The sequence below is a fragment of the Peromyscus leucopus genome, chromosome 1 (genome assembly GCF_004664715.2).
Source record: "Peromyscus leucopus breed LL Stock chromosome 1, UCI_PerLeu_2.1, whole genome shotgun sequence".
Taxonomy (NCBI): Eukaryota; Metazoa; Chordata; class Mammalia; order Rodentia; family Cricetidae; genus Peromyscus; species Peromyscus leucopus.
Genome location: NC_051063.1, coordinates 134,186,357 through 134,328,172, shown reverse-complemented (window position 1 = coordinate 134,328,172; position 141,816 = coordinate 134,186,357). Strand labels below are relative to the sequence as shown.

The window sequence follows — 141,816 nt, the reverse complement described above, 5'->3', positions numbered from 1 at the left end:
GCTCAAAATAGGTCTAAGACCTGAAACTACAAAACTCCTACACAGAAACCTTTATGGCACTGATTGGCAAGGATTCCCTAGCTATGACACCAAAGTCTGACACCTATTGTGTGACTTCTCCTGGGGATACTATTCACCCCAGATAAAAACGATCAAAAACACAGACCGCTCAAGGGCAGTCACACCACTGGGAAGTCCCCCCGCACAACTCTTGGACAACTCTACTCAGAGTCTCTGCCCAACAATCATGTGCCCCTTGTATGACCTCAGGGAAGGGAGGGGACTTGTGAGCCTTAGGAGTCTCAGCCCCCCCACACACTAGAGTATGCGAACAGGAAGGATCTGCTGAGAACTTCATGCAGGTATCACAGTTGCCCTGACCCAAGATGACAATGATCATGTCCAATCCGTTGGAACAGCTACATAGCAACATCAAAAATGAACACAGACAGATTAGTCGTCAACATTTAACACTTCTGTGCTCAACTGATGAAGTGAAAATGCAGCCTCCAGAATGGGAGAAAACACTTGCAAGCCACAAAACTGAGGAGGGATTGACATTATAATACTAATAAGATATAACATTAGTATTATACATAATATTAATACACATATATATTCAAGATATATAACGAGTTCCTACAACTTAGCAGTAGCAGTGAAAGAGATGACCTGAATTTTAAGGCAGGCAGAAGATTTGAATAGGCATTTCTTGAAAGAGGGAAAGAAAGAAAGAAAGAAAGAAAGAAAGAAAGAAAGAAAGAAAGAAAGAAAGAAAGAAAGAAAGAAAGAAAAGAGGCCATTGTCTCTAATAAGTAGGGAAATGCAAATTGAAACTACAATGAAATATTGCCTCTACCCAATTAGGATAGTTACTACAGAAAAAATTAGAAACAGCAAGTGTGGGTAGGCTGTGGAGAAACCCTTGGGCACTCACTGCTGGTGGGACTACAGAATGCCATAGCTGCTATGATAAATGGGATGATGGCATCTCAAACAAAATTAAAAATGGAAATTACCATACAATGCATAAGCTCTGCCTCTGTACATACATGCGAAAAAACCTCAGAGAGATGCTTGCACACCCTTGCCCATCGCAATACTGTCCAGAACAGCCCAGGAGTAGAAGCAACCCGAGTGTCTATTGGTGGATAGATGGAGAAATGAAACATGACGTACCATACAGTAGAATATAATTTAGCTTCAAAGAAGAAAGACATTCTGACACATGCTACCACATGGATGAAATCTGAATACATTCTCAATGGGGGAAAGTCACAAAAGACAAAAGCTATATGATTCTACTTGGATGGGGCACCTCGAGAAGTCAAATTCATCTTGAGAGACAGATCAGGAATGATTTCCAGGGGCTGGAGAAAAAGTAATGGAAAGCTGGTGTTTGAGTTTATTTTTAAGACAAGATCTCACATATCCCAGGCTTAGCCTTGCTATGGAGTGGAGGATGACTATGAACTTCTGATCCTCCTGCTTGAACCCATTACTTGCCATCTGGAGGCCTCTGGGCTATGCTGGCGGACAATGGGCAGCGCCGCTCCTCCGTACAGAACTGCGAGGAAGTCAAGCGTGTAACTCGGGACTCCTTCACGCCTCCCTGGGTTCCAGGCCTTGGCTTGTAAGCTGGGTTTACAGATTCTGGGCAATTGGGAGAACAATGTTTCCAGAAGCGCTGGTCAGGTGGAAGAGCGGAGAAGAAAGGCCGACTGGTTCAGGTGTGGTGTGGAGGGAAGAGAGACAGGCAATCCCGCTCGGAGAAGAAACCCAGACAGTAAACAAACAAGGCAGGGTGGACCGAGACCAAATAACGTGGACGGCTCAGTGGTCATGGAACACGCTAGAACTGACAGGTCCTTCTCTCTCTGTGCCCAGAGACCAAAACTTTCCACTAAGGACAGCGCGTTTGGAGACATCGTGACATAGTCCTCCCAAGACAAAGCCAAAAAGTCCAAGATCATAGGGGCCATGACCCACAGGCTTAACCTCAACAAGGAGCCTCATACTTGGAGGGTTGTAACCAGGCTTTGTGGGGAGGCCACTCCAGATCCCCAAACTACAACAACCGCAGAGGCACCCAGGACCACAAAATCTATCCACTCTGACCACAAGGCTCTGTCAAGCCCCGTGTGTACCCCACACGGGACTGTGGTGTCTACCTCTGGTGCTGCTTCCGCTTCCGGTCTTTGCTCACAGTGGAGCCTCAGAGCTGAGTGTAATGAACACAGTGTAATGGAAGGGGAGAGGGGCGCGTCCATTGTTCATAAACTAAGACTCCACTGATTTTAATCCAGGGAAGTCTTTCCCTCAAAGACTGCAAGTCTGGGAACTTTATCCAGACCCCAAAGTGGGGCCTGGTCATTGGAGACATTTGCATTGCTTATTGAGAATCTGCAGCCCCTGGGGCTAGAGAGATGGCTCAACAGTTAAGGGCACTTGTTGCTGCTCTTGCAAAGGATCCAGATTTGATTCCCAGCATCCACATTGCAGCTTTTGACCCATCCACTGTAACAGGTTCAGAGGACCTCATGCCTTCTTCTGATCTCCCAGGCATGCATGTGGTACACATATATACTTGCAGGCAAAACACTCATACACATAAAATAAACATCTTTATAAAAATTTAAAAAAGAGAGAGAATCATTGCCCTGTCAATCAAAGGTTCTCATGTAGTAGAATAAGGGTCAGCAGAGGTCATTGAGTTTTATAAATGTAGATCTGAGCAAATAAAACATTTGGGAAACGAAATATAAAAAGTAATGCCTTGGATTGGGGATGTAGTATGTATTTGCCTGGTATAGCCAAGTCTCTGGGTTCAATTCCCAGTAAAACTCACACACACACACACACACACACACACACACACACACACTCTGAAGGGATCTAAAATATGATCCATTAGCAGATGAGTTAATAAACAAACTGTGGTAAACATATTTAATGAAATAGTAATCCATCTTCAGAATAATGGAGAATGACCCATGCTGCAATATGGGTGAATCTTAGAGATGTTAAGATATGTGAAATAAGCCAGTCACACACACACACACACACACACACACACACACACACACGTACACAGTGTCACTACACAAGCCATGTAGATCTGTCAAATTCATAGAGACAGAAAGTAGACCGACAGTCACCAGGACCTATAGGAATGGAGAGCTGCTGTTTAATTAATATAGAGTTTCCATTTTAGAAATAAAAAAAAAGTTGTAGAGATGGATGAATGGGTTGTTTGCACAGTAATGTTCATGTGCTTATTGCAACCAAGGTGTAAACCTTAAGAGGGTTGAAATGACAAGTTGTATGATATGCTTATCTTACCATGACTTTAAAAATACATCTTTTAGAAATATACTTAATGAAAGATGAATAAGGCCTGTGTGCTGATCACTTCCTGTTTACCCTGTTGGTGAAGGAACCACCTTCACGTTCCCCCAAAGAATATGAGACAGTTACACCGAACACCCTGCACTGGAGAGATGTGATGATAAAGGTTGAGTTGCTACATGGTCTCACAGCTCAATGTGGGAAGAACACCGAACGTCACTCAGGGTCCTCCGGGTGTCATACTTGAGAACAAAGAGAAGCAGCCACGTTATGGGCAACAGCTGCTGCTCTGTAGTAACATGAGAATGGGGTGGCCTGTTGAGTGGATGTGATCAGTTTGCTTGAATTATGCTGTAGTCCGAGGATCTAATAGGTTATAGCTAGCAGGGAACTGGCCACATGGAGGCTCTTTCTTGTTTTAATTTGTGGGGCATCTGTTTGGTGAGGGCAAAGGAGCTCACGGTGAGGACTTTGGGGCCTCATGAAGCTCAAAGACATCAAGATAAAATTTGAAGTTAAAATTGAAGGTTCCATAACACAACTGAAACTTTATAGACACAAAACACTGCTAAGACAAATTAAAGAAATCCTAAAAACGTGGGGAGATGTGCCATATTCATGGATAGGGATACTTGGGTGTTGCTAACATGCCAACTTATCAAATGTTTTCAGCTCAATCATCATAAAACCAAAGACTTTTTTTTGGAAACTGTTAATGTGATTTTCAAATTTATGTGGGCAATTGACCTTAAGTAGCCCAAACACTTTTGAAATGGAGGCACTTTGTCATTGAAAAGTTGGCACAGTGGTGGAGTGTGCCCGGCATGTGCAAGGCCCCTGGGTCAATCCCGAGCCTATGGGAGGGAAAGAAGAGGGGGAGGGGGAACATTTAATTTTGAGTCAAACTATAAAACCTAAGATTGTCTTAGTCAAGGGCATGTGACGTCGCTGCATGAACGGACATTAGCACAGCAGAGGAGAGTACAGAAGTAGACCTTACGTGTTGACTTCTACCAAAAGTGCTGGTTCAGCATGGGGGTAGAAATCCAACAACTGGTACCACATATTGGTGGTCGTGGGGGATATAACTATATTGCATACCGGAATTAACCCCAAAATGGACCATCATACACGTAAAAGTATTCCTTTTAAAACTGTAGAACATCTCGAAGAAAACAGAAGATGGACTGGCAAAATGTCAGTAGGTAAAGGAAAAGGTAAGTGAAATGGGAAGAATAGTAAAATCCAGCTTAGCAGAAGAAGCTGGCTTAAAACAGTAGTAACTGATTAGTTTGCTGTTCTGGAGTCCACACATCCAAAATCAAAGTGTTACCGAGGCCACACTGCCCTGACACTGGAAGAGAGCTTGTCCCACCTTTTGTCCAAAGCCATGTGCCAGTCATGCCAATGAGATTTGGCCTTCAATAAGGCACCCTGGGGAGGATGGCTCAGTGTGGTGAAGGAGCTGGCTGTTCATGCCAGTGAGCTGAGTTAGATTCCCGAGCCCACCTTAAGGCAGAGGTGGAAAGTGACAACCTACTCCACAAAGCTGTCCTCTGACCTCCATACACATACCATGGCATGTGTGTGCACGTACATGCACAACCAATAAATAAACTTCTAAAAAGAAAGGGTTTTTTTTGTTTGTTTGTTTTTTTAAGGCACACAAGGCCAGCTCTCCTGTAGAGAGTCAAATTGGGAGGGAATTCCTTTCCCCTGACCACTGTCTTCAGTCAGACCCTCATGATCCCAGGTCTTAGCATCTTTAACATGACTCTGTGGCCCTATGCTGTTTTTTGCTCTGATCCTGGTTTGTTATGAACTTATACTTACTCCCCAAAGTGGCCCTGCCCTGCCGTGCACAGCCATACGAGGTGGGTGGACTTTCTCCTACAACCTGGACCCTAATTCTCATCTCTGCCACCCCTGCCTCTAGACTCAGTTCTTAAACTTGGAGGGAGGAGGCCAGGTCAAGACCTCAGGAACTCTCTGGAGCAAGAGTGAAGCAATGTAAAGCTTCTCAGACTCTGGTTCCACCATCTGCCCTGAGACAGCAGGTCTTGAGAAATCTTGGACTCTCTAGCCTTGATTTTTCTCTGTCTTCCAGTGAGCTGGCTGGCTTCTCTCCATCACTCCTCATCTGCTGAGTGAGAAAGAACAGACTTACTGGCACCAGGCACACTGCGTGATCAGTGAAGCTGAACCCGGGAACTCCAATGATACCTCCCCGCTTCTGTGCCTGTATCCGTCCCGCTGGCCAACCTCCAAAGGGTCTTAACATGCTGTATTCATTTCCCAGGGTTCTGACTTAGCGTCTTAAGTCAAACAGGATTTGTCTGGGCTCTCAGTCTGAGGGAGCACAGTCCGTCATGGCAAGGAAGGCACCGCAGTAGGCATGTGAGGTCGCTGGTCACATGCCTGTCACCTGAAAGCAGAGGGTGGTGAGTGCCGGTGTGCCACTGACTTTCTTCTCTTTATTTAGTCTAGGGCTCCAGCTCATGGAATGGCATCATCCTCACTCAGGCTGGCTCTTCTCTTCTCAGCCAAACTCTAGATGGTTCCAGATCCCCTCAAACTGACAAGACATGGGAAGGATATGACAACCTCTGGGAATCACACCAACTAACCTCCAGTGATCTCCCTCTGTGAGTTCCAAGATTTGTCTCAGGATTCGAGGAATAAAAGCATGGATCAGAAACAGGACCAATTTCCCATTGCTAAGAGGTGACCGGGAAAGCACCTTGATTCTACCTCGTTATCCCAAGGACCTAGACCCAGAACATAAATGTAGCCACCAGGTCCTGAAGGCCTTTTCTGGGGAGGAGCAACCATGAGGAGGTTGTTCTTTCCTCTCTTCCTGAAGAGTAGATCTCCACCTCAGGACACTAAATAGGAATCCACCAGGTATGTAGGACACCATCAGGATGTGCCAGGCTCTTTGGCGCAAGAACCTAGTGGGCACCGGTATGACATCCCTCATCCACTCCGAGTGACTCCAGTGACAGATTCAGGTGAAGCTTAGGCTGTTATAGTCAGGAAAGCCCTGGCTGGAGACTGACTACTGGAGAGAGCTGTGAGATGTGCCTTCAGGCTTGGGCGCTCCAGCCCTGCCTGCCAGGATTGACTGAAGACTGCTTTCACCTTTCATGGTTTCTCATTGGCCAGGGAGAATTTCTGTCTCTAAGGCCTGAGCAGATGCCTCCCTGGAAAGTCCTGTGAGCCTCACATCCCAGTGAGCTCTAAGGTGCGTCAGTTTCCCATCAACCCTCTTACTCTGCCCTAGTAGAGAACATAAAGCTTCATGGTTTTATCCTTGCTTAACACCAACCCCACTCAGCTACAGCCTCAGGTTGTGGTCATCTTCTTGTCCATGGTTTAAGCAACATCTCTGTCTGCCGTCCCCGGATGGTGACAGTGACTGGCTGATGGCACCAAGGTTTCCCCATCTACCCTGGGTGTCCCTACAAGTTCCTACTCCTGACCACACACTTTCCAGCATTTTTACAAAGCCCAAACTTGATCGTTTCCATCCAGTGGGCAGGAAAGGAAAGGGAACAAGTGTAAGTTTGTGAGCACCTGTGAGAAACTCTCCTCACTCTGCATGGTGGGGAGACACTGAACACACATAGAGCCATATGATCTGCTACCAAATCTCACCTCTGCCACTCATTAACTGTGTGATCTTGGGCAAAGGTTTGACCTCTCCATTTCCTTTAAGAACAAACAAACAGGAATAAGGTGTGATACTTACAAACCATGAAGTTGCTATGGTTACTGAATGAGTGTCTAAACATAAAGTGTTTAGCACGACCCCTAGCACACAGTACTCAATACCTATGAGTAATTATGAGTCACTGTGAGCCTTGCCCTGTGGCAGACACAAGGGACACAACACCGACAAATTTGTCCACTCGCTATTTATTGGGAGATTGCATCTGTCTTATACTTGGACGGGATCCAGGCTATGTGTTCCTGCTGCCGTGAAGCCCACCGTCTAGTAAGATGGGGGGCAAACACTGTAGACATCAGTGGCAAACTGTGCTCTAAACGAGGGAAGGAAAAAAGCAGATGCCGGGACAGAGTGGGGTCATAGAAAAGAGGAGGTCAGGGAAGGTTGCTATTATTTACCGTACAATGAAGCGGTGGCGGTGCTCGGCCGCATTAAAGCATTATGGGAGACACCTGAGGGGATGGGTGAAGATGGGGAAAGATGAGGAGAAGGAGCGTGTGGGTGCTCATAAACAGAGAAGCAGTGAGACCTGCTAGTATACCTTCCAATGGGGGTACTGTGGCTCCCTTTTAGCGGGAGGCTGGAGGGCCAGTCACCAATAACAGACTCTGCTGGCTCCAGAACAGCTCTTGTCAGCCCTCACTCAAATGCTTACAGCTCACCGCTTCTCATTATTGGCCCCTGTCCTGAATGGTGAGATGGAACAACCTAAGCTATACCTGGCAATGTCATTGAAGCCCTTCCTTCACCTACACACAGGTCACAGGGCTTCTCTTGACTTGACATCACCCCAACCCCAAAGCTGTCACCATGGGCAACCTTTTGCCCATCGAAAATTTCTTTTCGCTGGCTCTGCAAACGAGCCGAGCCCTGCACTCCCTCCCTGCCAGTCATCCCATCCCCCACAACCCCTGGGGTGACACCCAAACCAATAGCCACAGGTAAATGCGTCTCTCCCTGGGATGTAGAGTTAAATACACAATCACAGAGGTGTGACCTGGGTCCAGAATGGAAGGGATCTAGGTGCCAGGGATGACCAGTCCCTCAAGAATCCCCCTGGAAGCTCCTCCCTGGAGACACCCTTCCCTAGAATAGGCAAAGAGGGCTAGAAACACCCATATAAACATCGCATCCACAAAACCCCACTGTCCCCAGGGTTTCCTCCCTCAGCTCTTGCTATTTTTATCTGGAGGGCGAGAAGGGGGTTGCCAGGCAGGGCCACGCCGCTGTTTATGTCTGAAATTTGAAAAGATGCACAGTGTACTTGGAAGAAGGCGTTGCAGGGAAAGGAATTTCAGAGGAGAATTTCAAACCTGCCAGGGTGAATAGGTGCCTTGTGTTCAGGCTTATGACTCTGGAAAAGCTACTCAAACTGTGGCATGAAGAGGGGCCACGGACGGGTGCAAATGTCCACGTGTGAGAGTTGGGTGGATGGAGACTCGGCTCACCTGGCTGAGAAGATCAACTGATTTCAGACTGGGGGTGCTTTGGGAGGAAGTCCTTGTCCCCGCCAATGGCACTTCTCTTCATGTCCCCCACATTCACATTTGAGTATTTTTCTTGTTTCTTACCTCACCAGCCCCCACTCAGTTCTTAGCATTCTCTACCTCGGCTACTTCTAATAAGTGCGTCGTTTAGTATTGATTTTCTCGTCTATACAACTTTTTTGTTGGGCTCTCGGTCACTCTATCAATTCTCTGCTTCTTAATCACATTGTAAGGGTCCTTTTCATAATGGTATAATCTTAATAACACACACGAAACTTAGGTTCTGACCAGGGGACTTCCATAAGTGCTACGTCATGACTATCTGTAGCTTGGGCTGGCTTCAAACTCACCATGTAGTCAAGGCTGGCCCTGAACACTTGATCACTGTCTTTATTATCCAAATACTGGGATAATATCCCTGGTTGGTGTTCTTTGTTCAATCATGGGAAATAAGAAGTGGGAAAGGTTGTCACTAATGTGATCAAACACAGCCCAGCTGCATGAATACCATATCTGCCTTCTTCATTCATCCTCAAAAGTTCAAGTGGCCTTGGCATGGCTCTGTAGGTCCTAAGTCAGCCTGCATGTGGCTCTTGCTAGGTAGAGAGGTTCTCAGAAAGGTAGGAGATGAGTGCTGAGGGAGGATTTCTACCTTGGTGTGACATTTAAGGCAGATCAGATCCCTAAGATCACAGTTCTATCATGTTTCCTTGGGCCAGGGAGAGAGGTGAATGTTAAGAATCTTGTTCTGTTGGCACCTGTGGCTGCAAACCTCAGAAAACACCTCAGGAACTAAAGAAGTTCTCGAGTGATATGATAGGACCCCAGCTCTAACACAGGTTTGCCTCTCGTTAATACAACATTTGTATTTCCTTTGCCCTAGAACCTCTTCATTGGCATTGTGCTGGCTAGTTTTATGTCAGCTGGAAACAAGCTAGAGTCATCAGAGAGGAGGGAGCCTCAATTGAGAAAATGCCTCCAGAAGACTGGGCTGTAGGGCATTTTCTTAATTAGCGATTGATGGGGGAGGGCCCAACCCATTGTGGGGGAGGGCCCAACCCATTGTGGATGGGAACATCCCTAGGCTGGTAGTCCTGGGTTCTATAAGGAAGCAGGCTGAGCAAACCAGTAAGCAGCACCCCTCCATGGCCTCTGCATCAGCTCCCGCCTCCAGCTTCCTGCCCTGTGTGAGTTCCTGCCCTGTGTGAGTTCCTGCCCCAACTTCCTTCAGTGGTGAACAGTGATGTGGAAGTGTAAGCCAAATCAACCCTTCCTCCTCACGTTGCTTTTGGCTATGGTGTTTCCCACAGCAATAGGAACCCTAACTAAGACAGCTGTCACTTTCCTTGAGCATGGGAGGGTCTGTAAAATTCGCTCTTGATGTTTAAAAGATTCATAGTCTCCCCTTCCACCCCTCTCTCCCTCTCTCCATCCTTACATTCTGTTCAACATTTCTCTTTTATCTGTATTTTCTGCCTCTTCCATGTTCTCCCTTCATTACTGTATTCAATCAGAATACATCTCCGTATTTGTTGGGGAGAACTCAACGTTCTCTGTTTATGTTTCAGGTTGACTGTCTCCCCAGGTTCCAGACTCACACATCTCTACCGGCTCAATGTCTCCTACATCACCTTCCACTTCTGAAACCCACCTTCTCTACAGTGAACTCACTGCCCTCTATATCACACACGTAGCCAGTCACCCCTTCCAGCCACCCCGATGCTATTCTGATCTCTCAGTCACCCCAGGTCAGAAGTTCAAAGCTCCGGTCCACTCCCGTCTCTTCCTGTCTGTTCACCCCACCGTCACCACAGTGGTACATAGACGCATGCTGCTCATCCTTCTGTGTGCTGATGGCATATCTAAATTTTTTCATTGGTGGTCATCTGATCTCCTCTAAAGTCCCAATCTTTGTAGAGCCCAGATAGCTTCTAGTTCTACAGAAACCATGTGATGTGATGATAGAGAGCCTAAGGTCCTGAATAGGGAGAGCTGGGTAGTGGTGGCCCCTGTGTGGGGGAGGCCTCACTCTTCTGTCTGCCTCCATTAGTGAAAGGACCATGATGCTCTCTACACACAGCGCACACAATATCTATCCCAGTATTAGGAAAGGAAGGGAGGGTGGGATACAGTGCCTAGCTGGGCATATAGTATGTACTCGACAGACAGCTACTACTAGCATGAGCTGGGTTTGGTGGTGAATTCCTGTCACCCTAGCACTCAGGAAGCTAAATCAGAAGGATCATGAGTTCAGGGCTGGCCTGGGCTACATAGTGAGACCCTGTTCAACAGAGAGAGAGGTGAGGAGGCAGGCAGGCAGGCCGATGCTAACAAGTCAATATCCTGAGAATAAAGGATAATCCTGTTTGACACTGCCATTTTCCTTTATACAGTCTACATTTCTTCCCTTTAAAGGACCACATGGGAAAAATCCAAACACAGCAACAGCAGCAACTAAGACGTCGAGAAGCTGTAAGATGAAGTCAGTGCCAAGTTTCTTGAGGACAAGAAATGTTTGCAGATGTGCATGTTGGTGGATCATCTCATTTAGTATTCAATTTTATTTGGGTATTTGTTATTACTGTTGTTAAGACAGGAGCACAGGTAGCCTACAATGACCTTGAACTCCTGATTCTCCTGTTTCAGCCTCTCCAGTGTTGAGATTACAGACATGTACCACCATTCGAAATTAGCAGACAGTTTTTATACCACTGAGTTGCTACCTGTACTTTCTACAGGTGGAGGTGTATATTTATACTACTTATACTCATGTTCTTCAGTGTGTATTTCGCGTCTACATTATAATATGTAAAAACCTGTAACAGTTTTTTAAGTAATTGCTTTTATTTAAAAAATTTTTCTTTCCTTTTACATACCAACCCCTGTTCCCCTCCCTCCCCTTCTCACACTCCCCCCATCCCCTCCCACCTCCCCCCATCCCACTCCCATTCCCTCCTTATAGAGGATAAGGCCTCCCTTGGGTAGTCAACACAGGCGACAGCTAGGCCAGGCCTAGCCCCTCCCTCCCCCTGCATCAAGGCTGAGTAAGGCATCACATCATAGGGAATGGGCTCTAAAAAGCCAGTTCCTATACCCGGATAAGTCCTGGTCCCATTGCCAGGGGACCCACAAACACATCAAGCCATGCAACTGTCACCCACATTCAGAGGACCTAGTGCGGTCCCATGCAGGCTCCCCAGCTGTCAGTCCAGAGTCCATGAGCTCCCATTAGCTTGGGTCAGCTGTCTCTGTGGTCTTTCCCCATCATGATTCTGACACCCCCCTCCACCCCCACTTGCTCTTATAATCCTTCTTCCCTCTCTTCAACTGAACTCCAGGATCTTGGCCAAGTGCTTGCCTGTGAGTCTCTGCATCTGCTTTCACCAGTCACTGATGCAGGTTCTATGATGACAATTAGGGTAGACACCATCTAAGTGCAGGGGAAGGCTAGTTCAGGCACCCTCTCCACCACTGCTATGAGTCTTATCTGGGGACAAGCTTGTGAGTTCCTGGGGTTTTCCCTAACTGAAGATTTCTCCCCATCCCCTCACACTCTGTTGAGATATCTCTTTCATTGCTCTCCCTCCCCATCTCTCCCGCAACTCAGCCGTCTGAAGCCCTCATGTTCCCACCTCCCACCCCCTCCCTCTATTCCCCATTCCCAGTTTACCCAGGAGATCTTAACCCTTTCCCCTTCCTGGGCCGATCCATGTGTGTCCCCCTTAGTGTCCTCCTCTTTACCTAGCTCCTCTGGGGTTGTGGATTGTAGCCTGGGTATCCATTGCTTTGTGTCTAATATTCACTTAGGAGTGAGCACATCCCGTGTTTGTCTTCCTGGGTCTGGGTTTATTTCAGAATAATTCAATGTTCATTGCTGAGAGGAGATAGGACAAGGGCTTGGTGGTCCAGCCCAAGAGAATCTGGTGACTAGAATACAGGAGATAAGAGCACAGAGACAGCTCAGGTCAAGAGCGTGGGGAGCCAGTCCCTTAGGCTCCAGGGCAGCGGACAGAAGGGATCAGGCTCCCAAGAGCCACAGGGGCTGCCTACCAAGTGGGCAGCTCAGGACTACAGAACCTCAGTTCTCCGTCCCCAGACCTGCTTGGGAGATGATGATGACGATGAAGATGATGATGAAGAAGATGACGGGGATGGTGGTGATGACACAAGCCAAGACGGCCTCACCACTCCGCCCCCTCCTACACGTGGATTCTCAGTGGAAAATGGGGGACTACAGACCTCAGTCCTCCTCCCCTAGACCTACCTGGTTGGTGATGATGTTGGGGATGGTGTTGGGGATGCTACAGAAACCCAGTCAGCCTCGGCCCACTCTGCCCTTCCCCACACATGGATTCTGAATAGTAAATACATGGAGGAGGCGTGAATAAAGCTCTTGTGGTGGTTTCCATTTATAAACGGCAGGGTTTTGCTGAAACACCAAGCTACTATGGATTCAGGGAGAAACTGCAAACCAGAGCTTCCAAAAACACCAGTTTCCCTAAGCATGCCCTTCCAGGTCTATGTCTTGAGTGACGCCGAGTTTTCCTGTTCCCGTGTGTCATCGTTGCACACAGACATGTGGGGGACTTGGAAGTGTTTCATTAAGTGAACCCCGTGGTCTTTATTCTTAGAACATTTTCCTCTTCGGTCGTTACTTGTACGGTGTTAAAGTAATAAAGTGACACTTTCCAAACATGCCACTGGGGACCAGGAGGCTCCGCTTCCTGGCCCAGTTCTGGCCCGAGGAAGGTCTTATTATATTTCTATGCCCCTTTGCCTCCAGAAAAGATGGCAACCCCCACCTCTCATTCCAGCCAATGTTTATCGTTACTGTGCTCTTATTTTTAACTTCTTTTACAAATGCAGAAAGCAACACACACACACACACACACACACACACACACACACACACACACACACACACACCAAAGCATTTACTGAGAGCAGCTTATAAGGGTCTAGGAGAAAGGAGGAAATTGGTCACGCTGCACCCAAAGCCAGACCCTTCTCCAGGTCCAGGTACCCAGAGTCCACATCTTATTTTAATTCTCAAAATTCTCTGTGGTGCCATCATTTACAGGTTGAAAACAAAGGCCCAAGGGGTTAAGAAACTTGCCCAAAATTTCTAAACAAAACTGAAATTTGCATCCCAGGCTGTCAGACACGTAAGGAATTGCCCTGGTTCTTCGCTGTTTTGTAGCTTAAGATAGACAGGACACCTGTTTCTTATGGCCTATGTGAAAATAGTTTGATTCCATTTTGTTTTGTTTTATTTTATTTATTTGTATGTAGACATGGTATGTCTGGGTGATTGTGTATGGAGCTCTCTCTCTCTCTATCTCTCTCTCTATCTCTCTCTCTCTATCTCTCTCTCTCTCTGTGTGTGTAGGCCAGTGGTCAATCATCACTCAAACATCTTCCACCTTGTTTTTTGAGAGTGGCTCTTTTACCGGCATGGAACTCCCTGAGTAGGAGAGGTCATCAGGCCAGTGAGCTCCAGGGATCCTAGCCCTGAGATAGCAAGTGTGCCACATGCTTGGGTTTCATAGAGGGCGTCTGGAGATTAAACACAGGTCCTTACGCCTGCACCCCAAACACTTCCCCCACTGAGCTGCCTCTGCAGCCCCAGTTAGTCTGATTTTAATTATCTCCAAGTTTCAGTGCCAACCAGAAGGTGTGACAGTGCTCTGAAATGAGACCATCTTTGGTCACACAAGGAGGAGCTGAACGTTCAAGTGGTAAGAAGAAAGAGCCACCTTTGCCCCACCCCCCCAACTCGGCCAGTCCACGCCTGTCGTCAGCAGCCAGTCCTGGGAACTTTATTTCAGAGAGGCAGCCACAAGTAAGCATTGCCCAAGACCAAGGAATCCAGAAGCAAACCTCCTTGGGAAAACCGTTAAGGACCCCATAGCCTTGAGCTGTGAGAAGAGGCATGGAGAGGTCTAATGATAGCCCAATGCAGCTCTGCTGTGGGACGGTCTATATGTCAAATTGCTCTGATTGGTCAATAAATAAAACACTGGTTGGCCAGTGGCCAGGCAGGAAGTAGGTGGGACAAGGAGAGAGGAGAATTCTGGGAAGCAGAAGGCTGAGGCAGAGAGACACTGCAGCCGCCGCCATGACCAGCAGCATGTGAAGATGCCGGTAAGCCACCAGCCACGTGGCAAGGTATAGATTAATGGAAATGGATTAATTTAAGCTATAAGAACAGTTATCAAGAAGCCTGCCACGGCCATACAGTTTGTATGCAATATAAGTCTCTGTGTTTACTTGGTTGGGTCTGAGTGGCTGTGGGACTGGCAGGTGACAAAGATTTGTCCTGACTGTGGGCAAGGCCGGAAAACTCTAGCTACACAGCTCACTAAGGATACTTGTCCTGTATGCCTGGGAGAGACTGTGTTGCTCCTAAGAGCCAAACTGGACTACTTGCTGATGCTGAGACACTGGACAGATACATCCCTGGAACTCTGTTAGTGGCTCAGTGTCTCCCTGTAAGGAACAGAAGCAAATATTCTGTGGTGACACAGTTCAGTGCCCTGAGATATTGCCTGTATTCTAAGAGTCAATTTAATGGAGAGCACAGGACAGTCACCAACATGCATCCAGCAATATTTATCCCCTGTTACACTATTATGTGTACTAGTTCAGGGGTGGCTTTTGTGACCCATCGAATACAGTGGAGGTGACATGTGTGTGACAAAGCTAAGAAGGATGCAAAAGTATTTCGATCCTGTCTGGCCTCTACATCATTCACCACGGTGGGAGTCAGCCACCATGTCACGGGCACATCCAGCAGCTACAATAGGAGATCCTGATGGAGAAGACCCTGGACTGCTTATCAACAGCCAGCCCCAAGCTGCCGATCATATGAGCCAGCCACCTTAGCTGTGTGTCCCAAGCCTCTGGAAAGCTATCCACTCACTGCAGCTGCACTGGCATCCAAATGTAACCTCATGAGACAATCCAAGCCAGAAATGCCCAGCTGAGTTTCTCCCAAATTCCTGACTGTAAGACCGCAATCAATGGTACATGATGACTGCTGTTTTAAGCCACTAAATATGGGGGAGGTTTGCTACACCACCATAACAACTAAACTATGGAACTGTGCCATCCTGGGAGGGCTGCCTCCGGGGTCCTGCTCTAGGCTCTGGCCCTAGGCATAAGTGAAGTTTTCCTGGTCCTGCCTGGCCCATGGTCAGGTCAAATCTCTCTCACCCACCAGTCCCTCAGCCGCTCGGACCCAAGCAAACACACAGAGACTTATATTACTTATAAACTGTATGGCCATGGCAGGCTTCTTGCTGTGTAGTTTTTATACCTTAAATTAACCCATTTCTATTAATCTATACCTTGCCATGTGGCTTGTGGCTTACCGGTATCTTTACATGTTGCTTCTCATGGCGGCAGCTGGTAGCGTCTCCTGACTCAGCCTTCCACTTCCCAGAATTCTCCTCTCTCTTTGTCCCACCTATACTTCCTGCAAGGCTACTGGCCAATCAGCACTTTATTTATTAACCAATGAGAGCAACACATTCACAGCATACAGATATCCACAGCACTTCCCCTCTTCTTTTTCTTCAAAAAGGAAGGTTTTAACTTTAACATAGTAAAATTACATATAACAAAACAATTATCAAGCAAGAATCATAGTTATAACATCTAGTCTATTTGTATTTGGCAAAATTAAAGAAGATATCCTACCTATCCTGTATTTGTGAGTCTAAGGTTTCATATCTAACTTATCTTTTATCATAACTAAGGAAATTATAACTATCTAGTCTTCAACTACATCAAAGACCTCAGAATGATATAATATTACCTGAGAAGTGAGAGAAGGACGCAAGCAACTTTCGGGAGTCTTGCGATGGTAGACAGAGACAGCTGGCAGCCTGGACAGTCATCCAAAGTTCCTGTCTGACCTTCTAGTCCTACACATTCGAGCCATCTTGCACTCTGTTTCACTTGAGATAATGTTGGAAGTATAGTGTAGGTGGGATAAGGACAGAGGAGATTTCTGGGAAGTGGAAGGCTGAGTCAGGAGACGCTGCTAGCCGCCACCGCCATGAGAAGATATAAAGTACTGGTAAGCCACAAGCCGCATGGCAACTTATATATTAATAGAAATGAGTTAATTTCAGATGTAAGATCTGGATAGCAAAAAGCCTGAGCCATTAGGCCAAACAGTTTAAATAATATAAGCATCTGTGTATTTATTTGAGTCTGAGTGGCTGCAGGAGCCGGGTGGACACAGGAATACTCCAGATACACCTAGGCTCTATTCTCAGTAGAGCTGAACCTTGGGTGTGGTATGTTGGTGAGCTTATAGAAGGTTCTGTGACTGAGAGCAATAGCAATCACACCACACCAAGATTCTGTGGAGAGGTGAGCTGAATGGATGAGGGTAATCATAAACAGCAGCCAAGATGAAATCCCACTCATTCGTCATACCAGGACAAGCCACAGGAGAGATGGGGCCACAGTGGTACAGGTGGAAAAGTTGCAGGCTCCTCCTTGGTGAGACTATCAGAAAGATGCAAAAAAAATAAAATGTGGGTTACACAAACTAAAAGCATAGGATTCAGACAAAGGCGGTACACACACACACACACACACACACACACACACACACACATCAACAGGACTGAATTCCATTTTAAATCACTCTTTCATGGGCAATGCAGACTACCTTAATGAAGATTTCTATGAACCGCTCAAGACCTGTTGGTTGAGACATATGAGAAAAGGTAGAAAGACGCAAGGATGTGCAGTCCCAAAGTAGATGCTGATGGAGACTGCACTGATTAAAATATGGAGGGACCTGCCATGCAGAAGAGGTTCAAGGGGCACAGACAGAGAGTGGAAACGGACCCACTTTATTCACTGCAGATTCCACACAAGACAAGAGCACAAGCTACTCCATGACCCGAGGGCTTCCTAAATAGTAGAAATCATGAGAAAATGGGTCATGGCCTCTGAAGGGCAAACCCATGGGCAAGTCTGAGCCCAGTGTGCTGCCCAGCCTGTGGGGGTGTCATGGAAACAGCTAGCATGCTATGAGAAGGGGTACCTTCTGAGTTCTGTCAGAGCCCTTGACCACTCTGAGCATCTCCTTCTATGGTTCCGTGATTGCATGCACTGATGAGTGATGTCATCGCCACACCCCTGCTTCAGCTAGTGTGTGAAATACCTGAGGACTCTTGGGGAAGTGAAGATTCTGAGTCAGAAGCTCTGGAGGGGGCCTGAGAGTCTGTGTTTCTCACAAGCTCCCAGCTGGCATGAGCGTCTGCCGACCACACACTGCAGAGAGAAGTCAGAACTTAACTAGTGACCGCAGGTGGAATCAGGTGGCTTGTCAGAGACACCGAGTGACTGCAGAGTCGTTTGGAAAACTACAAAGTATTCTAGCAGAGAACAGGTGAACAGACTCAGAAAGACGGCCCGGCAAGTGGAACCTATGTGTTGGGTGGGACAAGTGTCAAGGTGCCACTCAGAGCTTTCTCAAGTTGTGACCTTTGATTCTCGGAATCCATTCTTCCGAGTATCTGACTGAACATTAGCGTGGGCTGTCTGAATCCTCCAGAAGGCAGTGTGGTGTCCTATCCATCTGCCTCCACAGCCCCTTCACGGCCTGGGTGGCCTTACAGTCTCAGTGTCTTAGTGTGTACCCGGGAGCCCATGAAGCCACAAAACATCAGGCAGGCACAAAGTGGCAGCTGTCTTTTCGTTTAAACTATTAGATGATCAGTAAACACGTGTTCCCTTCATTCCAAAGATGAATTATCTAGTGAATGTTTGTCCTTGGCTTTATGAGTTGCTCTTCATCAAGGCATCCCACAATGTATGTCAGATATGATCCCACTTTGCAGACAAGGAAAGTCTGTTGTCGCCCAGAATATAACATGAGAAATGCGTTGGAATTTAAGAGACTGGTATTTCCTCAAAAAGAAAATTTTTAATTATTTAATTATTAATTTAATTTTGTTTGGTGTTGGTTTTCAAGACAGGGCGGCCCTGGCTCTCTGAACTCACAGAGATCCGCCTGCCTCTGCCTCCCAAGTGCTGGGATCAAAGGTGTGTGCCACCACCGCCAGGCTTAACAAGCACTAATTTAAATTTTTAAAAAGAAGATTGATGTTTCTAGAACGCACTTTTCCCCTGACCCAGTAACTTATAAAGTTCCCTTCCATTCCTCTAACAAAGGAAGACACTAACGTCTGAGCGATGTTGACTCCCTATGTGGCTGTGCCTTCCATGCTCTGGCACTTGCTGGCTGTGACCCAGAGCAGCCAATGTCCAGGTAGAAAAGAAGACAGGCCAAGGATGGCCAGCCAATAGAACACCTGAGACGCAGCTCAGCTCTCAGACACTGAAGGTGGGCTGAACAGCACAGCCCACCCTGGGCCTCTCTCTCTCTCTCTCTCTCTCTCTCTCTCTCTCTCTCTCTCTCTCACACACACACACACACACACACACACACACACACACACACACACACTCACACTGTACTGGGGAGAAATAGAGAACACCCTGGGTCAGGGCCAGTCCCAAAGACAGCTGGCCAGTGAGATACCCACACAATTCCAGCCTAGTCACCTTGAGGAAACTGAGGCACACCCCTTCTGACACTGTCATCCAGGAAAAACTCGGACAGTTCTCTCTCTGTACTGTGCAGTCTGCAAAGAACCTGCTTCTTGTCCGGTGAGAGATTTGGGAGCTTTCCACCGCTCTGCCTGAGGCCACTGAGTTTTAATGAGAAGCACACCAGCTACCTCTCAAGGCCATCAGCAGTCCGAATCCCCAACCCCCAAAGATGCTGCAGCTTGACCAGCTGCTCCTGTGGCACAGAGGGGTGACCTTGGTTTGAAATTAGCCCCCAACTTGATGGGCAACTCCACCACTTTCTGAGCTCCATGGTATGAGCATTGGAAGGTGAGGGGTGGTATTGTAGCATTTAACTTATTGGACAATATAAAGAAATTAATATTACTGTATGTTGCAACTAGCTCATAGAGGGTATTCTAAGACTTAGTTTTTTAATTCTTTTCCCAGAAAACAAATTTATTAAAGAGTGCCGTAGAAGCGGTAGCAAATTCCTGCTTGAGATGTCCTTGGCCTATGCTGAGTTTCGAAGACCCCCTAAGCCTTGTGCCTCTGTGGCTGCTTCGTCTCCTCTCTCCTCCCTCCTCTGTCGCCTCGGGGTATCCCACCCCCAAAACTTTCCAGTAATGCTCCATGAGGGTTCTTCCAAATCACAGCCCCAGAGTAGGGGGTCCTCCTGCGCAATCCCGCCCCTCTGGGTCGCATTTGCAAATCTCCACCAGACGCCGCCGGGGGAACCCTCGGCCTGCCACCCTGGCCACGCGAGCCGGGTGCTCCCGGCACTCTGCAGGCGCAGCCCTTCGGGGCCGCCTGGACTGCGGAGCTGCCGACCGCAATGCAGACGCGGGTCCTCCAGCGCTGCCGGCGCAGCTGTCCTCCGCGGGCCCCGGAGCTGCGGGGTCCGCGCTCCTCTCGTGCCCTGCGCTCCGGACGGCTTCCCCAGCTGAGCGCCGTCCCCAGCCCCGGTCCAGCACGCTCTGGACGCCTCTGCCTTCCCCTCCCCCTGCAGACCGGCCCCGGGGGTGGGGTTTCCCTGTGCGCTCGCCCCCTCCCACCCCCACCCCTCATGTGTGCCCACCCCTCCCCCGCCCGCCCCTATGTATGTGTCACCGCGCGCCATTCCCGCCCACCTACCTCCCCGCGGTGCCAGAGGGGGCTCACTGAGCTGAGGACGCGCGCAGCACCGCTCAAGGTCCCTCACTCTCTCTCCGCACCCTTGCCGGCTGGCATCTGACGCAGGTGCCAAGGGGGCTCCGGGCACCTTTCTGTGTCCCTTCCCTCTCTCAACCCTGCTCCGCAACCCAGCCAGGTAGCTGCCACTGCGGCCACCGCCCGAGGGGACCTGCGGACAAGACGCCGGCGGGAGGAGGGGTGCGCAGGGCACCCCCTGCGCAGAGCATCCCCGCTGCAGCGCAGCAAGACTCGGGGCTCGCAGCCCCCAGGAATCCCTAGCTGCCTCGCCAGCGTTACGGGACTGAAGTTCTTGGAGGAGCAAGTCCAACTCTTCAAGGTAAAGAAAGGTCTCCTCTCCAGAGGAGCTCTGTCCCAGGGCATCTGGGAATGCTGCTCGGGCCACGCGCCTATGTGCTGCGGGTGGTGTGCCTCGGTGTCCCTACTGGGTATGTGTGTTGGGGCTCAGGACCTCGGCTGCATGTGTACCGAAGTTGAGCAAACTCAGCTGCCTCTCTGAGTCAGATTGAATGGGAACACGTGGAGGGGCTCTCGCTCCTAGTACACAGGATTAAGAAAGACCAGAGCGGTTTTTTTCAAGTTTAAAGTCTGGGGGCGCTAAACTGAAGTGTAGATGGAGAAGGAGTTTTAAAGCCAAGGAGATGTGGGTTCAAATCTCCCCAGTCCCGTTCCTCTTGGTGCTCGCTCCATGAAGCTTTTTATCTTCCCTTGGGAAGGCCAAGTGGCCAGGGAATCAATAAAAGTATGTGGACAGCAGGTCAGAGAGGCAGCAGATACCTGAGGAGGGATCAGAGAACTAGTCAAGTCCACTCTGCTTGCTTCGGGGGTCCTGGGGCACCCAAGGCGGCAGGGAAAAGCTGGGAAGAGCTTGCCAGAACGTGAGACAGGGCTACTGAGCTGCTCTCAGGGCAGACCAGAGCCGAGCTCAGAAATGACTGCCTCTACCAAGATGGCATTTGTCAAGATGGGAAGGGGAGAGGAGACAGACGACTGTCCCAGAGCAGCTTTTCCATTTCTGGGCTTCTCCGCAAACCTTTCCAACTCTGGGGCTGGTGACAGCGTGTCAGTTAGCTGTGGGCGTGGAGGGCTGACTCCTTCAGGAGGAAGGATCTGGCCCAAACTTTTCAGATTTGCCGCTCTCCGCAGTCGGGAGCTGAGCCCGGGAGGGGGCACCCACTTGAGTTTCACTCCCAAGCATTTTAGGTCCCAGGTGGCCTGGTGTGGTGACTCCAGTTCTGTGGGGTGGCAGCCAGAAGCAACTGGAGGAAGAACCTATGTGAGGTGTCTTAACACGGTGCCTTTGCCTGGGGATGTTGCGGTGGGTTGGTACCTGCAACGTTAGACCCCGGAAAACACCCATTTAATCTCTGGGAAAGGGAAGCTAGACCAGCTCAGTGACTTTCTACAGGACATTGATTTAGGGACAAAGACAAGGATTAGGTCTAGATTTGTGAGGCCAAAATCAGTTCCTCAGCCTGACTTAAGGAACCAGAGGTCTCAGCTCTTCCTTACCTCTGGGTTACCATGACAAGGATTATCGAGTTGCTTATATATACTGGGCAAGGCTAGTTAGGGGACTCTGAAGATAGGAATGTTGGCCAGCCAGTCACTACCCCAAAGGAGATTCTATTCGCCTAAAGAAAACATAACAGAATGAGCAACCCTTCCATCCCCATTTGAAACATTTTAGATACAGGAATTATCAAAAGGGGGAAAAAATCTCTCTTAGAAATACTGGAATTCCTGAAGTTGTGTTGAATTTAAATATAATCATGCGGTGTTTCTAGTGCCAGGCCTGGTTTGTTCATTCATTGTGTGCTTTCTCCAGAGTATCACTCAGAGGCCAGGCTCTGTGGTGGCTCAGCAGGCACCCAGTAAACAGCTAAGATGATCCAAGCAAAGGGGCAGCACCCACCCACCACCCAGAAAGTATTTGGGGAGTGTTTGCTATTATTACTCATTTTAATATTAAGGAATTGTACTTTTCCTAAATTTTTCCATGAAGACCATATTTGATCATCTTCCTACTGGGACTCTTTCTTTAGTTTTTAAAAGCCACCATTATCCCTAGGCACTCGGGGTATCCTGAACACCTCGCCTCATCCCCTGGCATTATTCTAACCTGGCATGCAAAGGCATACCACGTCCCAAACAGCAAGGGGGCTCCAAGAGAGAACTCTCCTCCTGAGACGGTAGGGAAGCAGATTAGGGTTCAAATCCCACCACTTAATGTTACATGAGTTTGTTAAGGTTCTGAGCCTCCTTGAGGTTCAGTTTCCTGCCTCTAAAAAGGGCAAGAAGTGGGGAGGGGGGTGCTGCAGGAGTGGATTTTTTCAAAGATTAAAGGGCATAATGTGGGTGCCTTTTCAAACCCTCTACAGACATTACAAACCTTAGTTCTCCTTTACTGGGTCGCAAATCATAAGCTCTGGGTAGTGCCAGTTTTGAATACTCTTTGAGACGGCATGTCTCAAGTTTTGGTGTGGATATTTTTAATGATACCTTTTAGAACTGGATCATTCCCAGGCCCTGCTGGTTGGACATTTGGGGCGCCTTGGCTGAGCCTGGGGAAGCCCAGAGACTTTGACTTGGAGTGTCCTTGTGAGTCCATAATGTCTACAAGATTTATCCAACCTCAAGCTGTAACTGTGACACCAGGTTGGCGGGGGCTTTAATGAAACAGTAGATGATATTATGCCTCCCATAGAGTAAGGGCAAAAATTATTTCTGGAAACTTTCATTTCTACTATGTGTTTTGCAGCCCTCTATGAGGGTATGTGTATTCATAATATATATGCAAATAGACATGCATTTTATATTTGTACAATGTGTTTCTTGTTGCAAGTTATAGTCCATAAAATATAGAAGATATCAGCTGCAGCCCAGTGTGATGACATACTATAATCTCAGCATTTGGAAGTCGAAAGCCAGCCTTGGCTACACGTGTTGGAGGCAAGCCTGAGCTACACTGTGAGATCCTTTGTCAAAAACCAAGGGCTACAAATATAACTCAAAAACAGAAAGAAAGAAAGAAAGAAAGAAAGAAAGAAAGAAAGAAAGAAAGAGAGAGAGAGAGAGAGAGAGAGAGAGAGAGAGAGAAAGGAAGGAAGGAAGGAAGGAAGGAAGGAAGGAAGGGAGAGAGAGAGAGAGAGAGAGAGAGAGAGAAAGAGAGGGGGAGGGAGGGAGGGAGGGAGGGAGAGAGAGAGAGAGAGAGAGAGAGAGAGAGAGAGAGAGAGAGAGAGAGAGAGAGAGAGAAGACAGGACACCAAGAGCAAGAGTGTTTCTGTCTGAGAAATTCCTGCCTCGTGACTCCAGGTGGCAGGCACTGGAGTGTCCTTGCTGCAATTGTACCAACACCTAGCCAGACTGGAGGCAGCTAGAGGTAGAACCTGGGGGCAGGGAAAAAGACAAGTTTAATAAAGAGAACTCTCAGTGTTAGAGAGGAACGGAGATACTGGAAGACAGCCCTGAGTACAGATATTTAGGTAAGTGCTGTCTTGAGATGTGGAGTACGATATAGAAACACATCATAGAGATAGGAGTGTTTCCTGCTGTCAGGGAATCGTGCTCTGGGCTCCCGTGTCCCAGGAATAGAGGAGGACAATCAATGCAGTGGTTCCTTTAAGGATGGCACCCCCCCCCCCATTCCTGGACACTAACTGACTGGATGCCTGTTAGAAGAATCTGGAGAGAGAAATGCAGGCAAGAAGAGGACCGAACCAGAGGGGAAATTTGTAGGGAAACTGGTAAAACGGTTCCTTTTTTCAAAAGTTGAATCCAGGGCAAGAACGGAAATGGTTGAGTTTACTTTGAAAAACTCAGAGCCTCCTTGTACGCAGCTCTGTGTGTGTGTGTGTGTGTGTGTGTGTGTGTGTGTGTGTGTGTGTGTGTGTCTCAGAGGGCGGGCTGGCTCTGTGGGCTGGCTGGGGTGTGTGAGAGGCAACGTTGCTCCTTCAATGGCCTTACAGTGTATCCTAAAGAAGCTTTTTGTTAAACTCGTGAATAGGTGGATTGGGGGCTGTGAAGCTGGACATCACGAATTGGCTATTTGCTTACCTTTGAGGCTCCCTGTTTTTCCTTTTAAGACATCCAACCAGAAAAGGAGCCATGTCTCCTCAGGAGAAACTTCGGGAAGAGGGGGCTGCCTGTCTCCATAACTGATTTGACTTGAGGAGCAAGAAGAAGGAAAAGACAGGGCTAGGCAGGTCTGTAGTGCCTAGCCTGGGGAAGACCCATCTTTGGCTTTCTGGTTTCTGCCTATCCCCAGACCATGGATGCTCAGGGTCTTCAAAGCCTGTAATGATCCTCATTTAAGAGATTTCCAAAGAGACTTAGGGAGGGGAAGGACTGATGCCGGGTTATCCCAGAACAGACTTGTAAGGATCTGTATAGGAACCCAGAGCATCAGGATTTATCTAGAACATTACACATCCGCAGCTACCATTCATTCATTACCAGTACTTGCTCCATTTGGGGCTCTGTGTTAGCTGATCCTGCCCCCTCTTCTTCATGGTCTAATGGGAGCAGGAGCTGTTATCCAATTGACCCTGGCCCCTCGTTTTCAACTGGGAACTCTTTTTTTTTTTTTTTGTTCCCCTCCCTAAACATGCCTGAAGCCATTTTCTGTTGTCACTATTTGAAAGGGGGATGCTACCCACATGCTGTGGAGAAAGGCCAGTGAAATTGACAAGCACTTTCTAATATACAGGATGGCGCGCGCACACACACACACACACACACACACACACACACACACACGACAAAATCCAAAATGCCACTAGTGCCAAAGGTGAGGAAAAAAATGGCTCCAGACCTTCATTCCGTCCCTGGGTCACGCCACACCCAATAGAGTGAGACAATCAGAAGCTAGAGGGGGAGTCTGGTTAGCAACCAACAGCAAGCAACGAACAGGAAGTGAGGAGATAGTAGAGCCTCAGCGGCCAATAGAAAGACATGACCCGAATAAAAGTTGAAATCTTAGCTGGGTGCCTATGCGATGTGCTTAGCCCTCTGAGCCTGTTTCTGCATCCATGACATGGACACGGACATTTCTGCATCTATGAAATGGACATCCAAGATAAAGCAAATACAGATGTTGGCACAAAGTAGACCTACAATAAAATCTCCACCGTTACTATCTTTGAGGCTGTTCAAGGTCCTGCTATGAAAAGTTACAGCACCAGCAGGTGAGGACATGCGATCTCCAAGCCAAAGGAGGTTTCTGTTTGCGGCTGGTTGCCATAGTGATGTTTTCTGCTGGGGAAGGGGAGGGACTGTGTGGCATCAGCACCTCCCTCACATACAGAGAGTGAGAAGGCCACTAGTGCTTGCTCTGGTGAGAAGCCAGAGGTGTCCAGGGTGGGCAGTGGAACCAATCCCAGACTTGGAGTCCCAAGACACCAGCCCTGTGTGACGGAAACATCACCCCTCTGAACCTTGTGTTACTTATCTGTAAAATGGAGGTATACCAAGACCCTGAAAGAATCCACTGTCCGTGAAATCCCTTATAGGGATGTCTGGAAACCAAGGCAGGAATTTTATGTCTTATATCTAATTCAGTGCCAGGCACACATGATAGACTAGCTGAATGGATGAATTGAGTGAGTCAATGAACGAATGAGCACATGAGCAAACAGACTACTATACTTTACATTTCTTTCTTGACAAGGAGAAGACCTCTAACACCCAGATGGGCAATCCCCAACCCTTCAAAAAAAAAAAAAAAAAAAAAAATGGCAGCCCCTGGTATCCAGTTAAATTCTCTCTACTTCTCTGGGAGGCAGCGCCCTCTAGAGCTCACCAAAGACACAGCAGTCGGATTCTGGTAGTGAGTGAGTGGGTCAGGGAAGGACCAGCGCTAAGGCCAGCCCAGCTCCAAAGAAAAAAACCTGAGTGGGGACCAGAAACTCCTTGAAAGCCTAGCCAAGACTCCACTTGGAGAGATGGAGTTACAATAAATGAAGGCCCCACTGGAAGCCACTTGACAAAGGGATGGACTTTGGTAGCTCACCCAGTGTCCCTGAACCCGCATTTTATAGGGTCCAAAGAAAATAAAGCAGGAAGGGTTTTGGCTGTCACCCCATCTCCTTCTTAATTAAGCTGGCAGGAGGTGGAAGGGGGCACTTGAATGGAGGGGAGCTGCTCCTGGCCCAGCCTCAGCTGCAGACAGACTTCTGCATCCTCTCCACTCCCCAGCCACCTGAAAAGCAGTGGGGGCAGGAGTCATCACAGAAGCACTGTGTCATCCGACCAGAGCTCGCTCGGTCACCACCGGATGTGGTGACACAGGCCTCCAGTCCCAGCTCTCAAGACTCTGAGCTCCAGAGGACATTGAGCTTGAAGTCAGCCTAGACTAGGTAGCAAGATCTTGTCTTTTAAAAATGATGTAGCCGAATTACCCGAGTGCTTGGATGGCATGCATGATGCCCTGGGTTCCGTTGAGTATGGTGGTGCACCCCTGCAATCCAAGCCCTCGAGAGGTAGAAGCAGGAGGGTCAGGAGTTAGAGATCTTCCTCACCTCAGCTACAGAGCAAATCTGAGAATAGCTTGGCTGCATGCGTTCCTGTCTCAAAAAAACAAAAAATAAATAAATAAAAAATAAAACAAAAACAAACAAACAAAAACCAAGGTGTGGGGAGAAGAGCCTAACCACAGACAGCCCTGGGGCCACCCAGCACCATCCACTCTTGATTCCCCTTCTGGCTCTACCCTCCATATCCTAACTGGCTGGCTCCAGGGCCACACTAAGGAATAACGTCTTGTGTAAGAGAAGTGTCGGAGCAGGGCATTCCAGGCTCTTACCTACCTTAGAGCGCATCTCTTCAGCCATCACCCTAGTCATGTGGAAGAGGGTTTCCCCTCAGAGCCTGCACCCTTGGCTTGACACTCTTCATCAAGTCACCCCATCCCCACCCTTCATCTCCCAAGCCCGGGCTGCCTCGCTGCCCAGTCTTCCTGCCGCTCCCTCTATCTGTGGATGGCTGACGGAAACCGCTAGACTTTAGGACAACTCTAAGAGCTGGAGGATGTTGTCCAACTTGACCAGACACTGAAAGAGAACTGTTGTCGAGAGGAGCGTAGCTTGTAGTTTGGGAATTAGACCCATCCAAGGAGCTGTGGACCGTTGTAGATGGAGTCAGCCTCCTCTGTGGGATGAACAGTGGTGACAGGAATCTGATTTTAAACATCATGTCTGGTGTTTTTCCTAGCCTGAGCCTCTCATTGAGAGCCTGGTGGCTGATGGTGCAGTTCTGCCCTGCAGGGCAAGGGCAGAGACAAGAACTGCTTCGTCTGCTCCCTCTCTGAAGCCCGAGACAGGGCCTCACTTCCCGAACACAGCTGGTTTTGACCTTGGATTAAATAAGTACTTTTGTCCCTAGGGGCAAGGCAGAGGTTTCCCCAAAATGGCTTCTACAAAATATGCCTCATGGACAATGGGCAAAGTGTTTTAAAAGGGGGGGGGGTCACCTCTTAGGGAAATTCGGAAATTAAGCAGGTCCCTTTCCCACCAGGCTTCTATCGGTGCCAGTGGGCTGGAATCTCCTTCAAGTCCTCAGGCAGAATGTGAACAACCAGCTCTCTCTTCCCACAGCAGATTGAGGGACTCAGTCTCGAGAGATGCTGATCTGGCAGATCTGTGGGAGGAAAGGCAGCGGCGCTGGGTCCCGGGGCAAGCCAGGGAAGAGGCGGGCCCAGTAGGTTGCCTAAAAATCCTCCGTCTCCAGCAGCTGGGTGTATAGCTCAGCAGGCATAGTGCTTGCCTAGCACGCACAAAGCCCTGGGTTTGATAATGCGTGCTTGTAATCCCAGCCAATCAGAGTTGGAGGACCAGAACTTCAAGGTCATCCTTGGTCACATAATGAGGTCAGCCTGGGCTACATATGACCCTTTCTCAAAAAACAGAAACAGACAAAACCCCTCAGTCTCCTACCATCACTGGCCAGAAGCTCTCGCCATCCTCCTGTGGGCTGAGTCCAGCATCTTTTGCACACCAACCACCTTCTATTTAAGAGCCTGTGGAGGCCACACACTCCTTCTGGCTCCTTCTGCTGCCACTGTTTTCTGGACCTAAAGGGAAGAGGAGCACTCTGTGTGGTTTGTGAATGGGGATGGGGTGAGGGAGCCTCAAGCCAGCCCCTGCTGCAGAACTGAGGCCCCTCCAAGCCTCATAACTGAGGCTGAACCCTGTTGACTCCATTTCCCTCTTGAGTGACACCAGAGGCCACCTGTCTGTGGGCAGCATCCCTAGGAGGTGAACAGTGCTTCTGCAGCCCAGTAAAGAGGGGTCCTGCCTAACACTTGCCTCCATCACCCCATCCATAGCATCACCATCATCCAGACCCACAGGGTCCAGCCAGGAGCTCCTTCACCACATCTCAAGGCATCTGCCCCCCATAGCTTCACTCTGGGATACCCACTTGGTTCCCCAAACCAACCCACATTGGCTTCTGTAGCTTCTTTGACTTTTTAGTAAAGTCGTCCATGCCTCTAGAACCTGGTTACTCATTGTGGCCTTCTCCTCCATTCCTGGGGGACAGGACTGGCTGGGGTAAGGATGGGGAGGTCTATAACCAAGGAAAATCTTGGCCCTGGGTTATGGCCTGAGCTCGGTAGACTTTCTCTGAGCCTTCCCACTGCCCTCCTCTTGGGAGCTCCACCTACCATCTCAGGTACTTAGGGGGTCCTAGTCTACCAGAAGCTAAACTAAGAAGATGCTCCTCTGCCAGATAAGGCTTCAGTAATGTATGATGGCTGGAAAGAGGTAACTGATGCCCCTGGCTCCTTAGGCACCAAAAGCCCTGTGTGGAATGATCCATCCTTGGGTGTACGCAGCAATCAATCGATCAAGGCCATCTATATAACACTTCTCAGCACGGCATTGCAGAAACTCCCAAAAGACCTGAGAGTGAGTCTGTCATACATGCTGTTAGGCCCAAGCCTCTTCTGCAGCCCATGGGCCCTCAGGAGCTGGTATAGACATGCCCACAGGAGCCTGGCATGGCGGTGCATGGCTTTAATCCCAGCACTCGGGAGGCAGAGGCAGGTGGATCTCTGTGAGTTCCAGGCCAGAGCTGTTATACATAGAAACCTTGTCTCAAATCATCATCATCATCAAAAACAAACAAAAAAAACCCAGACATGCCCACTCGGTCTCATTTCCCATACCCCACTAAGTACTGGGCTCCTATTCTGGCCTCAGTGCCCTGCCCTCTGTTCTGCAGCCTACATGCTCCTCCCACTCGGTTATTCGGGTTCACATGTCACTTTCACTTTGGCCACCCCAATCGAAGAAGACAAATACTCCTGCTCTCATGCCCTGGCTTCTCTTTTACTGTGGCTTTTGTAGTTGATCGCTGTTTGCAAGTTTCTTTGATGACTCTGTGCCCTTCTACACCCCTGTCATATGATGGACAAACACCCTCGACCCAGTGCTTTGAAAACTCCAGGGAATCTGCAATGCGGGAGGCCTATGATACTCCCACATGAGTCACAGAGGTTCATGGAGAGGGGTACAGTTGATAATTTGGGGGATCCCTCTGTCAGACTCTATCAGGACCACCCTAGCTTTCTGTCTTTTGAAAGCCACCAATAAGGTGTATTCTATTCTTGTAATAGTTAAGAAAACTAGGGCCAGGAAAGAATGTTTCCCCAGCCTAGCCAGAGCTCAGGGACTTTGCACAGCCACCTGGGACATGTTCTGCCATCAGTGGGGGGCACCAATGACCCAAAGAAGAGAGGGGCAGCCACCTCCATACTCCAGCAGTCTTCTTTCCAGATGCCCTTAGCAGCTCCTACTGACTCAGCAACGTAGGAAGCAGCTGTTCTAAGGGGTCATTTGTACTTTTACATCATTACCACCTCTGGGGCTCGGGTTCTATCCCCAGGCAACTCCACATGTGCCGTGGGTCATTTTCCTTTGATAGTTTTTCCATCTTGTGAGCTCAGGGTCCCTGTGCCATCTGTGGATGTGGCAGATAAGAAGTAAGCCAGGTGCTGAGACCAAGAAGGAGATAGGGCGCAGTTCACAAAAGAATCCTCAAGGCCACTGTCATCCAAACATGGGTGAGGTAAAGAGGTTCCAAGCCTAGCATGGCCTCCACCAGCCGCGACAATTCATCACACTGTACCCCCAGCTCCTTATCTATGAATTGGGTATAATCACTTGCCCCATGCATAGTAGGGTTAAATGAGGTGATGCAACTAAGCCATGGTACTCACAGAACAGATGTTCGCCAAGCTCCAGCTGCTGTTAACCCCAAAGAGCCTCATTCTTGGTATCTTGGCTGTCTCTGATGGCCCAAGCTGAACTGATTTCTTGCCCACTCAGGCTCTTAAGACAGCTTAACCATCTTAGAATATAGCACAAGTGCTCTGTGCATTCTACCAGCCCAAAGCTAGCTGGGAACAGGTTGATGGAAAAGCATGGTCTGGCTCCTGATAGGCCAGTGACTACAGCAGGCCTTGAACCCAGGCTCCCTACATTGCATAGTTCCAGAGGGTTCCATAGCAGTTAGCAGCTGGAACGGTCCAGTGAACAACTTTTGCCCTTCCCCATCATCCTTGATGGTCCTTCGCTCCTGCAGCCATTCTCTGAGGAATGCGCTATGGATGCTGCATTGCAAAAGATAGGCTAGCGAGAATTCTGCTGCAGGCACTGTCCCTACGGTCAGCATGGCTGTGGCATCGGGAACTAAGTCAGTAGCAAAGGGTTGGTGGTGTTCTGGAAGTTGCCGCTGGCCCCCAGATTGCCCCCTTTCCCCCTCTATCCTCTTCTCCAGGAACTGGGAATTAGAGGATTCTAAATGCCCCAGGAGAACATTAAGTTCAGGCAGCTGAGCATAGTTCTGCCTCTAACCAAAACCATGCCCTTTGTGAACCCCAGGGAGCGGGAGACTCTGGACCCAGATAAAACAGTGCTTCACTTCTAGAGTTTTCCTTAATAAAAGGCAGAATCCAGATTAAGATCTAGTGTGTTTCTCTCTGCATCTACAAAGAACCCATGTGGTTCATCAGGGAGCCACAAGGAAACGGGGAGGTCCCATAAACACCCAAGAGGTAGGGGGCCTGTCTTAGAAAGTCCCAAAGATTGGGCTCTAGTAGAAAGGCTGATAGAAAGGTCCAGAAACAGCATAAAAAACAATCCAAAGACCAGAAAGTTTTGTCTCTACTGACAAAAGGAAGATGGTAGAAAGATTAGGTATGATATAAAAAAAAATAATGTAAGCCCTCCCCCATTCTCAGCGATCTAAAGGTCAGCTGCCAGGTGAGAAGGAAACAAGAAGTTCCTCTATTAAAAAAAAAAGTTGAACTCAGTCATAGCCCTGTGATCAAAAGTTGCCCCTCCTGTTCATTCATGTTGCATGACATGCATGACAGTGTGCCACAAAGCTGGACAATTTAAACAATAGAAATGTGTTATCTTGTAGTTCTAAGAGCTAGATGCTCTAAATCAAAGAATGGACATAGTCCTTCTAGAACCTGAAGGGAACCCCCCCAAGTGCCCTTCTGAGCTCAGAGGCCCATGGCATCCCCTGTATGGCTGCTGCACCACTGCTCTAGGCTCTGGCTCCAGGGTCTCACCCCAGTGTCTAGATGTCCCCCTCTTATAAGGACATCAGTCATATTGCATTAAGGTCCCATCCCAGTGAACTCATCTGAACTTAATCACATCTGCAAAGACCCTGTTTCTTAATTAGCTCACATTCATAGTCACTGAGGGAGAGAATTTCAATATACCTGTTTGGGGAAGTATACCAGTCAGCAGGTGATCCTCTCGATGGGCTTGCTACTATGGTTTAGACCTTTAAATCTAGATAATTAGAGGAAGCGCTATCTAGAGGGACAAGCATATTGTAATGCTCCCTGAAGACCGAGCAAGGACAGAAATACCTTTGTATGGTCTGAACTGATATCCCCATGTGCATATTGCCACCCCCATGAAGGGCGCGAGAGAGGGGAGAGAGACAGACAGACAGACAGAGACACACACACACAAAGAGAGAGAGAGAGAGACAGAGAGACAGAGAGACAGAGAGACAGAGAGTTTTCATATGTGTGCACACCTGCCTGGATTCCAGAGGTCAACTCTAGACGTCATTCTTCAGTTGCCAGCCAACTCCTTATTTGAGACAGGGTCTCTCATTGGTCTGGGGCTCATACAGATTCAGCTGTGCTGAGCCCCAGGGCTATACCTGTCTCTATCTCCTCAGCACTGGGATTGCAACAGGTGCCAGCATACCTGGGTCGTTTGTTTGTTTGTTTGTTTGTTTGTTTGTTTGTTTGAGGTGGGTTCTGGGGCTTGAATTCAGGTTACCACACATGAGCAACAAGCGCTTTACCGCCTGAGCTCTCTCCCGGCCCAGAGTCCCAAGAGTCTTAACCACATAGAGCGCGTACTTTCTCACCCATCAGGACACTCTGTCCCCCACCGTCCCCAGCTGGCTACCACCTTGGTCACTGAAGAGTCCATTGGTTTTCACACAAACTCTTGTTCTCCTGATTGCCTTCCCGGTCTAGAATTGATTTCCTCCTGTGATTATATGGAATGCGAATTTTTCAAAGGTTTTAAATTTTTTATTTTATTTTTAGAAACTCTTTTCCCTGTCCAAACTAGTAAAGGACAGTGTAGAAAGTTTGAGCAAGATAAACACTGGAGTGAAAGAATGAAATCTACTCTAAACTTTCTACCTCCAAGGTAACCAATGTCATGTTTCTATTTTTTTCTTTCCTGTGACTATGCATAAGAATAAAACAGGGTTGTATCCTACGTATTACCGTGTGGCTTGCTTACAAGCGTGAACATGTTTGCATGCATGCCAGTTCCTAGACTTGGGTGTTTTCTACACCAGACTCCTTCCTGGTCACAGTAGGAGACATGATGAGAGGAATAGGAAGTTTGCCTTGTCCTCAGAGAAGCTGGTGGTGTGGGTGAGGGACCATCTGCCGGGAATTCTCCTCGGCAGCATGGTGCACCGAGTCCTAGCTATTGGTCCAAGACCCGCTGCTGATACTGCAGCCGCCAGGGAATTTTTCCACCAAGGAAAAAATAAAAACCCTCACAGCTGCTACCATCCATTTCAAATGGATCCCAGGCTCAACTGAAGTACAGTCGTTGAGTTCTGCAGGGCTCCTCCTGATGGATATGTGTTCCCGTAAGCCAGAGAGACCTAAACCTGCTGCTCTGAATTGGTCCTGGTTCCCTTGTTCTCCTGTGAGCACACAATGCTGGATGATAAGTATCTCTTATACCACGTGGCCCTTAAAATAAACCAACTCATTCATACACTGCTGGGATAAGGAATCAATAGCCTGACATCACAATGGAAGAAAGATGGGTTCTGCTGGACTCCTTGGCAAACAGCATGGGCATCCCCAATATGGCACATGCCTACGAGGTATCTGAGGGAAATTTTTGATCAACCTCCCTCTGCCTTGTGTGGTGGTTTAGAGCCAATATCCACAAAGAAACAGCCTCTCTGTGGAGTGAATGTGTGAGATGTCCCCTGCTGTGAATGCTGCTGCCTGTATGGCACCTGAGAAGACCCTGTTCGTGGGAACAGGGAGTCTTCATTAGATACATAAGGGATTCCCGAGGACATGAAAGCTGTCCAACTGAGATAGGATAGGAGGAGATCTAGAAACTGGGGGGGGGGGGGTGGCTATCAATTTTCCTCTGCAGGAAGAGAGGTAAGAGTCAAATTCACAGAGACAGAAAGCAAAGGATGCTTGCCAGGAACTGGAAGGAGGGGAACATATGGGGCGGTTGTTTAATCAATACAGACTTTCAATTCTGTAAGAAGAAAATGGTCCAGGAGATGAATGGAGCTAGTGGGAGCCCAACAGGATGGCTACTTGGGGCTATTAACTTGTATCCTTAAAGTGGTTGAAATGATAAATTTTATAATACATGTATTTTAACACAATTCTGGGGGATCATTAAAAAAAAAAAAGCAGGGCTAGAGATACAGTTCAGTTGGGAAAGTGCTTGCAACCAAAAAGCCCTGGGTTCAGTCCCCAGCACCACATAGGCCAGGTGTGGAGGTTCACTTCTGTAGCCCCAGCACTCAGGAGGTCGAGACAGGGAATCGCAAGTTCAAGGTCATTCTCAGCTACATTTTGAGGCCGAGGCCAGCCTGAGTTGCCTGAGTCCCTGTCTCAAAATAAGATAAAATAAAATAAAGGGACAGGAAAGGTAGATTTGTCTATGAGCCCAGCCTCAGGAATCAGACACCCTTTAAGAGACAGAGGCAACAGTGAGGAGCGGCAAACGTGATGTCCTGCTGAGAGGTTCTTGCGGCACTATAATCCTGACAGCCTCACTGAGGACAGTCACACAGCCAGGGCAGATCAGCCAGAGGACGGGGACATGCTGGAGACAGCTGGAAAGGGGAAATAGTTTGTGGCTCTTCTCTGACTATTCTGCTTTAAGCCCTGGTTCCAAGGTGTTCTGTGAGGGACTCAGAGATAAGCCCCACCCCTTTAAAGGCACAGGCCTTCCCTACCCTGCATCTAGAGTTGCCTTGGTCCTCCAGCTTTGAAACAGCCAATCTGAGAACCCCACAGCAGACATTCAATGTGTGTCTCTTAATTTGTGGTCCTACCCCCTTTGGTGGTATTAAGAATGAAACACACACTGTTGAGAGTATTCTGCCCCAACATAATTCACTGTTTATTTTTAATTTTTATTTTATTTATGTGTATGGGTATTTTGCCTGCAATGTATGTCTGTGTACCATGTGTGTGCCTGGTGCTGGTGGAGGCCAGGAGAGGGTATCGGATCCCCTAAAACTGAAGTTCCAGATGGTTGTGAGCCACAGTGTTGTTGCTGGGAATCAAACCCAGGTCCTCTGGAAGAACAGCCAGTGCTCTTATGTGCTGAGCCTCCTTCCCCCCCCCCCGCCCCCTTCACCTCTATCCATGATGTAAACAACGTGGGGGTCTATGATATGGCTCAGCTGGTAAAACTGAGTTGTCCTCTGACCTCCACCTTCCTACTGTGGCAACTACACACACACACACACACACACACACACACACACACACACACGTAAATAAGCAAACAAACAAATCCAGATGACACCTTGTCAAAGACACTTTGATGACCCTATTCAGCAGCCTCTTCAGCCATACCCCCTTGCATATGTGCTCAGAAGCAGGGAACTGGTTAGCATGTTTAATCCCTCTACAGCATCAGAACCACCTGATTTATACCCTGGCTCCGCTGCTCCTCCGCTATGGGGGGGTGAGGTCAGTCACCCCCTCGGAACCTCTGTTGATTCTAAATTAGAGCTGATGATGGTGAGCCGCTCCCAAGACTGCTTTCTATTCAAGCTCCATTGGTTACCATACCTAACATGGGGTCCAGCCTCCATCTAGGGACACCCTGAGGGCAGAGGAGTTGGGGTCATGCCCGTGGAGGAAGAATAGCCAAGGATGAGTGAGATCCAGAGCCTGTCCCCTGTGCAGTCTCCCTGCAGAGTCAAACAAACACTCTAGGCAGCATATGCTCCTGAGGTGGTTAAGAACAATGGTGAACTTGATCGTGATAGCAGTTCTTTGGAGACTTCGTGTTGGAGAGGCTACCGGGCAAAGATGGTATCCTACCTGGCTGTGTTACCCTCTCTGCCCACACCTGGGACTGGGTCATCCCCTAAAACACTGAGCCTTCCCAATGCCATTAAGGTCCTTTCAGGGAGGCTCTTCAGGACCCAGCCCAGTGTGGTTTCTAACCTTACCCGATCCTACAGACTGATCCATCGGTGGAGCCTTTGGACTTGTACCGGAAGCTTGCCGATGGTGGATGCTTGATAAGGCAAAGAGGAAGAGCGAGAGCAAAGAAAACCCAGAGGGGGTTGGTACTTGGTGAACAAAAGGCAGCTATCCCTGACACATGAGGGCCAGAAAGCAGGCTCTTCCAAGAAGAAAGAGCAGTGCCACCGCAGGGCCAACACGGGGTACGGAGGTCCTGCCCATGGTCCACTGTTGATCCAACCTGGATGGGACATGATGTGACTGACGGATCAGGGAAGAGTCCAAGAGTTTTGGTGGGATTGGTCATGTAAAAGTGGCTTGCCTCAGCTGCCAGTCCCTCCAGAAGTCAAGGTGATAACTCATGGTACAAGCTTTCCAGCACAAATCTCCACCATTAATGTAGACTGCCCACCTGGCCCAAGACCCCCAGGGAAACAGTGTCTCTTATCAGGCAGGGCATTCTTTTGTTGTTTTCGTTTGTTTTTCAAGTCAGGGGTTCCCTCTGCAGCTCTGGCTGTCCTAAAGCTTGCTCTGAAGACTAGGCTGGCTCAGAACTCCCAGAAATCTTCCCGCCTCTGCCTCCGGAGTGCTGGGATTAAGGACATGCACCACCGCACCCAGCGCAGGCAGGGCATTCTAAGAGCTCAGAGCTCACCTCCTCGGAGCTGGGAGCAAGGGTTAAACTTTGTCTTAGAGTCAATTCTCTACTACTCAGAGGAGTCACTCTGGGATACCCTGATCAGCTACACAAAATCCCACAAGCATGGCCACTATAGCCTAAGAAGTTTGTCCATGACTCCCATCAGTGCTCAAAGGAAAATACGACTCAAAAGGAAGTTTGATGTATTCTCTGTGAAGTCCTTTCCAGCATCCAAAATCAGAGGTGCATTGGAGCCTAAGGAATGCAGTTTGATCCCACATAACCCACGCCCCTCTCTTACCCTCATATGGATCCCTAAACTAAACTCAATTCAGCACATCTGTCCCCAAAGCTTAAGGAACGGGGCTAACTGCCCCTCATTTTCTTTTAGCTACATCCCAAGTACATGGCCTTAGTTTTTCCAGGAGCTTGGCTGTCAACCCATGCATTTGATGGCAGCCTCCTTCAAGCAGGTATTTCTACCAAGACCCTCAGCTTTCATTAATCTTTATTAAAGATCATTTTAGAAGTGTGGGCTCAACTGCTACCCAGAAAGTCCATCGAGGGTGTCGTCACTCTGCGTCCCAGCCCCTCCCCCAACATCTCCCAGTCTTACCATCGGCAGTGAGATCTTGACCCAAGATCCCTGCCCCAGGAAAGGAGCTTGCTCCTGATGGAAGGTTGGGCTGAAGGATGCTCTTTCCCAAAGACCCAAGTCTGATATTTACACAAAGTCTCAAATTAATGCAGAAAAAAAAAATGCCTGAGTTCCCCAGGCTGGAGTGGAAGGCTGAGACAGGAAGAGGCAGGTCCCAGGTACTGGGGTCCTTTCCGTAGACGAACAGGGCAGAGCTGAGTGGCCCTGGGTGGGTAAGCCAGGAGCCAGAAACTGAGCCTAGAGCTCCTCCAATTCAACAGGAAATTCCAAGGACTCCAAAAGTGAGCACAGGGCGGGTGGGAATGGTGGAGAGAAGCTAACTAGTGCCCACTTTTCTCCAGGTATTCACTTAGGAGTCTTAAATGCCCACAGCCATTGCTCCACCACCCAGTCCTTGTGAAGTCCTGCACAGTGCCTGGACATGACCTCCCACTCTTCAGAAGGGCAGCCTTAGTCAGGACAGAGCCCAGTTCTCAATGCTGCTTTGTCCCTGGCATCTCTAAGGACACTCACAGCTCCCTATTTAGTGTTCCCTGGCCCATCCTGCCTGATTCCTAGTCCTCTCTGAGCAGGGGAGGGGTGAGAGGAATAGTCCCCAGGCCACAGGTATGCTCCAGGCTTCTTGATGGCCCCATATACGCTCCTAGAGGCTTCTGAAACTCCCAGGGCAGGGGATGAAGGTGACAGTCTATAGTCACCATCATCCTTAAGCTTAGCACTGTTCCATTCCCAGAATGAATTCAAAAGAGTCATTCGTTCATGCAATCAACAAATACTGAGTTTCCCCAGTATGCCAAACACTGTTCTGGACACTAGAAATAAAGTAGTCAATAGAACAGACAAAAGTCCCTCCTCCTTCATAGAGCATAATTCCAGCAAGAGAAATAGACAATTGAAAAACAAAGAAAAGACAATGATTTACAGGTGGAATACCCCTTGAGATCCAAAGAGTTTCTGGTCTCAGAATTTGTTTTTATTTTGTTATTGTTTGGAGTATTTACAGATGCATAATGAGGTACCTAGGAAATTGGTCTTAAATCTAAACAATGAATTCATTTGTTTCTTCTCCACCCTATACATAGTCTGAAGGTGATTTTGGGCACGGAGCAAAGTTTCATGTGATGAATTTGACACTTGGGGAATTTGTGTTGGTGCTCAGTTTTGGATTCAGGAGCTTTCTGGATTTTTCAGATTAGAGGTACCATACATGTGATGCTGTAGTTAGAGGTTCTCCATAGGTGATGTGATGTTGAATGAATGAGAACAGGTGGATGTGGTAAGGAAGAAATATGTGTACAGAAGGGAATGTTTGAACTGAAGCCTCATACTGAAAAGTGGACAGCCAGGGAAAATTCAGGAAGGGTGGTGTACCAGGAAGAAGAAAGAGCAAACGCAAAGCCCCCTAGGAGCAATATTCAGTATGCTAAAGGCACAGCTGGAAAGCAGCTGGAGTCAGGGGCATGTGGCATAGAGGCATCACACACAGTCCAAGCAGGAGCAAGGGACATTGTGTGGGGCATGAGAAGATGCTGCACTGTATTCTGGGAACACTCACCCTTATCCAGGAAGTCCCTAAGCCAGGTTCTCTGGGGGGAAACTATCTGCCCCATGCTCGGCACCCCTCACTCATTTGAGAGACCCCTTTGGTACCAACTCCCTTTCTCCCAAAGCCCCTGTCCCCTCACAGCAGCATCTGATTATCCAGGGACCCTAGAGACTCATGGTGATTTGACAGGATGAAGGGGTGTTTTAGAGCAGGTTATCACAACGCAAGTCATTCCCTGCCTCCCACCTATGGAAATGTCCAGCTAGTGATAATAAGAAACCTGCCCACAGCCAGACAGTGGTGGCACACATCTTTGATCCTAGCACTCTGGAGGCAGAGGCACACAGATCTCTGTGAGTTCAAGGCCAGCCTGGTCTACAGAGTAAGTTCCAGGATAGTCAAGGCTCAAAAATCAAAAGAAGGAGAAGGAGAGGGTGAAGGCAAGGGAAAGGGAGAAGAAAGGAGGAGGAGGAGGAGGAGGAGAAGAGAGAGAGAGAGAGAGAGAGAGAGAGAGAGAGAGAGAGAGAGAGAGAGAGAGAGAGAGAAAGAGAGAGAGAGAGAGAGCTGCTCACTACCACAAAGGTAGCATGTTTGGAGACAAGATATGAACCCACATTGTGTTCTTAAGGCAACCACTTCCCACCATACTGCACTGTCTCCTAGGAAACTGGAGAAGAGACTATTTTGGGAAATTATATGGAGCCTGTGTTCAGAGTGGACCCCAGAAAGGTGAAGAACATCTTGTTCCTTATCACAATGTAGCCAAGTCAAGAGACATATGGCATATGAATCTGTGGGGTAGAGGGAATCAAGAGAAATCAGTGTTGTCTTCTAACGTGTTTAGGGTGTGCTTCTGCCGCCGTTCCATTGTGCTCCCTCTTACCTCCGCAAACAAAGCATCCTCCCCAAACACTCCTGGTACCAACCATCCTGAAGGCCCTAGAATGAGGAAGGTAGTAAAGCCTGCCTGCAGCCCAGGAGCTGTTACAGGTTTGGATGCTGGCCATCTACCTTATGGCTCTTGTGCAATCAGCCTGGTGAACGCTGGCAAGAGCTACCATGTTGGGATGGCGGATATGGTCCTACAGTGGCCTTCTGACTCAAAGTTGAGTACTGGGAAAGAGAGTCCAGCAAGAGCCCTCTATATGAGCACAAGGTCTTAGAGTGATGGGAATCCAGCTTGCCAGCTCCCTTCCATAGACTGGGAGCAGCAGCGGCCCCAGCAGCAGGTCCCCCTAACCCTGCCTCCTCCAGCCTCAGGACACACTGGAATTCCTATCGATTTCTCTGTTTTATAAGCTGACTAAGCATCAGCTTACATATTCACTGACTTCTCCGCATTGCACATCCTTTCTGTCCCTGTTCTTTTCTGGCTTCCTTTCATTTCCTCTGTGAATTTCCGAGCTCTCCTGTTTCTCTCTTCAGGATATAGTCTGTGTTTCCTTTTTCTGACATTCTGACTCTCTCCTTCACTGGCTCACACAGAGGCAGTCTCTAGTCTGCCATTGTCCCTGGAAGCTGCTTCCTTCTAAATCTGACATTCCTCTATCTCCTCATTGGCTGAAATCTGTTTTCTAAATGGGTAATGAATGAGTGAGATCGAGAAATGTGGAGGGCCTGGGAATGTCGAAGGAAACATTTGTAGCCATGACGTCTGTACTTCAGACCAAGCCTGTGAGCTCTAAGCCAGTCTATGAACCTTTCTGAGCTTCTACCCGCTATTCGTTGTAGCCGACCTTTCTTGGACTACCAGACCCCAAATCATGGCACGGAGACTTATTATTATTTATGAATGCTTGGCCTTAGCTTAGGCTTATTTCTGTCTAGCTTTTTAAAACTTAACCCATTTCTATTAATTTATGTGTTGCCCCAAGGCTTGTTTACTCCATCTATGTACTGTCCATCGCTTTCCTGCTTCCTCCATGTCTGGCTAGCTGGCCCCTGCCTGGCTGGCCCCTGCCTGCCTGCCTGCCTGCCTGCCTGCCTGCCTGCCTGCCTGCCTGGCTAGCTTGCTCCCCTTTCTCTCTGCCCACCAGCCCCATCTCTCCCTCCTCTGCCTACCTATTGGCCATTCAGCTTTTTATTAGACCAATGAGGTGCCTTAGGCAGGCAAAGTGAAACAGCAACACATCTTTACCTAGTTAAACAACTATTCTGCAACATAAACAAATGTAACACATCTTAACATAGTTAAACAAATAGTCTATTCCACAACAACTTGTAGAGGATAGCAATATTTATCTTCTGCAAGGTGCTTGGTCTGTTTGAGTTTTGTTTTGTGAGAGTTTCGTGGGGCCCAGGCCTGCCTAGGTCTCACTGTGTAACCAAAGATAACCTTGACCTCAGTGATCTCCTTACTTCTGTCTCCCAAATGCTGGGGTTCCAAGCATGCACCACCATGCCTGGCTTAGAAAATGGCCTTGAGGATGAGAAACAGTCTTGGTACAGCTAAGAACATAATTCCTGATGCACAGCAGGCCCCTGACAGCTCTTTAGATGGTTCATGAAGCCATCATGTAAGCTGATTCTTGCTGGAAAATGTTCCTGTTCCCTGAGCATAGTTAACAGATGGCTGTCCTCAGTGACCAAGGAAATCCTGAGAGCTACTGAGATCCCCACATCACTGGAGACAGAGGTGGCAGCATTTACCTCCTGATTTATGGTCTGCAGTTTTGCTTGAAGCTACCTCCTCTACCCAGTCTGAATGTCAGAGCTAACTAGGAGAGTTCTCAATGCCTGCTGTCACTCAGAGTCAACTGGCCGTGCACTTGGGGCACCCTTTAAATTAAATTTTAATTAAAACTAGGCATGTATTACACTTGAGTTACCACACATTGGTTGAGAGCGTCCTAGATTCAGAGGCCCAAGGCTCAAGACCCGTGGTAGGTAGTCAGCGCAGGACACTAGGTTAGATGTAGCAATGGAGCGGGGAGGGTGATGCAGGAGTTCTCTGTCCTCCGTGAGGGAGAATCAATCCCACAAGATTCTAAGATTCAAAGAGACACATCTCTCGCTAGATTCCTGCAGCGGTCCTCCACTGCGCAATCGATCCTGCCCATATCAGCACTGTCGAGGCAGGAGCTCAGCCCAGGGACACTTAATAATTGTGTCACGGCTGTGACGTAACATGATCTATCTGACTCCAGTGCCACACTCTTGAAACTGCACAGTACAGCGTCCCCAAACCACTTGTGAATCATCCCTTGGAGTCACCCCCTCAGGCCCTGTAAACAGTTGACTTGACCTCATAGATTAAAGCATCTATGAGAGAGAAGCCACCTGCCAGGATGTGGTCATTCATAAATTAGTTTTAACACACGAAGCGGCCAAGAGCAACCAAGCCTAGTTGTACAGGCCTGTAATCTCAGGTACTCGGGAGGCTGAGGCAGGAGGATCACAAGTTCAAGACCTGTGTGGACCACCCATTGAGTTCAAGGCTAGCCTGGGCAACTTGAACATAGCAAGGATATCTCAAAATAAAAAGTGACAAAGAGCTGAGGATGAAGCTTGGTGTAGAGCACTTGACCATCATAGGAGGCCGTGGCTTCCATCATTAGCACCACAAAGGGGAAAGGGAAAAGGCATGGGCAGGCGAGAGGAGACTGTTTCCAACCAAAGTCCTCAAGACATCCTCCAGGGGTGACCTTTGTGCTGGGCCTCAAAAGAGAGTCAGACAAGGACAGGCATAGAGCTGAGGAGAGCATGTTGTGCACAGACAGAGCTGTGTAGTGGAAAGGAGGTTGGGAAGGAGGCAGAGCAAAGGCAAGCAGAGCGGGAAGAGGAGACAAGCCCAAGCCCACGTCAGCATAAAGCTGAAGCCCCAGCCACCCAGCCAGGAGTCTCTCCTCCATGCTTTGTTTTCTCTTCTCCCGGGACCGGCTCTTTCCGTCACTCTCACCCCCTACATGTCCTCTCATTCCTCAGATGTGACAGGACCCTCATGCCCTCACCACCCCCTCCCCCTCCTCCCTCAGTACATGCAAGGGCAACCGGCGTCTTTCCACACGTGTGGAATTCTCCCAGAGGATGTCTACAGCCCTGGCTGCTGAAGGAAGCCCCTAACCAAGAAGAAGTCCATGAAAGGGGGGCGTGAAACTTACTCTGTCCCTGGATGTCCAAAGCCACCGAGACTGGATGCAGTTAGTGTTCAGAATCTCAGAGAAGGCCGGGGCTGAGTCTCCCTTTTCCAAATTGGAAAATTAGAGGTTTAAGTGGGGGTGTAGCTCAGTGGAGAGAGCTTGCCTAGAATGTACAAGGCCCTGGATTCAATCCTCGGCACCGTATAAACTGAGCATGGTGGTGCAGGCCTATAAAAGCCAGCACTCAGGAGTTAGACAGGAGCATCTGAAGTTCAAGGTTATACTCAACTACACTGTGAGCCCAGGGCCAACCTGTGCTACATGAGATCCTGTATCAAAAGAGAGAGGGGGGAAGGGAGGGAGGGAGGAAGGAAGGAAGGAAGGAAGGAAGGAAGGAAGGAAGGAAGGAAGGAAGGAAGGAATAAGACAGACAAATTTGATGCTCAGAGTCCATCTTGGTCAGGGTCCAGGTTAGGACCCAGCAGCCCTCATCCATGTTTATCATCTCTAGGTTCAGGTTTGCCTGACCATAGGCTATAAGCTCCTCTGAGAGAAGAGTACTCCCTCCCCTTTCCTGTCCCTCCCAACCCAGAGCTTCTGGGGAGCTGGTTTGTCTGCAGCGGCCCCACCCCACCGCCGGTGCTTTGCCAGAGGACTCACTTAATTAGCTAGAAAGTAGGGTATAGATGAGGAGTTGGACTTAGGATGTTTCAGTGATAATAGAGCACGTGATAAACTGGGTGTAAAGAAATCAAAGATGAGAAGAGGGGACGGAAAGGGAAGAGAGGGAAGTGTGGGAGAAGAAAGGAGGACACACAAGAAAAGTAACACTAGCTTTGTGTGTGTGTGTGTGTGTGTGTGTGTGTGAGAGAGAGAGAGAGAGAGAGAGAGAGAGAGAGAGAGAGAGAGAGGTCTCCAACCTGAATATACAAAGACTGCAAACAGTCCTTCTGTGTGTGCTTGTCCATCAGTGAGTTAAGACGGAGCTGAGATTTGAAATCTGCTTCCTGGACCCCTTTTAACTGCCATCCCATCATGTCTGTTCGAGGTACGGGGAAATGAGCAGCTGCAGCTGGGGCCCCTCTGTCAGATGGCCCTTCTTCCCCAGGGAAGACTGGAAACTCCAGTGTCAACAACACATGCCCCTACTGCCACACACAGACCTCAGGGTAGGTGCTGGGTGTGGGTGGCAACTGTCACCAAATCCACTGTCCACTCATCCGTTCAGTGAGATGTTACACACTGTCCTGTGCCGTTCCGGGCCCATACAAGCCAACAGTGCCCAGTAGCACTGCTTTTCAGCCTTAAGAAGGTCGTGTTCTGCAGGGTGAGGCAAAGCCAGCACGTGTGAAATCAGGGGAGAAGATGAAGTGCTGAGGACAGGGTGGGCGCAGTGTAGCTGAGAGACAGACCCACAGGGCAGGCCCTACTGGCTGCAAAGACTCTGTGTTGGAAATGGGAGCTTCTAGGGTCAGCGAAGATGAGCGGCGTGCATCCAATAATGTAACCAGTCCACCATAAGGTGGACTTCAGCAGGCATGGAGATGAAGGTAGCCCGGCCCTATAGGGCTAGGAAATGCCCAGGCCAGAGAAGTGAATAGAGAACAAGGTTTCACTGGATGATGAAAGGGAAGCACCTATTGTCTTTCTCCCATATTCCCTTTTCTATTTAGCATAAGTTATTTCCAGCGTGCTGGTGAATCTACTCTCAGAAAACACGAGAGCTTTCACCTCATGGGTGTTTGCTGATTACCATAGTGTAAACACTCCCCTAGCACCCAAGTGCAAGCTGGAAATGTGACAGTTTCTGGGTGTGGAACTGAAAATGATGTGCTTTGTATTAACTGTGGAGAGCTGGTGTGAGTTCAGTGTAGCACCGCCAAGGTTCTCCTTGGAGTCCTGGTAGGGGAAGACCCTGGATTTTCCTCCTCTGAGCTGGACCCAGACTGCGACCTTCCTGAACTCACATGCCATATTGATGTGTCAACACAGTCCTGCACACTGCGAGCAGGCTGTATTGCTCCAGATGAGACTTACAAATGGGAAGGGGGCGGGCATCTCCTAGGGCTGTGCACACAGGAAGGCTGGATCATTGTGGGCCTCCTGTTCCACTTCCCACCCTCCAGACCTCGGGCTGAAGGAGATGACTCCTAAGATGCTCCTCTGTCTCTCTCTCTCTCTCTCTCTCTCTCTCTCTCTCTCTCTCTCTCTCTCTCTGTGTGTGTGTGTGTGTGTGTGTGTGTGTGTGTGTGTGTGTGTGTGTGAGACTACACTAAGTATTAAGACAGCAGGGAGGGGTTGGGGATTTAGCTCAGTGGTAGAGCACTTGCCTAGCAAGCGCAAGGCCCTGGGTTCGGTCCTCAGCTATGAAAGAAAAAGAAGAAGAAGAAGAAGAAGAAGAAGAAGAAGAAGAAGAAGAAGAAGAAGAAGAAGAAGAAGAAGAAGAAGAAGAAGAAGAAGAAGAAGAAGAAGAAGAAGAAGAAGAAGAAGACAGCAGGGAATAAGATGGGCATGATCACTACTTTGTGAACCTCACGAAATCTGGGAATTAGGAAAAACAAGTTCTTAGAATTGGACTCCAGCTATGGCGCCACTTTCAACCTGCTGTGTGGTCCCCAATAAAATGCTGGACCTCTTTGAGCCTTGGTCTCTTCAGCTGTAAAATTAATGCATTGGGTTTGAAGTTCACAATGGTCAGTCCCAGCCCTGGCCTTCTGCGGCTCTAAGGAGGAAAGAGTTCTGGAAGCTGCCGAAGGAAGGACTGAGAATGTCTGCACAGGTGCCCTGTAGGTAGAGAGCACACCAGATCCCTGAGGTTGTGTCCTGTGTCTTATGTGAAGTGGGTTGTGGGAGCCATGGAAAGAGCACAAGAGTGAGCTGTTGGCAATGGAATGGACCACTGGTTAAACAGGGTGGGAGGTGGGAGTGGATCCTCACATTGATGCTCCATTCAGGAAGAGGTGAAAGTCCTCCTGCCTGAGCTACCTGTACAGGCCTCCTGGAAAGAAGGTCACACTGTAAACTCCATCGTCGTCTTTTCTGATGGAACAAAACTGCCATTTGATCAGCTGAGTTCTGGGGAAACAGAAAATACGTTGCAAAAAGATGACTATTATAAAAAACAAACAAAACATAAACATTGGTGGAATTGGGATGCAGGAGGACAGCGATCCCCACCCCCACCTCCCACCCCATTTCCTGTTTCCCTGGTGTTTGGAAGGGTGGTGATGTTGCTGTTAAAATGAGAACACTTGTGTTCTTTATGGAAAGTCACCTAGTCCAATCCTCGTCTCAGGTAGGAAGCCTCCCCTCCCACAACCATCCCATCATTTCTAAGTGGCTCACACAGGCCAACAAGTGGGTGGTGGGAGAAAGTGGAGCCAGTGGGAGCCTGCTGATGCTAAAGCCTGCATGTGTACAGTGCCAAAGGCACAGTGCCCAGCCCAGACGAGAGGAGCTGGCTGGCAAGGCATCTCACTCGGCTGTGAAACAGCATGGGCGGGTCCTATGTTAATAGGCAGAAAGTGGCCCGACAGGGCCAGAGTCTGAGTCTGAGTCTTTACTGAACTGCTGGAGAAGGAATTCAGAGTGAGAGAAAGAGCTTCCCCTTCGATTCCATGATCTGATGGAGTCCCTGCCTCCAACTATGGAGCACAGGCACATGTACACATGTACACACACACACACACACACACACACACACACACACACACAGAGAGAGACAGACACACAGACACACAGACATACAGACACAGACACAGACAGGCAGATACACATACAGAGAGATACAGACAGACAGATACATACACACAGAGACCAAGACCAAGAGATAGAGACAGAGACAGGCAGCAGGTACACACACAAGAGAAATACAGACAGACAGATATGCACACAGAGAGAGACAGACACACAGAGAGAGGGAGATTGAGACAGAGAAACAGAGACAGACAGACACACACACACACAGATACAGAGACAGAGACAGACAGACAGATATACACACATAAAGAGAGAAAGAGACCAAGAGAGAGAGAGACAGACAGACAGACAGACAGACACACACACACACACACACACACACACACACACACACACACACACACACACACACAGCTGAAAAGCTTTTCCTGGCCAAGACCCCTAACAATCATCTCCTGAGAAAACCGAGCCCTGGCACACAGGGATCCTGGGGCTCTCTGCCGGGTCGTCCCCTGTGCCTCTGGGCCCCATTGCTGTCCACCTCAGGTCTTCTCCACCTCCCCAGCCTCAAGGCCCTACATGTTCCCTCCCTTCCCAGGGCTTCACTTTCTTCCCACTGAGAAAGCTCTCTCTGTCCACGAGCGAGCGTGGGCTGGCCAAGTCAGTCTTCTCACATAAAAGACTCAGTGAGTCCCAGAGAGGCTTGGAAGCCAGACAGAATGGAATTTCTCCCTATTTTCTTTACAACTGAGAACACACACACAAACATAGGAGCATATTTATTGCGATATTTCTATCCCAAAGTTTTTAAGAAGAAATAAAATTAGTTTTGCTGCCCACTCTCCACCGACCCCCCCTTCCTCCCCCTCTCCTTCTCATTCCTTCACATTTCCTGGTCTCAGCCAGGGAGAAAAACAGAGCAAGCCCAAGCCCCACAGAGCGCCACTGCATCCCAGACAATGTCCAACTTGTTCGGGAAGCGAGAGAAGAAACACAACTCCGAAACATACACAAAACTTCCAAGTGAAGGGCGCTCTGAGGGAAGAACAGGCTAGCTTTGTGTCTGGGTCTGGGCTAAAGGTCCCTCTACAAACACACCTCAGGCTGGTCTTCCCTGACCCCCCAGGAAACCATTTCTCAGCCCTGACTGGTCAACTGACCTTGAACAAGAGCCCCCTCTCCAACTCAGTGTTCCCTCAAATTACCGCGGACCTGGGGTATGAGATGTTTTTTGAAGTTAGTCTACAAGTCAGAAAATCCCTCAAGAGAAGCAAGGGGCCATTTCTCAGAACGATGGAACTTTCCAGGCTTCCTGCAGAACAGGGGTGATGTGCCTCTCTCTAAGCCCTCAGCCACACAGAAGGAAGGGCCTTTCATTTCTCGGGTAACAGATACATATGGCATGGATAGAAGGATGGTTGGTCAAAAAATCCAGGGCCCAGGCTATCCCTCCCCAGGCAGGGGAATGCCAGTGTCTCCCTTCGCCGCTCCCCCCCACACACACACACAACCTTGGAGCTCCCAAGGATGCTCTCTCCCCTGATCCCTGTGCTGGCCTAGCCCAGTCTCCGGTGACTAAGCAGAGAGCGCCACCTGCTGGACTGGTCAGGCTCTGACAGAGCGGAGGTTGAGGTGTGGAGGCCAGGGGTCCCGCCTCCACGAAGGATGCTCTGTGTGGCTGCGGGGCCCCATGTATCCTTTAGTTCCCTTGGCCCCATCCCCAGGTCTTCCTTTCTTCTTCTTAGACCGAAAGTAAATGCTGATGTCGCTGAACATGGGGCACGGGGTCACACAGTGCATGTCTCAGAAGGTGAGTGTGACATGGTGGTGGACCCTCCGAGGCAGTGGCACCATGACGCCCGAACGACCTCTACAAGCTGGCTGAAGACCACTGCTCCAGTTGGTAGCTTGAGAAGGTCCCTTATGCTTGCTGGCTGGAGTTGGGGGTCCCTACGGTGCAGGGGAGACCCTTAAGTGGTGGTGGCAAGCAATCAGTGTATGTAAATGACAGCTGACCAGCTGGTGGTGATCAGGAAAGATTCCCTTTCCCATTCACACGAAGCTGCATTTGGTCCAGAAGAGGACCACAGGAGTCCTGGGTTCTCGCTTCCTGGTGTTAGGTGCTCATCTCACAGCCTGCTCAAGGGCTGTCATTTGTCAGAACACACACACACACACACACACACACACACACACACACACACACTATCACACAACACTTACTAGAATCAGGAAGACAGCCCTAGTTAACGAGAGATGCCAGGCAGTGGTGGCACACACCTTTAAACCCAGCACTTGGGAGGAGGAACATTAGGAGTTCAAAGCCACCCTGGGCTACATGAGATTGAATCAGTCTAAAAGAGAAACAGAGCTGGGTGGTGGTGGCACTTGCCTTTAATCCCAGCACTAGGGAGGTGGAGACAGGAATATAAGGCGGGTGGAGACAGGATCACAGCCCCCCTTTCAGTCTGAGATTTCGTAGAGGTAGGAACTCTCTGGTGGCTGCCGCTCGGCTTCTCTGATCTTTCTGACCCCAGGTTTTCATTGGTAAGACTAATTAGGATCATGCTTCAAGCCAGGGCTTTGAATCTTGCCTAAAACTACATGATCCTTGCTAAAATATACACGGTTCCTGGATTTGAAGTGGGTGGCACACCCAGATTCCATCAGGGAAGCTGGATACTTTGTCATTTCTCTGCATCCAAGGGCTGTACTAGGGTTCTCGAAAGGAGTAACTCTCTCTCTCCCTGCTACTTCCCTCCCTCCCTCTCCCTCCCCTTCTCTTTCCCCTCCCTCCTCTCCTTCTCTCTCCATCTCTTACTCCACCATCTCCATTCCTCCTCCTCCCTCCATCTCCTCTCCTCCCCCTCCTGTGTCTTTAGTATACTTGAACATACCTAGGGGAGAGAGTTCAATCACTCATCATGGCTGTTGCTGTGTGCACGCATGTGTATGTGCATGTTTGCATATGTGCATGTGTGTGTGGATAGGTATCAAGCATGCCAGGAAAACGCTTGAGCACTGACCCACATCCTAGCCCTGCACATGGCTTCTTGATGAGATCGAGAGACACAGTAAATGCTAAGTGCCTGAGGCGCTGAGTGAGTCCAAGGTGGACTGTTTTAATGATGTGTTTCTTGTCAGTAGTAATAGATGCCAAAACGATAACACAAAGTGTAGTGTAGGAAATAGATTGTAACAGCCATTTGCTGTCATTTCCAAGTATTAAGTACCATATGCATAATTATATTCCCCATGCTTTTGTACTGGTATGATTGGCAGGCAGTGAATTTGTACCAGCGTCATTACAAGCAGGAGAGAAATGTGTTGCACTGGGACATTACAGGGTCACTAGGCAATAGGGAGTTTTCACCTCCACTATAAACTTATTGTTATATATGTGCTCCGCCACTGACCAAATTGTCATTCTACACCATTTCATTTTCAGCAGAAGACATGCCCTTGCATGACTGTGTGTCAGAGGGAGGTGGGGGGGAGAGAGAGAGAGAAAGAAAGAGAGAGAGAGAGAGAGAGAGAGAGAGAGAGAGAGAGAGAGAAAGAGAGAGAGAGAAAGAAAGAAAGAAAGAAAGAAAGAAGGAAGGAAAGAAAGAAAGAAAGAAAGAAAGAAAGAAAGAAAGAAAGAAAGAAAGAAGAAAGAGAATAAGGACAATATAAGTGGAAGCTGTGGTCCCCAGAGCAGCAGAGAGACTTGCAAGGAGGCCCAGGGGAGCTGGCTGTCATCTTCAGTTTAAAGCTCCACGTGTTCAAGTCCCAGAAAAAGCTTAGGCTCCAGGTCAAGTCCAAAGGGAGGAAAAATCATCTGGAAGGCCATCAGGGAAGAAATCTCTCTCCCTCAGGAGAGGGTCCTTTTGGGTTCAAGCCTTCAGGCGGTTGCCTGTGACCTACCCACACTGCAGAGGGGAGGGCCATCTCAGCCTACAGATTCCAGTTTCTATTTGATGCAAAGCCCCTAGCAGACACATGAGAACAGTGGCCCCTGAGCATCTGTGGTCCACCTAGCACCTATCATTAGCTCTCACAGGAATTCATTAGGATGAGTCTCCACTGGCTAGAAGATGAGAGGACCAATGTACCGCTCACCTTTGAATTAAGCTAAGAAACGATTGAAGGTTCCTGAAGCAAGGATTCTTGGAGGAAAAACCCCAGCAAATCACTGCACCCTCTGGTTGTGCGATGTGATTTCAGAGCCTTGGGGCATGGATTCTATCATGTTACCTCTTCCACCTACCTAGGTGTGCCTTAACTGTCCAAGTAACACCTCTGCTCCCTCCTCCAGGTGAACTATGACCACTTTACTATTGGTCTTTGTGACTCTGAGGGTCATCGCGGCAGTGATCTCAGAAGAAATTCCAGGTAAGAGCAACTTCAGGCTCCCTTATTCAGTAGTGGGCAAGTACTGGGATCTGAGTACAAGAAACAACTTTGTTCTGGGACACAGTCCCCCCCCCCCATTCTTTTGGCCTCTTCCTGGCCCCGCCCCTTTCTAGCTGCAGTGGGAAGGGACCCACACACCAGAGCCTGGTGCACAAGCATCCACTCCTGGATGCCCTCTAGCAAGGACGGTTGCTGGGCCTCCTTCACAGAACCCTCTCCTTGGGGGATCTCATTCAGAACAGCTGCACAGAGAAAATAGGGCAGAGAGAAGACAAGGAGAACAAAGAGAAAGGCTGTCAGGGAGCGTCAAAGAGGAGGAAAGAACCTGAGGAACACGGGTGAAAAGTCTGGTCTTTTCTCTAGAATCGAGGGCACAGCCCTGGTGTAAGCCCCCCACCCCTGGCTCAAGGGAAGGAACTTTACACCTGGTGTGGAGATCTGGAACCCCAGGGCTAAACATGTTTGTGAGACCTCCTTCACAGTGCAGGGGGACAAGAGGAGACTTGGTCCCTCTTCCTCCCACCCACCCACTGTATCCCAATGCAAAACTCAAGGACTTCAGGGTCACGGTAAAAAGATTCTCATGGTCAAATGGAAAGACACACAGTCTTTTATTCAGTCACTTATTTGGCCTGATTCACAGCTTTTGAATATGTAGATGTGGGCAGTAGCTGGACCTCCATTGGTGATCAGGGACCCACGAATCTCCAGACGCTGGCCGTCACCCAGGGAGATGTGTCCACATCAGCAAGATGGTCCACTGAGAGGGTTAGCTGGGAGCTTTAACAACCACCAAGTTGGACTCAACGCTGGCCTCCAGTTATTCCCAGAGACCACCACTGCAGAGCCAAGCTGTGGCCAGTGGCACCAGGGCTGGGCAGCAAATGGAGGTGTTTGCGGAAGGATGGTGGAGTCTGTCCAGACATCAAAAGGTCCAGGCTGGACTCCAGACATTCCTGCCTCTCCCCTGCACCACCCCGTCCTTACCCTGCCATGTATTCACCGGCCACATCCATCTTAAACATTTTTATTTCAACCTGCAGGGTCCCCTGAAAGGAAGGGCCCTGCACATTTAAGACCTTCCATGAAAAGCGCTGTGCAGAAGACTGTTTCTCTCTCATTCCAACAGGATTTGGGAAACACCACATCTTCTCTATTGACACACTTCATAATTTTTATGTTGTCTAGTCCTGCCCAGTCAGAATCCCAGATGTGACTCTACAGACAAAAAAAAAAAAAAAAAAAAAAAAAAAAAAAAGTCTGACCTGTTCTTTCCCCGTCTCCTCACCCTTTACCTCAAAAGCCTTGTCCTCCTACAAGGTCCTCCCAGGATGGGATGGATACATCTTTGAAGTTCTGTGTCTCAAATTTAAAGGTTGTGTAGAATTTGGTATGCCCCTTATAATTATTACACTCCATGTGTTGGATGGTTCTTTCCTCTGTGAGAAAATGTCTCAGGGAAACAGCTTGCTTGTGGCAAGACAGAAACATCATGCCTGAAGGTACAATGGAAGAGAGTTGTCCACCTCCTGGCAGCCTGGAAGCACAGAGATAGACAGGCAAACAGGCAGACAGACAGACAGAGACAGACAGAGACAGACACACAGAGAGATGGGGAACAGTGAAAAAGATGTGCCTTTCAAATTCATACCTCAGTGATCCATTGCCCTCCATCCCAATTCAGCTCTGATTGGCCGATGGATGAATTCATTGATGAGGCTGGCATTCTTATAATCCGATCACCTCTCAATAACACTGCCAAACTTCCCACACATAGACCTTTTGTGGGGAACTCATCATATCCAAAATAAATACCCCAATATATTTTTTTCTAAAATCTCTGAATCAAACATGTCACTGCCCTAAGAACAGGAGTCCTGTTTATCTATGGTTTGGCACCCCTAGGTGTCTGTAGTTTGAGGTCTTGGCTGTGATGTCTCCCCCATGCTCCTCTGGAACCCTTTTCTGGCTCTATGGTTTGTCTTGGGGCAGACACCAGAGATCTTGAAGGATGCTGATTTGGAGAGGGTGTTGTGACGCTTCCTGGAAGCCCCCAGGCTCCCCCACGGTGAAGGATTGGGATTGAAGCCTCTCAGATGGCTGCATTTCCAGGACCTCTGGGTGGCTTGTGGTCTCTGTTATCCTAACACTTCTGTTGTCTTCCCACCCTTCCCTGACAGACCATGACAACTCACTGAGCGTGAGCATCCCTCAACCATCCCCACTGAAGGTCCTCCTAGGGACTTCCCTCACCATCCCCTGCTACTTCATCGACCCCATGCATCCTGTGACCACTGCCCCCTCCACTGCCCCCCTGGCCCCAAGAATCAAGTGGAGCCGTGTTTCCAAGGAGAAAGAGGTCGTACTGTTGGTGGCCACTGAAGGACAGGTTCGAGTCAACAGCATCTACCAAGACAAGGTGTCATTACCCAACTATCCAGCCATCCCCAGTGACGCCACCTTGGAAATCCAGAACCTTCGTTCCAATGACTCGGGGATCTATCGCTGTGAGGTGATGCATGGCATTGAGGACAGTGAAGCCACCCTGGAGGTCATAGTAAAAGGTAAAGGCCTCCCATGCGCATGCCATGTTGTCTGTAGAAAGAATTGGAATGATGTCCTCACGAGTGTGGACCTTGGTGGCTAGCGTTCCCGCTTAGCCCCTCTACATACTCATTTTATTCTTGGCTTCCTCTGATGTGGAGCTGGCAATGCTATGCTCTGTGGGCTTGGAACACTGGGGCAGAGCACATAAATGCATCCTGGCATTGGCAGTTTGTGTTTGCCAACAATCCTTGACTTGCTGTGTTTATCAGCTTTTCTTGTTGCTGTGGTCAAATACCCGACAGGAATCAGCTTGGGGGAGTAAGGAGTTATTTTGCCTCACAGTTTGAGGAGGTACAATCCACCGTGCTGGGGAGTACACAGCAGTGGGAGTGTGCAGCAGCTCATGATACTGCGTCAAAAGTCAGGAAGCAGAAAGATGAATCCAAATGCTCAGCTTGCTCCCTTTCTCCTTCTTCTTTTTGTTATTCACTCTGAGACCCCAGACCATGGAATGGTACCACCTACAGTCAGGGCGGGTCTTTCCTCTTCGGTTAATCCTCGCAGACATACCGGGAGGTGGGGGGGGGTGTCCTACAACACGTGGGCCTTGTAAGTATGCCCACTTTGCACCTAAGTGGATGAATCAAATGCCACGTCTGACGTGACCCTAGAAATGAATGAAAGTGACTTCTGAGCATATCATCCAGGCATCTCCTCCTCCTCCACCACCCCTGTATTCTCAGCTTCAGGGGCTAAAGAAATGGCTGAAGACTCGCTCCCTGGTCTCCCTTCTCTCTAAGAGAACTCATTAGGATGCCCCTGATCTACCGGGGACATGGAACTCTCAGTGTCTCCTTCTCTGGGAAAAGAAAAAGAGGGTCCTGGAGTGGCAAAAAAAAAAAAAAAAATTACAAAGAGACAGCTTTTGCCTTAGTTCAAAGAACTTATTGTCAGAATTATGATAGGTGTTCTAGAAGGAATGCCTTGTGAGGAGGTGGTACGCACCCTGTTAAGGTGGTTGGGTGGGATGGGGTAGGGTGGAGAGGAGAGGGGATTCCAGCAAGAGCAAAAGAACCACGTGCAACTTCAGCAGCTGAGGAGTTATTGACAGCTGATGGCTTTGAAAGTACAGCCCCCCCCCCCGCCCCCAGTAGGTTGACCACACTCCAGGGGATGGCCCCACACCCATGAGTATACAGGCCACAAAAGTTAGACTCCGTGGGAGGGGTGGATGGAATATTGCGGGTAAAGCTGGAAGGAGTTAGGGAGAGGATTTGGGGGTAAATATCAAAATACATTGTTTGCTTGTATGAAATTCCCCAAGAATTAATAAAATATTATAATAAAGACGTCAGAGAAGGAAACGATGTCAGCCTGGACCAGAGCTGTCCAGGGTCCCTTTGATTCTTGCTGCTGTTTCTGTAGTGCTTCAGGAACCAGAGCTCACACCTCACCCCCTCCGGTCTGTGTGCCCCCAGGTATCGTGTTCCACTACAGAGCCATCTCCACACGCTACACGCTGGACTTTGACCGAGCACAGCGGGCCTGCCTGCAGAACAGCGCCATCATCGCCACACCTGAGCAACTGCAGGCTGCCTACGAGGATGGCTTCCACCAGTGCGATGCCGGCTGGCTGGCTGACCAGACCGTCAGGTGAGACCCCGGTGCCCAAAAGAAGAACTGTCAGAGCTGAGGTCCAGGTATCAGAGGCCTAGCAGAATGGGGCAGGCGATGGTGTGGGACACGGACCAGTACTTAGCTAACATGAACATGACCCTATGGCCAGTCTAGGTTAGGGATCGGGGTCCAGCCTTGTCAACATCACAGGTCACCATTGTTCTCTCTCCCAGGAGAAATAATACCAGCAGCCTTGTTCTGAACTTCACTACTCTCTTGGCCTGTTTTTTTTCTGTTGTCGGTGTTTCTTTACTTCCAATTTGTTTGTCCGTCTTTAACTTGAGAGTGTTATTTATTTTTGTATACTACCTTATTTATGTCCCTTTTTTGCAAGACAAGACATACGTAAATCAAGCAACTAGATGTATCTTTTCTGAGTGAGTCCTGGGAGTCACATGGCAAGGCAGTGCAGATAGAGGCCACTTCAAGGACCCCAGAAGAGTGTTCTGAGCCTGCAAAGACAAACTGCTCACCCTATGTGCATCACAGTGCTAGCCCCAAAGCCAACATACAAGGCCTTGGGAAGACAGCTTTGCAAGATTTGGCAGGCCGGGGAATCTTAGGTCACAAGGCCATACAGCACTGTTATGGTTTCATCTCTGTTGTTGAGATGCGACACTCTGATCAAAAGCAACTTGGGGAGGAAAAGGTTCATTTCAGCTTCTTCTAGGTCAGGTTCCATCATTGAGGTAAGTGAGGGCCAAAACACTGGGAGGCAGGAGCCATAGAGGAGTGTTGCTTTTGACTCACTGTCTGGCTCACCCGCACACCCATGCTCAGTTAGTTTTCTTACACATCCCAGGCTCACCTGTCCAGGGATGGTGTCACTCATGGTAGGCTGGGCTCTCCTGCACTAATCATAGATCAAGACATCCTCTCACAGGTATGGCCACAGGCTAATCTGGGCATCCCCTCAACTGAGACTTCTCCAGACGATTCTAGGCTGTGTCAAGTTGACAGCTGAAGCTAACTGAAACAAACCACCAAAATCAGTAAATAAAAAATATTGATAAGTGAGACAACCATCTAATATGTCAAGAGTTCACATAGTGGACCCAGAAAGAGCTAGACTCAAATCCCAGCACTGGAATTTGGAAGCTGTGTGACTTTGAACAAGTCAATTAATATTTCTAGACCTTAGTTTAAGTGTACAATAGAGTCCAGCCCCTGCCTCACTTAAGACTCGATGGTACAAAGTGGGCACCTTGGCCAAATCCAACCCAACTCATCCTTAGTTTCTGTAAATAAAGTTATGTTGAAATATAGCCCTTGGATACATGCTGTGTGTAGCTGCTCCATGCTGCTCCAGTGAAAGTGCTCACCACAGAAGCCTATGGTTTACAAACCCCACAAGACTCTGGCCTTTTACATGAAAGGTGTCTGGCCCCAGAGAGAGTGTTTGGTGCCAAGAATACACAGTAACAGGGGCTGTCTCGGTGATAAGTAGCATTGAGATTGGAGGGGCAGCCGGCGTTCCGAGCAGACTTGGACCGAGGTAGCATCACGCCTTTGTTTCCACCTATGAAGGTGAAGGCTACAAGAACAGCGACCTTGGGCGTCCTCTGTTCCCAGTGTCACACTTCCTTGCTGGCTTCCCAACAGGTACCCCATCCACACTCCTCGGGAAGGCTGCTATGGAGACAAGGATGAGTTTCCTGGAGTGAGAACCTACGGCATCCGAGACACCAATGAGACCTACGATGTGTACTGCTTCGCTGAGGAGATGGAGGGTGAGGCCACACCTCCCATTAGGAGAAAGCCAGCTCCCTTCAAGATGTGTTTTCCTTCCCCATCACCATGCTCACATTTGGGATGGCTACACAAGGCCTCCTCTGGGCCAGGGCCCTCGCTCGGTCCCCTCCTGCCACAGAGAGGGATGGTCTCTTGCTGGGATCCTCACTATCCACTTTGGAGGGGTCTTAGTGGCCACAGGCATCTGCAAACCAGCTGGTGCTCCCACCCAACTCCACGCTCCAACGTCCTCTGGGACTGTGCCTCTTACCCAGAACCTCGGTATCTCTGGCCAACCCAGCCCTGCCTTAAGGTCAAAGCCAGGTTAGGGCTGGAGTGTAGCTCAGTGGCAGACCCCGGGCTGCATTCCCCACTCAAGGGGGACACCCTAGGCCACTCTGGGTTGGACACCACGGACACATAGTTCCCAGGAAACACTTTTCCCAGCCACTCTCTCTGCACTTTCCTGCCCCCAGCTTGAAGTCCTATGTCAGGCCTTTGGATGGGATGTTTGGGGGAGAAACCTAGGCCATTTCTCTCTTTCATAAGGGTACTAATTTTGACCATAGTGTTGCCTTGCCATGTAGATGACACCCCTCTCCCATCTGCACCCATTTATCACTCTGGACATCCCCCACACTCTCTGAACATGCCTCTCATAGCTCCCAAGCTCCTCCAGCTGGGAGAAAAGTTGGTGGGGACATAGCCCAACCTTCTTACCACCTTCCAGTTCTCATCTCAGGAGCCAAACCCTCTACTAAGTAACAAGCTTTTGTGCTCCCATGTCTGACTAACCCAAGACAAATATAATAGTTGGTCTGAACTGCCACCGAACAAGGATGCCCGGAATGAGTGGTCAGATTCCCCCCCAACCCTCCACACACCGGGACACACCATTCTCAAACAACTTTAGCAGGTTTTAGGAAATATTGTTTAAAAGCTAGCAGACCTAAAATTATCTATAATGGCCTCTTTGGGTACTATTGGCCCCGATTTGGAAGCCAGTACTCTAAGGGGTCAAAGGTGAGGCCTGCTTTTCTAATCAGAATTTGAATTGGGGATGGTTTCCTAGAAATAGGCGACACCTGTGTTAACGGGAAGCTCCCCTAGTGGTGGGAGGATGAACAGCAACCCACCCACCCACCCACCCCACCCCACCCCACCCACCCCCGGGCCACAGGTGCTTCTGATTTCACGGTTGCTCCACCTCTTGCTCTTTTGGCTGCTTTTCTGTTGGTGGAGGGGGGAGACCTTGTTAGGAGATTGATGTCATCCTACCCAAAAGTCCAGCAAGGAATGGAGAGCGGGGTGTGACAGACAAGCTGTGAGATCCTAACGTGGGACCACAGGAAAGAAAGCATAAACCTCCGAGAAAACATGTGGACCTTTTGGGGACACAGGCTGGGTGGGATGGGAGTGAAACCCTAACCCAGTGTGGTGTGTCCTTCACAGGCGAGGTCTTTTATGCCACATCCCCGGAGAAGTTCACCTTCCAGGAGGCAGCCAATGAGTGCCGCAGGCTGGGGGCGCGGCTGGCCACCACGGGCCAGCTCTACCTGGCCTGGCAGAGCGGGATGGACATGTGCAGCGCCGGCTGGCTGGCCGACCGCAGCGTGCGCTACCCCATCTCCAAGGCTCGGCCCAACTGCGGGGGCAACCTCCTGGGTGTAAGGACGGTCTATCTGCACGCCAACCAGACAGGCTATCCTGACCCCTCATCCCGCTATGACGCCATCTGTTACACAGGTGGGCTGGGGCTGAAGGTGGGGAGGGGGTTCCGCCGCCGCCGCCACAGCAGGTCCCATAAGATCTTGGGACGGTACCACTGAGCTCCTGAACCCCGCATTTGTATCATCTCCCTCCCCGTTTTCACTGGTTCTTAAAGCAGAGACAGTGGACGCCACCCTGTATCCAGCCCTGTCTCGTCGGATCCCCACAGAACAGCGTTTAAAGCCTATGTTCAAAGAGCCGCTGTTTTCTGGGTTTGATTCCCAGCTCTTCCCCCTTGCTGCACAAAGCTGGAGAAGTCAACACCCTGAACCCCTCTGACAGAGAGGAGGTGGGGCCTGTTAGCGCGCAGGAGTCCGCTGGTACCTTCCCTTTTAATCTGGGTGCACCTAAACCAAGTGTTTCTGTAAGAGTAAGGGAAAGTTCATTTGAAAAAATTAGAACAAAATTTTAAAGTAAGTTTTTATCTTCTATTTAACACACCATAAGTTATAACTGACCCCTAATTCTTGGAGGAGAAAATGAACAGCATAAGTTAGGTAAACGTATTGCACACACGTTACAATATGATTGTTGACGATACAGGGGCAGTTCGTTTCTTATTTCACTTCTACAGCCTGATCGTATGTGAAGAGGGACATCCTCTCTCCCAAAAGCCTCTATCCACTCTCTAATAGGCTCCCCACTCTGGAAGTACCACCCTCATGAACACTCTCTTTTTTAAAAACCCCCTTGTGTCTGCCAGCGCCTCATTTGTCCAGGACTCTGAGGCACGCAGTTCCCCAACAACATGGCCTGCACGGCTCCCTTCTGCAAGACTCAGGAGTCCCCTTCAGCACTGGTTCACATCATCCTATTAGTCGTGTATGGGGGGGTGACGTGGTGGCTGGTGGGGAGGTGGAAATGGGAACTGATTTGATTAGATACGCAGTGAGCTGGCTGGTCAATATACCATGAGTGTCCCAGCGTGTCTACCAAGTCATCCAATCTCGGGCTTTTATTAATAATTTCACTGCATCCATACTGAATACGTGCAGGATTTTTCCCACCATTGTTCCCCCCAAACAATACACTTTATCAGTTATTGAAATAGCACTTCTACTGTATGAGGAATTAGAGGCAACCAAAAGATGGCGTAAGAGTCCAGCAGTGGTGCATAGGTTATATAAGGGACTCTAGCATTCTGTGGGAACCACCCTGAGGCTATGGAGGAGCCACAGCACTCAGATACCTAGGGCCTTTGTGGTGGGCAGGGCCAGGTGCCTGGCTCCAGCCAAGTAGGAGGAAGTTGGGCACATTCGGCTCTCGTCTCCTCGGAACAGTCCCAAGCTGAGCACTAACGCCTGTCTTTGCATCCTGTCCCAGGGGAAGACTTTGTAGACATCCCAGAAAACTTCTTCGGGATGGGCGGTGAAGACGACATCACCATCCAGACAGTGACCTGGCCAGACCTGGAGCTGCCCCTGCCCCGAAATATCACTGAGGGAGAAGTCCGGGGCAATGTGATCCTCACGGCAAAGCCCATCTTCGACCTGTCCCCCACTATCTCAGAGCCGGAGGAGGCCCTCACAGTTATCCCTGATGTGAGGGCCACAGCCTTCCCTGAGGCTGAGGAGAGAACTGAAGGGGTCACCAGGCCCTGGGGCTTTCCTGAGGAAAGCACACGTGGGCTGGACTCTGCCACGGCCTTCACCAGTGAGGACCTGGTGGTACAAGTGACCCTCGGGCCAGGTGCAGCTGAAGTCCCTGGCCAGCCCCGCTTGCCGGGGGGTAAGTACACTCCCGGGGGACAGGCAGGGCAGTTAGGTCCACACTCCGACCACAAAGCATTGACTCCAAATGAAGTCACCTGGGGAAACCAAGGTGTATATCAAACAGATGACAGCGCCACACAGCTCAAAACAAACCAGACCCACTTAAACACCACTGCTCTGGACAACCCCATGGCCTTGCCTGGCCTTGTCCTCCCCACCAGGATTAAAAATCAACAAAGTTTAGTGAGCAGGCTGAACACAGCTGTTCTGAGGTAGCCTGTGAACTAACTATGCCTCCACATTCCTAAATAATTGAGGAGGGGAGGGGTCAAAAGGAGAAAGCTATTTTGTGATACGTGAAAATTATGTAAGTTTCAAATTTCAGTGCCCACAAATAAAGATTAGATCAAAGCCACAGCCACCCGTTTAAGACTTTGTCTATGGCTAATTCAGGGCAGTTGTGGCTGAGCTGAGCAATTTGTCACAGAAATCTTACAGGGCCCACAAAACCTGTTCTAGAAACAAGGTGTGACAGTACCTATCCGTAATCCCAGCACAGAAGACTGAGGCAGGAGAGCTGTGAGTTCAAGGCCAGTCTGGTTTATATAGCAAGACTCTTTCTCAAGAAGAAGGAGAAGAAGAAGAAGAACTTGATGTAGTTATCTGGTTCTTTCTGGAAAACACTTGCAACCCTTGGGCTAGGTAGATGGTGTTCTCTGTACTCAGGAAATATCTCGAGGGACAGGGATGCCAATCAGTACAGAGCCCAGCTGATCACGAATGCAAATCTACAAATAGAAAGAACATCCTGGTGTAGTCTCCATAAAGGGCCTTGATGGTGTCCCCACCTGGGGTAGACAGATGGACACTGCCATCTCCCATGACACTCACGGCATCACCAAGTAGAACTTCAGGTGGAATTGTCCAGATCTATCCATTATGTCTAAATGGAGGGGCCAAGCTTTGAACAGACCCCACGAGCATCAGTCTTAACCTCTGTTTCTTTCTCCCCTCTCCTTGCCACCCAGGAGTTGTATTCCACTATCGCCCGGGCTCCACCAGATACTCTCTGACATTCGAGGAGGCACAGCAGGCCTGCATGCAGACCGGGGCAGTGATGGCCTCACCCGAGCAGCTCCAGGCTGCCTATGAGGCAGGCTATGAGCAGTGTGATGCTGGCTGGCTGCAGGACCAGACCGTCAGGTAAAGGACAAGCTTACCATTCCCAGCCCCCACCAAGAAGCCCCCAGCCTGACACAACATCCAGCAGGGTGGACATCCCCACCCCCACCCCGAGTTTTGTGGGTTAATGAACTCACTGGTGATTGCATCGTTCCCTAAATTCCACACACGCCCCTAAGCCAAGGCATGTTCTGAAAGATGGTGGCAGGAACTGGGCTCTACCAAGTTCTTAGTCATTTCCCTCCAAGAGACAAACAGAAAAAGGCCCTGGAGACCCTCTCCAAGCACCTCCATACCCTGCAGCTTGACAGAGTGCCTGCCCTCTTGTGTAGAAGACTCTCTTCTGAAGTCCGTCAGATGCTCAAGAGACTTGATACAAATACATGACCCAAGATGTGCCTTTCCTATCCTCAGGACGGGCCCTCACCCCCCTTCCCATCCTCTCTCACAGGTACCCCATTGTGAGCCCTCGGACCCCATGTGTGGGCGACAAGGACAGCAGCCCCGGAGTCAGGACCTATGGCGTGCGCCCGTCATCAGAGACCTACGATGTCTACTGCTACGTGGACAAGCTTGAGGGTACGAGCTGCATTACCACATTCCCATCTCCAAACCCACGGAGACTAGGGGAGAGTGATGAAAGGGATAGAATTGCCACCACCCACCCAGGCCTGCTCCCACACAGCTCTCCAGGTGGAAGAGGCCCACCCCTCACCTCTTTCAATTCAAGCACCTTCTCCCCACCAAAAGCTCATATGATTTCCCGCTCATGTTATAGTGGGACATTGGTCCTTCAGAAGGCCTTGCGTTCGGTGGCTGAATTGATTGATTTCTAATAAATAAATGTTAGACACGCCTCCTGCCTTATAGAGTCTGCCCATGAACAGACCTGAGGCTGTGAGAAGTCCTGTAACCCCAATCCGCTTCAACTCTCTGTAACTCAACACTGCTCAAGCTCATTCAACAACACACCTCCATGAATGTCACCAAATTGCTTTTCCACTGAACTCAATTTGAAAATTGCCAGTGTTCTAGAAAAGTTTAAAGACGGCCACTCACCCTCTGTAAGCCTCAGTCCCCCATCTGTAAAACACTGCTGCTTTATACCCACATTCGAGGTTTTTCTGAATATTGAGACACGTAAAAAGTGTAACAAATGCTGGGTAGGGCCCTGGGTGATATGTGGGTGCTGAGACCCCAGAGGAATGTGAGTCAGGTCCATGGTAGTCCCTGAGCTCCATGGGGGACCAGGGAGCTAAGAGTGCTTGGGTTTTGGGTGGCCAGCTGAGGCACCTCTATTTGTCAAAGGAAGGGTACCTAGGTATGATTGGAGAGCCTAAATAAGGAAGGGTAGAAGCCAGGTCCCCAAAGACTGACTAGCTCGCCCCAGCTCCACTGTGACATTGTGTTTTTTAGCAAAGGATGTCCCAAATCCCAGGAAATTCCCACTCAGCACAAAGTGGAGCCCCTGGTCTCTATTGCCCAGGATCCCAAGAGATCTAAGGGGTGTGGCCTTGGGGGTGTGCCTGAGTGGGGCTGGGGCCTATAGGAGTGTGTGCCACATAGGTGGGTGGTCAGCCCTGGTGAGCAGGGTAGGGGTGCCAGGAGTTCTGTCCCAGGGCAGTGGGAACAGGACTCTTCTGACGACGCATATGAACCATCACACTGCCATTGTCTCTGTCCCCAGGGGAAGTGTTCTTCGCCACACGCCTCGAGCAGTTCACCTTCCAGGAAGCACAGGCCTTCTGTGAAGCCCAAAATGCCACCTTGGCCTCCACTGGCCAGCTCTACGCTGCCTGGAGCCGTGGCCTGGACAAGTGCTATGCTGGCTGGCTGGCAGATGGCAGCCTCCGATACCCCATCGTCACCCCTCGGCCTGCCTGCGGTGGGGACAAACCGGGCGTGAGAACTGTCTACCTCTACCCCAACCAGACCGGCCTCCCAGACCCACTGTCCAGGCACCATGCCTTCTGCTTCCGAGGTACGGTAGTCACCCCATCTGCCTGGCAGGACTTCCTTACCGCGTCCTCCATATAGAGGGGCAGAATGGTCCCTACTTCAAAGAAAGTTGCATACAAATATTAATTGGGGTAGTGAATGAGAAACACTCCTTATGTGTTTATATAGAATGTTACATATTGTTTTAATTTGTAGATTCTTGTCAAGTTCTCGTCTTGTAAATACTTTTGTAATGAGTTAATCAAATAATCCTGGCGTCCTTCTTCAAGCACTGGCCACCTACATGCTTAATTGACACATTGTATAGGCACTACCACTGTAGTATCAGCCATCGTTACCAGTTAGACAGTCAAGAGTGAAGTGCTGGGCTCTGATTGGTTGAATTCTCACAGCATCCATATAGGGTAATGATGCACCCACCAGAATGGAGATTGGAGGCTACCTGTTTTCAGCACAACACGTCAAAGCTGCGTGTCCTTACAACTTCTTATGAATCCAGAATTACTTTTAACTTTTCAAGATTTATTTTTACCATTTTTAATTGTGTGCATGGAGAGTGGGTATGTGCACGTGAGGGCTAGTGCCCCTGGAAGCCAGAGGCATCAGATACCCCTGGGGGTGGAGTGCAGATAGTTGTGAGCTGCTGTCATGGGTCCTGGGATCCAAACTCAGGTCCTCTGCAAGAGGAATACACATTCTTAACCACTGAACCATCTTGTCAGCCCTCCAGAATTGTTTTTAGCTAATGGGGGAAAAACTGATGGCCTCCAACTTTCCTGGACTTCTAGGGACACTTTTAAACTAACTTTATTTATTTATTTATTTATTTATTTATTTATTTATTCATTCATTCATTCATTCATTCATTCATTCATTTGTATTTTGAGAAAGGGTCTCATGTTGCCAAGGTTGGCCTTGAACTCCTGATCCTCCTGCCTCAACTTCCTGTTGCCCTTGTCCTAGACTAGGTCTTTACAGTGGGCAACAGAGGTCAAGCCAGTAAACCCTCCCAGTAAAATTCCAACTGTAACTTCCACCACCCACCCCAGACCTTCAGGGGACTCAAAGATCTTTTTTTGTTTGCTTGTTTGTCTGTTTGTTTTAACAGACTAGCCTTGAACTCATGGAGATCTGCCTGCCTCTGCCTCCCAAGTGCTGAGATTAAAGGTGTGTGCCACCATGCCAGGCTTTAAACCTCTCATCACCCTGCAGAGAGGTTCTGGTTCCTTACTGACCTCCTCCAGGTCAGGGGCTCCTCCACAATCAGAAGTTACCCTGCCCACTGCCAATGCCCTGACAGCTGTGTGGAATTTAAAGATGAACCTCTCATTTAGGGACCTGGCACACTCAGAACCTAGCTCTGCCTTCGAGGTGGGCAGTATCATGTTAGATCTTGAACAGAAAGACTAGCCCTGGTACTTCTAAGCCAATGACCTTGGGCAAGTCACATAACAAAATCCCCACGTGTTAGATGAATCTCTTCTTTATTGAGGTAAAACGTGTTTATAAACATAAAGGTTTTATTTGGGTCCAGCATATACAATGGACTGTGGAGAGCGCGACATCCCAGACCACTCAGTCCTAAGCTGCTGGGGACAGAGGACACACCGTGGCATTGTACAATAGATACAAACGGCAAACAGCTATCCTGCTGACTTAGAGGCTGGAGTGGGTCAGCAGGCTCTTTGTACTGGCCAGGTGTACCTCAGGACTCCCCTTGCTTCTCTGGTCCTGAAGGGCAGGGTGGAAATGGACTCCTGTCAAAGCCAGGACCTCACCTCCCCCATCTCCTTCAGGTGTGTCAGTGGCGACCTCTCCAGGACAAGAAGAAGGCGGCATTCCCACATCACCCTCCGACATAGAGGACTGGATCGTCACTCAGGTGGGGCCTGGTGTGGAGGCTGTCCCATTGGAGACGGAGACTGCAGCAGGGCCAGATTTCACCACTGAATCAGAAAAACAGACTGAATGGGGACCAGCCTACACCCCAGTGGGTACATCCCCACTGCCAGGTGGGTAAAGCTGGGCGCTGGAGCGTGCCCTGAAGCCATGCACACTAAACCCACACACCTGCCTGATACGGAATGCCCAGGTGAGGGTGGGAGTCTGGTGGGCGGCCTTGAATTCGATAGAGAGCCCAGGCAGGTCTTGAACTTGGAATTCTCCTGACTCAGCATCCTAAATAGCCTGGATTACAGGTCTGCACTACCAAGCCCAGATATGAGCTGTTTTGAAAATACCAACAAAAACAAGGCGGGGTTGGGGGTAATGTAACCATATTTTAAATGGTGAGGTGTTTTGATTTTCTTCTTTACTTTTCAGATCCCCTTTAATAATAGGCACCTCAGCTTGAGAATTAAGGCATCTTTATAGACAGCACCCCCTGGCCCTCCTAACCTGGAGATGGGTTCTCCCACTCCAACAGCACCAGCGTCTTTGGGAGGGCTTAGGAAAACAGTCCCTAATCTTAGACACCCCGCTTCTCTATCAGCAGAGGGCTGGGGTAGGGGCTTGGAATCTGCTTGTTGACCAAGGCACCAGGAGACACTGAGAATGGTCGCCCAGGGAACACACTCTGAAAACTATGAGTTAGATATGAGAGATAATATGGAAACACTTGAAGGGGGAACTTGGTTCTCTTCAGTGGTAGCCCCCACGTCTAGTGGGTAGTAGAGAAGGTGGCCCTTCGAGTCCCAAAAAGTAGGGTTCATATAGCCTGTGGCCTTGGGGTGTAGCAGGAGCTTCCCAGTCCGCTCTCCTCCTTATCCACCCATCTGCCCTTCCTTTCTCTTCCCTTCCTTCCTCCCTCTTTCTCCTTCCTTCCTCTCTCCCCTTTCCGCCTCCTTTACCAGGACACTTCAACAAACCCCTTAGCCGTCACCCGACATGTGCGCTCCTGAAAGACGTTTTCTGTGGGCGGGAGGGAGTTCAGATCACGTATGACTTTGACCCGGAGCAGAGTTCGCCATTCCACGATTCACCCTGGCTGCCTTCTTTCCTCCAGGGGTCCCTCCCACGTGGCTTCCCACCATCTCAGCAGCAGAGGATCACACTGAAATCCCCTCTGCCTCAGAAGTGCCTTCCACCTCAGAGGAGCCATATGCAACATCATTTGCACCGCCAAGTGGGACAGAGCTGCCCGGCTCCGGGGAGGCATCAGGGCCACATGGCATCAGTGGTGACTTCACAGGCAGTGGAGAAGCTTCAGGACACCTTGGCTCCAGTGGGCAGCCATCAGGGGGCGGTGAAAGTGGACTTCCCTCTGGTGACCTCGACTCCAGTGGTCTCAGCCCCACAGTGAGCTCAGGCCTGCCTGTAGAGAGTGGACTGGCCTCAGGGGATGGAGAAGGAGTGGTGTGGTCCCACACTCCCACAGTTGGCAAGCTGCCCTCTGGAGGTGAGGGCCTAGAAGGCTCTGCCTCTGGAGACCTTAGCGGGTTGCCTCCTGGAAGGGAAACAATCGAAACTTCTGCTTCTGGAGCAGAAGGTATCAGTGGGCTTCCTTCTGGAGGAGATGGTTCAGAAACTTCTACCTCTGGAGTAGAGGATGTCAGCGGACTTCCTTCTGGAGAAGGTCTAGAAACTTCTACCTCTGGAGTAGAGGATGTCAGCAGGCTTCCTTCTGGAGAAGGTCTAGAAACTTCTACCTCTGGAGTAGAGGATGTCAGCGGACTTCCTTCTGGAGGAGATGGTCTAGAAACTTCTACCTCTGGAGTAGAGGATGTCAGTGGGATTCCTACTGGAAGAGAAGGTCTAGAAACTTCTACCTCTGGAATTGAGGATGTCAGTGGAATTCCTACTGAAAGAGAAGGTCTAGAGACATCTGCCTCTGGAGCAGAGGACCTCAGTGGACTTCCTTCTGGAGAAGAAGGTCCAGAAACATCTACCTCTGGAATAGAGGGCATCAGTGTACTTCCTACTGGAGGAGAAAATCTAGAAACTTCTGCTTCTGGAGTGGGAGATCTGAGTGGACTTTCCTCAGGAGGAGAAAGTCTAGAAACATCTGCTTCAGGTACAGAGGACGTCACCCAGCTTCCTACCGAAAGAGGAGGTCTAGAGACCTCTGCCTCTGGAGCAGAGGACATCAATGTGCTTCCTACTGGAAGAGAAAGTCTAGAAACGTCTGCCTCTGGCGTAGAGGATGTTAGTGGACTTCCTTCTGGAACAGGAGGTCTAGAAACTTCTGCCTCTGGCATAGAGGACATTAGTCTGCTCCCTACTGAAGCAGAAGGTCTAGAAACTTCCACCTCTGGAGGCTATTTCAGTGGGACTCCTTCTGGAGGAGATGGTATAGAAACCTCTGCTTCTGGAGTGGAGGGTGTGAGTGGACTTCCTTCTGGAGGTGACGGTTTAGAAACTTCTGCCTCTGGAGTGGAGGATCTTGGTCTTTCTACCAGGGAAGGTCTGGAAATTTCTGCTTCCGGGGAAGGTGTTACTGGTTCTCCTTCTGGAAGAGAGGATCTAGAGTCCTCTGTTTCTGGGGTGGGTGAGGACCTCAGCGGACTTCCTTCTGGAAAAGAAGGCCTAGAGACCTCAGCTTCTGGAGCTGAGGACCTTGGTAGGTTGCCTTCTGGAAAAGAAGATTTGGTAGGTTCTGCTTCTGGAGCCCTGGACTTTGATAAGGTACCTTCCGGAACTCTAGGACGTGGCCAAACTCCAGAAGCAAGTGGCCTTCCCTCTGGATTTAGTGGTGAGTATTCTGGAGTGGACGTTGGAAGTGGCCCATCCTCTGGCCTGCCTGACTTCAGTGGACTTCCATCTGGGTTCCCAACTGTCTCCCTAGTGGACAGTACCTTAGTAGAAGTGGTCACAGCCACCACTGCCAGTGAACTGGAAGGAAGGGGAACCATTGGCATCAGTGGTGCGGGAGAAGTATCAGGGCTGCCCCTCAGTGAGCTGGACAGTAGTGGGGACATTAGTGGTCTCCCTTCAGGAACTGAACTTAGTGGCCAAGCATCTGGAGCTCCTGGAGTCAGTGGAGAAACATCTGGATTTTTTGATGCTAGTGGACAGCCATTTGGGTCTTTTGGCATCAGCGAGGGAACATCTGGGATTCCTGAAGTCAGTGGGCAGCCATCAGGGGTTCCTGACACCAGTGGGACCTCTGAAGTGACTGAGCTTAGAGGACTGTCCTCTGGACAACCAGACGTCAGTGGAGAAGGCTCTGGAGCTCTCTTTGGCAGCGGCCAGACCTCCGGCATAACTTCCGTGAGTGGAGAAACTTCTGGGCTTCCAGATCTCAGCGGGCAGCCCTCAGGGTTGCCGGTGTTCAGCGGAACAACACCTAGAACCCCAGACCTAGTTTCTGGCACCGTGAGTGGTAGTGGGGACTTTTCTGGCATCACATTCGTGGACACTAGTCTTGTTGAAGTGACCCCTACCACCTTTAAAGAAGAAGAAGAAGGCTTAGGATCTGTGGAACTCAGCGGCCTCCCTTCAGGGGAGATGGATCTGTCCGGCACATCTGGGACAGTGGATATCAGTGGACAATCTTCTGGAACAATTGATTCCAGTGGATTCACATCCCCAGCTCCAGAATTCAGCGGCCTCCCAAGCGGAGTAGCTGAGGTCAGTGGAGAATTCTCTGGAGTTGAGCCTGGCAGCAGTTCTTTCCCTACTGTGTCCCTTGTCGACAGAACTTTGGTGGAATCTATAACCCAGGCTCCCACGGCTCAAGAAGCTGGAGAAGGGCCTTCGGGCATTTTGGAACTCAGTGGTACCCATTCTGGAGCACCAGACATGTCTGGGGACCTTTCTGGGTCTTCGGACCTAAGCACACTGCAGTCTGGGCTGGTGGAACCCAGCACAGAGCCACCGAGCTCTCCATATTTCAGTGGGGACTTTTCTAGCAGCCCAGACGTAAGTGGAGAATCCGTGGCTGCCACAGCTGGGAGCGGGGAAGCCTCGGGGCTTCCGGAAGTCACTTTAATCACTTCAGAGTTAGTGGAGGGCGTGACTGAACCAACCGTTTCCCAGGAACTTGGCCAAGGGCCTTCTGTGACATACACTCCCGGGCTCTTCAGTGCCAGTGGGGAAACCTCGGCGTCTGAGGACCTTGGTGGAGCTGTGACAAACTTCCCTGGGTCTGGGGTAGAAGCATCAGTCCCAGAAGCCAGCACTGAGTCCTCCTTGGCTTACCCTGAGGCTGGAGTGGGACCCTCTGTTGCTCCCGAGGCCAGCAGTGAACTGTCTGGGTTCCCGGATCTGCCTGAAATCACCTCTGCTTCGCACGAAGCAGATCTGGAGGTGACAACCTCAGGCATGGAGGTGAGCAGCACCTCATGGACCTTTCAGGAAGGCACCAGGGAGGGGTCTGCTGCTCTGGAAGTGAGTGGAAAATCTACCACTACCTCCAGTGTGGACACAGACACTTCGGGCATGCCTTCTGCTATTCCCATGGCTTCCGGAGACAGGACCGAAGTCAGTGGAGAATGGTCTGATCACACCTCAGAGCTGAATGCTGCCATCAGCACCACTCTCCCAGAGTCTGAGTGGGCCCAGCCTACCCAGAGCCCTGCAGAAACACATCAAGAGATCGAATCCCCGATCCCCTCATACTCAGGAGAGGAGACCCAAACAGCAGAAACAACCATATCCCTGACAGACGGCCCCAGCCCCTCTTCTCCAGAAGGGTCAGGGGAAGCAGAGTCAACAGCAGCAGGTATGTTTGGGGTTGTTTTCCCTTTCACTGTGTGGGGTGCAAGCAAGTGTAATCCAGAAGGAGGTGTGGTGGCTTTAAAGTTCAAAGGTCAGCTGGGCAGTGTCAGAGAATACTCTAAACCTCTCTGAGCCTTATCCATCAAGCCAGAATGGTACCAGAGAATACTAAACAGCATAGAGCTATGAACAAAGCAAGCCCTGAGCTTCGTGCCATGCTCACAGTGTGAACTTGGGGAGATGAGAGGCTTACTTCTGTTGGGGTTAGCTCACATGAGCATTCATGTGTGGGCTCCCCTATCCATGCTTGGCACAGGGAGACAGTACCTATTTAGGTAGTGATAGAAAGTATGTTCACATACCTGTCCCCAAGTGAGTGTGACATGACAGACTATATCTGCTAGTGGCGTTTATGTCCAAATATGTACTTTGTGTGGGGCTAAAACCTGCCCTATCTCAGGGCTCTGTCCTGACTTTAAACTCTATGTCCCCACCCCACCCCAGTCCACTAGGACCACCCTGTGCTGTTCCTATACTTCCCCTCACCCTCTCCCAGGCACCAAGCTCCAGAAGCTCTAGAACTTGGGGACACTTTGATCTTCCCACCGTATTGGGACAGTTTTCACAGTCAGAGAAAAAACACCCCGAGTGTTGGGGGCTGGATGTACAGGAAGGCAGAATCGCCAGGAGTGAGCTGACTCAAAGCCATCCTCATCCCCGAGCCATGAGGGCTCAGAGGCTGTTCTGGTCTCCAGGCAGCTGGGTTCTGTATAGAGGAGCCCTGTGGCCCAGGGACCTACCTGGAAACATGCTTGTGGCCCATGGCAAACACTGTGACATACAGAAGTCTCCATTAGCTATGAGGGTACAGACAGGTACTAGACAGACTGACTCCTGCAGTCTCCAGAGGGGACTCATGCAGAAGCTGACCAAGGTCAGCTGGGAAGGAGAGGTAGGCAGGGACAGGGACAGAAGGCAGAAGTTAAACACGACTCATCCTTCCAGAGCATCTAATTGAAAAGAAGATTAGGAGAAAAGAGTCAAGGTCAGCCATGCACTTGTTAGTAGTCTTCTGTTCAGCCATTGGTTGTCTCATGAGTAGAATTCAAAATACTTTTGGATTCTAAAGGTAAGATGAGACTTGGAGGGCTGAGGAGACGGCGGAGTCAGTAAAGAACTTGCCGTACAATCATGAGGACTTGAGTTCAGATCCCCAGCATCCCTGTAAAAACCTGGGTATGTGGTGCCCATCTAACCCCAGCCCCAGCCAAGGGGGATATCACAAGAGGAGCCCTAGATCTCTCTGGCCAGCTAGTCAGCTAGTCTAACCAAACTGGTAAGTTCCAGGGTCGATGAGAGACCCTGTCTTAAAACGTAACATGGAGAGCAAGAGAGGGATACACGAATGGTCAGCCTCTGGTTTCCACCGCTCACACTTACACATGCAAGAGCACTTGGACGCACACACATGCACATACCCACATGAACACACACACACACACACACACACACACACATCAAACAAGCAAACCTTGAGACTTCAAGGAAATGTTAAACTTGGGGTGAGTATCAGTAGAGCAGACACTCCTCTTCCTTGGCGAAATTCCTGATGAGAGATGTCTCTCGTCATAGAAGCAAATCCATCAGAAGAGCCTCTGTAGCCCTCCGGGTTTGGGCTGGCTCTAGGTCCTCTTCTTGCCTCCCAACTTAGAAATTTGCAGCTGTGGCCAGTGGCATATTTCCCATGGATTCCCATCACCTTAGAGCAGTGGTTCTCAACCTTCCTAGTGCTGTGACCCTTTAATACTGCTCCTCATATCGTGGTGACCCCCGCAACCATGAAATTATTTTCATTGCTACTTCGTAACTGTATTTTTGCTACTGTTAAGACTGGTAATGTAAATATCTATGTTTTCCAATGGACTCAGGTGACCTCTGTGAAAGGGTTGTTCGATCCCCCCTCCCCCAAGGAGTTGTGACCCATAGGTTGAGAACCACTGCCCTAGAGGTTCTGCCTGTCTTTTGCCATGGGCCAGGAGCTAGTGAGTGGGTGAGGGACATGAGGATCCTCTGATTGAAGGTAGCTCCCCAAAATGAGATGCTCAGCCTCCACCTGCCGCTGTGTGGACACTTCTCATTTATCTCTTCAGCATCCAGTGTTACCCAGTGCCTTCAAGCCCATGCTCTTGAGTTAAGTCTCCCCACTTCCCTGATGTCCTTGTCCCCAGTCTCTCCCTACTAAAGCAGGGGCTCTCATAAAGGGTCTTCATTCCTGAGACACATTCAAAAATGGAGAAATGAATCCTAGGGGAAACTCAACTAACTAGGTTTACCTGATGGCCAGGACCCAAGCCTCAGCAGCCTTTACAGCCAACACAAAAGATTCTGCATTCTTAGATATTAATACACACGCATATTAATGCCTCGCTGTATAGTACACCCTCATATATAGTGAACATGCTTCATACTTGGCACATACATGCTAAATAAAACAGTAGGCAGCTATCTACCCACTCTTCCCTTCATTGGGGTCACTCTCTACAAGCCAGAACCAGAGGGCACGGTGGGCCCCCAAGGACAGAGAAAGTGGACTTTTCTTACTGCCTAGGGGACAATATTTCCTTAAGGCCCTAATGACTATGTGGCCAAACCCCTCTATTCCTGGTCACTCCATTCTCAGTAACACCTTCCAACCTACAAAAGTCACATGCAAGACTTGAGACCTCAGTTGGGCATAGTACACACCTGTAATCTCAGCTCTTGGGAGGTTGGAGCAAGAGGAGGCCAGCCTGAGCTACATAGTGAGATTCTGAGGTAGGGGACCTCATGTCCTCAGCAGCCCTAAAGTCAGTAAAAAAGTAAATAGCAATAGAATTTATTCTTCTTTTCAGTATAGTGGCTCTTACCTATAATCCAAGACCCAGCACTCAGGAGGTTGAGACAGGAGGATTGCCAAGAGTTCCAGGCCAGCCTGGGCTACAGAGTGAAACACTGTCCCAACATAAAGGAAAAGAAGGAAGGGAGGAAAGAAGAGATGTTAACGATCCACTGTAAGGACAGCCTTTCTGATTCCCTATATCTCCCTCACTCTCTGACCTCACTGCTCGCACCCCAGAGCCTTCCAAGGGCCACAGGTACCAAGATGCAACATTATCCCTCTGATATTTGAATATCCAGGGGTTCCTCTCCCAAAGGGAAGAACTGGATTTGGTCCTAAAAGAAAACATTTGGTATTGACTGCCACCTTGCTTAGTCAGTGTTCTGTCCATAAACAAGTTCTTTTTCACATCCATAATTTATTTTTATTTTATGTGCATGCAGGTGTTTTGCCTGCATGTATATCTGTGTAAAGATGCCGGATCCCCTGGAATTGGAGTTATAGACAGGTGTGAACTGCCATGTGGGTGCTGGGAATTGAGCCATGGGTCCTCTGGAAGAGCAGCCAGTGCTCCTAACTGCTGAGCCATCTCTCCAGCCCCCTCATAAACAAGTTCTGGATAAATTAGTAATTAGTACTTTTGACTTCATAATAAATATCTAAGACTGGGTGTGGTGATGCACACCTATAATCTCAGTACTTAGGAGACTGGGGCAGGAGGACCAGAAGTTCAAGGTCATCCTGGGCTCCAGAGTGATTTGAAGCCAGCCTAGGGTAAATTAAACCCAATCTCAAAATAGATACAATGAGATATAATAATAACAACAACAATAACATAACGATAATGAAACATCGGTTTCATGAGAGCTCAGATTCTCAATCTGGTCCAGTTAAAAATCAGCAGCCTCAGGGCTGGCGAGATGGCTCAGCAGGTCAAGGCGCTTGCTGCCAAACCTGACCACTTGAGTTCAATCCCCAGGACCCACAGGGGCGGAAGGAAGTAACACAGCTCCCACAAGCTGGCCTCTGACCTCCACACTCATGCCATGGCAAGCACCTCCCCTCCACACACACACGTTAATTAATTAAATGTAATAAGAACCAGCAACCTCTTCCCGCCTCGTTACTGACACACAAAATAGGCTCTGACTGGAGCCTCCAGCTCCATGCTGCTTGGAATTGCCTGGGGAGCTCCTGAGAGGATCCTGCCTGGGCTCCACCCTGCGCTGTTCTGAGGCTGTTGGTTGGTCTGGAGAGGAACTTGACCACCAGCATCTTTTTAAAAGTCTTTTGAAAAAAAAAATAATATTCCAATGGCTATGAAGTGTAGCCATGGTCGAAAAATACTGCTCTAACCGGATTTCCCATCTGTTTCACTGTGCATCCAAGGCTGGCCTCAAACTCACAGCCACCCCCCTGACCTCAGCCTCTTCAGTGTTGAAATCCCAGGTGTGAAACACCACACCCAACAGATAGATATAATAATAGATAATATAATATAATAATAACAGATAATAAATAATATAATGTAATAACAGATACAATACTATATACTTCATTTTATCAAAGAGTCCATAAGCAGCAACTGACTTGAAAAGGCAGCATAGTGAAGACACATTTAAGATCAACTTTTATAATAGAGAAGACTTGAAATGCACAAATAATAATAGCCTGCTTTTAAATGTAAAGACCATTCTTTTAAAATGCAAATTGAGATTGATAAATACACTTTTATAATCCTTCTCTCTTCTGAGTGAGATGCCCAACCAGAGAGTCAGAGTCTAAAAGTATTTATTAGGGTCAGGATTTTTTTTTTCCTGTGCTTGAGAAATCTCCCATCCTCATCTCTGGAAAGCTGTGTCCAGGGTCATCCACTACAACTGCACAAGCTATGCCCTGAGCAGCTTAAAGAGTGCCGTGGTTGTTATGGGGTTTTGTTTGTTTGTTTTTGTTTGTTGAGTGATGAAGCATTTGGTTGAGCTATCATTTGAGGAGAGCCATTGGCGATCACTCTCCATTCAGCATTTTCCGTGAGTCATCAAAACCTCTTCTTCACTTGGAGGTCATGAACTCTGATTTAGGCCAAAGCTGGGTAAGACCTACTCAAAGTGGAGGCCTGGCATGTCTGGGTTAGATGCCAAAGCATTTGCAGGTCTGTCTCCTTCAGACTTCCCTGGGAGGCCCACAGTTGCTGTCTTTAGTTAGAGACATTGCTTGGGGGCCTTGCTCAAGATGCACACAGTGCCCCGCCCCGGTTCAGTGACCACACCTAAGTTCTTGGGGAAGAAAGCATACATGGTAACAAGATGCTGACAGTCCAGGAGCCAGGTCTCCCTTCACCCGGGACAGAGACACAGCTTCCTGTCTCATTTCCTGCCTCTCCTCCGTCCCTCTCAATCTGTGTCCTGGACTTGCCAATGTGGGCAAGCCATTTCAATTGTCTCCCTACCGCCAGAGGCGTAAGAGGGTCCATACATACCACTGCACCGTGAGAACCATACAAGAAAAGGGGGTCCACAGCATCCAATCTTAGACCACGCTGGTCCCCTCACTTCCTCCCTTCTTCCATTAAGGCTGCCATTACCCGGAGCCATCCCTCTCCACACCCGCTACCACCTTGTCCAGAACCCCCGAGAAGGTCCCCACTACCTCATCTCTTAGTCCCAATGACCAGTAGATGTCCCAAATACCTGACAGAGAAAGAGCTGTGCAATCAGGGCCAGAATGGCTTTTGCAAGCAGAGGAAGTGAGGTGCTCAAGCCCTTCTGAGCAAGCCCTTCCGGGACAGTAGGCCTCTTCCATTCTGCAGAGGCTCACTTGGCCTCTCTAAGGACCCGGTGCTATCCAGTTCTCAGGACTGTGTGTGTCTCTTCCTCATTTTGGTATTCAGGTCCCTGAAACAATGCTCAAACTTCATACCCTGGCTAAACACAGAAGGAAAACAACCCAACTTCTCATATCCCAGGCCAGATGAGAGCCCTCTCTAAGCTTTTGGGACATTTGGAAGCCACCCGGCCTGGCCTCCACCAGGCCTCTGCCTTTCCTGCCCTTTGTCTCATGGTTTGGCCAAGGGCCCCAGAGTTGATGTCTGGCTCTTTTACCCAGAGGCCACCCCATCCCTGCTCTGTACAACTGCTTTAGCATTTCCATGTGCTTAACCCTCTTGCCCTGGTGCTTCCCATCTCCCATAAGGAAGTTAATGGACACGAGAGAACACAACCAGCTTTCCTGAAAGCAAGAGAGCTGCCCCCAGCTTCCACTGACCTGACCTATTGCTGCTACTGCTGCTGCTGGGAATCCTGGTGCATGCTGGGAAACCAAGTGCATGCCGGGATTTCAGTCAGTTCCTCCGTGCATTTTGGGGTTGCTTGGAACTGTGAGTTTCTAATCCATGGCGTGTGCTTCTTGAAATGGAGCTAAGAACTTCCCAGGAAGAGAAGAGATGCCAGCGATGTGGAGAAGAGGAGCGGCACAGGTAGAGAGAGCAAGGTACCTGAGAACCAGGGATTCCCGGGCCACCAACTGCATAGACTTGGCCAAGATGACCCAGAGCTTGAAGATCCACAGGCAAGTGCATTGGCCATCCTAGCATAGGACTGACATAAAGGTCTAGATTGCTGTTATAGGCGGCAAGATCTAAGTTCTAGGATGAGCTAAAGTCCTGCTCTGAAGTCAAGGCTCTGCTGATCCCAAGGAGATCATCCATCAACATACCGTTGGATTGAGGATCTCAAGGAAACATACTTACATATACCAAGAATTAGCTTCTTCCGGGTTGGAGATGTACCTCAGTTGACAGAGAGCTTGCCTGGAATGTTCAAAGCCCTGGGTTGGATTGCCAGCATCACGTAAACCTGACATGATGATGCACACCTACAATTTCAGAACTCAGTAAATAGAGGCTGGAGAATCAGAAGTCCAAGATCACCCTCAAGTACACAAGTTCAAGGCCAGCTCTGGAGTTATAAATATGAAGACAGCAGAAGTCTTCCCCAGCCCCCAGGCCTCCTGGCTTCCCAGAAAGGTGTAGAGAGACAAGTCTAAGAGGTTCAGTTCTCACTTTGGCTAACTTGATAAATTGAGGCAAAGGTCAACGATTTACAAATTCAAGTCTTGCAAAGAAGTCCAGCTAGAAAAAGTGCCTTGGAACTAAAAACAGAAGAGAAGAAGAGTCTGCCTGAGACGGAGAGGTCTGGGCACCTGACTGAATCTCAGGCTGGAGATGGGTCTACACCCACTAACTGAGCCAGGATGGGTGCCCGTCTACAAATTACGACTCACTGAAGATGCCTACCTTTTGAGACTTTAAGCTGGAAGGAAGTCACAAGGGGAAATGTTGGGCAAGGTTTGTTCCCTATCCCAAAAGAAAGACTTGGGTTTCATTTTTAAATATCTTTAAATCTTATTTACTGAAGACAAAGACACTGTCTACAAGCCGGAAAATCTAATGAGTTTCCTGCAAAAATCCCGTATGGCCCTTTCTCATGGCTCTCTACCCTTCAGACCACTTTTAGATGGCTCATTCTAGAACACGGGTTTGCTCTCTTTTCCTTGTCTCACAACTATAGAGGAAGCCAGGAGAAGCAAAACCCCTAACCAAACTTTAAGAATTTTCTTGCCTATCACCATCTCCATGGCCAGTTCAGACCTCTAGCTTCTTAAATTATTCATGAGAGAAGGTATATGGAAGGAATATTCCATTCTCAGGCTCATAAAAGGCATTTGGCTACGGAAGTACCAGATCTCTCCAATCTGGAAAACTAGTTCCAAGGCTCCAAGCTTGCCCATCAAGAATCACAGACATCCAAAAAAAACTGTCAGCATCTTTGGTTCAGCAGTCCAAGACAGCGGCAGCAGCAGCAGCAGCAACAGCAACAGTTCTCGGGAAATCTATCCAGGCCCCTTCCAGCCTCTGGACAGCAGCAGGGCTGGCCACCCATAATGAAGCCATGGTGCTTGTGAATTGCCGGCAGAGGTCCTAATGGTGGCCCTTGGTTTCTTGCAGACATTGATGAGTGCCTCTCAAGCCCTTGTCTGAATGGAGCCACCTGCGTGGACGCCATCGACACTTTCACATGCTTATGCCTTCCCAGCTACGGAGGGGACCTGTGTGAGATCGGTACGGCCGTCTCGGCTTCAGCTAATGTTACTAACTGCTGCATTCCTCCATCCTCACCCTACCCTTCTAACCACAGGTTCCAGGCCTGGACTGGAGCCCACAAGTCTACCTGGAGAGCCATGCCGGGGAACACAGCTGAGAAGCCTACCCACCCTCCCCACACACACACACCCCGATTTCAACACTGACTCTTGCTCTTTCCCTTGGGGAACCTGCCTCTGAAATATTGGCTGATCTGACCGCAGGAGAGATGCATACTTTGCAAAGCGGGGCTCAGGAAGCCTTGCACACACACTAACCTTTTCCAGGGCTTGGCACACTTGCTGGTGTGACCACAGAGCTCAGTGCATGGGTCCCGCTAGGACAACACAGCTGATTCTGTGCATCGCTCTTGGAGAAGATTATGGGTTGGAGCAATGGGTCCCCACTCTACGGGTGGCCGCGGATCTTCTCAGCACGATCGTGGGCACTGTCTACCTTGCTGTGTTCTCTGTGGGACTTCCATGTCCTTTCATGTCCCCGGGGAGCAACGACCCTGTGCTAACTGAGCTGCCTTTCCTCCTCTTCTCCCGGCATGAGGGCTGTGGGTGATCTACCTGAGAGGACTTGTGTCACCAGCGTGCTCCAATCATGCATGAACAGGGACCGTGCATGCCACCCTCTCCATCACACCATGGCGGCTGCCCTCTGAATGCTACCTTGGCCCAGGCTCCCTTTCTTGCTCCCTTGTACAAAGTAAACAGTGAGTCTGTCGGAGCAGTCTCGTTGCACGGCATAGGAGCTAAGTTTCCTCTAGTGGGCCTTGCCAGCACCTCCGCTCCACACCTGTGGGCCAGAGGCCCGCGGCAGGACCAGGCTGACCCCCAGTGTTCTCACTGACAGTGCTCCCTAGGCTCCTGCCAGCCCCTCGGGTCTCAAGCCTTCCTAACTCAAAAAAGGAGGCTTGAGGCTTTAGGATGCTGGTAGCAATGGTTCATACAGAACTGGAAGTGTACACAGGCTCAAAACCCCTTTCGATGAATTAGAGAAACTTCCAGAAAGTACCTAAAACTCCTGGAAATCTTCCTTTGTGAGGAAGTAACGAGAATGACTTAGGCATTCGTTGGAGGCATTGCCAAGGGTACAGGCTGATGGTGGGACTTAAGGTTTCTATAGTAACAGGCTGGGACATTCATGTTCCCTGTGGCCTCCCGCCTTCTACACCCCCCAGGAAGTCAGGTGCATGGGGTCTCAGCCGGGTGGGACTAGAGAGTACAAGGATTTTCCCTGCAGGATACCGCAGGGGAGAAAGGTCTGGAACATCTACACAGACAACAGCTTGGGCACTCGTCTGGGAAGGGAGACTCTGCTGGAACAGAGGAAGGGCTCTGCATCCTGATAGACCAGGAAAGCGATTCCAGAGCCACCCCGCTGGGCCCTGGCCCTGAGCGCCCAGCAAGGCTCTGTTGCAGCCTGGCATGCAACACCCCTAGGATCTTGTGCCTTGTCCCTGGTGTCATTGTTCTGTCCTGCCTCTCTGGAAGTCTGTCTTGTCCTCATAGCCTCTACTGGCATGGTTCTCTCCGGCCACACCCAGTTCCCACCCTCTCTGAACCTACCTGCCCAGCTTAGCCCTCAGGTTCTGAGGTGGCCCAAGCCTTGGCCCACAGGCCCACGGACGGTGCCTCAGTCTCGGTGCTGGGCATCCTCCAAGGCCTCCTTGGCCTCTTCCCGGACCTTTATCTAGGTAGCTGCTTTTTTCTCTAGATCCTGGCCTTCCGTTCCCCTTGTCTTCATTTCACAGCATTGCCAAGCACCCCTCAGCCCAAGGAAGACTCCTTCCCCTCAGGGAAATTCCCCTGTCCTTCCCACAACAGCCAAACCATTGAAATCACCTCTTGGGAAGCTGCCACACATCCTGAACCCCAGGGTCCTCCCCTCCATAGGGCGGCTCCAGGCAGAGGAATGAAAAGGGGGAAATCTAGGCCTCCCTCTTCCCAGCGCTCTGATGACAGTTGTTTAGCTACAGGCTCTCACAGAGGAGAGGGAGCCTAGGCTGGAGGCTTCTTTCCAGTCCTGAGGTAAAAACCCTTTCAGCGGGGCCAAGCTACAATCACCCACATGCTGCCACCGCAGGCAGTTAGCTCCCAATCCCCTCTTCCAGTCCCAAGGAGCTGGCTCGAACCTGTCCCAGGGCTCCTGAGTCCCAGACCAACCGCTAGTTGGCATGTAGCTCTTTAAGATGAAGACATGGTGGACTCTTCTAGAGCCAGCTCAGGGGCCCGGAGCAGAAACACTCGTCTAGCATGCAGAAGGCCCCGGGCTTCATCCCAGCAATGCCCAAGATAATTAGAATTAAACTAATAGTAATAACAAGGGCAGCCAGCTCAGATCCACGGTCCAGAGCTCGCTCTTCTTTGGACCCCCCAAGAGACTTGTTCCTGAGGGGGGGGTCTCTGGCCTCACTCAAGATTCCGTGGGAAAGAGGCTACCAGCTCCACCATACCCAGCCTCTTCTACCTCCATCTGCTGCCCACAGCTCCTTTTCCCAGAATCCCTCAGAGACTCTGAACTATGTCTTGCCTGAAATTGAAAAGCCTCCCACCTGACTGTCCCTTTGTCCCTCAGCCTGCGGGACCCTGCCGGCTCTCCACCCACCCACATGGGGCAGGACTACCGCAGGAGGAAATCCTGGAGGCCAGGGTGCTGAATCAGGGAAAGGAAAGATCTTTATCTAGGTGGCATGCACATGGGCACATGGAGGCTCCCAAGAGTCAGATGTCACTGGCTCCCTGCTGGAGCCTCTGTCTAGCCGAGCCTGATGCCTCCCTCCTGGGCACAGCCTTTCAGGTGGACTGAACATAGAAGTCCATGCCACACGGCTGGCAGGGAGCACACGCTCAGCTGGCCGTGCCCCCTCTTCACGCCCCTGACCTGTGTTACAGACCAGGAACAATGCGAGGAGGGCTGGACCAAATTCCAGGGCCACTGTTACCGCCACTTCCCGGACCGCGAGACCTGGGTGGATGCCGAGAGAAGGTGTCGAGAGCAGCAGTCACATCTGAGCAGCATTGTCACCCCCGAGGAACAGGAGTTTGTCAACAGTGAGTGTGGCAGGGCCTACAGAAGCAGCAGTGAGGGCGAAGGGCTTTACGGGTCAGAAGTGAGCAGACTGGGGACTGAGGCTGTAGCTCAGTGGGCAGCGCTTTGCCGTGTGTGTGTGTGTGTGTGTGTGTGTGTGTGTGTGTGTGTGTGTGCGCGCACAAGGTCCAGCACTGTGGGAGGGGAGGGGGAAGGAGGGAGGGAGGAAGGGAGGGAGGGAGGGAGGGAGGGAGGGAGGGAGGAAGGCAAGGAAGGGGGCACAGATTGGGTGCACTGCAGGGCAGGGAGCAGGAAGAATGCTCCCACATTTCCCTCAGAGAAGATACAGATCACTGGGGCCAGCAGCCCCAGCTGACCCAAGACAGACCCTGCCAAAGACAGCCCAGGCTAACCCTGTAGCTGTCACTGCCTGTGCTAGCCCGAGGAGGTGTTCCAACATACGCCACAAACGTGCATGTCCTGAGACCCTTGCAAGGTCCTCAGAAGACCGTGGCAGGTGCCTAGGAGTCACGTGCCTCCTCCCACCACACCCTTCTTTCCACGAGTTCCAGTCCCCAGACAGCCCAGGGCATCCAACGTCGGGTGCAAACCTCTCTTCCCTTTCCAGAAAATGCTCAAGACTACCAGTGGATAGGTCTGAATGACAGGACCATCGAAGGGGACTTCCGCTGGTCTGATGGACACTCCCTGGTGAGTTGCCAGAGCTAAGAAGTGGGATAAAGACCCCCTCCAAACAGCATGCATTCAAGTCTCAGGCAAACTTACTGAGCAGATGCCTGGCAGGCAGGAACTCTGTAGGAAGGGATTGTGTCTCTTTCCTCTCGGCCTCTGGAGACCAGCCTGGGGCTGGATGGTCTTCATGAGGGAAGGCATAAGATGGGATAAGGAGCTGGCAGAAAATGGGGAAAAAAAAATGATAGCAAGCTACCATGAAGGGTCTATGACATTTGAGAGTTTCCTCGTGTGCAAAGGACTAGTGTCTACCCAAGACATAAAACACAGAGATCAAATGGACAGAATGGGCAGTCAGCTACAGGTCACTGAAAAGGGCCTTATGGGTAAGAAATGAGCAGACTGGGGATTCCCCACCAGGGAATGAATCCTTGGGGATTACGAGCTCCTGAAAAGGACCAGAGTCAGGCTGTGTAGCCGGCTCCCTAACCTGGGATCCATAGCATCTAGGATGATGACCCTGATCAGATCAGAGTCCCAGCAGCCTTTGCTGCTGCTGTCCAACCCAGATGCTGGGTTAAAGGGAAAAGGAGCTGGGGAGGGAACTGATGGGAAGGAGGTGGGGGCCAGGCCAAGCCACACTGCTTCAGCCTGCCCCTTTACCATTTTGCTCCTCCTGCCCACAGCAATTTGAGAAGTGGCGTCCCAACCAGCCTGACAACTTCTTTGCCACTGGAGAGGACTGCGTAGTGATGATCTGGCATGAGCAGGGCGAGTGGAACGATGTGCCCTGCAACTACCAGCTGCCCTTCACGTGCAAAAAGGGCACCGGTAAGAAGGGGCTGGGAGGAGGTCCAGGGAGGGGAACAAGCCCTTCAGCTGCAAGGGAGCCGCTTGCTGTGTGATCTAGAGGGGAGTTCTCTTGTCTCCTAACCACCGGGGGCTATGGGAGCATCCTCGGGAAGCTCACAGGTGCTGATGTGAGGGCCTCTCCCCTGGCACCAGCATCACAGAGCCAATAGCAAGAACAAGCTGACTCCTGGGAACCATTCACAGGAAGAAAGGGAGGCTGAAAGTCATGGGCTAGAAGATAGGATCCTCCACTCCATGCATACCATGGTCTCTCAGATGTCAGCAACAGAAAGTCACCCCTAATGGCCCTGGGTGAACTTACGCTTTCTTTGGGGCTCCAAAAACTGCTAGCCACAGAATCAGAGCTGCCAGGCCTGGATTCTTCAGCTCTAAGGCCATGGGTATCACAATGCTTAAAGGACCCAGCAGCCTCCTGCTCCTACACATGGCCTGTGTCCTCCTTTGGGTGCCATTTTCCCTGGCTTTGTATGTTTTCATAAAGAAGCCACAGGTGTCTCAGCAGACTGTCCTCTTTCCCCACCTCAATCCCTCCTTTTTATCATCTCGCCATTGTTCAAGGCCATCTTTATATTCTCTTCCTGCCTCCCAGTGCCACCAAGGAATCCAGATGTTAGAATGGAATGCCTTAGGATTCTTTGCCCGTCATCTTCCTCCCTACCCCCACCCCCATCCTACAGTCCAGTCTCAGCCCTGGGAAGCACAGCTTGATCCCTTTCTCATCATGCCTTGGGCTGTGGGCTAACCTTGTCTCTGCCTATATGGGCCATCACAGAAAACCTCATGAGACCCCTTCCTAAAAGGCATTTGTCCCTCAGTGGCCTGTGGAGACCCCCCAGTGGTGGAGCATGCCAGGACCCTCGGGCAGAAGAAGGACCGATATGAGATCAGCTCCCTGGTGCGGTACCAGTGTACCGAGGGCTTTGTCCAGCGCCACGTGCCCACCATCCGGTGCCAGCCCAGTGGGCACTGGGAAGAACCTCGAATCACCTGCACAGACCGTGAGCATTGACCCCCCTGGTCCCTCACTTGGCACAGAGTCAGATTCCACCAACAGGGCCTTCTCCTCTTCCCCAGAGCATAGTGGTAGCTGATACTGTCCTGGAGACTCCGTGCCATGCTAGGGGTTAAGCCAGGCAGGGAAAGGTACTGGGGAGCCGCACCATAAAATATATATGGAAGGTGCCTGTTCCCTGAAAGGAGCTAAGGAAGCTGTGACTGTCTCCTGAGCCTAAGGAAGTTGGATGGAAAATCCGTCCCAGAGGAAAAGGACAGGAAGAGCTTCAGGCTGCACCGCTAGGCTCACAGTCCAGAGGGAGGGCACCCGTGACAGGGGAAGGCCTGCTTCTTCCTCACTCACTGTTCATCTTCCACCCCCCACCCCCACCCTCACCCCCCTGACTGCAGCCACCACCTACAAGCGCAGGCTACAGAAGCGGAGCTTGAGAGCCACACAGAGGAGCCGTCCCAGCATGGCCCACTGAGAGGAGCTTCCACGACCACGACGTGCCCCCAGGATGCTGAGCCCAGCGGCAAGCCAGGCTGACCGCGCATCCCAGCCAGATGGTGTCTTCCTGTCCGCTTGTTGTCATATAAGGAATCCATTAAAGAAGGAAAAATACCCCACATTCTGTGTGCGCAACTCCTCACATCACCCAACCTCCATCTAATTTGTCCCCCACCCCACCCCACCCCACCCCCCGGAAAAAAATGCCAAAGCGAATTTCCTGTGACCCGTGGACTGAGACACTTCTCCGATCTCCCACCGTGCCTTTCCAGGGACCAGTGCAGGGACAGGGTGAGAAGGAAGGGGTTAAATTAAATAAAGAAGATTATTATTTTTTGTTCGTTTCCTGACTTGACCTAAGATCAGTGCAGTGGTCGGTTATTTCACCCCCAGGGAAAGCTAGGGAGGCAGGAGGAGGGGCTGGAAGGAGACAGGATGGGGGAGGGGGGAGGGGGTCCTCAGAGCACGAAGGACTCAGAAGAGATTAACTGCAGCTTCACGTATTGGACAAAAGGAACCGAGGTCTGTGCCATCTATGAGGGAAGGAGCCTAGGGCTGGGGACAGGCTAGCCAAGGGGCAATGAGGTTGCCTTCCCCCCCGGGGCCCCTCTTCTAGTGACCTCTCACCGGGGTCACCCACCCTAAGCAGGTGCCATTCCTCGGCTGGACTGGGTAGGGGCACTTCCTCTCCAGGGGTGCTCCGCCGTCCCCTCCCCTCCCCCCTCCCGGGACGGTGCAGGCACCAGTGTTCCGTGCACCTATTTATATTTTTGAAAACTAAAGATTATGATAATTATAATAATAAAGACATTGGAAGAGATCTATTTCCTTTCCTTTTTTTTTTTTTAAGTTTATTTTATTTCTTATTTAAGCAAAAGGTGACCATGATCTGGGACCTCCACAGAGTCGTGCTTCGATCCCAAATGACCTCAAAATTGTGCGGGTCCTGTGTGTTCAGTCACATCTGTTCGCCTCATTCCTGACCGGAGTGACACTGTGTCTGAGGGGCCCTCTGCCCCTGTGTGTGTGTGTGAATACAGCGTAAAGGTATGAACACGTGTGACCTATTTGTGTTATGTTTGCCTGGGTGTGCCTGTCCACCTGCGTCATTCAGTGGTTTGGAGCGCGGGTTTGCAAGTGGGCACACTGGAAACTTGAGAGAAGGTATGCTGGTGCACTCAGGGGGCTGAGACAGGAGCATTGAAAGTTCAAGGCCAGCCTGGGCCGCATGGTAAGACCCTGTCTCGAAATAACAGCCAAAGGATTATTCAAGAGACACTCGGTGTACCAGGCTTGGGGCATAGCCTGTGAGCACAGTTACTTGAGTGGCTGAGACAGCCCGAGAAACTTGGTGAAACCTTATCTCACAATAAAAGGTAACAGAGGGCTGGAGATGTGGCTCAGCGGGAGAGTGCTTGACCAGCATACACAAGGTTTCAATCTCCACTGCCAAAATGGGGTGATCTGTCCCCTGAAGGGCTGTGATCACACACCCCGAGTTTCTGATGTAATACAACTGGAGTGAGGCTGAGGAACTTGGATTTCTAACAAATTCCCAGACAGGTGTGATGATGCACATCTGTAGTCCCAGCCCTGGGAAGGCAAGATGCCTGGAGTTCAAGGCCATCCTCAACTATATAGAAAGTTCAAGACCAGCTTGGGTTATGTGAGACATCTCAATTCTTCTCCTTTCACCCCCCCCCCAAAAAAAACTGAACTGAGGGGCTGGAGAGATGGCTCAGGGGCTAAGAGGGCTTGCTGCTCTTGAAGAGGACCCATGTCAGGTGGTTCATAATAACCCACAAGTCTAATCCCAGGGGATCCAATGCCCTTTCTGGACTCTGCAGGCACCTGCACCACATGCCCATACACACACACACACACACACACGCACGCACGCACGCACGCACGCACGCACGCACACACGCACACACACGCACACACGCACACACACTCATACACATGCACTTAGAAAAGAAAAGAAAAAGAAAAACTGACTGAACATCTGATTGTCAAGCACCAGGGGACATCTGGGTGAAATACAGGTCTGGTTCCCCAAAGCCTTGTTGGGATGAGGAACAAAGACACTCCATAGATCCTCAGCCTCTGAGACCCTTTGGAAGGGACCTCCTACTCTTCTCCTGAGCCCCTCAAAAATGGGCCATCATGGGGTGCAGATGGGAAGATGGGAGCCAGGTCCCCAGAAGCTGGGCCACTACCTGAGGCAGGGTATGCTGTAGGATAGACAAGATCAAAACCAAACCAGTATACAGGGGCAGCCCAGGCAGACAGAGGACGGAAGTGACCCCACACATACCCTGGGCTGAGATCTAGTCCCTGAGTCTGAAGGGGACAAAGGGTCAGACACGGAGGCCACCTGGAAGGGAAAGAAGGGAATCATAGCACCATTTATTGGCCAAAGAAGGTACACACACCCAGAGGGTCACTCCCAAGCAGGGAACATGGGAAAGATACTCGACTCAGGAACCAGGAGATGATGCGGGAAGGTGGATTCGGGAAGGTTCTGCCTTCCTTAAGCCCTCATCCACAAGTCTGAGGACCCTGTGCAGAAATTTAAAAAGAGTCAACACTCATCCTTCTGCCTCCTCTAAGCCAAGGAGAGGAGAGAGCTGCAGCCACTGCTCAGGCCCGGCACCAGTTTCCTCAGGTTAGGGATGCCAGCGGTACCAGCACACGGCAGAGCCTTTTAAAACCCAATGGACCTCAAACGCCCCAGAGAGGGATGCCAAGAGAACTGAGAGTTGGGTCTGTAAGAAATAATAATAATACCTTTTTTAAATGTTTAAGTTGGGACGTAAAAAAACAACACACGCAACGCCCCAATCCACAAGGGACAAGGTGGACCCTTGGGTCGGGAAGTTGACCCAGGAAGTCGGGGGACAGGAGGATGCGCACAGCCAGCCACCCTGCTAGCGCGGGCGGTAACAGTAGACGCCATAGCGCATGCGTGGGTCTGGGAACCCGAATGTCCGTACTCCAGGCTCGGAGGGTCCGCAGTTGGGACGGGGGTGCACGATGGGGTAGCGGGCACTTCCGTCTGCCAGCCAGCCAGCATCACAGCGGTCCAGGCCGCGGAACTTCCAAGCAGCAAAGAGCTGGCCCACCGTAGAGATCTGTGCGCCATCTTCCAGGCAGGCCTCCTTGGCCTCCAGCAGCGTCAGCTTCTCCGGGTGCTCCAGGTAGTACACCCACCCTGTGGGAAAGTGGGGCATTTGAGTGCTGTACTGAGAGGGACTGGGGGTAGGGCCTGCCCCAGGCAGGGAGGAATTGCCCTATGGGAGTCTGTGTTGGACACTTTGAGGGGGGCACCTTTCCACCACACCTGCCCCAAGACTAGGGTTACTCTCGTCATTTCTACACTCCCCAGCTGCATTCTGAGTGAGCCCCCACCTAGACTGGACTCATCTCTCACCCACCATTTACTGAGCACCTACTATGTGAGCAACTTCTACACGCCAGCAGGAGCTTCTTTAGGCAGCTGAGAACGACCTTAAACTTGAACTTCTGATCCTCCTGCCTCCACCTCCCAAGTGCTGAAAGTACACTACAATGCCCAGTTCAGGAGGTGCTAGGGATGAGACCCATGCCTTGTACACACCAGGCAAGAACTCGACCAATCAAGCCACATCCCGGCCCTGCCAGACACGTCTAAGTATTTTTGGCTACGGTACCGAACAAATTTCTGCTTTCCTTTATCTTTCAATGAATAATAAGGCCGGTGTTTGGGGAAAAGACATGGTTTTGTCTGCGCTGACTCACAGCCCAATACATGATAGACACTCAGACGTCTCATGAATGAATAACCAGTGGCAGCCGTGAACATTAAGAGTGAAGTGCTGAGAACTGGTAGGGACGTTGCCTCCAGAACTGCCAGCGCTTCAGACCTTGGGCCCAGAGGCAGGCAGAGAAGAGCAGAGGGTTCTGGAAGCTTCACAGATAAGGAGGCCCTCCCTCAGGTTCCAGATGACCCTCAAGCAGGCAGGTCTGTGCCGGGCCATTCCACTCACCCTTGAGGGCAGCCGCGAAGCAGAACACGTCATAGCGGTGCAGGCGGTGGTGGCGCTGGCCGTAGCTGCGAACCCCAGGCGCCAGGCCGGGGCCTCCGCAGGGCTGCCGGGGCAGCGTTATAGGGTACTGCACAGAGGCGTCCTGCAGCCAGCCTGCGTTGCACCAGTCCAGGCCTTCCTCCCAGGCACGGAAGAGCTGCTCAAAGGAAGCCACCACCGCGTCCTGCTCCCGGCAGGCCTGTTGGGCCTCGTGGAAGCTGAGCTGGTAGCGCCCTTCACGGGGCTGGTATGGAAAAACCACGCCTACAAAGGAAGGACGGGCTCAGAGGGGTCAGAAGGGGGAAGCCAGAGCTTCCCACCTCCACTGGGATGCACGCCGCCTCCAAAACACATTAAGACTGCCGGCGCCTTTAATCCCAGCACGCTGCAGGCAGAGGCAGGCCGATCTCTGTGAGTTCGAGGCCAATCTGGTTTACAGAGCGAGATCCAGGATAGGCTCCAAAGCTACACAGAGAAACCCTGTCCCTAAAAAACAAAAACAAACAAACAAACAAAAAAAAAAAAAAACCACAGACACCTCTGCACACATCCTCAGGTAGCTCAGCCAAACCTCCTACCTGCTGTCCAAAGTCTAAATCCAAAGGAAGTGTTCCCCTGCCTCTCGCCTTCCTTCTAGAACTGAGTAGATTTCCCAGAAAATACATATTGGCTTGTGAGATGATTAATCCATCAAGAGATGTCTCAGACTATAGAGTAGGACAGAAGATGAGGCCAAGCTGTTATGCTCTAGGCTCCAGGGGTGGGGTTTATACACACACACACACACACACACACACACACACACGCACGCACGCACGCACGCACGCACGCACGCACGCGCACACACACACCGTCCTAAGGGCATCTGTAAAGTATATAAAATGGCAGTATCTGCACATCCTCTAATACATTTTAATTTACCTGTAGACTGCGTAAGATTCCGACACATGCCCACACGTCACTTTATCCTCACGGTTCAGCATGGTACTTGGCCTACAGTGAGCTCAAGGTTTGAGTTTGGAAACTTTCTGCATTTGGGGCACAGGTGCATACTTTTGATTTATGAGCTGGTTTATTTCTCTAATTGCATTATTTATTTGTTTTGGTTTGTTTATCAGGGCAGGGTATGTGCATGAAAGTCAAGAGACAGCTTATGGCAATCAGTTCTCTCCTTCCACTATGTGGGTCCTGGGAACTGAACTCAAACTACCAGGCTTGGCCACAAGTGCCATTACCCACTGAGCCGTCTCATCAGCCCCTATGAATTGGCTTCATTTGCAGAGGAGGGACCACAGACAGGAAAGGCCAGCTGTGTGTGTCTTTAGTGCATTAGCGTGCAAATTCCTTTTGAGGGGAAGGGGGTGGAGAACTGTGCTCAGTGGTTTTATGTCAACTTGACACAAGCTAAAGTCTAAGAGGAGAGAACGTCAATTAAGAAAACGCCTCCCCCTCTGAATAGGTGAGACAGTTGATTGGCTTGATCAGTTTGGGAGGCAACTAGGCAGTGGGACCAAGTCCTGTGCTCATTGCATGAGTTGGCTGTTTGAAACCTGGAGCTTATGCAGGGACACTTGGCTCAGTCTGGGAGGAAGGGACTGGACCTGCCTGGACTGAGTCTACCAGGTTGATTGCAGTCCTCGGGGGAGGATTTGCCCTGGAGGAGGTGGGAATGGGGAGTGAGCTGGGGGTAAGGGGAGGAGGTGGGAGGGGGAAGAATAGGGGAACCCGTGGCTGATATGTAGAACTGAATGGTATTGTAAAATAAAATAAATAAAATTTTAAAATAAATAAATAAATAAAAATAAAAATAAAAAAAAATGCCTCCATAAGATCAGGTCATATGAAGGCCCATAAGGCATTTTCTTAATTAGCAATTGATGGGGTAGAGCCCAGCCCATGGTGGGTGGGGCCATCCCTGGGCTGGTGGTCCTGGGTTCTATAAGAGAGCTGGCTGATCAAGCCATGAGGAGCAAGCCAGTAGGCAGCCTTCCTCCGTGACCTCTGCATCAGCTCCTGCCTCCAGGATCCTGCCCTGTGTGAGGTCCTGTCCTGACTTCCTTCAGTGATGAACAGTGATGAGTAAATCGAAGCTGAATTAACCCTTCCTCCCCAACTTGCTTTTTGTCATGGTGTTTCATCGCAGCAACAGAAACCCTAAGGAAAGGACAGAGTCTTGCTGTGTAACCCAAGCTGGCCACGGACTTCCAATCCTCCTGCTTCACCCTCCCAAGCACCGGGATGACAGGCAGGAGCCGCCAAGCCTGGCTTCTAAATGCAGAAATGTCTTGACGAAACAAGAGAAGCTGGATATGACGGCTCATGCCGGTAATCCCAGGACTCAGGAGGCTGAGACTGAGAATTACCACGAGTTTAAGGTCATCCTGGGATACAGAGTAAGACACCCCTAAAAACTGCAGAAGAAAGGGTGGTGAAGGGCCCCTCGATAAAAGAGTCCTGAGGCTGGGGGCACCCCGATGCAGGAGGCCTCCTTCCTAGTGGCCATCCTGACAAGGCCACATGTTCCCCTCAAAAGTTACTGTTCTAGCAGGGTGTGGTGGTTCACACCTGCAATCTCAGCACTCAGGAGATTGAGACAGGAGGATTACCATGAGCTCAAGACCATCGTGGCCTACAGAGTGAGATCCTGTCTCGGACAATAGAAGCACAAACAGAATCCATGTTATCGTGCGTGTTTGAAATTTTACCTTATAAAAAATTGAGGGTTCATTTTCATTGTTGTGAGCTGGGTTTGAACCTAGGACTTCATTCACACAGGATACCATTCTCCCACTGATGTAGATCCCTAGCCCAGTCTAAAAACTGTAAGCATCTTTCAGTGCACAGCAAGTCAGATGAAGCCTTAAGGAACAGGGGTAACTCTAAGGGCTGAGGAGGAGGAGGCCCTCCTTGGCTTGTGCTGTTTAGAAGCAGAATCATGAATAAGCATCACCCTGTGGCCAGGCTGAGGGAGCAGTAAAGCTCATGGGCCCCAACGGGGCAGAAGTGGAGGGTGATAGTATGCCTGGTCCCACCCTAAGTTCCCATTCCTTGCAACCCCAGGGATGAGGAAAGTGTTGAGGACTCCCTGTCTCTCTAGGCTGACCCTGAAAACCTTTCCCTCTGATAACCCAGACTTCAGAATGAGCAGTTTGGCTCCTCTGAGCCACCAGGTAGGCCCTGTAGGCCGCAGGGTTGGAGCTGCTACAGACTCCAGGGGATCTTTTTCAGGAGGCAAGTTCACTCTCACTGCGAGAGGAAGGTCACAAAGGCACTGCCTTTACCTGCACCACGATTCCCTTGTCTGTTCTTGAGAGAGCCTGGGCTCCAGGGATGAGCCCTGCTCAGGGGCCAGAGTTGGAGTGGAATAAGAGGGAGTTAGAGGAGAGAGATGAAGGCATGCTGCCCTCCCACCCAAGACACAAAGGAGTCAGAACAACAGAGATCGCAACCTGGAGCCACCTGAGACCGGGCTGGTAGCATCTGGCTGATCCAGACAGCACTACTTTTTCTAAAAAAAAAAAAAAAAAAAAAAAAAGATATTTTTACATAAAAATCCAGAGATTTCAATGCCTGGTTATATATAGAGCTCAGTGGTAGACCATTTAACTAGTATGCCCAAGATCCTGGTTCTTATCTCCCCCAACACACACACACACACACACATACACACACACACACACACACACACACACACACACAATTTCATACTCAGAATAAATATGAAAAACAAACAGCAATAGCCTGCATTCTGAATTGGCATCATAACTAGCCTGAATTAAAATGTTTTCTTTACACAGGATGGGGTTCAGCAGTGTGCCCCAGGCTCTATCAATGAAGGGGTTAAATTCTCCCATTCTCACACCTGAATTTAGGTTTCAGTTCTCTGAGAAGGGCAAAACCGGTGTCTCTCCCAACAAAGGACCACTTACCCACAACACCCTTGCATTCAGGGACTAGGAAGAGAATTAACACAGACTCTAAATCAGCCTCAAATCTCAGGGACAGATCCTGCAGCCCCCTTCGGAGTCACGTCCAGACTTGCCCAAGCCTGTGCAAGTGTGTCCAAAAAGGATAAGACTGAACCCCAGCCAATTAAAAGAACACTAGTGTGTCTGCTGCTTGTTTAACCAGTCATGTATAAGATGACCTAACTGTCCCTGAAACTCCCTTTGCTTAAAAGGAGCTGCACGCTCCTCTCGGGGCCGTCGCCATTTTGTACAGGTGAACGACCCCTCATGTTTGCTGGAATGTTAATCAACGCTCTTTGCTTTTACATGCTATTTGAGTCTGGGGTCTCCTTCAGCGTCTCCTCGGACCCTTACACCAGTCCCTGCCGTCACCCACTGCCCCTGCCTTGCTCATCTGTCTTGCTGACTAACCCTGCTAGAACCTCAGTTCTGGGTCCAGAGAGCTGTGCAGCCAGCTCCCACTTCCCTCTTTCTGAACAGGACTGAATGGGAAGGAAAAGGAGGCAGTGGCTTCGGAAGTCGCTCCCTGGGTTCAAACGCCACCTCTGCCACCTGTCAGCTAGCTACACGCCCTTACGTAAGTTGGTAGATCTCTCTTTGTCTCCTCACCTGGAAAACAAGAGCCATGACACTACAATAACTTCCTTTTAGAGACTTAGACGTGCTTACCTGTGTAAAGCATAAAGGGCTAGGCCTTCTCTGGGTCCTCTCCCCCTCCCTTGGGTCCCAGTGGCATCTGTCAGGGCCTCACCCCGAAGCTCCAGCTCTACCAGGCCACTCTCGTCCTCCAGCCCGTCAATGACCTCGCAGCGGTAGCGCCCAGAGTCCTCCAGCCGCAGGTCCCTGAGCTCCAGCGACACCTCTTGCGGTCTGTGCTGCCGCAGGTGTGCTCGCCCTTGGTAGTCCCCGAAGGAGCGGTGCCTCCGGCCGATGGCCACTAGCACATCCCGCTCCGGGGATCCATTCTCGGACAGCTTCCACCACTTGACGCGCACGACGTGTCTTGGGGGCGCCAGGGCTGGCTCATAGTGGTAGCGGCAGGGCAGGGTCACACTGGCGCCTCGGTGACTGAACAGAGACTCCTCAGTCGTCTCCACCACCAACTTCACTCCGTTGAACAGGCCTGGGGGTAGCAAGGTGGGGCACAGATGCGGCAATGGTCTTCCAAGGACCATTCATACCCTCCTCCCAAGCTCCTCCGGACTTGCGTGTTGCAGGATGCAAAAAAGAGCCACTGTCCCCCCACCCCTCCAAGTGCCTGCCGCTCCCCTCCTCCACGCACCCACTGCCTCCACAAATGTGACTTTGTGCTTACTTCCACTGGGCTGTGTGTGGTGGCAAACACCAGCAGGAAGGCTGAGGCAGAAGGATTAACATTAGTTTGAGACCAGCATGGGCTACATGCAGTGAAACTCTTCTCAATAAATAAATAAATAAATAAATAAATAAATAAATAAATAAATAAATAAATAAAATAAAGAGGTACTATCAGTTCCTCGAATTTGTGCTAGCCTTGCCATCTGCTTTCTGCTTGAATGAAAGGTGGACGTGACTGTCCCACTGTACCTGTTCTGAGGCTTGGTCCCAGGAGCTCTTGCTGATCCTACCTTCTCTAGGGACATTCATTGCCAGTCACTATGTGCACAAGCCCAGACTTGCCTGTCTAGAGCACGAGAGACCATGAAAAGCCGAGTGCATCCTCCTCAGCTGGGGTCATCCTACACCAACCACCTGCAAGGTGATCCACTACCCAGTAGTAGCAGGTCATCTGCAAGTGATGGGATAGTTAGAAGACAGAGGGGACCCGAGGAAGGACAGGGCCCCTCGATCTCCTGCTTTGGATCTCCGACTGTCCCTGACTCGTACAGGCATCTCAGCATCACTGCGGGAGAACCACACCTCCCCTTCCTGAGAAACATCACCAACCAGAGTGTCAGAATAGCTAATGAGATCAAACTGCTGAGAATAAGAGACTTGGTGTTCAGCCCCACAAGGACCACCCATGGCTCCAAGAACATCTCGGGAGGGGAGTGGAAAGAATGTAAGAGGCAGCTGATGGGGAGGAATTTTGTCTTCTGGACATGCCAAGGCTATTGCGCTCATGAACTCACAGTGGCTGTGGTTGCCTGTGATCACATGTGCAAGATCAAGCCAGCCAGAATTCTGGCATAGAGGCTGGAGATGATCTCTGGGTCCCACCCCTTACTGAGGAGCTATTGGCAGTCATTGGTTGCTAGAGGAAGGAGAATTATTCTCTGTTGAGGATATGGCCCTGGTAGGATTCCAGTGGATGGCCCCACATGGGTGTACATATGGGTAGCATTAACTAGACTTAATGGGTTATAAAAAAAAAATTGTCAGGCATAGTAGTATACACCTTTAATCCCAGTACTCGGGAGGCAGAGGCAGGCCAATCTCTGTGGTTCGAAGCCAGCCTGGTTTGCATAGCCATGTTTCAAGCCAGCCAGGGAAATAATACATTAAGACCAGTATCCAAAAAAAAAAAAAAAAAAAAAAGATTAAAAAAAACCCATGAAGTTGGGAGAGCAACATTGTGAGATATAGAAAAGTTAGAGAAGTAAAATGTGAAATAGATTTGATCATATTTCATTGTATACCTATATGAAATTCTCAAAAATAAAGAAAAAGGGGGAACCAATTTCTAAAATCAGCTAATAAACCATGCCTCAATTCCAGCTTCCTTGTCTCCTTGTGACCCTAGTATGAGTCAAGGTCCCTCTGACCAATGTTTTCTCTACAGCACTCCCTTCCCGAGCTGCAGCTGCTCAGTGAGAGAATCCTCCTTGTAGATTAAACAAGGAGGTAGACAGCTAGACCAGCACATCCCTTCCCTAACTAATATCTAGGCTCAGCTTAGACTAGGTGGCATCATGGTCCCCAGTGACTGCTGGGACTCTCGGGGATGCTCTCCCAACACCCACACCAACACACTTCAGTTCATCTTATCCGTTTGCTTAATCAATAAACTCTGATCTGTCCTAAAATTCTTTTTGCTGCACAGTCTGGCAATAACTGAAAATAGACCCACCCACCACCCCATCCCTCCCCTGTCCCCACCCCCAAGACTCAGAGGGAGACTCAGGAAACACACAGAGTTGTATTCCCCCAAGAGAGGCAGGCTGTAGGACCAGAAGAAACAGAGCTCACACCAAAGTGTTGAGCCACACAGGGCTCCATTAATGGGTATGCTGTTAAGCAGCTGTGTTTGGGGCAATTTGTTCTCCACCAAAAGCCATCTGACAAGCTAAGCATGGTGGCTCCTGCCTGTGATCACAGATCTTGGGAGGTGGAGGCAGGAGAGTCAGGACCTCAAAGCTATCGTCAGCTACACAGAAACTTCCAGAGCAGTACAGGGAGCTAGGGGTATCGTTCAGTTAGGACAGTGCTTGCGTAACACGCACAAGCCCTGGGTTCAGTCCCCAACAGTGCATCAAACCAGATGTAAAGGTGTGCCTGTAATCCCAGTGCTTGGGAGACAGAGTCAGGAGGATGAGAAGTTCATGGCCGTCCCCAGATATATGTCAAGTTTGTTGACCGTACGCAGGCTGCATGGGACCGTCTCACAAAAAAAAAAAAAAAAAAAAAAAAAAGATAAGTACTAGCTGCTATGACAGACAGACAACAAGAACGTCACCAAGGGACAAGATGGCGACAGTGAGTGTCCTGCCTCAAGTGTTCCTGAGTCCCCTTCATTCCTCTTTTTCAGTCTTGGCCAACTGTCCTCCAGGGCTCCTCCAGAAGTCCCAGCTACCCTAGCCAAGACAGGAGACTGTCGGAGCTCAGGGCTCAAATGACAGAACTCTCCAAGCAGCAGAACTCGGTGGGTGAGGTGGAACTCACAGCAGGGACACAGTGACTGTCTTCTCAAAAGTCCCCTGCCCAAGGCCGCCCAGCTGGAAAGAGGTACCACTGATATTCAGACTCACATCTCTGTGACTCCCAAGTCCCTTCTGCGGGGAAGACCAGGGGTGGTGGCACCTGGGCTGGATCTTAAAGACGTAGCTGTTCTAGGAACGAGGGCCACCCCAAGAGAACTTGGTACCAGCAAACTCAGAGTATCTAAACCATCTCTTCTCATCGTGGAAGCAAGGCTGATCCACCCTTGGAGGCCCCGCCAGGGAAGATCCTGCTGGCTCCACCCCAGCCTGGAACCTGCCTATCACAGCGGGAGCCAGGGGCCAGGCCTAGGAGCCACCCACCTTCCCCATAGCCATTGCCCAGGGTCCTGGTATGTAGGCCACTGGAATAGTAGAAGCCTTTGTGGAATGGCAGTCCCAAGACGCAGGAAAGTGGCGACAGCAAGACAAGGAACAGCAGGCCCATCCTGGCCAGGGTGGTGGCAGTGCCAAGGTGTCTTGGACGAGGCTGGGCCCAAGGGCAACTGCAGAGAGAAAGAAAACAAGCCAATTACAGAAGCGTCACTACGGGGGTCTGGCACCCCTCTATACGCATCCTCTCACACACTCCCTCAACGGTGCATCACAGATCATCTCTGTGCACCAGGTGCTGTCCTCAGGGCGCAGCAGGCAGCTAGAACAAGCTAGAAGAGGTGTCCACTGCATCCCTGGACACCAAACACACAAGAACAGTTTGAATTTCAAAGGTTGTGAACAGCACCTTTTAAGGAAAACAGAGGAGACTAGAACAGAACATTCCAGGGCGGGGTTCATGTTTAGTAACAATAAGTCTGCACCAGAAAATTTGTTTCAACACAGAGATATCTGTGTGGGGAGGGCTCTGACGATGCGACATTTGTTTTTAAGACTAGATCAAGGTCACAAAGCATTTGAGGGGTAAGATGGTTTCGTGGGTAAAGACGTCACCTGCTCAGATCTGACAACCCGATCGACTTCTGGGAGGTGGAAGAGAGCCATCTGAGTAATTTTGTCTAACCTGAACACGTTACTGCACTGCAGTGTGTGTGTGTGTGTGTGTGTGTGTGTGTGTGTCTGTCTGTCTGTCTGTCTGTCTGTCTGTCTGTGTCTGTCTGTGTGTGTCTGTGTGTGTGTGTGTGTGTGTGTGTGTGTGTGTGTGTGTGTGTGTGTAAGAAATGAGTTGGGAGGGGTGTTGTTTTAAAGAGGGTTTCATGTAGTGAGCTTGCCACAGATGATGGTCTTGAACTCTTGATCTTCCTGCCTCTATCTCAAAAAGTCTTAGCAATCAAAGTATGATCTTTTAATACATTTTAAAAACAAAATGAACAGACTACAGCCTGTGGTCCAGCTGCATCCTGAGTGCCTACCACCATGGGAAGGGCTCCACAACATGCTATTTGTACACAACTATAATCCCAGCACTAGGGAGGTGGAAGCGGGAGGATCAAGAGTTCAAGGCCATCCTAGATCACCTACGGAGTTTGAGGCCAGCCTGGGCTACACAAGGCCCTGTCTAAAGGTGGGAACACCCAAAGGAACATTGAAGCCGAGCAATTTTCAGGGCTGAAAGGACAGGCTGGTGCTGGCAGGGCACAGGCATCACACGGTGCAGAGGCCAGGGACAGGCATGAGGGATGCTCTCCATTTGTTCCCATGCACTCCCCAGGTCCACTGTCACCACGTATCCATCCCTGTGGGTCACTTGTCCTGCCCCCCTCCCCAGCCTTCTGACTTCAGCTGGATTTAGCCAGTGGGAAGCCCGACAAGATGGGGAAGAGGACAGTACATCTTCCCCGCCTCCTCCCCGCTGCAGTGATCACATCCTCCCAACAGCCTCCCAGTCCTCTGTTCTATCCCTATCATAACTCTCTAGAAGAGATCCCTTGATTAAAATCTCCTTGTTGCAACCATCTGGAGCGAACTCTGCTTCCTGCCCAGCCTCTGACCGACCACGTGGGAGAAGGAGGGAGGGTGGCCAGCAGGGACTCTGTCTGAATGCCTTGGGAGGAGGTGAGCCTGGATGCCTACTCTCTGTCCTGACAACTACAGATGAAAGCTTCAAGTAGATGAGTTCAGGGGCCAGACTCACATCTTAGAAACCCCCTTCTGGAGGCAGGTGGGAGGCAGGCTTCGGTGCAGCAAGACCAGAGTGCCCACAGGCCTTCCCTTGCAAACAGAACTGTGTGATTATTGTGGAGGACTGTGGGAGGATGCTCAGGGCGTCATTTGTGACAAAGCAAAACACACAAATGCCACAATGATTGCAAACATGTGGCCTTATGAGAACGTCTGTGTACAAGACCAGAGGAATCAGGGGGAAAGAAAGAGAGGGGGGGAGGGGAGGGGAGGGGAGGGGAGGGAGGGGAGAGGAGAGGAGAGGAGAGGGGAGGGGAGGAGAGGGAGGAGAGGAGAAGAGAGGGGGAGGGGAGGAGAGGGGAGAAGGGAGAGAAAGGAAGGGGGAGGGAGGGAAGAAGGGAGAGAGGGAGGGAGAGAGGGAGGGAGGGAGGGAGGAAGGAAAAGGAAAAGAGAGGGGAAAATGCAAAGCAAACATTGGCCTGTGAGGATGAGCAGACTCAGGAAGGAACATTCTTGTTTCCAAAACAGTTAGTCCTTGCTGGACAGGAGGAATGGATGAAGAGGGAGCTGAAGTTTGAATTCACTGTCTTCTTTGAGGTATTTGCAGAAAATCTGAGGTCTAAGCTTAGTTACTGTGCTACACCAGGATGGAGCCTTGCTGACTCCACAAAGTCTCCTGATCAGAACTAGAAGATCCCTGTTCAGAAGCATCTCCACTCCAGGCATCCGTCTGTATTAGTGGGCAGTTCTTCACAGGCCCCTCACAGGCACCACTGTGCAGAAACACTCCGACGTAAAGTGGCATCACACTGGCATATCGCCTCTTCATATTCTCCCGTACACTGCAAGTCATCTCTAGGTCACTTTTATCGACTTCTGTATAGTAACCATTTTTCTGCTTGACTATCCATCTGCGGTTGGTTTAGCGTACTGATGCAGACACACAGAAGCCCACTGCTCTTCACTGTGTGACTCTGAGCCATGTCTGCAGCTGTAATGGTGGAGATCATAACCTTTGCCTGGTGTACTTCTCCCTAGCAGGTCCCAGTCTCCTCCAACAGTGATAGGATTCTAGGTACAGGTAAAACAGCCCGTGCAGTGTCTATGCCTGCAGAGAGTACTGGGGGCGGGGGTGCCCTGATATTCTTTCTCCAATCTGCTGGCTCCACAGCAGCCAAACCCACAGCCACCCTCCAGCCTGGACATCCTCTACCAACAATGGCCCAAGCACAAGTACCCTTGAACTTCAACCACCACACATGAACACAGCTCAGCCTCGCTGTGTTGATGACCCTCATTCACGTCACGCTGTTACAGTTTGAGTGTGACACGACCTCATAGGCCGTGAATATAAATACTTGGTCCCCATCTGGTGGCGCTGTTTTAGGAGGAGGTGGAATGCGGTCTAAACACAAAATCATAAAACTTACTGAAAACACCGTGAGATTTGGGGGTTTGTTGTGCCACATGCGTGCGGTTGCCCGTGGAGACCAGAGGTGATGTTAGATCTCCTACAGCTGGAGTTACAGGCAGTTGTGAGCCACCCAGGATGAGTGCTGGGAACTGAACTCGGGAACTCTGGAAGGACAGAAAGTGCTCTCGAGTGCCGAGCCCTCTCTCTGGCCCTGTGCATGTCGTATCTCAATGTCAAAAGGTGAGACACTCTTGCACTGGTCTTAGAATGGAAGGAGTGGGGTTGTGGAGAGTGAGGCCTTATGGGCTGCAGACCCACCCCAGTTCCTCCCACATCTGTCTACTTCCTGCCTGCCGGGGTGATGACCAGCTACATCACGCTTCCACCGGCCCAGTCGCCTTACCAGCACGTGGTCTTCACCACGGTGGACTGTATCCCCACACACTGTGAGCCAGTCCCTGCCTTCTTCATGTTGTTTCTTGTCAGGTATTTGGTCTCTGTCTCAAGAGAGTAACTAGTGCACACCAGCTGCTAGAATGACGTCAAGAGCAACAGACTTTCACGAGCACTTAACTGTCGCACCAAGTCCTCACTACAACTCTCCAGGTGAGGTTGCTAGTGTCCTTATTTGTTTATTTAATGTGTTTTTGAGACAGGGTCGCCTCTACCCCAGGCTGGTCTTAATCACAGGAGTGCTGGGGGATAAATCTAGGGCCCCATGCACGCTAAGCAAGCGGTCTACCAACTGAGCTATGTCCCCAGCCCGGGATTCCTGCTATACAAAGGAGAAAGCCAACGCAAAGACTGCCCAAGGTCATCCAGCTAGGCCGTGTCAGTCAGAAATTGAATCCACTCCAGCTCCAAAGCCTGGAGTCACCATGCTAAACGCAGTGAGAAGATTGTGGGAGACTCACGAGTGCCTGCTCTAGAGCTCTCCCTAAATGTTGTTTCCGTTACCTCCAGTTAGACTCCAGTTGGAAACCAAGAGGAAACCAGGGTGAAGAATCAGACGCTTGTAGATATAGACAGAACTGGGTGACCCAGGGCCACCCCACTGCTGACCCAGAGGCCTTTCTGGGTGGAAGGGCTTCTAGCCTCTTAGATCAGTTCAGCTGGGACGGGTGCTCCCTGGGACCAGTGCTCCCTGGGACCAGTGTTCCCTGGGTATCCTTTGTATCCTTAAAAAAAATGTACATTGTTGCAAAATTATACACTAAAAAAATTACAAGGTTAGAGGAAAATAGAGCCGACTTCTCAAAACATGAGACTTCGGCACCCCAGTGCTAAAGGGAGCAAAAGCAGCCCTGTTCACAACTACCCACAAGCACTACCTGATGCCACACACCTGTAATCCCAGCCCTGGGGAGGCAGACGGAGGAGGGGGAGGTTCCGGGCCAGCCTGGACTACACAGAGAAAGCCTGTCTTTAAAAACAAGTAAGGCCGGGCATGGAGATTCATGCCTATAATGGGAGGTGGAGGACATCTGATCCTCCAATCAGGCGTTCAGGCTGCATGACACAAAGCTAGTCTCAGGCAATCCTGGACTACACTAGACCTGATCTTGAGAGACAAAGCAAAGCAAAAACCGCACAGTATCACAAGTTCTCTGCTGACTCGGGGACAGAGGGCCGGTCCTCCTGCCGTGGGGCAAGTGCTTCCTTGTTGTTGAAGGAATTTCTTGGAGTGCACTAACATTGCTGGAAGCCAGTTTGGTTTCCAGCACCCACGTGGTGGCTTACAGCTACCTGTAACTCCAGTTCCAGGAAATTCAACACCTTCTTCTGGCACATGTGGCAAAACACTCATATACTTAAAATAAATAGATCTCTAAAAAGCAGGGAGTGTGATTGGCTTGATCAGTTTGGGAGACAACTAGGCAGTGGGACCAAGTCCTGTGCTCATTGCATGAGTTGGCTGTTTGAAACCTGGAGCTTATGCAGGGACACTTGGCTCAGTCTGGGAGGAAGGGACTGGACCTGCCTGGACTGAGTCTACCAGGTTGATTGCAGTCCTCGGGGGAGGACTTGCCCTGGAGGAGGTGGGAATGGGGGGTAGGCTGGGGGTAAGGGGAGGGGATGGGAGGGGGAGAATAGGGGAACCCATGGCTGATATGTAGAACTGAATGGTATTGTAAAATTATATATATATATATATATATATATATATATATATATATATATATATATATATATATATATATATAAAAGCAGGGAGTGTGTGGGGGGAAGGAGAAAAGCCAAGTTTGCCAAAGTGAGACATATGACCAGGGCTGGCATGTCATTCCATGGTAGACCACTTGCCTGACATGCCGATGCCCTAGATTGGATTCCCCCTCTTCTATAGTTTGTTTGTGTATTTCAGAACTTCTTCATCTTCTTCCTAGTTTTATTAGAAGGCTTCAGGTGCTGAATTCCCTTAAGCCAGTCACATGGGTCCACTACCCTCACCCGGTATCCTTGATCTGTGACGGAGAAAGTTGATTTGGGACTTTGGCTTAGCAAGGATTCTGAAACACCTCCATCTGTTAGCTTCCAGAGCTCTGGACAGTGACCCACAAGAGTCTGGATGGTGAGGTACACCTGTGGATATGCTGAATGGCGTTAGGCGCTTGCTGTCAGCCTTCATCAGAATTCACACAACAAACTGCTCCTCGGCAATTAGAAATCAGTACTTGAGTGTCTGCTCAGGTATTGGGGAAATTGCTGCCAAATCAACGTGATGCCCCGTTACACTGGCCTCGCCCCTCTTCATTCCTTCAGTCATGGAGAAGGGAGCCGCAGCTCACAAACACCTGCAGCCCCCTCCAACACCACAGACTGAGTCCCCAAGGCTGGCTTTCCCAGCCTCAGAGACCCTGGCAACACTCACAACCTCCAGCCTGGGCCCCAGATGAGCTCCCGAGTTTTTAAATGAACTCCTACATCTAGCACTTCCCCCAGCCCTCCCAAGAGGCCCCCACGTCATAATTGGCAAGGAGAATTTCCTTCTTTCCATCGAATCCACAAGTGAACAGGAACACGGAGACACAACTACCCAACAGCCACCCAGCCAGGAAATGACAGGGGTAGCATTCTCTTTAGCTGATGTGAAGTAGGACCTGTCCCTCCAACTGGCTGTGCCCTTCCTGGCTACAGTCACACACACCAGTGTCAAAAGCATTGTATGCATTGTACAGACAAGAAAAGGGGGGGGGTGTCAGTAGTGCAAAGACGCATGCCTACACTTGCCCTCAGGGAGATGAAGAGCTGAGATCTGACCTCATTTTCTCAACAAATATTCCCCATGCTTCCACCACAAGCTAGGCAGAGTTCTAGGCAGTAGGGATTCAAAGCAGAGTACTCCTGGGCTTCACCGTCTAACAAAGGTGATGGAGACACAGATGTGATTGTAAGTGATAGGAGGAGATGGAACAGGGAGATGGGTGCTTACTTATCTATTTACATTCAAAAGAGGGTCTTGTGTAGCCTAGGGTGGCTTTGAACTCGTCATGTTACTGAGGGTGGCCTTGAACTTCTGATCCTCCTACTTCCACCTCCCAAGAGCTGGGACTACAGGTCTGTGCCACTATGCCCAGGGCTTTCTTGAATGCTGGGCAAGCTCTCTACCAGCTGAGCCACAACCTGAGCCCTGGGTGTTCCTTGATCCTAGGTCAGGAAGACCTTTGAGAAGATGGGAGCCTTGAGACTCCTGGGAGAAGAGCCCTGCAGAGAGAGCTAACAGCAGAAAGAGTTCGGAGGCCAAAGGGGCTGGAGCCCCAGGGGCATCATGAAGCAATGTCCATGTGGTGACCAGGGGCCCTGTCACATAGTCCCTTGGACTTTTTAAGAAGGAAGGCATGAAGAATCACCCGAAAAGGCATGGCATGAATCTGATTTACAGTCTTCAAAGGGCGGCTCTGGGAGACTTCTGACCTCCAATCAAGCGTGCATCATCAAAACCCTTGCACATCAAACACAAAACCAGCCTCTCCCCTGCCCCTCTGACCTCAACTGCCCTGAGCACCCAACTCCCTTTAAGTCCGACTTTATTAGCACTATGCCAGTGGAGGGTGTGATGTCAGCCCTGCAGGTGTGTAGCCTTCCACCAGGGGGACGACAGGACAAACGAAAGTTAGCAAGAGAAGATACGCCCCGTGTCCAACAACCACAAGACGGGAGAATTCATAAAACCCAAAGATTCAAGTTAGACTTGCTGGCTTTGAACCCAGGCTCCGCTACCTTCTGGGTGACCCCCGGACAAGTCATCTGGCCTCTTGGAACACAAGCCCTCCACCTTCTGAGCAGACTGAAACTTAGAGGCTGAAGAAATGCTAAGGTTAACCACAGAGCAGAAGCCTGGGCTAAGCCCCCCTGTCACTAACGCACCTGGGTTCCAGCCATCCTACCACAGCCACCAGCCCCTTAAGACCGAGGCACCACCGAGACTGGCTGCTTGGATTCTCTTCTGACTCTCCATTTCCAACCAGTCTGTCCCTGGACAAATGCCCGGCCCTCCATCTCTTCGTTGATAAAAAGGGTCTACACTGCCAGAGCACTGTCTGATGGAGACAGACCGTCAAACGAACGTCAGCAGCTGTGACTGCAATCTTTCTCCTCTCTCAACAACCAGGAGAAAAACAGCCACCTCCTCACAGTTGAGGAAGAGTAAACCACCCAAGGCTTTATTTATCTCTGGCTAACATCTGAGATTGAGAGGAAGCCCTGGATCACCAATCCTCTGCCTTTCCCGAGCACCGATGGCCGAGAAGGGTCCAAGGAGAATAGAATTATTAGAGTTATTATTAGAATTAATAGAGTCCACCACCTCTACCACAGTCACACGGCAACTGAGCCATTGATAAGTATTAGCCTCCTAGACACCAGCAGAGGGCAGGGTTGCCCCCCAGATGCACCAGGCTAGTTCAGGAAGGAATTTGGCATCAATGTCCCGGTTACAATCAGGCTTTATCAAGCCTTTGGAATTCTGCCGCCATCACCCGCCAGGTTCTGGCCCAGGCAATAGAGGGGCGTTTTCCACCGGCATTTCCATGCCTCTCGGCAAGTCACTGGAGGGAAGGCGGGGTGCCTCGGGCAGTCACCCCTCTCTCACAGGACAGAGGCGTTCCCTGGGGTCAGCGCAGGGGACCCTTTACCAAACAGGATCGCAGGCAGCCGGTGACCACCCAAAGAGCTGGGTCCAAGCGCCTGCGCCTCTCCTTCCAGGTCTCCTCCCTGGGAGAGGCCAGCTTGCACCCAGGGTTTGTCCCTAGGGCAGGCGCTCCAGGTGCTCGCCAGGACAAACCTGCGTTTGTCCCCAAGTGTCCAGAGTGGACTGAAGGCACGCATCCTCAGTCCATCCCCATGCAGGTTGCTCCCAATTCCCATTCCCTCCTCCCGCCAGGATCTCGGGTGGCTCCCGCTGCAGCCCACTTAGGGCTGGAACAGTATCCCCGGGGCTCGCTGCGGTTTTACCTCTTGGTAGCTCCCCAAAGGGTCGCACCCAAGTCAGCCTGTATGGCTGATCACGTGACAAAGGAGCCCCTCAGTCTCCGGTTCCCTCTGCCCCATGTTCCCGGTCTCCTAGCCCCAGCCTTCCCGGCAACCGCAGGGTCCCCTAGGTGAGATGGGAGAAACTTGCATGCACAGAGCCCCGGAACGCAGCCAACCCGAGCCACGTGGACCGTCCCCAGGAGGCTCTTGGACGACTCAAATGCTTGGGACCCCACTGCGACACGCTGAAGCCACGGGCTGTCCAGGTCTGAAGTAGCAGAAGAATCTGGGATCTTGAGTGGCCCGAAAAAAAGCTGCTTCCAACAAACCTCGCGCTCCCGGCAGACCAACCCCTTAAAGGTACACAGTCCCTTTCCCTCCCCCAAGGCCTGGCCCCCAGAGAGTAGCAATTGTTAGAGCTGGAGTGCAGACCCCAAACCTGGAGACTCAGATGTGGGGGGAGGAGTTCAAAGGGAGGTGGCAGAGAAGTGTTTGTAGAAGTGGGAGGTCCCATTAAAATGCCCAGGCTTCAAAAAAAAAACCTCCTTCAGCGCTCTGCGGGTGGGCTGTGACTGCCCCACATGGTTCAAGAGGAGTACTTAATGTGTGCCTGCTTCCTGTAGAGGACTGAGGGGGTGACAACCTTCTGCTGGAGGTCCAGCACACAGAAAGGGCTAGCCACATACATAGACCTGCCCCTAGGAGGTCCTCGGGTGCGGGTGAGCAAGGATAGGATGGGGTACTCCTCTTGCAGGGCTCCTGACATCTGTCCCACAGGCAGCCGATTCCTCAGGATGCTTCTGTTTGGACAGGGTGTTTGCTTTCCTGTCCATAAGGCCTAGTTGTTTCCTCAACAGAGAAACCTAAGAAGGCCCTTCAGCCGGGGCTAGGAGAAAGGCCACAGGGTCAGGAGCCCAGGCTTTCCTAAACACACCTCTAGATAGCCCTGACCCCCTCCTCCCTGCGTGCGTGTGTGCGTGTGTGCGCATCCGTCCCACCCAGAGACAAACCAACACACAGCTTCCGTGGACTAAGTTCCCTCTAAAATAAATACCAGGCATAGAGGCAGAGCTGTGAAGGTTCCCCTGCAGGTGAGGGATGGAGCTGACCCCTGGACGGACTGATAGGAAACAAACGCGATACAAGTAGCAATGAGGAACCTCCCTCCAGCCTCTGAGACTGTGGATGGGCCAGGCTTGGCATCCGTGCTCTGCGTAGTCTTTGTCCCAGCAATGTCACAGACTCAGTCTTATTTCCGTTTTGTAGAGGCCCAGAGATCCAGTGTCACTCAGAGCTAGGATAGGAACCATGTTCGTCTGCCTCGAGGCTTTAAGCGCCTGGTCACTCTACCACATTGTAACTAGGGAGAATGGAGCCTAGACCCCTGGCAGAAGCAGGGTAGGTGCTGACAGCCTCTGGTGGGAGCAGACTCGTGGTCATCTGGAAGGGTCTATTGTCAGAGCATGTGATAGGGTGGTTCAGTGGGCAGAGAGAATTATCAGGTCTGGTTGTCTAGAGTGCAGACAGGAAAGGCAAAGAAAGCCAAACTCCAAGTGAGGGACTCTAGGCTAGGGTCCCAGAAAGCAGACTTCCTCAAGGCTGCGGTCAACACATGCAAGGCTACAGAGCTAGGAAAGGGACCAAGAAACAAGCCTGGGCCATACTAGTCTCCACACCAGGTGGGGGGCTTGTGGTACCATGCACCCACCCACCCAGCCGGCAGCCCACAGAAATGGCTGTGTGATCTGACATTGCGTCTCCTGTGTAGTGAGTTCCCAGGACGCAAAGCCATCCCAGGCAGTGTCAGAAAGGATGTTTCTCCCATCATCCGCTGGTCCCCAGGAAGGCTAGAGCAGGGCCCTGGGGTAGTGCCCTGAGGACGGAGGACTGAGGCCAATAAACCCCAGAAAGACTGGATTCTGAATTCAATGCCAACTCCAGTGAACCGCTCAAGCAGCAGGCGCAGGCTCAGATGCCCTCACGGTTGAGCAATCTCCTGTCCCTCTTTCATGGGGAGATCACCACTGAGCCTCTTACTCTGATCTACCCACAAGAGGCCCTGGCAACAGTGGGCAGCTCTCCGGAAGAAGCACTTCCGGGTGAGTAGCTGCCCTCTTGCTCCCCGGGGAGCCATAGTGTGGCTCCTGAAGCTTGGCTGGGCCGCAGATCTTGAGAACCAGGGTGATTTTATTCCGCCTTTTCCCAGCCAGCTAGCCACCCCTCCCCAGATGAGCAGGGCACGGGCCAGCATAGCTCCTGCTGGCCACTTCCCATAGCCCCACGCAGAGCAGAACCCCCTTGCCTCCCACCAGTGGCTTCTGGGAAATGGCATGCTCTTGACCACAATCCCTAGTTGGCGACGGCCTTACCCCTTTCACACTGCTCCCTGCCCAGCCCACCAGGGCCCTCGCTCTCTGAAAGCCAAGTTCACTGGGTTTTTAAAAACTTTTCCAGGCCAGCACTAGCATTACAAAGAAAATGGAAACTGCCGAAGGAGAAACCAGCAGCCAGGCCTGGCCTGCCTTCTTAGTGCGGGAAGGGAGCAGGGGCATTCACAGGAGGCACCTCTCTGCCAGGCCCTCCCTGGCCCTTCACCAAGTGGCAGCTGTAGGCCAGACCCAGAGCAGCATGGAGGTAGAGACAGGGGAAGATGTGAGTCAGGCGTGGAGGCCAGGGAAGCCTGTTCCTAACCCCACCCGTCTCCCACTCCTCCTCTTGATCTATTTGCAGTCTGGCAAGTGGCACAGGAGTCCTGTGGGCACTGGAGGGCAGGGTTAGGGGCGGGGGCGGAGAACAGTACCAGGCAGTCTGGCTTGGACAGGGCAATGAGGAAGCTCAGAAGTTCCAGTGGCGAACACAAATGTATTTTGGAGTCTGCCTATTAGCTTGAGGAGCAAGCCAGCAGAGGCCCCGCATCCAGCTAGCCAACCAGCCAGAGCCCACCTGTCCCCCCCAGTCCCCTTGTCATCTGAGGCTCCAGAGCAAGGGTCAGGAGGGGTCTCAGCAGCTGACGACCCGAGGGGCAGCAAGCAGGCATGGGCCTCCTATTCCCGGAGGCCTGGAATGGAACACGGTGGGGGGGGGGGGAATGTGTGGTGTGCAGAGAGGGGCGGGGAACCAGAGGTCCCTGTAGTCTTGAGTCAAGCCCTGGCAGGGAGTTTAGGACTTGGGGCAGTTGGTAGAGATACAGTTCACAGACCCGGACTTTACTCTTCTTCCCTATTCATCTCAGACCTATCCAACTCCCCCAGAACGCCTGAGAAAAGGGGCTAGCGGGAGGCCTGTGGAGGCTGCAGGGTGAGGGAGGACAAGTGTGAAGGGCAAGTCTGACCCCCTGTCCCCCTTCCTGCTTCCGGCCCCAGTACAATCAGGAGGAAGGGCTGAGAAGGCAGTCAGCCACACACAGAAGGCAGCAGGGCCCAGGAGGCAGGGCTGGGAGGACTCAGCCTCTGGCCCTTCCAGTCGGTCGTTCGGGCTGGAAGGACCGAGCACTAACAGCCTAGCAGCTCCAGGCGCAGAGTGATGCGGTTATGCCAGGACACCGGAAGGACACGCACGTAGCGGGCCCTGAAGGGGGTCTCAAAAATGTTCTTCTTGTGCGTGTTGTTGTCCGAGTTGCCTTGGAAGACCTGAAAACCATCGGCACGTCAGGAGTACCCCACAGCCGGGCCCCTCCCCACCCCCTCAGTACCCCCCAGTTCCCCAGGAACTGCATCCAGACAGGACACCCACCTTGCTGATCCCTTGTTCCTCATACACGGTCCACTGCACACCGTCATTACTGTAGGCCACCTTGTAGGATGCCACGTACTGGAAGTTGCCAAAGTCACGGGCCCCCTGGGTGATGATTCCGGTCACTTCCTTCTCAGTGCCCAGGTCAACCTACAGAAAAACACTGTTCTAGCTTGGAGCGTCTTCAGGAAGGTGTAAAGGCAGATGCTCCTCATTGTGCTGGCTAGTCTTAAAGTCAACTAGACACAGCTCGAGTTATCTGAAAAGAGGGAACCTCAATTGAGAAAATGCCACCACAAAACCCAGCTATAAGGCATTTTCTTAATTAGTGATTGATGGGGGAGGCCCCAGTCCATTGTGGGTGGTGCCATCCCTGGGCCAGTGGTCCTGAATTCTATAAGAAAGCAGGCTGAGCAAGCCATAAGGAGCAAGCCAATAAGGAGCACCCCTCCGTGGTCACTGCATCAGCTCCTGTCTCCAGGTTCCTGCCCTGTTTGAGTTCCTGTCCCGACTTCCTTCAGTGATGAACAGTGATGTGGAAGGATAAGCCAAATAAACCTTCCCAATTTGCTTTTTTTGGTCATGGTGTTTCACCACAGCAACAGTAACCCTAACTAAGACACTCACCCATAAATTGAACATAAAGCCATGTATGGTGGTACCCACCCGCCTGTCACCCCAGCACTCGGGAGACTGAGGATGGAGTTGAAGGCCAGCCTGGGCTACATAGCAACACCCTGTCTCAAAATATCAAAATGGAGGCTATAGTTCAGTGGCAGAACACTGGTCTATCACACCCAAGCCCTGGGTTCTATCTACCACAAAAAATGTAATGTAAAAAATATATAAAAGTGCATAAATAATATACGTTGACACACTGAACTCCAGTTTAACTCCAATAAAACTCAGTGAAGTGTATTTCAAAGGTCCAGTCCAACTCTGCCAGCTCATGCCTTATGGGTATACTGGGGTATGATGAGCAGGCTAAGAGGCCACAGCCTACAGGGGTGGGAACTGCCTCTGAAACCCGCCAGGCAGCCTGGAACCTTCTGTGGTACTGAGAGAGAGCCCAAGAGCAGGTGGCTCCTAATGAAACCAAGCCTGACAGAGCACCCGGACCCACAGGCAAGTGTTTGTCCCTAGGAACTGACCCCTGGACAGGCTGTCCCCAGACCCAGGCTACAAGCCCAGTTCACCCCCGACCAGCAGGTGAGCCCCACACAATCTTCCAGGACTCAAGTTTCTCCATCTGCAACCCTTACCCCTGGTTTTCCCAACCCCTCTGAGATTTCCCAGTTACACCAAGAAGGAGGACACCTGGGCTTTGCTCAAGTGGTGAGTGAGGTGCTAGTGTGCCCTCTGCCATCCTGCCCTGCTGTCCACAGGTAAGCTTTGCCAACCGTGTGGCAGCTGATAAGGGTGGTGCTACTCCTGCGAGAGTGTGCATGCATGTGAGTGAGCGCGTGCGTGCGTGCGTGCGTGCGTGTACATTCACACCCCTTCTCCACTTGGGGGCCTTGGTGGAAGCAGGATCAAGGAAAAAGCGAAGCACAGAAGGAAAGAAGAGAAAAAGCAAAGACAGTCTAGGCTTGGCGGGGGGGGGGGGGGGGACGGACGGACACCCCTTGCAGAGCGGAAGGAAGGTGGGGTGGGCAGAGGTCACAAGCCCCACCCGCTCCCACCTGCAGCCACTCTTTGTCATTGTTGCTCTGGGCAGTCCAGGCATTGATCTTGCCCTGCTTGTCCAGCCGCCCCAAGTGGGGGTACCAGCCAAAGGCAGGCACGTTCCAAGTCTTGTAGCTGCTGGAGGCTGTTATACGGCTGTCAGGAATTGAGTTATTCTTCAAGCCCAGGGGCTCAGAACATCCTGTGGGCAAAAGGGACTGTCACCAGTATGTGTAGGTAGGGGCAATAAAGGAGGAAGGGCGGTGGCCGAGGCCTTTAGTTTGGTTTAGTTTGGGTTGGGCTGGGTTTCTGAGGTGGGATTCCATTCCCTTCTCCTGCTGCTGGCAGCAGGGCGGGCTTACTCTCGCTATGCAGTCAAGGAGGACCCGGAACATCTGATCCTCACCTACACCTCCTGAGTGAAGAAAGGACGGGCATGCACCACCACATCCGGGCTATCCGGTGCTGGAGACAGAACACACGGTTCTCCTAAATACCTACGGAGTGACAAGCCAGCTTCTGCCTTGGGTGTTTGAGCTGGGTCTGGCTGCGCTGCCCAGACTGGCCTTTGAACCCCTGGGCTCAAGAGGTTCTCCAGTTTCCAGGATGGCCAGGGCTACACAGAGAAGAAACCCTACCTGGAAAAACCAAAAGCTCCTCTAGCCTCGGCTTCCCAAACAGCAGGGACTGGACCACCATGCCCAGCTTGGCATCTTCCTGGACAAAGGATGTCCTGTTTGTCTTCCAAGACCAACTGCCGTCTAACCCTTGCTTACCCCACACTGTCTCTTCACTACAGTCAGCTGGACTCAGCTCCAAGCGCCACCCCACCCCAACTGGCACCTAGAGGACCACCCGAGACCACCCGAGACCTCCCGACCTGGCCGGACTCACAGTGCCCCCTCCCTTTCTCTCTGAACACAGGTGAGTAAGTCAAGACGCCTCACATGTCTAGGGGCTTCCTGCCATCGTGGATTTGCTCTTGCCACAGAACGCACTGAACAAGCAGCCATCAGCCACCTCATTCTGTCCGTGAGAAACTTGAGGCAGAGAGGCATTGCGCACTGTGCCCACGCCTCACACACGTGATGGCGACCACCACACCAAATGTGAGATCATCCCCCGTGCTAGGACCTGTGTGGGGCCACCAAACCCTCCTAACCCTCCAACAGCTAGTGAGGCCCAGGAAGTCTTGGAGTTCGGGGCTGCTTCTGTGTCCTTCCTGAAAGCGTTCCCGAAGAGCCAGTGAAGGACCTTGGCACACCCCAATGTTTCTGGCTTGCTGGTGTGTCTACCCAGAGAGCGGCCATTGTTCCTTCACTCAGCCCCCAGGGTCACTCTCAGGAAGGAACAGACAGGGGCTGATCAGGAAGTAAAACTCCTGGGAGGATGATGTGTGTCTCCTATCCGGGTGCATCCCCACCCACCCCACAACTGTGTGTTACCTGAAGAGCTGAAGAGTGGGGGGCGCGGAGGGGGAAGGCTAAGAGTCACGCTTCCATCTTAGAAGTCTGTTCCCTCACTGTCCCTCAGATGCCTGCCTGCCTGTCATTTTCCTCCCAATCATACAGCCATCCCCTACAGAAGGCAGGGGCCAGGCAGCCATCACCCTGCTTCCACAGAGGTTACTGGGCCGTGAGCTCATTCATCCTTTGCATCCAGGACAGGGACATTCTGAGGTGATCACTGCCCGGAGTTGCTTTGCAGAGGCCATTCTCCTCATCTCCTTGGGGTGTACCCTGTACAACCACCCCTGCCCAGGGCCTCCGGGAAGGCAAACTGCAGACTATGGCCTTGGGAAATGCAGACGTCCTTGGCCTCTCTGTGAGTTAGCCTCTTCCTCCTCCGCGACGTGAGGCCCTCTGGAGATCTCCCCAGAGATCACAGGAGATCTCAAAAACAAGCAGGCCAGACCTGGTGTGCGTTTCTGTGATCCTAGCACTCGGCAAGCTGAGGCAGAAGAGTTGTGAGATCAGGCCAACCTGGGCTGAATAGCAAGACCCTGTCTCAGAAAAATTAAAGAGAGACATTCCGGGGATGTAACTCAGTAGCAGAGTGTCTGCCCTGGCTTTAATCACTCGTACTGGAAATTAAATGAAACTAAAATTGTGTCCCAGCAGGTCCAGGGTAGAGTTGGATGATGCTGCTGAAACGCTGGCCCAATGGAGCTCACCACTCTCCAAGCCTCCCTGCACACTCTAGGAGCGAGCCCCTGGATTTCTTCCATCCTCCCACAAGCTCCACCTTTGTCCTTGCAATTCTCCATCTAGAACATTTTTTCCAAGATCTCCCCAAGACTGGCTCTCCAGCTGCAGAATCCCCACACTAACCCCATCACCACCACGTCCTCCTCCGGGTTCTTGCTGCTAGCCAACCTCTCCCCTTATTCATTTACTTATTTGTTTGTTGTGTGTGCCTCAGGCTATGTATAAGTATGTGTGTGGGGGCCTGGGTGTAGGTATAAGCACCATGTTTATTTGGGTGTAGGTATAAGCACTGCATGTGTACAGTACCCAGGGAGGCCGGATGAGAGCCCTGGATCCACCAGCACTGGCCCTACGCATGGTGTGAGCCACCTGATGTCGGTACCAGAAACCAAACCCAGGTCCTCCAGAAAAGCAGCAGGTGCTTTCAACCACTGAGCCATCTTGCCCAGCTCCTGCCCTTCCTTTGATTTGCTAACCTCACCTCTGACTCCCTTGAGAAAAGGCACATTTCATGAGGTCAAAGGTCTCACTTGTATGGTTCCTTCAATCTAGATATTCAGAGGGAACTTAGGAAATGTCTAAATTCAAGGTAAGTCACCAAAGTTACTGTCTGCTAAACATAACAGTCCTGGTATGGGTCGCCTTGTGGATTCCCAGGACACCTGGGCCTCATGTACCCACCTGCATGTACGGGGGGTAGGGTGGGGGTGGGGAGTCCAGGGCACTCATGCGTCACCATTCTCCAGCTGACAGGCCAGTTACAGAGAAAGATGGGCCAGGCCTGGAGCAAGGCAAATGACAGAGCCCTGCTCACTGCTGTGAGGCTGGGCCTGCCCCCCCCCCCCCCCCCCCGGCCTTAAACCACTCATGGCTTTGCTACCCAGGCAACTTTGAGAACAGAAGGGCTCAGGCCAGACCTGGCTCCATCCTTTGCCAGACACTAAGTCACATGACGCAAGAGGGAAAAGACCCTGGGAGAAGGATAACCTTCCTGGTAGAGATGGCATTGGGAAGAAACACGGGTCTCTCCATCTGACTACTGGACTATTGCACAATGGACACCAAGACACGCCAAGCTTCCCCAGGAATCCCATGCTGGGAGAAGAAAGCGGCATGAGCTGGGGTGTGCCTCCCTGAAAAAGATTTTACACATCCTAACAGCTGTCAGACCAGAACGAGACAGAAGCCCAGACAATGATGAGTCAACGGTGGGCAGGTCCAGGCCTCAAGACTGCTTAGGTGTGCGTGCCCCCAGCCCTCTAGTGAAACCTCAAACTCACTTCAGGACTCCAAAGATGGACCTGAGGGGATCACTGGATCTCTGCCCATCTTCCCTCATACGGCCAATAAATAAATCTCTTCCCACTTTTTACTATTAACTTGGCCATTTCAATCGGCTTCCTGAAGACACGTGGCCAAGTCTGGCTTCTTGTGGTACAGACTGTGACCCCAAGTTTGGTAACAGGAGCATACTAGTTTAAATCCATCCTTAAAGGGAGCGGAGAGATTAATGGCACACGCCTTTAATCCCAGGACTCAGGAGGCAGAGGCAGGCGGATCTCTGTGAGTTCCAGGCCAGCCTGGTCTACAGAGTGAATCAAGGACATGTGGTACTATATATAAGAGACCTTCTCTCAAAAACAAAACAAAATGCCAGGGCTTGGGTACAGATCAATGGTGGGGCGTGTGCCTGGCATTCACAAAGCCCTGAGTTGCCAGCACTTGGGGAAGAAAAAAAAAAAACTACTGAGAGGCAGAACTCAGTCTGCGTGGTGCTGGGTGGTATCGAAAATGAAGTACCAGGAAACAGTGCCACGGACAGGCAAAGGAGGCACAGCCCGGCATACCAGCAGATCTATAAAGATGATGAGCCCTGCAGCCCAGCAAGAGTCAGAACTACAGTTACCCCGGGCGGCCAGCAGGTGGCACTGTGGCTGCAAAGAGAAACAGGCCTCAAAAGAGAGGGGGGCCTGAACTAGACAGCAATATGGGTCAGCTCGACCTCTCCGGTGGGTAACCTCCTTGGCTCAGCAGCAACCTGTCCCCTGTCTGTAGAAGCATCAAGCTCTCCTAGAAGCGCCTGCATGGCTGCTCAGTGCAGGTGGCAGACGCTCGAAGGGCAAGCACTAATGCTTACCACCTTCCAGCCGGTTATCTTGGATGAATACAAACACATCTCGGTGTCCTTTCATTCATTCATTCATTCATTCACCCCCTCATCAAAGATTTACTAAGCGCCCACGTGTCTGAGGCCCTGGGAACACAGCGGCAAAGAAAACAATGGCCTGCAATTGTGGAATTCACTGCCTGTTCCAGAAGCACCAGGAACCAAAATAAGCAGAAACACTGAGAATCGGAACGACCGTCCAAAATGCTCAGAGCAACGAAGCACAAGCGGGACACCTGGGCATGACTCTGTGGGACACTCTCCACAGCAGCCCCTGAGCAGCTCACCAAGCAGGGACAGAGAAGGCCACACCCCAGCACTCACCATGCAACTCACAGCCCAGGAGCTCGAAGCGAAGGGTGCAGGCTCGGTACCATGAGATGGGGTAGAGCCGTATGTACTGTGCCTCCAGCGCGGGGCTGAACATGTTCACCTTCAGGCCATCGTTGTCCACGTTCCCCACAAACTCCTAGAAGGGAACGGGTAGGACCGGGGGAGGAAGCGGGTTTGCCAGCCTGCTCCTGGACCTCTTCCTCTTCAGGCCTGAGAGGCCATCATAAAATGCTGCCCACTTAGCAACTGTATCTTCACAACTGAATACCGTAAGCCCTGAAAAGTTCAGAATGAAGCCCAGCTCCGCCACAACCACCACCCTCACCAGGTCATGGCACTACGGTGAGTCTCTGTTCTTATCTATCAGGTGAGGTTACGTCCTGTCACCGGAGAACATGGACGCAATCTGGGTCTGTCCATTTCTAGGTACCAAGGGACACCTGAAGATTCACCTCAACCCCATCGCTCAGGGTGCTCTTGCTTCTCGGTCCGTGCTGGACGCTTAGGGGTGCTGACTTCAGTAGCCCCTCTTCAGGCCCACCTTGTCTCCAGATCCAGCTGCATCCTGGATAAACTCGAACTTGCGTCCATCGAGGCTATAGGCCACCTTGAAGGTCTTCAGGTATTCTGCCCTCCCCCCGCGGCTGGCGCCCTGCGTCATCACACCCGTCACCCGCATCTTCCGCAGAAGGTTCACCTGAACCCCGGCCGGGGTGAGAAAGGTAGTCCCCTCATCATCCAGCTCTTTCCACCCAGATTCAACTGGCTAGCTCACTAGTTCCTCCTCCGAGGAGCTGGCTTTCTCCTCTGAGATTCTGGAGCCTGTCTCTAAACAGCCCGTGAGTGTCAAGACCTCCAGAGGCCTGTGGGTACCCAAGCCCCTCCACCAAAGGCCATCTGTCCTCATACTCTGCCCACCTGCTCCAGGCCCAAGGATGCCCTCCATACATGGACACTTCACTATGGCCATCTATCATCCTGCATGGACCAGGTTCTGAGCCCCGCAATGCAGCCGCGTTCACCCTGTCTTCCCTATCGCTCTGCCCTGTATCTTCCTCCCACCTGGATCCAGGGTTTGCGGTCATAGTTGCTGGATGTCCACGCGTTGACGATGCCTGTGCGGTGCAGGCGAGCCAGTTGCGGGCCCCAGCGCTGCAAGCCCAGGAAACTCACATACATGGACGAGGCGGAAATCTGTGAGTCCTCAATGGCGCCCCCTTCCATGCCCAGCTTTGTAGTGCAACCTGGAGAGGAGAGAGCGACCATCAGGGACCTAATCCAAACTTCTAGAGCCCAGCTGTGACCAAAGGACAAGAGGGAGAAAAAAAAAAAAAAAAAGCGTGGCCTCTGATGAGGACCTAGAGACAGAGAGAACCTCAGACCCTCACTCAGAGCAGGTAACACCGCGGGACACCGACACCAAGTGGAAGAGCAGGCGGTACGGGAGGCACAGGAAAGGAGGGATCAGCAGAGGTGACTCACGGGAGTTTAGGTCCTTGGAAAGACCAGGGTTGGGGACCGGGGTGGTGGGGATGTCTGTGGTGAACAGGTAGACTTCATGGTTGTAGTAGATGGTCTCATTAACTGGTAGGAGAGAAGACCAGGGTGACTTCATCCTCAGCGTCCCCAGCCCTGGCTCGCCCAGGAGGGGTGGCTTCGGGAGAAGAGTTGCCTTGGACAGTGGCGAACAGCAAAGGTCCGCCACACAAAGCAGTTTTCCCTTCGTCGTCGTCTCAGGGTGTGCGGTACTAGAGATGAACCCTGAGTGTCCTAGGCGAGGCCTCTAACCACTGAGCTACGTCCCCAGTCAGTCCTTATCATTTTGAGACAGGGTCTCTCTCAGCTGCCCACGCTGGCCCCTGACTTGGGATTTCTCCTGCCTCGGCTCCAATTATAGGCTTTTGGCCTCACACCTGACGCTATGTGGTACTTTCGAGAATCTCACCCCCGGCAGTTTTCTGGGGAGGGTATGAACACCATTCTGCTTCCTCCTACATCCTTTGCACCTCCGACCACCAAGTCCTTACCCACCCATCCATCTTTGATCATGTCCCCCAGCCACAGCCACATCACCTCTGTTATCACCCGCAACTCAGGACAGTGATCAAGCCTGCTGGCAAGGGTGTCTTTCCATCCCTCTGGACACCCATGGTGGGTGCCCAAGGCTTCTGCTGCCAGGGAAACCCAGGGGTAAGCTACAGAACCCCAGCAGTGGCGGCTCCTTCTGAGCAGGTGTCAGCGATCTTACAGAGGGGGTAAGATATCCAATGGGGCTGGACACCCAAGATCTGGGCCAGGTGGACCCAAAGAAACAGTGCAACAAACAAAGGAGTGTGAGGTTCCTCTGCGCCCCTCACCCCTGCAGCCTGTGTGGGCACCACCTACCCTCTGCGCCCCTCACCCCTGCAGCCTATGTGGGCACCACCTACCCTCTGCGCCCCTCACCCCTGCAGCCTACGTGGGCACCACCTACCCTCTGTGCCCCTCACCCCTGCAGCCTATGTGGGCACCACCTACCCTCTGCGCCAGGTGCCACCATCCGGCCTAGAGCCAACTCTAGACCTGGCAGCCCAGAGAAGGCTGCGTAGCTAATTCCCACACAGGTACACCATGGTTAACTCGGCTCCCACGTAGTAATTAGCAGGCTTACCTGACTCCACCCAGGCCTCCATCTGCCTCAGCAACCCAGAGCTTTCCCCCTATTCTCCCGCTCAGGATCTCAAGCTCCTCTGACTTTTAGTCCAGTCTTCAAAGACCAGGCCTTTGCTACGTCTCCTCTCAAGTTAGGGACATCCGAGGCACTCTGCCCACGTTCCACCATCCTGGGGCCCAGCACCCACACAGCTGGCCTCCTTCTATAGGTCAGCAAACCTCAGAGCCCAAGGCACACCTGCCTGAAGGTAAGGAAGAAGTCACCTGGCCTGTCCCCCCAGGATGCCCACTGCCTGACCTGGATAGCTGGAAACAACTCCTCCCCCAGCCCCCCCCCCCCCCCCCCCCGCTCTCGCTCTCTCTCCACTCCTCCCTCCCTCCCCTGAACACACCCCATGTGACAGAGAGGGTGAGAAAGGCCCTGGTATGCTTGGGGCAGAGTTGGGGGCAGCATGGAGAAGTCCCGCCAGCAAATGTCAGCTGGCGCGCACCCAGGCCACTCTGGGGCCCAGGGGATAGCCAAACAGGTCAGACAGGGTCAGCTCCTCCTCCTGTGCCGGCCTCCAGCCTACCTATGACATAGGACAACCCAACCTGCCCAGACCTCCCCCTCTTCCCTGACCCCTGTGAGATAGACCACAGGGTTCCAAAACTGATTCACTGAGCTTCTGGGCCCCAAGCTAAAGAGCATGCCTGTTTCTTCTCCCTACTTGGAAAGTCCCAAGATTTAACTCTGACACTGTGTGTCTCTGGCTCATGGACTCGGGAAGTGGCGTTCCCATGACCTCAGGGTCACCCCACTCTAATTCCCTTGCAGTGACACCAGCCCTGACCCGAAGTCCCAGGAGAGAAAGCTAGACCTTAAGCCTGATACGGGACAACAGGGTCCTCACTGAAGTGGTGCCCATTCCTCAGTCTCCACAGAGGAAGGCTCACCACAAGTACCTGCGCCCAGCTGCAGACCCCTGGTACTCACTGGTCTCACAGTGGGTGCCCGAGTAGCCCAGAGGGCATTCGCAGATGTACTGAGTGAAGATGTCTCCTCGCTTTTTGTCTCCGGTCACTTGGCATATGCCACCACTGAGGCAAGGGTTTGGAAAGCAGGGTCCTGGAAGCAAGAAGGTAGATGAGATGGAGACGTGGTCAGAAATGGGCTGAAGACAGACCAAAAAGCAGTATGTGACCCAGCCTCATCGGATCCCTCCAAATCAGCCCCTTTTCTTCCCGACCCCAATCATCTCAAGAGAGTCGCTGAGAAGATGAATTTGCCCAAATACTGGAACACAGGCTACCCACTTGGGAAGGGACGGGGGAGGCAGGCCACTGGGAGCAGGTACCTGTCTCCTTCTCATCGCACACAGAGCCTGTGAAGCCCTCGGGGCAGATGCAGAAGATGTCACTGTCTTGGCCCATCAAGCAGGTCCCACCATTCAGGCACAGGCCGGAGTCACAGAAGTCACCTGCAACAGCAGTCCGATCACGATCGTTTGGTGAACGGAGTCCAGCTACCACGTGCACTCGCTGGACTCCTGAGACAGGAGTTAGTGGTTATCCTATCTATCCTCAAGAAGTCGGGAGCTAGGGATGTAACTCCACGGCAGAGCACTTGCCTAGCATGTGCAAGGCCCTGGGTTCGATCCCCAGCACTACCAAAAAAAAAAAGAAAAGAAAAGAAAACACTGGCTAGAGAAATAGCTGGGGTTAAGAGCACTTGCTGATTTTTCTGGAGGACTGGGGTTTGAATCCCAGCATCCACATTAGGTCGCTGACAACTGCGTGCAGCTCCAGCTCCAGGGGATCCAAACCCCGTGGCCTTCTCAGACACCTGTACTCACATGCACATATCCCCCCAGAGACAGTGTACACAATTTTAAAAATAAATAAATAAATCTTAAAAACTAAAGGGGAGCTCAGAGAGATGGCTGAGAGATTAAGAGCACGTTCTGCTCTGGCAGAAAACCCTGCTTCAGTTCCCAGCCCCCACGTGGTGGCTTCCGATCACCTATCACTTCTGTTTCAGGGGATCTGATGTTCTCTTCTGACCTCGGAGGGCTCCTGCCGGCAAGTGGTGCACATAGAATACACTCACGCTCTCCACACACACAGACAATACAGCCAGTATTTCTTTAAAGACAGAGTGGGGAGGATGGGAAGCTGAGGAAGGAGAAAATGATATTCTAGAGAGAAGCAGACACCCTGAGAACAGGGTATGCTGGAGAGAACGGTTCCGATATGACTGGACTTAGACCAGGCTCAGGGGGACTTTAAGAATGGCAAGTTTCGATCGTAGACTGCCGCGGTCAATCAGGAGCTTTTAAAACTTCCTTAAGCCTCACCGGCACTGGCTAACAAGTCTCTCTATGTGTCTCTCTCTGTCTCTGTCTCTCTGTCTGCGACCCCACACACCCTCTGAAGCCAGATCCAAGTCCGAAAGGTGGAAGGCTGAAAACCCCAGGAGAAGGCTGACAGGCCCCTGAAGTTAGGAGGAGGTTTGGTGGCAGCAGATGAAGCCCTCAGGTTGAACAGTGAGGACGCACATCAGGACACCGGGAACAGGAGCTGGTGAATTTGAGAGACTCCATGGAGCATGGACTGAGGAGGTGGGGAAAGGCTGCAGGCGACACCAGAGCTTTTGGAGGGCCTGCACGACAGATGTGCACTGTCCACCAGGATGGAGGACACAGGAGGAGGGATGGGGTGGGCTGGGGCTGAGCTCACCTGGCCTGTGTGATCTGAAGGACTACACACAGCTCAGCCAAGCAGCTGGTAAACCCACCCCCTCTCCACGCCCAGAAAGGGACTGGAGGCACGCTGCCTCGGAAGCTCACCTTACTCCCCCATCTTTCTGGGGTCCCCCGTCACTGGCACCAACCAGTGAACAACAGCCCCCAGGTCTGCTGTACTGAAGAGGGTCCTCCTCACGACCTTAGCATCCTACTGGACTGGACCCTTAACGTGGCCCTAGAATCGAACCTAAGAGATCTCTTCTCCTCCCCACAGTGGCCCATCCAAGGCACAGGGGCCCTCCTCAAAGCCCAAGGGAGGAGAGCTCAGGCTCCCCAGCTGGAGGCAGGCAGCACCATTAACGAGCAGCAGCTCACATAGCTCCACCTCAGCAAGGGCCTGGGGATCCTAAGGAGCTGTGGCAGAACTATTAGTCACAGGCTTTAAATAGCAGGTTAATCCCCTCTGACCTGGAAGGGCACAGTCATAGCCTCACGTGGAGGCTCTGGAATGGGCAAGGCCTGGGCACCCGCTCCCAACAAAGGCCTGTCTTCCAGCCAGCCTTCCCTCCAGCTGCAGGTGGGATCAAACTAAGGGTCTGGAGAAGAAAACTAAGTGGAAGGTGGCCCAGCGGCCCTCGGTCTTAACCGTCTGGGCTGAGGCTGGTCACCTGCATGTGAGACCCCGAGATGCTAGCGCCTCTGCAAATCCTATAGGATATCGGGGTACTGCTCTGGGAAGTGTCCTTTGGGACATTTGGTCAGGGCGTCGGTTGTGGGGAGTGTGGGAAGAGAGGTGGAAAGGGTCAGAGGAGATCCAAGCATCTCTCCAGCTGAATGGAAGGACCAGGAGTTCCCAGTTGCGGAAGCTTGAGGCACTCAATGCCTTCAGCTCCATCCCCGAGGTCAGGTCCTGTGCTAGGCGACAGAGCTGGGCCCAGCTGTGGTCTCTCCTGCCACACGTGGGCACTGCATTCTTAAGATGAACTCCCCAGCAGCATCCTGCAGGAGGCCCAGATGTCTACGGGAGACCTCGGAGAGGGGGAGGAGGGCTAGGGAAGATTAAACAGGCAGCCAAGGCCAGCCGGGTGGGAGGAAGCCCTTTTCTAAATTCCTGACCAGCCCCACCTACAGCCCAGTCTCTCGCACCCGCTTCTCAGTCCTTTCTCCCCTTCTCTGATCAAACACCAACAAGTGGGGCGCAAAAGTTCACTGGATTCTCCAACCAGGAGGGTTCGGGAGAACTGCGGGGAAAGTTGGTCGGAGAACTGACTCTCCCAAATGGAAGGACTGGAGAGCAAACACAGTTCGGTGGCCTCATTTTACAGACGCGGTAAAATTTACAGGCACGGCGCAGCGGATTCCTTTGTTATGTGTAAGTCACATCCCTGCGGGGAGGCAGGGCTGTCACCGGGTGTCCAGGGTCACCGCCCAGTGCGCAAGCCACTATCACTGCCCCCAAGGTCCCGGCGCAAAGCGCGCCGAGGCTGAGCACGTCCGCCGCTCCTCCCGCGGCGCAACCCCTGCGCGGGTCCCCTAGGCTCTGCTCAAGTTTGTCAACAGTAAAGGAGGAGGGAGGGCGCCGCCGAGAACTTCCGAGCGGCGGGCAGACTAGGGGCGAGGCTCAAAGGGCGGCGCGGGGGACTCACCGGACACGGCAAAGAGGCCGGAGGCGAAGAGCAACACGCCGCACAGCGCGGCCAGCGCACGGGAGAGCTGCATGCTGCAGGACGCGGGAAAAAGGATACGCACACTGATGCTGGGACCTGCGGGCTCCTGCGTCCGCTTCTCTCGCACGGGAATAAATCAGGCTCTCGGCTCCGCCCACTGGCCCACGTGCTCCGCCCAGGCCAGCCCCAGGCGGACTCTGGGCGGAGCTCCGGGACCACAGAGGGAAGAGGGAGGGCTGAAGTGGGGGGTCCAGAGCCTCAACCTCCCGCCGAGCCACGCCCTGCATCCGGCTGCCAGCTCTCAGCCAAGAGGCCAGGTCCCGCTTCTGGAGTGGACTGGACAGGGAAAAATTGCTCAGGAGGAATTTAAAACGTGGCGCAATGATGGAATAGTGCTTCCCTAAGCATCCTGGAGACCCTGGATTCGATCCCCCAACCAGGCAAGATAAATTGATAAAACAAAACAATCCGGGAGTGGTGGCTTATGCTTGTAATTCCAGTATTTATGAAGCGGGATCAGGAGGATCGGACACCAGGTCCTGTTGGACGCCAGTGTGGGCTCCATAATGGCATGTTCCAGGTTAGTCTGGGCTACACAGTGGGACCCTGTTTCCAAAATGTATTTGTTTGCTCGTTGTTTAATTAATTAATTAAAAAACAAAAGCAGTTTAGACTTAAAATGCTAATGCTTACTTGTAATCAGAGAACAGCAAGTTCAGACTACAATGAGTACTGTGTTTCCTTTATCAGATTGGCAAGTGTCAAGTTGTTAACAGCGGAGGCTGAGGGGCAACAAACAGGCTGAGGCATGCGCCCTTGGACAGAGTAGAAAAGGCAGATCAGCTTCTTTATTTGGTAATATCTTTCAAAATGACAAATGGCAACACCTTAAGACTAGCACTTGAGGTCAGAGATACTCATTCCATTAGAAACACATGTGTGCAAAATGATCCTACACTATGACATCATAACATCTTTAGAAACCGTGAAAAGACTGAAAAAAGGAATGGACAAGCTTGTGTTCAAGTTCCAAATGGGAAATATTGCAGGATTTCGGCTGGGTGTGGTGGTTCAAGCCTGTAATGCCAGCACTCTGGAAGCTGAGACAGGAGAACTGTAGAAAGTCCAAGGGCCACCTTGGACTGCATAGTGAGCCCTCAGCTACCCTGAGCAACAGAGTGAGACGCTGTCTCAAAATAAACCAATAGACAGACAGACAGATGATGTTAAATAAGTAAAGATAAAAACCTGGCTGAGAAGATGGCTCTGTGAATAAGCGCACTTGCTGAGCAAACCTGACAGCCTCAGATCACTCCCCCAGAGACCCCCGGGAAAGCAGACAGAAGCAGAGAGCCCGACTCCGCAAAGCTGTCTTCACACCCACACAGTGGCACGTGTGTGCCCACACACCTACACGCACTGATGATGATGATGATAATACAGTAAAGTTTAACCAAGTTTCTCGCCTGTAATCCCTACACTTGGGAGGTGGAGAAAATCGGACCAGGAGTTCAAAACCATAACCAATTAAAATGCAGAGCTGTGGAGCCCAGTCCTAATGGATACAACACTAAGACACTCCCACACCTAAGGCTAAGGCTCGGGGAACATTTTAGAAGAGGGAGTGGAAAGATGGTCAGAGCCTAAAGATTGGGGAGTTTGCTGTGAGACTGTGTCGCCTAGGAATGTGAGAAACTACACCCATAACAATTTCACCAATATGACTGCCTAAACATGAGCTGAACAAGAACACCACCAATAGACAAGCCAAAGTGGCCTGGAGAAAGCCCATAAGGCTTCAACCCTTCACAAAGAACTACAGGAAACTGAGAAACGCTGGGGTGGGAGAACCAGTCATCTCCAAGGAAGAACACAGCAATTGGTTATCCAGTATGATCAGCCCTGAAAACATACACATGAGTAACATACAGACTGGGCAGGTTATAGCTAGGGATAAAGACACAGACAGACAGACACACACACAGGCACGCACGCACTCACACATGCATGTAACAGCAATTAATGAAAAAAGAGACCACGGTTTTGAAAAAGAACAAGGAGGGATAAATGGGGAAGTTTGGAGAGAGGAAAGGGACCAGAGAAAGTTTATGATTGATTATATTATAATTTCCCCAAAGGGGAACTATACATCAAAAAAATATATTTTGCTGCATGCAAATTTAAAGCAATATTAATATTACATGGAAAATGTAAACTAGAGAGAGAACAGGAACTCAACATCAATGCAGACTGCTTAGGACTGAGAGTCCAAACCCGGTTCAGTACTGAGTACAAAAAGTTACAGGGTGGCTATCATAAAGCCATCAAAAAGATGCCTTACTGGGACACAAAAAATAAATGACTCTTCAACTGGTAAAGGAGGAGGAGGAGGAGGAGGAGGAGGAAGGAGGAGGAGGAGGAGGAGGAGGAGGAGGAGGAGGAGGAGGAGGACAAGGAGGAGGACGAGGAGGGGGGAGAGCCTGGAGAGGTGGCTCCACTGTTACCAGCATTGGTTGTTCTTGCCGAGGACCAGGGCTCAATTCCCAGCACCCACAAGGAGGTTCACAACCATCTGTAACTCCAGTCCCAGGGGATCCCACACCATCTACTGGCCTCTGGGGGAAATGCATGTGTGTGATGCACTAACGCCCACATAAGCAAAGCACTGATGCACATAAAATAAAAATAAACCTTTAAAAATAAAAGTCCTGCTCCGAAGGGACAAAACAACTCCCCGGGCAAAGGAAAAGCATCAGTGGTAGTCAACGACAGTCCATGACGAAGCGCTCGGCACACTGAGAGTGAAGGAAACTTCCTCAAAGGTCCGAGATGCCTATAAACAAACAGCTGATACCATCACCAAGTGGGTAAGGCCAGGAACCAAACAAGGATTTCTGCCCACCACTTCCTCCAAAGTGATACAAGAGATGGGAACCTGGACAATCAGGTCAGAACCAGATAATATATCCAGGTAGAAAAGAAGGAAGTAAAATGACCACTATGGCTATTCACAGATCACGTGATCATGTATGGAGAAAATTCAGAAGAATCCACGCACAAAAAGTAACTATGAAAGCTGGTGGATGTGGTGAGCAAGGCTCCAGGACACAAGATTACTATGCACAATCTCTCTTTTTAAATTATACTTTCTTTCCTTATTTGTTTATTTGGGAGAAGGGACACCCTCATGCCATAGCATACTTGCTGAGGTCTGAGGACAACCTTGAAAACATTACCCTCAGTGAGAAAATCCAGCCACAAAGCCTCAGTGGGCACAGACCTGTGATCCTGCAAGGCTGGAGAAAATGGATCAGAAAAATAAATATAAATAAATAAATAGCCCAGCAGCCATATGGTGGCTCACAATCAATCTCCATACTGGGGTGGGTTTGGTAATATCTTTGAGTCATTTCTGCTACTGTAAGTAATCTCTCACCCATACTCCTGTAAGTAACCCTGATAAAGCTCATTGGTTCACCAGCTGGACTTGGTCATATCTGTACTTTGGTCTGTCATGAGTTCCCTATCTGGAGTGAGTAGATGTATGTGTTGCATATCCCCAGGAAAAGTTTGGTCACACAACAGAGTATTAGAAGCCCCTGAAATGTACATTGTACAAGGTTAAATACCATATGAATTGTATTTTAATAAAAATATCTATAGTTCTTGGCTGGTCCTGGTGGCGCAAGCCTACCATTTCTGTTGCTTCAGAGCCTGAGGCAGATTAAAAGTTCAAGACCTGCTCTGGTGGTGGTATACACCTTTAATCCCAGCACTCAGAAGGCAGAGGCAGGCAGGTCGCTGAGTTCGAGGCCACCCTGGTCTACAGAGTGAGTTCCAGGACAGCAAGGGATACACAGAGAACCCCTGTCTTGGAAAAAAGAGAAAGAGAAAGAGAGAGAGAGAGAGAGAGAGAGAGAGAGAGAGAGAGAGAGAGAGAGAGAGAGAGAGAGAAAGAAAGAAAGAAAGAAAGAAAGAAAGAAAGAAAGAAAGAAAGAAAGAAAGAAAGAAAGAAAGAAAGAAAGAAAGAAAACAGGGGAAAGGAAAGTTCAAGACCTATTTTGGGGGATGCACAATGTGTTCAGGGTCAGCCTGGGATACAGAGTGTGTTCAAGGCCAGCCTGGGCAACTTAAAGGAGAGGCCCAAGGTTCAAGCCCAAAGACTGAAAAAGAAAAAAAGAGAAAGAGAAAAAATAAGAGAGTAATCTTCAGTGAATGCCCCCCTTCCTGCAGAGGAGGGGCTCTAAGGGCCCTCACCAGCTTTCTGCCGCCCACTTGCTGCAGCCATACCCAGTTACCTCATTCAGGCTCATTCAAACACTGAGTCACTCAGCAAATACTCATTGAGCATGCGGTCAACGCAGTGACTAGAAACATTAACATCTATGTTTAAACCATCCGAGATCAGGCTCCTCCCCACCCCCCACTCCCAGAGCAGTTACATCAGAATCCCTGGGCAGAGCCTGAGCATGCGCATTTTTTCTTTTAAAGCAACTCTGCAAATGTTAGGACCAGTAGACAGACTTACTGAGAGAGGACAGACGGTGGCCTTGGGATCCAGAGCTGACAGCAAGCACAGGAAGGGCTATAGATGGAGGGGGTTTTCTTGTATCTTTAGACAGCCCAGTGAACGGTATTTCCTCAGCCTGAGAGCTCCTTGTCTCTAACATCAGGACATCAGTATTGCAAGATTTGATTAGGTTGTCCGTGGATACTCTCACAGTGGTGTAAGCAGGATGTCCATAAGACTTTCAGGGTTTTTTGTTTTTTTTTTTGTTTTTTTTTTTTTTCTTTTTTGAGCAAAATCTCACTATGTAGACCTAGTTGGCCTGCAACTCACTTTGTAGAGGCTGACCTTGAACTCACAGAGATCCTCCTGCCTCTGCTTCCTAAGTGCTGGAAGCAAAGGCATCTACCACCATGCCCGACCCAATATAGAAGAGGTACAAAATATTACTGTTTGAGGTTTGGAAGAACTGATTATAGTCCTAAAAGCCTAGAGGCAGACAGCTGGACAAGCTGGCTGGGATAGACCTATATGGTACAGCTATAGATATTTACATGTATGAACTGGTAATCTGGCATGTCTGTCCAAATGCTCTGAGATCCCAAACAGCACACTTAGGAAAATTCCTTTCTGTGGGCCATTGAGCTAGCTCTTCAGTCCCTGGAATCCTGGTAAAGGTGGAGGAGAGCCCTGACTCCACAAAGTTGTTCTCTGACCTCCACATGTGCATGCCCATACACACATATACAGCAAAATTTAAAAAGCACTTCTATGTAAAGAGTCAAGACAGAATAAGTAAACCAGCTGTGGTGGTGGACGCCTGTAATCCCAGTACTTGGGAGGCAGAAATTGAAGAATCAGAAGTTCTAGATCAGGGAACTGGGGAAAAGTTCGTTATAAAGTGCTTGCTTGATGTGGTGATTTGAGTGACAATGACCCCCAGAGGCTCATATATTTGAATGCTTCTGTCCACAGTTGGTGGAACTGTTTGGAAAGGATTAGGAGGTGTGGCTTTGTTAGAGACGGTGTGTCACTAGAGTGGGCTTTGAAGTTTCAAAAGCCCGTGCCACTCCAGTTGGCTCTCTCTCTGTCTGCCTCATGTTGTTGTCTCAGCATGTAAGCTCTCAGCTACTGCTCCAGCACCACGCTTGTCTACCTACTGCCATGCTCCCTGCCATGATGGCTGTGGACTCACCCTCTGAAACTATAAGCCCCAAATAAAGTCTTTTTTCTCTAAGTTGCCTTGATCATGATATCTCTTCAAGGCAGAACAGTAACTAAGACACCTTATAAGCATAAGGACCAGAATTCAATCCCTAGAACTATAGGGGGGAAAACACCCCAAAAATCCCTAGCATCATGACACAGACTTGTAATCCCAGTACTGGACAGGTGGAACCAGGCAAATCACTGGGCTCTCTGTCCTTCCCAGCTAGTCTGCTTGGTGAGTTCCAGGCTAAGCGACTTTGAGACCTTGTTTCAAGAAAACAAAGGCTGGAGAGATAACTCAACGGTTAGCAGCATTTGCTGCTCTTACAGAAGACTTGAGATTGGTTCCCAGTACCACATCAGGTGGCTCACAAACACCTGCAACTCCAGTTCCAACAACACAGTCTGTCCTCTGAGGACACCTACATGCACATGGTGCGCATAAACTCATGCAGGCTCACATCCACACAGATAAACTTGAATAGACAAGAAAAGCAATTGGATGGAGTCCATATGCATGCACAGACACAGAAGAATGCACACTCACACACATGCAACTGCACACACAAACAAATGTGCCACAGAAAGTCATTCTTGGCTACATAGCAAGTTCAAAGCCAGCCTGGGCTACATAAAACCATGTCTCAAGAAATAAAAAATGGAGGGAGGGGGCTGGAAAGGTGGCTCAGCAGTTAAAAACGTGTACCTGTTCTTTCCCTGCAGAAGACCTGAGTTCAGTTCCCAGCACCCACACTGGGCAACTCACAACTGCCTCTAACTCCAGCTCTAGGCATAGTCAAAGCCTTCATGGACATTTGCATAGACAGATACATGTAATTTTAAAATAATAAAAGTAAACCATTTCTGGAAAGAAAGTAAAAGAAAGGACTGGGCATGGTAGTGCACACCTTTGATTCCAGTATTTGGGAGGTATCTGTGAGTTCGAGGCCAACCTGGTCTACATAGTGAGTTCTAAGCCAAGCAGCACTATGTAGTGAGATCCTGACCCCAAAATTTTTAAAAAATGAAAAAGAAGAAGGGAGAGAGGGAAGGATGGAGAAGAAAGGAAGGAGAGAGAAGCCAGGTGTGGAGGCACAGTTCTGTATCCAGCACATAGGAGGCTAAAGGCAGTTCAAGGCCAACCTGAGCTACTAGCAAGCTCTAGGTTACCCTGAGCTATATAGTACAAGATCTTGTCAGGGAAAGAGGGAGAAAAGGCGAGGTTTGAGTCACAAAAAGGACAAATATTGTATGGATCCATCATTTCACTTATACAAGGTATCTAAAGTGCTCAAATTCATAGAAACAGAAGAACTGTGCTGTCCAGGGTCTTGGGGGGGGGGGATGAAAGGGGATTGTTTAATGGTCTAAGTTTCAGTTCAGCAAGATGTAATATCTCTGAAGTCCTGGTTCACAGCAAAGAAAATGTACTTAATACTACTGAACCACAAGCTCAAAAATGATGAAGAAGGTAACTTTTATGGGTTTTTTTTAACAGACAAAATATGAGATAATTGTATGGTTGTTTAATTCCATCGACATTCTTGGAACTGGTCATCATTCTAGGAAACTGTCGTCCTTGGGGCTTATGGGGCTTCTAAATGTGAGAAGAGAGTAGAAGGTGCTTCAGTGATACAGAGTTTGTCCAGCACACACAAGGCCCTGGGTTCGATTCCTACCACCAAATAACAAAAGGTTCGAACATGTTTCTCAGCTTCTGGGAGATTCCTGCAATCTCAGAACTGGAAAGCTGAGCAAGGAGATCCGGAGTTGGAGGCCAACCCCTGAGAAAGAAAGGAAGAGAGAAGGTGGGAGAGACATTTTTTAGGTGTAGTAAATGCCACAATGAAGGTAACAGGGTGCTGTGACTGGAGGGAGAAAGGGAGACTCCTTCATGAGCAGCAGTCAGCAAAGCCCTCCACAGTGGGTTAGCATTTACTCTGAGCCTTTGTTAACAAGAAAGCAGCTTTCCGAGGGGCTCAGGAAACAAAAGCTTTGAGGAAAGCACACAGCAGCCCAGAAGAGACCCCTGTTGAGTCACCTGACTTTAAACAGAGGTGCCAGGGTCACATGACCAAAAAGATAATCTTCTCAACAACTAGTATGGAAACTTCTAGAAGAAAATCTGTATGGCCTTGTTTGGTAGTAGTATTCTAGACTGTACCGTCAAAAGCAAGATCCACGAAGAGACATTGATAAGTGGACTTTATCAAGGATAAACAGCCTTTACCTTTATCAAAGGTAAACAGTGAAAGACAGTATTAAGGGAGCCAGAGGGAAGCGGGGGTGGGGTCAGTCACTGCCACAAATGTTATACCCCGTAAAGAATGCCTGTCCAGAGTAAGAATAAAGGTTGATTGTTTGGAAATAGGGTCTCACTATCTAGCCCTGGAAAGCCTTGAACCTACAGGGCTTACAAGTGTGCACCACAATGCCTGGTGAAGAAAGAGCTCACTACTCAAAATACACAATGCAATTTTTAAAAGTAGATAACCCCCACTGCATTCAGGGCTCGGGCTTTGGGTATGAATCAGCTGAGTCAATGTCAGCCCAAATAAAGCTGCTTCCTGGAACTAAGCCTCAGTGTCCTCTATGTCCCCATCCAAGAGTCTCATTATAGAGGCAACCAAGATGCTCTGCAGTGGGTGAGTGGATAAACTGTAGCAAAACCATACAAGGAATAAGATGAAATAGAATTCTGTGATAAAATGGACGAAGCTATCAATTCATAAAAAGTATATGAATCTTAAATTTATTATGCTTAATAAAGAAGACAAACAGCCGGGCGGTGGTGGCGCACGCCTTTAATCCCAGCACTCGGGAGGCAGAGCCAGGCGGATCTCTGTGAGTTCGAGGCCAGCCTGAACTACCAAGTGAGTCCCAGGAAAGGCGCAAAGCTACACAGAGAAACCCTGTCTCGAAAAACCAAAAAAATAAAAAAAATAAAAAAATAAAAAAAATAAATAAAAAAAAAAAGAAGACAAACAACGATGACTACAAGGTCCATAATTACACCTGTATTTCTTTCTGGAGAAAGGAAAGCTATAGGGTTTCACACACACACACACACACACACACACACACACACACACACACAATCGATCAATCAATCAATCAATCAATCACCCAGACATGGTTGTTCAAACCTGTTATGCCAGCACTTGGGAGGCAGAGGCAGGATGATTGCTACAAGTTCAAGGCGAGCCTGGTCTACATAGTCCCCTGTATAGTGAGACCCTGTCTCAAAAGGGGCCGGGGAACTGGAGATGTAGCTCAGTTGACAGAGTTTTTGCCTATTATGCATGAAGCCCTGAGTCTGATCCCCAGTACCTCATAAAAACAGGCATGTAGGCATGTTGGTGCATATCTGTAATCCCAGGATTTGGGAGGTAGAGGCTACATAGCAAGTTTGGGGCCAGCGTGGAATGAGAACACACGTCTAAAACAAAAACAAAAACAAACAAATCAACCATATCGGTGATTGCCAGCACCTGAGGAAGGAGAGTGGTTGGGTGTCAGGAACAGCACAGAGAAGTTTCGAAACAACATTGTTGCTCTGTATGACACTGGAGTCATAGACACATGTCACCATGCAACTTCCAAAACCCAGAGAATTTTACAGCACAATGAATAAACTTTAATGTTGACAAGTGTTTGAAAACCAACCCGAGAGTTGGGGGTGCCAGACTGTGACCAAAGAATCTTCCACGTTGCAGCTGAGGGTCACAACCTCACTGAAAGTGATGTGGAAGAAAGGAATCGGCTCGGCGAGCTTGGAAAAGCAGTGTCTTTGACAGGAAAACCTACAGCTAAAGACAGAGGCGGTCTCGAGTCAGCCAAGCTGTTTCTCATGGAGATACAGGCTAACCATCCAGAGAAGGCTCTAGAAAGAGGCCTCATTAGCCACTTTCCTCATCCATGACAAAAATACTAGACAGAATCAACTTAAGAGAGGAACATTTTATTTTGGCTCAGGGTTTCAACCCATCATGGCGGGGGAGGGGAGGCCAGAGGGAAGCATGGCAGAGTAGTTCCATCCCTGGCGGCGGCAGCATATGGTGAGTGTTCTTGCTGAACTGTTGAAGTTGAGATTATGGCTAGAACCAGAGTTGAACAGAACCATCCTAACCCAGCTGCTTCTGCCAGCCAGGTCCAGCCCCTCAAAAACTCCAACATTTTCAAACACAGCCACAGGCAGGAGACAAGCACCTAGAACGTAAGCCTATGGGAATGGTCCAAATTTAAACCATGACAACGAGATAAATAAATAAGCAAACAGACGATTTCTCACAATAACCTGGTTTCCCAGTGCGGAAGAAGGAAGTTTTAAATGAGCAAGAGAAGGGATGAGCAAGCCAGGAGGCACTAGAGTAACTGGAGAAGTCACTGCGAAGTCATGTTTAACTCAATGAAGATACAAGACCAATGAGGCATAAATACTCACGAGTATGTATATCAACACAGAATACCTAAGTATATTCTCTAACTCTGTCTGTCAGGGGGACCTAAAGACAGGAAGACCCCCAGTAGTAAGGAGGACCCTAGTGTTCAAAACTTGGTCTCTAATCGTTTTCCAACAAAGGGAACCAGTGATCCTTGGAGAAACTTGAAGTTCTGGCGCTAGGGCTGGGGGGAATGTAAATGACCAGGAGCTGTCATTATGTCTCCGAGTAAGAGGGTATGTTGAAGAACCAAAAGGTGATCCCAGCATGGCAATACATGCTCTTGGGAGGTGGAGGGAGAAAGATCAGGAGCAGAGCCTGCCTGGGCTACATAAGACCCTGCCACAAAAGAAAAGGCAAAGCAAATAAACAAAAGGACATTGTTCAAAGGCTCAACAGAGCCTGTCTGAGAACACTCACCAAAACTGGAAGGACATAAGCGACTCCATAAACAATGCATCATTGGATTGTAACCAAAGCGTAAAATAAACATTCACAGGTCTATATGGGTACAAATGAATAATTGAATGAATGAACCCATCAGTGAATGACTGGGTCAGGAGAAACAAACCTTTCCTTATAATTTAGATCCACGGCGTCTCCCAAAGTCCCATGTGTTCAGGACATCCTCTGGTGCCACTGGGGAGAAAACTTCAGGGGTTAGGGCCTGGTGGAAGGAAGTTAGGTCACCGGGAATGACCTTGAAAGGGGACACTGGGACTTTGGCCTCTTCCTCTTGCTCCCCATCTGATTCAGGGTGAGCAGCTTTTCTCTAACATGTACTCTCCACGGTAAAGGTCTTTCGCCACAAACCCAAAAGCAACATGACCTAAAAACCTCTGAAAAGGAATGCTCAGCAGTGGATGGATCATCTACAGTGACTCTCTTAGTTAGGGTTTGCATTGTTGTGAAGAGACACCATGACCATGGCAACTCTTAAGGAGGAAAACATTTAATTGGAATGGCTCACTTACACTTTCAGAGGTTCAGTCCATTACCATCATGGTGAGGAGCATGGTGGCTTGCAAACAGATGTAGCATTGGAGAGGTAGCTGAGAGTCCTACATCTTGCAGGCAACAGGAAGTCAACTGAGAAGCTGGGCAGTATCCTGAGCATAGGAAACCTCAAAGCCCACCCCCACAGTGACACACATCCTCCAACAAGGCCACGCCCACTCCAACAAAGCCACACCTCCTAAGAGATTATGGGAGCCAATTACATTCAAACTACCACAGCCAGCTCCCGGACAGCTCAGGGGAATATAACTGAGGAGAGGGGACGGGGGGGGGGGGGGGGGGGGGGGGGGGGGGGGGGGGGGGGGGGGGGGACGGGGGACGGGGGGGGGGGGTGGCGCACGCCGTTAATCCCAGCACTTGGGAGGCAGAGCCAGGCGGATCTCTGTGAGTTCGAGGCCAGCCTGGGCTACCAAGTGAGCTCCAGGAAAGGCTCAAAGCTATACAGAGAAACGCTGTCTCAAAAAAAAAAAAAAAAAGAATGTAAGAGCCTGTGCGGAGGAGGACTTGGGGACTCAGCAAAGATGGCGACAACGACAATGATGATGACAAGAGGAGGAGGCAGGTGGATCTCTGTGAGCTCGAGGCCAAGGCTACACAGAAAAACAAACAAGCTGGTAAGAGCCAGAGAAGTGGCGCACTTCAGCTCACAGACCCCGTGGGTGGGAAGAGCGCAGTGCAACACTCCCCTGGAGGCGGCATGTCTGAGGCCCACATCAGCTCACAGCCCCTGGGGTGGCCTGCACAGGATCCAGTCCGTCAGAATTCCGGAACGGATGGGAAGGAGCTCCTGGGGCCCCGCTCCTAGGAGAGATCCCTGAGGAGTTAGTGGCAGTTCATGGCCACTGAGGAAGGGAGACTCACGTTTCCGTGAGGATACGGCTTCTGGTAGACCGTCCATGCCTTAGTGAATGGCCCACTCCCATTTGTACATGGTCAGCACTAATTAAACACAGTGGGCTATTAAGAATAATCACTTGGCCAGGCAGTGGTGGCCCACGCCTTTAATCCCAGCACTCAGGAGGCAGAGGTAGGCGGACCTCAGTGAGTTCGAGGCCAGCCTGGTCTACAGAGTGAGTCCCAGGACAGCTAGGGCTGTTACACAGAGAAACCCTGTCTCAAAAAAAACAAAATGGAAAAGGAAAAGAAGAAAAGAAAAAGAACATGAGAGGAGAGTGGTTGGTGACTTCTGTAGAGAGTTGGAGAGAGGTAATATGTAATAATTATTAATAATATTAAATTAAAATTTTAAATTAATAATTATTAATTAGTTATTAATATTTTAAAGAAACAAGCCAGGCAGTGGTGGCACATGCCTTTAATCCCAGCACTTGGGAAGCAGAGGCAGGCAGATCTCTGAATTCAAGGTCAGCCTGGTCTACAAGACAGCCAGGGCTACACAGAGAAACCTTGTCTTGAAAAAGAAAACAAAACAAACAAAAAGAAAAACGACTGCATACATGTATGGAAATTCCAAAGAATAAATTTAAAAATTTTTTTTTAAAGACACTGAAACGGTAAACCTAGATAAATCATTCTATCCCTAGAAGTTGTTTCTCTCAGTGTTTGTCACAGCAGCAGAAAGCTCAGGGAAGAATTACAAGTCATTTCAGTCAACCTTCCCTCCTTGAGGACATATTAAGGTCCCTCTCCTCACTTTGAACATGGGCTACATGAGTGACCTGCTTCCAAGGAGTAGAGTCGGGAGGAGAGAACGAGAGGGGCCGTGTTTCAGGAGAGAGAAGTTTGAAAAAGAGTAGCTATTCCCTTGGCAGTCACCCAGGTTAAAGTCAGGAGCTGTGGCTTGAACACTGACAGCACCAAGTGACCTTTACCTCGGCCGTCTTCTCCCAGCCACCCACAGCTCCAGTCTAACCCTTCGGCAGCGGCGTTAGAAAACATGAGACCGACCCGTTGCTGTCAAAGTAAGTGAACCTGAGAAAATGTCACAGGCCAGAGGAGAAAGAAGTAAGAGAACTGTGCCCTGGACGGGACGCTGGAGCAGAAGGAGGATAGTGCAAAAAAAGCCAGCGGCATCCTGCCAGGATGTTGTGAAAGGTCTTAGCCAGCCGGGGCTGCACAGAAAGACCCTGTCTCAAAGCAAAACAAAACAAATGCTACAACAACAATAACAATAACAACAAAAGTGAATGACATCCAAACAAAACGTGGAGGCTGTCCTGGTTTGCTTTCCGTTGCTGAGATAAAGACCATGACCAAAAAGCAACCTGGGGAAGAACGGGTTTATTTAACTCACAGGTTACCCGGGGAAGAACGGGTTTGTTTTTTATTTATTTATTTATTTATTTATTTATTTATTTATTCATCTATTTTTTATTTATTATTATTTTTGTTTGTTTGTTTGTTTTTTGGTTTTTCGAGACAGGGTTTCTCTGTGTAGCTTTGTGCCTTTCCTGGATCTCACTCTGTAGACCAGGCTGGCCTCAAACTCACAGAGATCCACCTGCCTCTGCCTCCTGAGTGCTGGGATTAAAGGCGTGCGCCACTACCACCGGGCCAAGAACGGGGTTTATTTAATCTCACAGGTTACTCCCTTCATGGCGGGAAGTTGGGACAGGAACCCTCCCACATCAGTCATTAAAAGAAAACGCTTCCCAGACCGGGTACGGGTTTTCTCTTCCCAGATGCTTCTCACTTGGGTCAAGCTGACATACTTGTTCACTCACTGTTTGTTTGTTTGTTTGTTTGTTCTGAAACAAGGTCTTACACTTGTAGCCCAGGCTGGCCTTGAATGCACAGCAATCCTCCTACCCTCAGCCCCAAGCGCAGGGATCACAGGTATGTGCCACCATGCCCAGATGCAAGTTTTCTATGAATACAAACCTACTCTAAAATTCAAAAATTTTTAAAGGCCCCAAGGGTGTCAGGCGTCATTCAAATGACAGAGTGCTTACCAGAGCCCCAAATTCAATCGCGAGCACTACATGAAACCAGGTGAGCTGGCACACACCTGTAATCCCAACACTTGGGAGGGAGAAGCAGCAAGATCAAGGGTTCAGGGCCCGCCTGGACTACGTGAGACTGTCTCAAAGAAAAAGAAGATAAATAGGGTTTGAGAAAGGCACAAGCCTGATTAACTAAACCAGTGCCTACCCCAACTGGACTAGCTATGAGACAGGAGGCAAGAAGGTCAGAGTCAGAGGCACTAGCCTGGCATGGCCTTATCATACCAAGTGAGAGATCTTGGGCAAGCTCTCTAGCCTCTTTCCAAGCCTCAGTTTCCCTATCTGTAAAATGGGGTTAATAGTGCCTTCCTGATGGTTTCAGTGACCTTTGCATGTCTTTTGGTGAGCTCTGCCTATGTCTGCTGGGTGTTTACTCCTGGGATTGCTAGCCATAAGGCATACACATTAAGCTGTACATGTTGCCCAGCAATACACCAAAGGCCTTGTTCCTCCAATGGGCTTTATGTAGAGTTTTTGCACATAGATAAAATCTATACTCCTCCCCATTATTAGCTCAATAAACAGACTGTTGAGCAAAATCACAGACGTCAAAAGGTACGTGATCTTTGATGCTGTGTGTATGAAAGTTGAAGTCAGAAAGACAAGTCGATGTCTTTAAGTGAAAGAGAGACTATTACATAAAAGGGAAGAAAGGGGCAGGAGGGAGAAGGGAGGGTAATGGGGGGAGTAGATTTGATCAAAAGATGTTATAGCCATACACGAAAATGTCCTAAGGAAATCTGTTTTGTGCGATTAATATATACTAATTTAAAAACTAAAAACCTGAAAAACAAACCTACTGAGATGCCTTAAGGAAAAGAGTGTTGGTATTTTCAAGGGAGTCCTCTGGTTAATGTGGAAAACGGGCTCTGGGGAGTCAGGAGAGGAGCCTAGAGCCTAGCAGGGAGGCCAGTGCACCGGTCCAGGAGAGGCAGGGTGGTTCCTTGGGTACAGGAGGAAAGGAGTGGGGTTGGCAAAAAGAACATGGAAAAAAAAAAAAGAGAGAGTGAGAAAGTCAATGCCACATGTGTGTTTCAGAATTAGAACCAGCCAGGCACTGTGCTGATGAGTGGGGTATATGGGGTCAGGCCGGAGAGGAACAGAGGAGGCCACCCAGCTTCTGCTTGGCAAAGAGGTAGATGAAATCTACCGAAATAAACCGCCTGCTGCCTGTTGGTCTTCCCACAACAGTGATCCCCTTGTGCGCAGCTGAGCAGGGTGGCCAGGACAAAGAAAGCGCCTTCCCAAAGAGGCGTCGGATGAGTGACCCTAGAGTCGGTCCAGAACCAGGGTGTGGACCTGATACAAGAGCACAAGTAGCTGGGCATGGCAATGAACACCTGGGATTCCAGCACTGGGGAGGCTGAGACAGGAGAACCACAAGGTTGAAGTCAACCTGGTCTGTGTAGAGACCCAGACTCAAAGGAAGGAAGGGAGGAAGGGGTGGGGTGGGGGAGTGCGGATGGACAGAGGGATGGACGGAGGGGAGGGGGAAGAAGAGACAGATGTACTCTGGAGGCAGAGGTCTGCATGCAATGAGAGGTTGGCTGCAGATGTGAAGGTGAGACCCCTGTGTTGGCAACTGGACCAAAGGGCCTGTGTCAGCAAGAAGGTGTGTCCATGAGGACAAGTGACCTCAGAGGCATACATTCTCTTCTCCACGGAGAGGAGGGAGGAGGCTTGCAGACCCCAATCTCCTCCCTCCACTGCACTGTGTAATGCAGGCCTAGGCCAAGCTTGAGGAGAACAGCCCTGTGCTCATCTCCCCAAGTGCACACCGCCTCCCCAAACCAGATGCTCTGGGCCCACATCAGAGCCTGTGAGCAAATGCAGGCCCGGGGACCAAACAACCCCCTTTTGTTCCTAAGCCAGAGGCCAAGGTCCAGAGGCCAGTGCCGGGGAATAAACACGCCTTCGGTTTAAAAATGGAAAAATGTTGTCTCACTGAAATGGGTTGCTTCTGAGCTTTCTTTGTGTGGTTTTTCCATATCGCCCTGGAGGATTCTGTTGCCCACTGTCCTGCCCAGAAGGATATAGATGCTCCCTCCAGTCTTGACTAATTTCCTCCTCTAAATGCCTGGCAGAGGAACACTGGAACCCGCCAGTGGCTTCTGGCTCGTCAGGGAGAGGTACCCAAATGCGTTTTCTCACTCATGGATCTGCCATTCTGTAACAGGCATCCAGGAACAGTTAAAGAAAGATGTCGAGCCCGAAATCTAAATTAGGACTCCAGGTCCAAATCCCCATGTTAGCTGCCTGAAGACTGTGCCAAGCTGCCACGCAGACACACTTGTTTTATTCCCTCAGAGGTTGATTCCTTGGGGCTGGAGAGAGAGTTCAGCAGGAAAGTGTTTGTGCTACTCTTACAATTCCCAGACCCATATAGGCAGCTCACAACTGCCTTTGGGGGGGGGGTTCGAGACAGGGTTTCTCTGTGTAGTTTTGGTGCCTGTCCTGGATCTCGTTCTGTAGTCCAGGCTGGCCTCGAACTCACAGAGATCCGCCTGGCTCTGCCTCCCAAGTGCTGGTATTAAAAGGCATGTGCCACCACCGCCCGGCCACAACTGCCTATTTAAATTCCAGTTTCAAGGGAATTTGATACCTCCATCCTCTGAGAGCAACTGCACTCATGTGCACTGCACACACCCACCCACAAATGTGTGCACACACGAACACACACACAATTTTGTAATTGCCTCCTCAGCTTGGCATGATGGTACATGCCTGTAATTCCAGCACCCAGAATATAAAGGCAGGATTGCTATGAGGTTAATAACAGCCTGGTCTACACTGAGTTCCAGGCCAGACAGGGCTACATAGAGAAACTATCACAAAAAAGAGGAGTATGGTGTTTCGTCTTCCCCTCCTTCCAGCCACCCATTGGCCCTGCAGAATTCTCAATGAATTGTGAAAGGGAAAGGAAGGTATTAGCCCAGTTAAGGTCCTCACATATTAACTCTGCAGAGTGGCGGATCATGGAGGATCTATTTTTAGTAAAGTTCTGCCCAGCACCAGTCTAGCTGGGCCAGCTGAACATCTGGACAGCCCATCTTGTCTGGGTCCAGACAAAGGCCACTTCCTGAAGAACATCATGTTCTCTCTTTGAACGCAATACCAGGGCTTTTGCATGCCACGAGGAGTAGACTTCAAAAGAACCCAGGTTGGGCAGGGTTGAGGTAGGCAGTGGAGCCCAGGCCCTGAAGGGCTGTCGCTAACTAACTAACTAACTAACTAACCCTGGTTCACTCGCTGACCCAGCCAGCACCCAGCCTCTCCAGTTCCTCCTCCTCCTCCTCACTCCTTTGATGGGAGGATGTGGGAGTCTTTCAAGGCAAAAGGCCTCCGACCTGCTTCCTGCTCCTTTCCCAAGCCAGGAGCCCCAGGAGAACCTGTCCAACACTTGCTTCCCAGTTTTGTCCCCCCCAAAAGAATCCAAGCTGATGGATGGACTGAGTTGCAGGCTTCAAATGTCAGACTTCTCCCTCCAAACCTATTGGGCCTTAGCTCTGGCCTCAGTCCTCCTAGGAACCAACTGCTGAGCCCAGCAGTGGTCAGGGAAGTGCAGGAGCCCATCGGGGAATGGCCTAGTGTGCACAGCCTCTGTCAGCCCTGAAATGTACTCTGGGGAAGCCTGACCCAGCACTATGGGGGTCACCTCATCAGTGAGAGGAATTTGGACTTTATCTCCTACCACGTGCTTGATCACCAAGCAATGGTCTCTCTACCTACTTCCTGCATGCTCATTTGCTCACTCATTCATTCATTCACTCATTCATTCACAAATATCAACAGAGGAGTGCCAGCTAGGCAGGATGGGCCACTCAGGCACTGGACATTTGAGATCCACCAGCTGCAAAAAGACTTTCTTTATCTGAAAAAGGCAGGAAGTTCTGAGAAACAAGGGCTCACATGCATTCTCTCCCAGTAAAGATATAAAGGGTAAATCCACTGGAAATCCCTCCTGGGGTTAGTTTACAGCTCCGAAGATACAAAGACCTTTCACGCTGTCCAGACGAACACTGTCATCCCCAAACTTTCCTCTTCCTCCTTGTTCTCCTAAAAGCCCCAGCTGTCCTTCCCAAAGGCAACCCTTCACTGTTTATTCTTCTCTCGCCCATCCCCTACCAAGGTAGGTCTGTCTTAGTCTATCTCCTGCTGAGCAGAGTCACGGGGATGGTGTAGGTCATTTCTTTTTAAGCTATGTGTTTCTGTCACTCCTGGAGCTGGGAGGTTCCAGGTCAAGGTCCTGCTGGGGAAGGTCCTCTTGTTGCAGTGCCTGCCCGGTGGTAGAGGTGGGAGGTACAGGAAGCTCTTGAGAGCTATCGGGAGAGATTAAACCTGCTAGAGACAGACAGAGGTGGGAATAAAGATACATACACAGAAAGGAAGGGGAGAGAGGCAGGAAGGAGGTGGGGAGGAAGAGGAGTGGGAGGAGAGCGGGAACGGGAGATGGAACTTGGAGCCCCACGCCCTTTCATAGTCAGCATGAATGTGATCACTCAGAAGAAAGTCCTAGCGACGTGAACACACCTATCAGACCCCGCTCCCCAACAAGGCTGTGCTGGCATTAAGTCCCTGACGCGTGCTTTGGGACTGATATGTTTTGCAAAAACCAGAGCAGTGTGTAAGCCCAGATTCCTTTTGAAAGATTATTTTATTATTGTATTTTTAGGTGTGTGAGTGTTTTGCCTGCATGTGTGCCTGGTGCCTGTGGAGGCCAGAAGAGGGCGTCATGCTACAGATGGTTGTGAGCTGCCCTGTGGGTGGGTGCTGGGAAGCAAACCCGGGGTCCTCTGGGAAAGCAGTCAGTGCTCTCAACAACTTGGTCTGGTTTAGGAACGGCATGAGTATCTGCCAAGATGCTATGAGGTTGAGGGATTGGTCCCAGAGTGGTGCTGTTAGGGGGTGAGGCCTAGTGGGAGGTCCTTGGGTCATCTCAGGGTGTGCCCTTGGAAGGGACTGTGGGATTCTGGTCCGTCTGTGACTTACTGTTTGCTGATGTAAAGGCTTTCTCACTGTGTTCTGCTGCCGTGATGGGCCACCATCCACCACCCTCACCACCGAAGGCCAACCTGGAGCACTCCGCCCGTGCTCCACCCCTCCTTTCTGATCTTAAGCTTGCCGCTCTCCAAAGCATAAGCTAAATAAACCTTC

At 50.5% G+C, this 141,816-nt stretch overlaps 3 protein-coding genes across 6 annotated transcripts; 1 reads left to right on the top strand and 2 right to left on the bottom strand.

Moving 5' to 3' along the window:
* Positions 1-20,286: 20,286 nt before the first annotated feature.
* On the top strand, positions 20,287-85,305 carry Acan (aggrecan). 2 transcript variants are annotated; one of them, XM_028879212.2, is made up of 18 exons: positions 20,287-20,674; positions 51,026-51,102; positions 53,304-53,687; positions 55,149-55,323; positions 56,950-57,077; positions 58,531-58,824; positions 60,172-60,576; positions 61,589-61,763; positions 62,194-62,321; positions 63,430-63,723; positions 65,498-65,713; positions 66,706-70,362; positions 78,242-78,355; positions 81,280-81,438; positions 82,044-82,126; positions 82,795-82,939; positions 83,797-83,979; positions 84,386-85,305. In XM_028879212.2, the coding sequence occupies exons 2-18, from the start codon at positions 51,033-51,035 to the stop codon at positions 84,460-84,462; spliced, it is 6,687 nt and encodes a 2,228-aa protein (XP_028735045.1). In that variant the 5' UTR covers positions 20,287-20,674; positions 51,026-51,032; the 3' UTR covers positions 84,463-85,305. The 2 variants fall into 2 exon arrangements, with proteins under 2 accessions (XP_028735045.1, XP_037054393.1); XM_037198498.1 differs by lacking the exon at positions 78,242-78,355 and having other exon boundaries at positions 20,288-20,674.
* Positions 85,306-86,865: 1,560 nt separating this feature from the next.
* Hapln3 (hyaluronan and proteoglycan link protein 3) lies at positions 86,866-105,813 on the bottom strand. 2 transcript variants are annotated; one of them, XM_028879213.2, is made up of 5 exons: positions 105,524-105,813; positions 96,741-96,922; positions 93,272-93,643; positions 88,514-88,816; positions 86,866-87,699 (listed from the first exon to the last, which is right to left on the bottom strand). In XM_028879213.2, the coding sequence occupies exons 2-5, from the start codon at positions 96,862-96,864 to the stop codon at positions 87,416-87,418; spliced, it is 1,083 nt and encodes a 360-aa protein (XP_028735046.1). In that variant the 5' UTR covers positions 96,865-96,922; positions 105,524-105,813; the 3' UTR covers positions 86,866-87,415. The 2 variants fall into 2 exon arrangements, with proteins under 2 accessions (XP_028735046.1, XP_028735047.1); XM_028879214.2 differs by having other exon boundaries at positions 105,552-105,813.
* A 2,404-nt stretch (positions 105,814-108,217) lies between these two features.
* On the bottom strand, positions 108,218-122,662 carry Mfge8 (milk fat globule EGF and factor V/VIII domain containing). 2 transcript variants are annotated; one of them, XM_028879215.2, is made up of 10 exons: positions 122,504-122,662; positions 119,469-119,591; positions 119,108-119,239; positions 116,962-117,063; positions 116,542-116,723; positions 116,021-116,176; positions 115,471-115,615; positions 110,790-110,974; positions 109,108-109,257; positions 108,218-109,004 (listed from the first exon to the last, which is right to left on the bottom strand). In XM_028879215.2, the coding sequence occupies exons 1-10, from the start codon at positions 122,574-122,576 to the stop codon at positions 108,867-108,869; spliced, it is 1,386 nt and encodes a 461-aa protein (XP_028735048.1). In that variant the 5' UTR covers positions 122,577-122,662; the 3' UTR covers positions 108,218-108,866. The 2 variants fall into 2 exon arrangements, with proteins under 2 accessions (XP_028735048.1, XP_028735049.1); XM_028879216.2 differs by lacking the exon at positions 116,962-117,063.
* Positions 122,663-141,816: the final 19,154 nt, after the last annotated feature.

Excerpts from the sequence above, each read along its gene's own strand:
- Hapln3 (XM_028879213.2), bottom strand. The coding sequence starts at position 96,864 with ATGGGCCTGCTGTTCCTTGTCTTGCTGTCGCCACTTTCCTGCGTCTTG. Across the intron at positions 93,644-96,740 it reads GGGCAATGGCTATGGGGAAG|GCCTGTTCAACGGAGTGAAG; the intron begins GTGGGTGGCTCC and ends TGCTACCCCCAG. Across the intron at positions 88,817-93,271 it reads GGTAGAGCTGGAGCTTCGGG|GCGTGGTTTTTCCATACCAG; the intron begins GTGAGGCCCTGA and ends CTTCCTTTGTAG.
- Mfge8 (XM_028879215.2), bottom strand. The coding sequence starts at position 122,576 with ATGCAGCTCTCCCGTGCGCTGGCCGCGCTGTGCGGCGTGTTGCTCTTC. Across the intron at positions 119,592-122,503 it reads CGGCCTCTTTGCCGTGTCCG|GTGACTTCTGTGACTCCGGC; the intron begins GTGAGTCCCCCG and ends CTGCTGTTGCAG. Across the intron at positions 117,064-119,107 it reads GGGCACCCACTGTGAGACCA|TTAATGAGACCATCTACTAC; the intron begins GTGAGTACCAGG and ends CTCTCCTACCAG.
- Acan (XM_028879212.2), top strand. The coding sequence starts at position 51,033 with ATGACCACTTTACTATTGGTCTTTGTGACTCTGAGGGTCATCGCGGCA. Across the intron at positions 63,724-65,497 it reads CCATGCCTTCTGCTTCCGAG|GTGTGTCAGTGGCGACCTCT; the intron begins GTACGGTAGTCA and ends CATCTCCTTCAG. Across the intron at positions 82,127-82,794 it reads GGTCTGATGGACACTCCCTG|CAATTTGAGAAGTGGCGTCC; the intron begins GTGAGTTGCCAG and ends TCCTGCCCACAG.